General features: G+C 45.6%; 1 long non-coding RNA gene across 1 annotated transcript; it reads left to right on the top strand.

Annotated features, from left to right (window-relative positions):
- Nucleotides 1-45,903: 45,903 nt before the first annotated feature.
- Nucleotides 45,904-116,161, top strand: LOC146811208 (uncharacterized). Its single transcript, XR_014965796.1, has 4 exons — nucleotides 45,904-46,005; nucleotides 63,165-63,196; nucleotides 103,256-103,270; nucleotides 115,778-116,161. It is a non-coding gene; the product is annotated as an uncharacterized LOC146811208 (long non-coding RNA).
- The last annotated feature ends 28,018 nt before the right edge of the window (nucleotides 116,162-144,179 follow it).

Genomic DNA, 144,179 nt, shown 5'->3' with positions numbered 1-144,179 from the left:
CTTGAAATTAAACATGTTTCTTTTTATGAGGGATGTGCATTTTATGCAGGAATGAGAATTTAATGTTATTTCTAAAAGTGTCTGATGGGTACAAGCCGTTTAAAAAAAGAAAAGTAAGACCTCGATGTGCTGAAATGCTGTGTGTTCTTTTTTACCAGTGAGAAGGAAATTCCTTTTCCCTTGTCTCTGCTAACAATCGACAGGCATTGAATGCATTAAATTGTATCATACAACCGTGGATGGGAGTTTTGTCTTAACAGAACATCTCCAGTGTCCCATTCCTTGATGCAGCCCTCCCCCATACTTCTGTTGCCTTCTGTTTACTTCAAACTCTTTCTTTGTTTAAGCAGAATTTTATTCTATTCTTACTGACACTGTTTTCTTTACTCTGCACTATGATGATAAGATATACCATAAAGATACCTTCAGAGCTGCTCAAAGCTGCTATCTTACTGAAAACCATAAACCCTGTGCCTATCTCTTACATCTTTTCAGTCATCGCTCTGTTCCATTCCAAGATAACAGCACATTGGTGGTTATCAAACATAACAGGGAAACACTTCACACAAAATATCCATATACAGACAACACCCACCCAGCCACACATCCCACATGGTGTAGAATGCGGCCCATGTACATAAGCGCTTCAACGCCTGCTTAGGGCTAGTAAGTGCTATATAAATATTGCAATACAATACAATGAACTAGTGTGTGAAAAGACTCATGCCCAGATTTACCAATATTTAAAACTACTAAGATATGGAGAAAAAAAATCTCTCCCCCAGAAGTAGTGGACTTTTGACTGTCATGAGCACACAACATTTACACCATAGTGCAATGATATGTGCATTCTCTAAAGCATAGGCTGTGCAATGGAAGGGAACCCGTTCAGTACATTGGCTATCTTTTAAAACTATTTCCACTTTTTATGTGTGCTATACAAAGCAGCACACACGCAAAGTGGAAAAAATAAGGTGAAATGTAAATATTTTTCCTTGGTAAGCCTGTTTCGAGGAGGCGTACGTTTGTTGGGCAAATTCCTCTCTGCGAATGTTAGTAGATAGAGATTTGTGTCAAACCCCATGGTTGGTGATTACCACTCTTGGAACAGCCCCATGATGCAAAGTAGATCAAAGTAGCTCATAGAATAGCCTTCAGTTACTTTGGGATACTTTGCAATGTAAATTCTGGTTTGCTTTGGATTGCAAATTCCACCTCAACAATTTGAACTGGGTTTGCATCATAAAAGTGACACAAGGCCTGTGCATTGTGTTAATAAATCTGGGCCTCAGAGTAATTCATTGACTTTTTTTTAACTCACTATAGAGTTAAATGTCACTAGTAGACTGTAGCACATGTGCCATCACTAGAGTGAGAATGAGAAACATGACTGACGCTTGCCACCAGTAACCTGGCTGTGCAGGTTTAAACTACAAATTAAACCTCTCTGAATACCCCTTTTGACAGACCTAAACTCTTCTTTTAAATATTACTTAGTCACCCAATAAGGCCCAGTGCATGGTATTCAAAGGCAGGACATCTAAAAGTTTAATGTAAAACAAGTCCTTACAGTGACAAGTACCCAAAAGCTAGTTTCACTGTGACAAGGTTAACTGTTCAAAGGAAAGCATTAGGAGTTTTAAAATTAAATGTTAGAAACCAGCTAAAAAGTTAATTCTTGCACTTTTTATAATATTAGTTACAAAGCCAATTCCTTGGTAAAGTAAGCTTTATGCTAAATATTGTACGTTTTTTTTAAAGGCACCTTTTGCCTGCATAAAGCTGCTAGAAGTCTATTTTATGAGCTTCCAACTGAATAGCTCCAATAGGTGTGAACTCGCACCAAGAATTGAGCCAAAGGCCTTTGGAGTAGAGAGGTGTCCTGTTCCTCTGACAGGATGACTCTCTGGACAGTGCACAGGTACTTAGGGCCTGATTAAGATGTCGGGCCGGTGGCAGCAGTCCCACTGATGGACATGGCTTCAGTCCAACCACTGTATTTGGATGCATGTGATCGGACCACAGAGGTTGGGAGGAAAGTCTGCCGCCTCCAACAGGATCATCCGATCCTGACAGGGAGGCAGTCGGAATTGTATTCCTGAATGGCAGCAACGCCGATGCAGGCTATGCCGTCGGGATTACGATGTCCCTTTCCAACAGCCTTATCATGATGGTCCGACCACCATGAAAAGGCTGTCAGAAACAGACTTTGTAGGCTCAAAACAGGGCCCCCATCCCTGTGGGCCACTACAATGTGGCCCTGGGGGCACATGTAGTGCTCCCCGACACATCCATGCATCGTGACTCAGGGGTTCCAGTTCTCCCCTACCTCACCTAATGGCTGTTGAAGGTAGGATCGCCCCAAACAGTAGGTTCCTTACTGCAGGCTGTGACGGACCTTCTGCATTTGTTGGGGTTCACTATCAATTTGAAAAATCACACCAGACTCCCTCTCAAATGCACCCTTTCATCAGAGCTATTCTGGATACAGTACAGTTTCAAGTTTATCCTCCAGAACAGAGAGTCCAGGCTATTTGGGATATGATTTCGATGTTTCAGCCTCTGTCCTGGATTTCCTGGTGACTGATTCTAAGGCTGCTGGATTCCTCTGGCATCCTTCCGGTAAACCGTGCCCATTGACATATGCAGGCTCTGCAGTGGGATATGAAGTCCTGGGGGCATCAGGGGAATCTCTCCGACCTGGTCCAGATATTGGAGGGAACTGCAAAAGATCTGCAGTGGTGGCTCACAAACCGCAAATGGGTCAACAGCAGACCCCTCTCTCTTCTCCATCCAGAGTTCACAGTAGTGACAGATGGGTCACTTCTGGGTTGGGACGACCAGCAGGGAGAATTGGAGATCAGAGGACTTTGATCCATATCAGCATGTTAGAACGAAGAGAGATTTGACTGGCATTGAACGCCTTTCTTCCTTCCATCAAGGAAAGGCTTATACAGGTGTTCTTGGGCAATACTACCACCATGTGGTACTGCAACAAGCAGGGTGGGTGGGGTCGTGGACTCTGCGACAAGAAGCCCTGCACCTCTGGACATGACTGGAAGACCAGGACATTTTCCTGAGGGTGCAACATCTGGCAGGTTCTTTAAATGCCAGAGCAGATGAACTCAACCATCGATGTCTCACGGATCATGAATGGCGTCTTCGTCAGTAGGTGGTGTAATGTCTCTTCAGAGATTGGGTAAAACCTTGGTTAGATCTATTCGCTACTGTTGAGAATGCACAATGTCAGCACTTATGTACACTGTAGTTTCCAAAGCAGCTCTCACTCAGAGACACATTTTTTCTTGAGTGGAGCTCCGAACTCCCTTTATGCTTTTAAGCTGATATGATGTCCAAAATTCTAAAGAAGATCAAGAACGACCAGGCCCAAGTCATCTCAGTGGCCTCAGATTGGGCGAGGAGAGCATGGTATCACCAAGCTCCTGAGCACGAGTATCTGTCCTCCAATCAGGCTGCCTTTTTGAAAGGAAAATCTCCTGTCGCAGCAACAGGGCAGGATCTGCACCCAAACTTGCAAACTCTCCATCTGAATGCATGGAAATGGAGCGTGACAGTTGAAGGTATTTGACCTTACTCACAAAGTTTACTGTATTCAAATCTGCTACGCAAAGGCTGAGAAGCAGCCCCTTGAGGGTTTAAGAGTGCCTTTCACCAGAGAAACAGTAGCAACCATTGCACTGGTGAGAGGAGTCACAGATCTTGACATCTATTGGGCCTCTACGTGGGCATCATTGGCAAACACTACTGCCTAGACAGTCAGGTCTGTGTGGTGATGGCCATTTAACCTGTCAGTTATCTAGGACTTCTTAATGCAACGTAGTACACTGACCCACCTTTGGGGAGAGATTGCTTTGGTATCTGTTCTAAGGTAAGTCTAGAAGTCTCTATCACAAGTTACTTACCTTCATTAACGCCTATCTGGTATAGACTTTATCTAGCCGCAGATTCCTTACCAACTCTCCCATCCTCCTTCAGGACCTCTCCCTAGCAAACTGGTCATTCCACCTCAGTTTGTCACCATGCTTCTGGTGTGTTAGAACAGCCAAGAACTTGTGGTCAGTGCACTGATTTGGCGACTATATAGACACCGTGCTTGTCAATTCTGGCGCAGACTACACCAACGACACCATGAACCAACATACGCCTTGCTCAAATATTCTAAGGTAAGGATTCTACGTCAAAATAGTGCCTCTACCACATAAGGTGTTATCCTTATCTGAGGGAATATTCTAGGATAAGGAATCTGCAGCAAGCTAGAGCCTCTACCAGATAAAGAGTTGTCTAAGGTAAGTTGATTATTCTTTTCACAGTCATCATAATCACACATTATCACTGCAGATACTTGAGAATGCCTATCATCACACTCTAGCTATGTGGGGACCAGAGTATCACTCTAATCACACACACTCTGGAGTGCATTCAATATGATTATTATCATACACAATCTCTGTGGGGTATGGATATGACTATAATCACAAACTATCTTTGGGGGTTCCTGGGCATCACTATCATCACTTACTTTCTCTATGGGTACCTGGGTATCACTGTCATCAGACACTATCTCTGTTGGACATGGACATGAATCACACCACACACATTCTGAGAGCTTTGAAAATGACTATTATCACACACTATCTTTGTGGGGAGCGAGGCATCACTACCATCTCAGACTATCTCTAGTGACTTGAACATTATTATAACATTATTATAATCACACACTATCTCTGTGGGGACTTGGGAACTATCACACACTATCTCACTGGGCCATGGACATCACTTCCATCACATGCGATCTCTACAGAGTCCTGAGTATGACTCTAATCACAGACTATCTATATGGGCACTTGAACATGATTATATTCACACACCATCTCTGGGTATCACTATCATCACACACTACCTCTAGTGACTTCAACATAATTATCATCACATTCTACCTCTTTGGGGACCTAAACATGACTATTATCGCACACTATCTCACTGGGAGCCTGGGCATCACTATCATCACATTCCATTTCTCTGGGGACCTGAGTATAGCTGTAATCACACACTATCTCCTGAGGAACCAGGGCATCTCTCTAATCTCACATTATTTCTGTAAAACACGGAGATTTTCTTATGTTAAGCTTGGTTGCTATATGCCATAGCTTCCAGGGGTTGAGCTCAGGTTCAAAATACTGAAACCTTTATTAGACCCAACATGATTAAAGACATTATTACTTTTGGGGGACTAACATCCACCTCAAATAATAATGCTCTTCCGACAACTATAATCTCACTTTATCACTGAAGGGTCTTGAGGATGCCTATCAGTACACAATATCTCTGCGAGGATCAGTGCATCACTTTAATCACACACTATCTCTAGTGAGTTCAACATGATTGCCATCACACTCTATCTTTGTGTGACATGGATATGACTATAATCACTCAATATCTCTGTGGGGATTTGGGCATCACTATCATCACACACTATCTTTGTGGGGACCCGGCATCACTATCATCACACACTATCTCTATGGGGACCTGGCATCACTATCATCAGATGCTATCTCTGTGGGACATATACATGACTCGCATTCACACTATCTCTAAGGACAATTGATCATGACTGTAACCTCACACTATCTCTGTGGGAACTTGAACATGATTATTTTCACACACTATCTATGTGGGGACTAAGGCATCACCATCATAATATAACATCTCTAGTGACTTCTAAATGATTATCATCACACACTATCTCTGTGGGTACTTTGATATAATTATAATCACATAGTATCTTTTTGGGGACTTGGGTATTGATATCATCCCATACTATATTTGAGGTGCCTTGGCATCACAATCATCACACACTATCTCTGTGGGACAGGGACATTACTGACATAACACATGATCTCTACAGAGTATTGATCATGGCTATAATCACACACTATCTTTGTGGGGACCTAGGCATCACTGTCATCAAACACTATCACTAGTGACTGCAACATGATTATCATCACACACTATCTTTATAAATTTGAACATGAATGTACTAACACACAATTTCTGTGGGATCTTGGGTATTGCTATCATCAATCACAATCTCTTTGTAGACCCAGGCATCACTATCATCAGACACTATTTTTGTTGGACATGGATATGACTGACATCACACACGATCACTACAGAGACTTGCCACCCAAATACCCACACAAACACTAAACGCTAAGAATTCAACTGCCACCCAAAAACTTATATCCACCCTAAACCCTAAAATATCCCTAACCATTCAAAGACCCATACTCACCCTAAACCCTAAAAGTTCCATTGCCACTCTAAAACCAATACCACCCTCAAATTCCTTGCCACTCAAAAACCCATACAAACACTAAGCCCTAAAAGATTCATTACCACCCAAAAAACAATACCCACCCTAAACCCTAAAGGTTCCCTTGCCAACCAAAAACCATACCCACCCTAAAACCTAAGGCAAACCTCACAGCCCTAAAACCCATAACCACCCTAAAACCTAAAGATTGCATATCACCAAAAAAACATACCCAACCTAAATCATAAAATGTCCCTTGCCCCAAAACCCACACCCACTATAAACCTTAAAAATTCTCTTGCCACTACAAAAACCCATACCTTCCGTAAACCCTAAAAATTCCCTTGCCCCGATTCCCTTGCCCCTCAAAAACATATACCCACCCTAACTCTAAAAAAGCCCCTTATCACCTAAAAACAAACTCACCCTAAACCCTAAAAAATACCTAACCATCCTAAAATCAATACCAACCCTAAACCCTAGAATTTCCCTTGCCACCTAAAAACTCATACGCACCTTAAAACCTAAGAAAGCCCATATCACCTAAAGACCAATACCCAGCCTAAAACCTAAAAAATCCCTTACCACCCAAAGAACCATAGCCACCCTAAACTTACAAAATTCCCTTGCCACCCAAAAATCCATACCCACCCAAAACCCTACTAATTTCTGTGCTGCCCAAAAACCCATACCCACCCTAAACCCTAAATAAGCCCTTATTGCCTAAAAACCTATACTCACCCTGAACCCTAAAAAATACCTTACCACCAAATTCTCATGCCCACCCTAAACCTGAGAAATTCCCTTGTCACCCAAAAACACATACCCACCCTAAACCCCGAGACAAACCTCACAACCAAAACTCCATAGCCACCTTAAACCCTCAAAAAATTCCTTCTCACCGGAAAACCCATTCACACCCTAAACTATAAAATTTCCCTTGCCCCTCAAAAACCCACACCCACCCTAAACCTTAAAAATTCTCTAGCCACCCAAACAACAATACACACCATAAACCCTACAAAATTCCTTGCCACTAAAAATCCCACACACATCCTAAACAATGCAAATACACCTGCCACCCAAAAAAACCCAAACCTATCCTAAACCCTAAAAATTCCCATAACACTCAAAAACCTACACCCATCCTAAACCCTAAAAATTCAATTGCCACCCAAAAACACATACCCACCAGAAACTCTACAATATCCCTTACCGGGGGGCGTGGTCTGCCGAGCAGCGGAATGGCCGCTCGCTGAGTGTGCTCCGCTGGCTGGGTTGAAAATCCTACCATTATCCTGCTTCACAGCGTGTTATCGGGCCTGTGATCGACACCCCTTGCTTGGCGATACCCGGCGGAATGCAACGATGCCAAGATCTGCTGCCATGGATGCCCTGAGACAGACCGCCGCGCTGGCCTGCTGCCGCTGATTCTGCTCCCTGGGCGGGTCCGTTGCTGGGGACCTAAAACCTGAGACCGCGGCTGCGGTTTGTTTCCCAGGCCGCGTCCTGATAAAATGCGCAGGAGCCGTGTTGTGCTGCTGCAGCTGAGGGTACGGGAGCTATTTTTGGGGATGGAGAGGCTTCTGAGGCCTGGGAGGGGGACTCGACTCGCCGCTGTGCATCCGAGCGGCACTGGAATTGGAGTCGCCGTAGACGCGCGGAGGGGATGACCGGCGCCATCTTGAGAGCCCGGCCCACTGTGTACCCGGAGCGGGTCGCAGGCGGTTCTTTGCTTCTGCGTCCTGATCCTGTCCCCCCCCCGCTGATCCCTCTTGAAACATTACCGCTGGTGCAAAACACAGAGGGGTAAGTCGGTGTCCTGCTTTGTTGCAACGCTCTGCCTGATGTTGAGGAGAAGGTGTGGTGGCCCTGACATGCTCTTGTGGGGGGGGAGAGCCTACTAACATTTATGAAGGAGAGGTGAACGCCTCGTGTGCGCCTGGTGTGGGTTCTGAGCTGATGCCCTGGGGTGAGGCTGGATGCTACTGATTGCCCCTGAGGGGAGGTGAGGAGGTTCCTCTCCCTGGCGCGGAGTCCTGGACAGTGCTGGTGTGGATCTCAGTTGCATTATAGATGCGCTGCGAGGGGTTTACTGTGGACTTATGTGGAGATTGCTGTGCCGCCTCGTTGCCTCATTCCCCTTTGACTGGCTGTGAGCTGCTGGGTGGCATTTGTTGCTGATTATTTGAAACGGAGTCCTCAATGCCTCTGCTGCTGGGCTGCACTGGATGACGCGCGCCAGGATAGGCTGCCCGCTGCTGGTGCTGGTGTCTGCTGGATGCACGAGCGGACCTTAGAACTGCTGGTGGACGAGGGTGTGCGGGGGGTGCCTGCTCCATGCGCTGGCGGGCAATGATGCTTGTGCCGCTGGTTTGACCCCTGTGCCCCACGGCTCCTGATATTTTGCGCAGCTACGCTTGGATATTCACTCCTTGCCTGAGCGTTGGCTGCTTGTGGGAGCGCGCTGCCCAGTGTCGCTGCTGAGGAGGGCTGCCGGCCAGGCTGGATGAAGTTTGCACAGGACAGCGGCGTGATCTTGCCTGCTCATTGAAGAGGTCACCGCCGCGCCGACGGAGCGGAGCGCTTGGGTACCTTGCGCCACCTATCTCCAGTGGAGCATACTTTTTGAGCTGTCTGACTCTTCATCATGGGTAAGCCGGACGTGAAGCAGTCAAAGATTAATTTTGAAAAGCGATCCACACGCCACGCTGAGTCTCCCTCGGATGCCCATTCAGCGGATCATCAGGACTCACAGGTGGAGGATTGAGGGGAAGATCTCCGTACCGTCATGTTGGAAATGCGCTCAAGTTTACATACCATTGATTCCAAGCTGGATAACCTGTCTGCGCAGCTGGACTCCGTCAAAACCCAAGTGGCAGTGCATGAAACTCGCTTGGACGTCCTAGAAAACCGACAAAATGACTTCCACAAATTTGAGGTGGAGACCAAAGAGCAGTTATTGCATATGGACAAACTCTTGGGGGTCATAAGGGGCAAGAAAGATGATTTAGAAGCGAGGTTGCGCAGGAACAACCTACGCTTTACGGGAATTCCGGAAACAACTGCTATGACCAAAATGGAGGCCTTTGTCTCAGACCTCCTGCATGAGCTGTTTGATCCCCATTTATCACCTGTATTTGTGGTTGAAAGAGCGCACAGATCCTTGGGCCCCAAGCTTCCGGTGGGGGCGCCGCCTCGGACGATCTTGGCTAAGCTTTTGAATTACCAGGATCGAGACACCATTATGCGTGCGGCGAAGGAAAAAGGGCAGGTGACACACGGAGGTAATACCATCTCATTTTATCCGGACTTCACGCCGGAGGTGCAGGCTGCAAGGCGGGAGTTCCTGCCGGCCAAGCGCATCCTTCTACATGCGCAAATTCCTTATTCTTTGCTTTACCCTGCCAAACTGAAAGTTTCACATGATGGAACCGCGTACTATTTTACTGATGCGAAATCTGCTTTGAAATTTGCAAAACATGTTGGAGGAAAATCGGCTAGAGACTCTCGTGGAGCCGGGACATCTAGTTCTGGCCGTCTCAGTGATAATGATTGATTTAACTGTCTTTGTCCCACAGCATCTGAAGACTGTGCTTTCGGGATGTCCACGCGAGTGGTAACCTGTGTATACACTGTTATGGGCTTTGGTCTATATGGCACTTTGGAACTCAGGTTAATTGGGGTTGTTGAGATGGGCCTGTAATGCATGCTGCAGAACTCCCAGCCACCCTGTGCGAGCAGGGGAAATTGCTGGAGCTACTACGCCCTCATGGGGAGTTCCCCTTTTGCCTATGAACGACTGTTATGCCTTTGGCTGTTTGGGAGGCATCTTCTACAACCTGATTGGGGGGTTGGAGTGGGTGGTGGGCGGGGGCTAGGGTTTCTTACTTTGTTTAATGCTGGTATGTTCAAAGGACGCTGGATCGCACTCCCAGTTTATGTTAAGGTGTTACTGTGTCTCAGTGGTTTACACCGCAATAATTGGTCCAGTATAGTTAGACTCACGCTGTAATCCTAAATTTTTTAACGTGGAACATAAGAGGGTTGAATGATGGCAGGAAAGCCAGACTTGTGCATGCCTACCTATCTAGACATAATATTGATATCTGTTTATTGCAAGAGACGCATTTAAATGTTGTACCATCGCAGAGGTTGCGGCAAAGCAGGTGGGGGCATGTATATTCAGCCATTTATTCCAATTATACTAGAGGAGTGGCCGTGTTTGTGAGGAAGGGGTTGGATTGGCATGAGGGCGGGGTGTACAGGGATTCTGAGGGGCGATTCGTCCTGCTACACGGGGTGTTAGGAGGGATCTCATTGGTACTGGTGGCCATTTATGGTCCAAACATTGATTCTCCCGAATTTTTTCAGGACATATGGTCTAGAATTGTGATGACTGGCTGTGACACAATATTATGGGGCGGGGACTATAATGCAATCCTGGACGATGCTATGGATAGGAAGGGCGCGGCCCGCTCGTTACACCCAACTGTTACTGCCGCTCTGCAGAACATTATTGCGGAGGGTCAGTTAGTGGACATCTGGCGTGACAGGCACCCCCTGGTGCGGGATGGCACGTGTATGTCCGACCACCATAGAGCTTGGTCCCGCTTGGACTACTGGCTGGTCTCTAGGGATGTGGCTGCATGGACTACGGTCGTTTCCCACTTGCCGCGTACCCTATCAGACCACGCCCCTTGTTTATTGCGGTTGTCCCTCCCAGGGTCACGTCCTCAGGCGTTTGTGTGGCGCCTACCGCCGCATGACTTGTTGGATAACGCCTTTAAAGAAGAAATTAGGGCGGACATTATCGACTATTTTGATAACAATGTGGGCTCAGTAACAACTGAATCCTCTCTTTGGGAGGCATTTAAAGTGGTAATCAGGGGCCAATGTATCGCTCGTCAAGGGGGAGTGTTGAAGGCTCTCCGGGGCACGCTGTTAGCCCTGGAATCCCAAATCAGACAGCTTGAGGAACAATATCACTCTACAAATGAGCCTTGCATCAAGAAAACTCTGAAAGATAAACTGCTGGAATTTGCGGAAGAAGCTCAAAGAGAAGTAACATTTTTGGGGAAATATGCGGAGGCGCGTAGGTATGGTGAAGGGGATAGACCAGGGTGTACATTAGCTGGGCTGCTTAGGCCGTCTAGATCAGCCACATTTATCCATGCTGTCCGGACCCCGTGGGGAGAACTTGTTCGAGATCCAGACAAAGTCTCAACTGAGTTTTCTGCATACTATACTAGCTTATATACCACACGGCAAGATACACATACTGTGGAGCTGAAGGACTTCCTCGAGTCCATGGCTCTAGTTTGGTTCAATATTAATCATAGAGCATATATGGACCTCCCGTATACAGTGGCAGATGTAGCACAAGTGATTAAAAGCTTGCCCCTGGGTAAGGCCCCGGGACCGGACGGGCTGACCACTGCCTTCTATAAAGCCTATGTTGATGAATTAGCACCCCGACTACTGGCGGTCTACGGGGAGGCATTGGAGGGGGGGATGTTGCCTCCATCCATGAGGGAGACGGTTATCATTACTTTCCTCAAGCCCGGGAAGCCAGAGGAGGACTTGGATTCCTACCGGCCGTTGTCCATGATAAACGTGGATGTCAAGATCCTGGCTAAGCTCATTGCCAATCGATTGCAGCCTCTACTGCCGATGGTGGCCCTTCCCGACCAATCGGGATTTATTCCGGGGAGGTCCACTTCCCATAATTTAAGAACTATTTTCTCAGTGTTACATTATCTACACCCCGACGTGAGAGCTGCAGTTGTATTTTTAGATGCCACTAAGGCGTTCGACGCGCTCGAATGGCCGTATCTATTTGCGATTCTGAGTAGTATGGGATTTAGCCCGCTGTTTATACAGAGCATACAGCTGCTATACACATTACCTAAACAGGTAAAAGGGTGCCTTCAAGGGATTTGTTTGGTAAATAATTTGTATAATTTCAATTCTTAATTAGAGGTAGGGCAGTTATATACCTACAAATTTATTAATTAACACTTTTTCAATACTTAAATCAGCTTAGTTTGTCAGAATCCGGATTAAGTAAGGTGTGAGTAAATCATCACATGTTAACCTGAATACAATAAAATCAATAAACCAAAAGAAGGAGAGACAAGCGGGTGTATATTAACCCTGGGCGCGACACTACGCTTCGCCCACGTAGTGTACGTAGCGCTGCCTGCTTCGCAGTTTCCGAAGTAGGCGAAGCAGGCAGCGCCTACGCACACTACGTGGGCAAAGCGTAGCTGCCTGCCGCCCACCACCCGCCTCCCGCCCGCCGTAATTTTAAAAGGAAAAATAAATTTGTAATAAAGCAAATTAGGCACTTACCTGACGCGCGGCGTCTCCCGGGGCTCCCTCTTCCTGTTTTTCGATTTTCCTCGCAAGAAATGCGCATGCGCGGGCGTCCGCGCATGCGCATTTGTCAGGAAAATTGAAAAACAGGAAGAGGGAGCCCCGGGAGACGCCGCGCGTCAGGTAAGTGCCTAATTTGCTTTATTACAAATTAATTTAATCTTTTAAAAGTAGGGTGGGTGGCGCGTAGTGGGGCTACGCGAAGCGCGTAGTGTGCGTAGATTTGGGCACACTACGTGCTGCTTCACGTAGCCCCACTACGCCCACTACGCCCACCCTTAATGTATATATAAAAATTGAATTTATATTTCTGGTTCAAAAAAGGGTACTTCAAATTACAACAATTAAATACAGTGAAAGGAAATATTTCAATATTTGATGCATTCACTTTCAAATTGATCAAACACTTTTTCACAATAATATATAACCATTTCTCTGGAAAACAGTGTGATTGTCGACGTTTCGGTCTTTAGGTTTTCTTTACCAAGACCATCCTCAGGACAATTTTATTTACAAGGTTGACCCCTAATAAAATAAAAGAACATTGTCTTAATTGACGAAAAATCAACACCCTACATAACAATACTTTTCCTCCAAAAAGTATATGTCGTTTCCTTAGTAATGTTCTTAATCATACATCTAGGATGTTACTCTAGACATGTAGTCACAATTGTTTCGCATTCCTATTAAAAAACATGCTTCATCATAATGCTATAAATCATTGTTTAAATGATTTATAGCATTATGATGACGCCTTTCATTATTTATTATGACTTGTTCTGGATCATTGCTTTGTTTATTGATTTATTTATGTAAAACAAGCATGTTTTTTAATAGGAATGCGCAACAATTGTGACTACATGTCATGTGACCGAAACGTCGACAATCACACTGTTTTCCAGAGAAATGGTTATATATTATTGTGAAAAGTGTTTGATCAATTTGAAAGTGAAGGCATCAAATATTGAAATATTTCCTTTCACTGTATTTAATTGTTGTAATTTGAAGTACCCTTTTTTGAACCAGAAATATAAATTCAATTTTTATATATACACCCGCTTGTCTCTCCTCCTTTTGGTTTATTGATTTTATTGTATTCAGGTTAACATATGATGATTTACTCACACCTTACTTAATCCGGATTCTGACAAACTAAGCTGATTTAAGTATTGAAAAAGTGTTAATTAATAAATTTGTAGGTATATAACTGCCATACCTCTAATTAAGAAAATAAATTATACAAATCATTTACCAACAAATCCCTTGAAGGCACCCTTTTACCTGTTTATTTACATTTGCCCGAGCCCTCAAGGGTATATTGGGTTGTCCACTGTACTTACCATACACATTACCTAGAGCACGCATACAGGTAAATGGTGTGCTTTCTGATCCATTTCCAATTTCGCGGGGCACGAGACAGGGATGCCTGCTGTCCCCCTTTCTCTTCGCAATTGCGATGGAGCCACTGGCGGCCCGCATCTGACAACATCATACCGCAAGGGGCATTGGATTCAGCTCTAGAAGATTGCTCATTTTACTCTATGCAGATGATGTCACTCTATACATCACTAATCCAGAGGAGAACCGTGATCCCCTTTTGAGAGAATTCATCCACTTTGGAGGATTGTCTGGTGTTTTTATTAATTGGGCCAAGTCGGTGGTTTTTCCATTGACAACACCCCACCCGTGACATCGGAATTCCCATTAGGTGGGAGACGGATGAGGTTAAATACCTAGGGATTTGGATAAATCGGGACACGCAGGAGGTGTGGAGATTAAACTATGGTCGTGCAGTCACATGGTTAGAGGATAAGATCAAAGTGTGGTCTAAACTGCCTCTGTTGCTTGCTGGCAGGATTGCTCTGGCCAAAATGGTAATATTACCAAAATTCCTGTACCTATTTGTGAATATTCCGATCCCCCTCACTCGGCAGTCTTTCAAATCCCTGAGGTCCCTGCTGGTCTCTTTGGCATGGGTGGGCGGTCAGGCTAGAGCCTCCTGGGACCTGCTGACCCTCCTGCTGCGGCAGGGTGGCCTGGGTGCGCCTGACATGCAGTTATATGTGCTCTGTGCGCAGGCACACTTTTTGCATTTCTGGGTACACCCCACCCCCTTTCAGCCACACATGGCAGTGGAGACTGCTGCGGTGAACCCAATCCCACTTAACGTGGCATTATATCAGAAAGCCCGCCGCCCCGAGGAGATATAGATTCTGCTGGAACGCTGTGTTGGGCGTGGGAGGAGTTGCGCAAGCGTGCACGAATACCGGTGCTGTTTGCTCCTTCGATTCCTCTGATGCATAATCCAATGCTGCCTTGCATACAGGACAGCATTAGAAAATCGCAGGCACTGGAGATGAACCTTATCACCTTTGCTGACTTATACCCTGGGAACGAGTTCAGACCTCCCCCCGAGGCGACTGAGGGCAAACCGGTGGCATTTGCGGAACTCTTTCTGTACCACAGGGTGCGCACAGCATGTCGGTCCTTGTGGGACGGCTTCCCAAAGTTGCCGCCGCAGTTACCTGCTTTGGAAAACTTATTGAAAACTCCATCCCCACGTAAACTTATCACGCGATTATATACACGCATGCAAGACACTGCCCCATTGGTGGTTCCCCCGTCATTCAATAACTGGAATGCAGATCTCGAGACACCTCTGACTGATGTACAATGGAGCTTCTGCTGTGGGCAGCTGACTGAACTTTCCCCAAACTACAAACTGAGGCTGATACATTTTAAGTATTTGCATCGGCTTTATAGAACACCAGTTAGCCTCTATCACATGGGTATTCGTGACACTGATAACTGCTGGCGGACGCAACTCAGCTGCATTTTTGCATATAGCATGGGACTGCCCCAAGATTGCTAGATTTTGGGCGTTGGTTTTTGATTCCATAAATTCTATACTGAATGTATCGTTGGCCCCTTCCCTGTTCTGGGACTCTTGGGATATGTTAAAGACACACCACCCAAACTGCGTAAGTTGCATGCCCTTTTGTTGTTGTTTGTGAAAAGGCAAGTTGCGATTCATTGGGGCAGAAGACGAGTGCCTGACATTAGAGATTGGGTTTGAGATGTCACGTAAGGGTACACACAATTGGGGATGTTCTGGGAATTGATGCCAATGCCTTCCAGACCCCGTGATATATGGGAGCCATTTTTGGCATGGCTCCAAAGACAGCAGGAGTCGACAGTGGGGGAGGCCAAGATTGCGACACTGCCGGGAGATGGTCATGTCCCGTTGACGCCAGCTGGCCCCATCCCCGAGGCATAGCCATTAGGAGATCAGGTGGGAAGGGCCTGTCGGGGCTGAGTTTTTTTACCCTCTCCGGGATGTTTCATGAAGTCTGCTCTTATTATCATCGCATTTGGTCTTCTACAATATTATTTGGGCGAAGGTCACCCGTTGATTTCTATGTTGGGTGTGGGCTACTGAGACACATGTTTCTTTTTGCTATGCATATTTGTGCAATTGTGATATTGTGATTTTTTAGCTCCTATATTGATTTCTATGCCAGCTGGTTGTATTGTATGGTATTTTTGTTGTTTTTGAAAACGCCAATAAAAAAATAAATAAATACAAATATCCCTTACCATTCAAAAACCCATACTCATCCTAAACCCTCAAAATCCCTTGCGAGTCAAAAACCTATGACCACCCTAAAATAATTCTTGCCACCCAAATACCCAAGCAAACACTAAACCCTAAAAGATTAATTACCACCCAAAAGCCCATACCCATCCTAAAAGGTTCCCTTGCCACCCAAAACCTATGCACACCCTAAACCCTAAAAAAACCCTTACCACTCAAATACCCATAAACACCCTAAAACGTAAAAAAAAACAATACCACCCAAAAACCTATCATAACTCTAAACCTTAAAAATTACCTTACCATGTAAAAACACATTCCCACCCAAATCTCTTAGAGTTCCCTTGCCACCCAAAAACCCATATCCACCATAGACCCTAAAAATGCCTTTACACTCGGAAACCCATACCAACCCAAAACCCTTAAAATTCTCTTACCACCCAAAAACCCATACAAATGCTAAACCCTAATAAAAATCATCATCACCCAAAAACCCATACCCAACATAAACCATAATATTTCCCTTGCCCCACAAAAACCCACACTCACCTAAAACCATAAATGTTCCCTTGCCACCCAAAAACCCATACCCAGTGTAAATCTTACAAAATCCTTTGCCACCAAAAATCCCACACCCATCTTAAATGATAAAAATTACCTTGCCACCCATAAAAACCCATACCCACCCTAAACCCTAAAAAAAACCCTTTCCACCCAAAAACCCACACCCACACTAAACCCTAAAAATTCACTGTTGAATGGTAAACGACAGAATCATGACTAGAAGTGCTGAGATAAATGTGGCAGCTACTCCCGGTGGCCTGTAAATCAACAGGCCATTGAGCACTGGCCTGAAATCGCGAGAGAGAAAGAGGATGCTTCTGCCCCACTGATATGGCCTTCAGACAGGCTGCAGTGTAGCTGATGCTTGTGTATAACCGCCAGCCCGCCCTTCCTCCTCAGAGGTCTATCCAGTCTGGTTATTACATAGCCCCTAGAAACCGCGTCTACAATGTCTAGGGTGGACTGCGCATGAAGCCATGTTTCCACTAGGAAAAGGGCAGTCATCTGTCCCTCCACAATCAGGTCTGCAATTTCAAATCTGTGCTATGGGAGGGAGCGATAATTTAATAGGAAAAATTGGCCTTTCTTAGGGTTGTCAGGGGAGTTTACCATTATCGGGCATAGCATAAAGAAGCATCTCTTGCATGAATTTTGTTGCAGCTCCACCTGAACCAAATACAGACAGATGGTGTTGCGCTCGTGGTTTAGTGTGTAGCTCGTTTACAGAATATTGCACCAGACCTGGCCTGCAATCGGCAGGGTTTCTGGCCCCTGGTACCATCCCGGCGACGAGGGGCGCAAAAGGGGTTGCCTTTGGTGCGCCAGCGGCGTGGTCGCGCCAGGCTTCTCTTTTTATAACCTGCGTGACTTGAGCGCTGCAGGCCAAGATGGCATACCTGCTCCAGCCTACGGGAGCCCAGAGGACCGAAAATGATAGTGAGTCCGGAAAGAGAGCCATAAGCCTCAATCACCGCAGCCTTCCGGTAAGCAGAATGCTCTTAGTTTGCACACAATGTCAAATTCAATTTTAAGGAAAGCATAGGAATTGGATGGACTATATTTACCATTCCCACTCCAATTTAAGCAACATTAGGGAAAGTGTCGGACTTCAGAAAGGTTACATATACCATTCCAATACAGTCATTTAAAAAAATATTTAAATACCTAAAAACATAAAATGTTTAACCATGGTTAAACTAGAAAATATATATTGTATAAATTGAAATAAAATGCATAATTTATTATAAATATGCAAAATAAACGTATAATTGAATGAATTATTTAAATAAAAATACGTAGAATTCACTTCTCTCACTACTACTGGAAAAACCACAAACACCAAAAAGATAAATTAAAAAATAAATAAAACAATAATAAAATTAAAATAAATGAAACCTATAAAAATAATAAATGTAATATACACTTGCTGATATATATTACTAATTATTTCTTGCATAGTCTAAATAAAAATATTTTTTCATTTGAAATATTCAATGAAAAAATTCTGATTTATGAATTAAGTATTTAAATAACAAATAATCAAGAAAACTATTTTGTTGAAATATTTTCTTACCCTATTCCCCTACAAACTGATATGCTGCTAAATTAGCTATAACTAATTATACTATACAAAATATGAATCAAAAATCTGAAATTAAACCCAAATAAATGAAAGAACAATTAAAGAATTAAAACATTGCATACTAACCATTTATATACTGATTTTACCTTACATTACTTAAAATTAAAAAATAATTAGTTAAAATGTAAATAACCTCCCACCATATTCCCCCAAAAACCCAATATCCCGCTACTAAATTACAAGCTACTTAACAGAGGTATTTGTAGATCGCATATTAACCCCTAGGCACCTCGGCACGAACAGATGTTTATTGTAACCCAACAGTACTCATTTTATCGACCTCATGGTTGAAAGCCTGAGTGGACCCACCGGGATTTGAACCTATGACCATGAGATTGAACACAGGGCCATGCAGTGGACACATTAGTCCACTGAGCCACCAGATCCATCTAATTGCCTTTTAAACGTTCAATTACACATTTAAAATTGCAAACTATATTTTAAAAATTACATTTTTACTAGTTGTATATATATATATATATATATATATATATATATATATTCACTGAAAAAACCATAGGTTTCACACATGTTATAGTTAGCGGAAATTTTACTGATAAAAAACCAATGAAATTCCCCCGTTATAGTTAGTGCAGGCAACTATAACTCACGCGACCGCAATCCTCTGCTGATGCTAATACTGTATTTAGACACTTATTTGCCCATGTCTTCTTCCATACATTTTTAGCTATACATATATTACAAATATTTTTTTTTCATAAAGACACATATGTCATCAGCAGAAGATTGCGGTCGCGTGAGTTATAGTTGCCTGCACTAACTATAACGGGGGAATTTCATTGGTGTTTTATCAGTAAAATTTCCGCTAACTATAACATGTGTGAAACCTATGGTTTTTTCAGTGAATTTGCAAGGTTTTTTAAATGCTAATTCCTAACTATAACATGTGTGAAACCTATGGTTTTTTCAGTGAATTTGTACGGTTTTTTAAATGCTAAGTTACTTTACGCCATTCGTGGCGTGCGCGCCCACTTAACGCAGTTCGTTCCGTGCGCGCGTGGTGCGCTTCGCGCACCGTGCGCGCACAGTGAGCACGCGGTGCGCTTCGCGCACCGCGCGCCCACTTTACGCAGTTAGTGGCGTGCACGCACGGTGGACACGCGGTGCGCTACGCGCACCGCGTGCCCACGTTACACTAGATGAGCCATGTACTTACTTGTAGGTACCAAAAAACAAACAATAAACACAAGGGCTCTTTTTAGAGCCACCTTATATCTAAACACTTAAATGCGTTTTTTTTAAAATTTGTTTTATTAAGTTTTTTTCCGGCTGCGCGCTGGGTGCGCGCACTCGGCGATATTTTTTAACAAAATATTAATCTTTTTTTTTGCCCTACAAGGTCCTACTTTGACCCCCTTACAATGCCTACTGGGTCTATTTCTACCCACTCTGCCCCCTTTTCAAGTTCTCCCCCTTTGTTTATCACCCCCTCTTTATGCGATAGACAAAATGGCGGCCGCCGCTTCCTGATTTCCACCGATTCGAATGTTTACTAAGATCTAACAACCAATCAGAATTGTGCTCGCGCACGGCGAGGTGCGCGCACCCAGCGCGCACGGAGCGCGCTTAGATATATATATATTTAAAGGTTATTTTCTCAGAATCTACTGAACAGATTTACACCAAACCTACAAAAGGCACTTCCTTGACCTGGGGACTACCTCTCTGCCAAATTTCAAGTAACTCTGTTCAGCCGTTCGGGCTGTAGCCCTGTCTAAAGGTCCTATGGAAAAATGCATGGGGAAAACGCGTTTTGGGACCCCCCTTTTTTCTCAGCCCCCGCTTGACGAATCCCCACGAGACTTTCAGGGTAGGAGCGGAGCGTAGCGCCCCACCTATTTTGAAAAATTTGTGAGGATTCGTCGACCGGCGCCAAAGTTATTCAAAATAGAATGTTGAAGTTTTCCTATGGAAAAGGGGTCCTAACTATAACTACCTACTGGCGACCGCCAGTAGGTAATATATATATATATATATATATATATATATATTACCTACTGGCGGTCGCCAGTAGGTAGTTATAGTTAGGACCCTGTTTCCATAGGAAATCCGCAACATTCTATTTGGAATAACTTTGGCGCCGGTCGACGAATCCTCGCGAAATTTTCAAAATAGGTGGGGCGCTACGCTCTGCTCCTACCCTGAAAGTCTCGGGGGGATTCGTCAAGCGGGGGCTGAGAAAAAAGGGGGGTCCCAAAACGCATTTTTCCCATGCATTTTTCCATAGGACCTTTAGACACAGCTACAGCCCGAACGGCTGAACAGAGTTACTTGAAATTTGGCAGAGAGGTAGTCCTCAGGTCAAGGAAGTGCCTTTTGTAGGTCTGGTGTAAATCTGTTCAGTAGTTCCTGAGAAAATAGCATTTAAATCAATATATATGTCTGTGGCAGCTTACCGTGCGCTTACGGTAAGCTTACCGTACGCGTACGGTGACGTGCGCGAGCGCGATTCTGATTGGATGTTAGATCTTAGTAAACATTCGAATCGGTCGAAACCAGGAAGCGGCGGCCTCCATTTTCTCTCTCGCACTCTGAGTGGGGATTAAAAAACAAAGGACCAAAACATGTAAAGGGGCTGTTTAGACAGCTCCTAAGCACCTAGCCATGTTGCGGGAGTCCCCAAAGATCCCCCAAGGCCAAAAACTGAATTTTAATTTTTTCGATAATTTCGCCGATTATGCTTACCGTACGCGTACGGTAAAAAAAAATTTTTAAACAAAATTATCCATACTCTCCCCACCCCATGTGCAAATGGTGCCCGAAGGGTTCCATTTGTGCATGGCATATCACAGAAGTGAAAAATTAAAATATTACCTTTCACAACGAAGCGCATCATATGTCCTCCATGTGCGCACGGTGCGCGAAGCGCATCGTGCGTACATGGCCCATCTAGCGTAACGTGGGCCCACCGTGCGTGCACGGCACTAACTGCGTAAAGTGGGCGCGTGGTGCGCGCACGGAACGAACTGCGTTAAGTGGGCGCGCACGCCACGAATGGGCGCGCACGCCGCGAAGCGCATCGTGCGTACATGGCCCATCTAGCGTAACGTGGGCACGGCACTAACTGCGTAAAGTGGGCGCACGGTGCGCGAAGCGCACCATGCGCGCACGGAACGAACTGCGTTAAGTGGGCGCGCACGCCACAAATGGCGTAAAGTAACTTAGCATTTAAAAAAACGTACAAATTCACTGAAAAAACCATAGGTTTCACACACGTTATAGTTAGGAATTAGCATTTAAAAAACCTTGCAAATTCACTGAAAAAACCATAGGTTTCACACATGTTATAGTTAGCGGAAATTTTACTGATAAAAAACCAATGAAATTCCCCCGTTATAGTTAGTGCAGGCAACTATAACTCACGCGACCGCAATCTTCTGCTGATGACATATGTGTCTTTATGAAAAAAAAATATTTGTAATATATGTATAGCTAAAAATTTATGGAAGAAGACATGGGCAAATAAGTGTCTAAATACAGTATTAGCATCAGCAGAGGATTGCGGTCGCGTGAGTTATAGTTGCCTGCACTAACTATAACGGGGGAATTTCATTGGTTTTTTATCAGTAAAATTTCCGCTAACTATAACATGTGTGAAACCTATGGTTTTTTCAGTGAATTTGCAAGGTTTTTTAAATGCTAATTCCTAACTATAACGTGTGTGAAACCTATGGTTTTTTCAGTGAATATATATATATATATATTCCATATATATATATTCCATAATCCTTTCGGCGGTCTTTTCACGATTCAATCTCCAAGAACCAAGAAAGGCGCGAACTCCACTTTTTTCAGTGCAAGTAAATTCTTTATTGTTTCATCAGTGCATGGCCGCCATGACGCGTTTCGAACCTCCAAGGGTTCTTGATCACATGACCCACCACGTCATTTCTCCCCATTTGTAAAGTGACAAGTGCATGATTTTTTTCTCTTTGTGTCTCTTTGACCTTTCCATTGGAATAATGGAATTGGAAAACAGACTACTCCTCGTGATTTCTGCCGATTTGCACAAAACACTAATCAAAACAGGTATATTTGCTTTTTTCATATTTGCATGAATGCGTTATGGACAAGTGAAGACATTGGTCACATTTTGCTAAATGTTCTCAGTTACTCAATGACATTCTGAGCTATATTGTTCCAAACCCATTCCATATCCATTGTGTTATATACATTTTTTTCCCCTATATGCATAATGCAAAAAGAATTCAAGATAAACACAGTACATCAATATCTAGTGACCGACAGTTTGTTCATAAAAACCGTATAAATACAACTTTAAAAACATCATCGCATAATGACTGTTTGTCTGCTTATTGTAATCCTGTCATGTCTGTGCAAAATACGCTGATGGGTGTAAACATTATCACTTTATGCAAATTATCACTTGATCAGATAAACATTCAACTCTAATATTTGTGCAAAATGGCAAAAAAAGTGCTAGTGCTTTCTACTTTAACTGTGCCTATGTCTAACATATCTGGAAGTATGTTTGTGCACATGAGCCCATGTGCTTACACCACACCCCCAGATAGAGAGAAAAAATGAATCAAGAGGGAGGGGATTGTTGTATAAAAGATTATTATCAAATTTTCATAAAAGATTATGATAGTTGTCAGACTGGTACTTGTGAAATTCATTTTTGTACCCCTTTCTTTTATTTATTTAATTTAACCATGATGCCAACTAAGTATCAACATCCGCGATGTTATAACCATGTATGTAAATCCTCCGATGTGTTTAAACCATGTGGGCTTTTACTATCCAGTTCTAGAATGTATTTGGTTTCTAGTCGCCGCAACATGGCTTCCCTGTTTCCTCCTCTTCTCAGGGGTGGCCATTGTCAATTGCGTAATATTTGAGGTGGTCCATGTTGCTGGAATGGACCTCCTCAAAATGGCGGGCCACCGGGTAAGTGATGTCTTTATTCACAATGGCCCGCATGTGCTGGAGTATTCTCTTGTGGACCTGCAACTTTGTGCTTCCCACATATCGCAGTCTACAAGAGCACTCCAGCACATACACAACGAAGTCTGATTTACAAGTTAAAAATGTATTGATGACAGAGGGTTTATCTTTAAAAGCTGTTAGAAATACTGTTTTATTCTCACCATATTTACATGCTTTGCATGTCAAACACCGGACAAATCCCTTTCGATTAGTCAACCAATTACTACTTTTGGTGACATCTGGACTGCTGCTAACTAGATGGTCTCCTGTGCTGTGTGCCTTCCTGTATGTTATCATTGGTTGTGTTGGCATTTGACTCCCTATGACAGGGTCACTTTGCACTAAGTGCCAGTTGTCCTTAAATATTTTCCTTAGGCTGTCTTTTTGTTTGTTATATGTGAGAATTAATCGTGGACTGCTTTCTGCGGTGGACTTTTTCGTTTTTTTAATCTTGCCTGCTGATGGTTTAAAAAGTAGATCTTCCCGTGATTTGGCTCTAGTTTGTTTTATGGCATCATCGATTACCTTTTCTTTGTACCCTATCACTAGGAAACGATTCTTACATTCTTCCTGTGCTTTTATCAGGTCGGTGTCATTGCTACATATCCTGCGAATTCTTAGCATTTCCCCGTAGGGGATGCTACGAATTGTGTGTTTGGGATGGAAACTGCTAGAATGTAGTATAGAGTTTCCCGCTGTTGGTTTACGGTGTAGACGGGTCTCCAGAATGTTGTTGGAGACATACACTTCTACATCCAAAAAGCAGATGGTGCTATCGCTTATGGTATGGGTGAGCTGAATGTTTACATTGTTTGAATTTAGGCATCTTATAAATTCCTCAGCGCTTTCTATGTCACCCCGCCATACTAAAAATAAATCATCAATGAATCTGATCCATTTGATTATATTGTTAGACCAAATTTCCGCATAGTCTGATTTTACTGTTAGTTCCTCCCATCTACCCATATGAAGACAGGCGTAGCTGGTGGAAAAACTCGCACCCATTGCTTCGCCTCTCACTTGATGGTAGACCTATTGTTGGAATAAAAAATAATTGTTATACAAACAAAACTTTGTCAGGTCTACTAGCATTTTGTTATGGGTGTGGTACTCGATGGATCTTTTTCCTAAGAAATATTCCATGGCTTGTATACCGTCTACATGATGAATGGACGTATAGAGGTTGCTGACGTCCTTGGAGATCAGTAGAAAATCTGATTGCCACTGAAATCCATGTATTTGCCTCAAGAAGTCACTGGTGTCCTGTATATATGATGGCAACTTTCTCACCTGTTCTTGAAGAAAATAATCAATATAAATTGAAACATTCTCAGTCAAGCTTTGAATAGCAGAAATTATTGGTCTGCCGGGTGGGTTGGTAATGTCTTTATGTATTTTTGGAATAAAGTACATTACCGGCAATATTGGATAATCATTTTCTTAGGAATTTTAGTTCATCTTGATTTATTAAGCCACTGCTTTTCCACGCTAGGAGTTTTGAATGTAATTCGTTCTGAGCCGTTTTGATGATCATTTTATTACTGACCCTATAGCAGCTACGATCTCCTAGTTGTTTTGTCGCTTCTTCCATGTACAAAGACTTTGGCCACACCACCACGTTTCCCCCTTTGTCCGAATTAGGTATTATCACGTTCTCATTGTCACGTAATTTTTTGATTAACTGTTGGTATTTTAGTTGGTATGCATCATGTTTTCTCTTTTTTGCTTGCGTTTTGAAATTCAGAGTTCTCACTTCCCTTATTAATATTTCGTTGAATGTGTCATGTATATATATATGTATATATATTCACTGAAAAAACCATAGGTTTCAGGCACGTTATAGTTAAGAATTAGCATTTTAAAAACCTTAGAAATTAACTGAAAAAACCATAGGTTTCAGGGGCATTATAGTTAGCTGGACTTTTCACTCGTACAAAACCATTGAAATTCCCCCGTTATAGTTAGTTTAGCTACTATAACTCACGCGCCCGCAATGCACTGCTGATGACGTCACATATTACATCACTCATGACATGGTCAGTGACATCACTCATGACATCACTGATGACATCTCAAATGACATCACTGATGACATCATCCTTGTGACAGAGTGGCAGACCTCCTCTCCCCCTAATATAACCTTTGATACACACATTCAAAAATAGAAACTAAAATTTTCAAAACAATGGACATACCAACATCAGTTACAACAACCTATTCAGTAATTCTAAGATCCACATACACATCCACACATTCACCAACAGTCCTATACAGTCACTCATACATGTACTCACTCATCATATGTACTCATACACCTATACATCCTGTTACACAACGCCACTCATCCATAGAGTTACTCACACACATAGTCACTCATGCCAATAAAGAATCAAACATCCATTTACTTGCATATACAGTTATACACACACCACCACACTTACTTCTACAGAAACTTACACATACTTAGTCTTTTAAACAATCACTTATAGAAACACATACTTATTCATACAGGAACTCTTTCAATCTCTCACTCTCACATATACTCACTTATATACACCAATAGTCACATATACTAGTTTAAAACATATGTAGTTACTCATAAATACACTATTGAGACAGTCATTCACTCACTAACACACCCATGCACACACTCATCCACCCATACAGTCCTGCACACATGCTGTCTTCAACACATACAAACAGTGAGTCACTCATTCATGCACCTATGCACTACGTAATACCCCCCACTGAACCATACAGACACTCAGACACTCATACTGATACTCAAAAAACCAACTAATAACCTATATAGACACTCATGTAGCTACTCACCAACCCATGCAGCCACGTATACACAAAGTGAGAGACTGATACAGATATTTACATATTTAAACATTACTCACTAAGCCATGTATTCACTAAGATACACTTAATCAGTCAGTTATACAATCAATTTTTCAAGAACAAATCATCCATTTAGACACTTATATACCCATTTATTCTTCCATCGACCTTGAGATATTCATATATAAAACATATGTAATTTTCAGAAAAACACACATTCACTGGATGATGTCATCAGTGATGTCATCAGTGGTGTCATTTGAGATATTATCAGTGATGCCATGAGTGATGTCACTGACCATGTCATGAGTGATGTAATATGTGACGTCATCAGCAGTGCTTTGGGCTAACTATAACGCCCCTGAAACCTATGGTTTTTTCAGTGAATTTCTAAGGTTTTTTAAATGCTAATTCCTAACTATAACATGCCTGAAACCTATGGTTTTTTCAGTGAATTTCAAAGGTTTTTTAAATGCTAACTTCCAACTATGCCTACAGAGATAGGACATGTGAAGAAAGAAGAAAAAACACACAGAAAGAAAAAAAGAAATGCAGAAAGAAGCAACAGAAGTCCTCAAAGACGAAGAAAAGTGCAGGAAGAAGGATAACGTGCAGAAAGAACAAACAGAAGAGCAGAAAGAAGCCTTGTTGCAAAATCATCCTGTACCCTCAACTTTTTCAGACGGATACTGGTGTTAACTGAGTCTGACTAACCAGTCCTAGAGCCAGTGCTATGTTAAAAGACACTCAGAATACCGTGAAAACACCTACATACACGAGGGAACACTATGTGTTGGGGTCCCCCTGTGATCAGCATGACCTCCTCTGTAAGCCCCTAGTATATAATAGGGCAGGGGATTAAAACTACCACCACAGGGCGTGTTTGCACACGTCACCTCAGGCCCCGTCCCCTCACTTCCCCACTGTGTAAACACGCCCTGTGGCCATTTTAAGTTGGGAGATTAAGTCCCCTTGAATCCTGAGGGTCCCTAGGGTCCAACTAGACCACTAGGTACCTCCAGTAAGCGCCACAGAGCTGCGTTGCAGAGAGATGTAAAAAGGGGAACAGCCTAGACCACCTCTCTGCAACGCAGTGCAGTGGCGCTTACTGGAAGCACCTGGTGGGCTAGTTGGCCCCCAGGATCCCTCAGGATTGAAGGGGAATTATTTCCCCAACTTAAAACGCACCACCAGGCTTGTTTGCACACGTCACCTCAGGCCCCGTCCCCTCCCTTCACCACTGTGTAAACACGCCCTGTGGCCGTTCTAAGTTGAGAGATTAAGTCCCCTTGAATCCTAAGGGTCCCTAGGGTCAAACTAGCCCACTAGGTACCTCCAGTAAGCACCACAGAGCTGCATTGCAGAGAGATGTAAAAAGGGGCACGGCCTAGACCACCTCTCTGCAACGCAGCCCAGTGGCGCTTACTGGAAGCACCTGGTGGGCTAGTTGGCCCCCAGGATCCCTCAGGAGTGAAGGGGAATTATTTCCCCAACTTAAAATGCGCCACCGGGTTTGTTTGCACACGTCACCTCAGGCCCCGTCCCCTCCCTTCACCACTGTGTAAACGCGCCCTGTGGCCGTTCTAAATTGAGAGATTAAGTCCCCTTGAATCCTGAGGATCCCTAGGGGCAAAATAGCCCACTAGGTACGTCCAGTAAGCGCCATTGCAGAGAGGTGTTAAAAGGGACTCAGCCTGCACCACCTCTCTGAAACGCAGAGAAGTGGCGCTTACTGGAAGCACCTGGTGGGCTAGTTGGCCCCAGGGTCCCTCAGGATTGAAAGGGAATTATATCCCCAACTTAAAACGCACCACAGGGCGTGTTTGCACACGTCACCTCAGGCCCCGTCCCCTCCCTTCACCACTGTGTAAACGCGCCCTGTGGCCGTTCTAAGTTGAGAGATTAAGTCCCCTTGAATCCTAAGGGTCCCTAGGGTCAAACTAGCCCACTAGGTACCGCCAGTAAGCGCCACAGAGCTGCGTTGCATAGAGGTTTAAAAAGGGGCGTGGCCTCAGAACACCTGTCTGCAACGCAGCTCCCTGGCGCATACTGGAGATACCTGTTGGGCTAGTTAGCCCTCAGGGACCCTCAGTATTGAAGGGGAATTAATTCCCCAACTTACAACTGGCCAGGGGGCGCGTTTGCAGAGTGCTGCAAGGAGGGGGCGTGGCCTCCGGCGTGATGCCGGTCTTTTATTAATTTTGTTTTTTTCTGAAGGAGGGCTGTGTGGCCCTCCTTCTTTTTCTAATTTACTGGCCCTGGGGACCCCATCCCCCAGGGACTGCACCCTAATTTTTTTTGTTGAAAAAAATTAATTTGGCCCTCCCAAGGCCTTAATCGGCCCCGGGGACCCCAACCCCTGGGTCATGGCCTTTTTTTTTTTATTCTTTAGGAGGGGGCTGCGTTGCCCCACTCCTCAGGCCACTTATGGCCCCAGGGACCCCATCCCCCGGGGCCGGCCTTTGTTTTTTATTATTTTTAAAAAATATATATTTATAGAAACACCTAGGACATGCTGGACAAACCGAATGTACTTATCACCATGACGATTTGCGTGATATTCATTAAAAGGCGACTATGCATAGAATAAATCCACATGGAATGTATTTACACCGCTAGTGAAGCTCTGACGTGTCTGACGCCCTACCGTGCCCAATCCCGGCGCCCCCGCCGGTGGGTACTCTCCAAGTAGACACCCTTGTCGTTTATTTATACAAACATGGGTAGCTATTGACGGGCACATTTAATATACACGCACACCAAGCCATTCAAATGGGATTCAACAAAAATTTGACCAAACTATTCAAGAAACCCCCCTCACGGTTAATAAAACACACATCCACCGCCGGCTGTGCAATACTTTTTATTTTACTCTCTGGAAAGGAGTCGAACCTCACTTGAGAGTCACAGCGTGCTCCTGGCTGAGCCCAATGCTGTGTTACACCCACCAGTGCCCGCCGAGTGCCTCACACCTCTGTGTTGTATTCCACCAGCTAGTGCATATGCTATGACACTCTCTAGCCCATGTGCACTGTAACACCACCCCGTGAATATGTCATGCCACACTTGCCTTCGCACGGATTATATTGCCCCATCTAACGTGCCTTCCTCGATGCCTATGTTATAATGCACAACAATTAAACAAACAGGGGTAACCCTATAACCCAAGGAACCTGGGCTTTATCAACAAAATATGAACAATGGTTCCGAAAGGGGGAAGTAATTATTTATACTTGAAAGAAATCAAATTTCACAAAACACAGCATTAGTAGATCAAAAGAAGGGATCAATCAATATTACACAATGAATAATATTTGCAAAAAACCAAATCATTTATTTTTAGAGATTCATTTGAGTATCAACTCAGTTATCAATTCATTGGAATATGAACGGAACATGAAGAAGGCTGTATATACAAAAATATTGACAAAGAAGCGACGCAGTGACAAAGTGAATAAGGTGACTAAGTGTAGTAGTGAAGATGCAAGTATTTACTATATATATACGTGATAATTAATAAAATACACAAACAATTTTTGCAGAGATTCGCAAAAAACGTCCTCAGCTTAATTATAGAGAAAGGAAAAACCTTGTAAGCCACATGTCCTAATTGTTTTATAGTATATACAAGGAGTTCCAATTGATACGGGACTGTAGAACCGTCAACGTTTCGACCCTATAGTAACCAGTCGTTGTGCATAGTCGTATCGGGTCTTCTTCAGGACATAGGTAGTGTATAACAGCCTACACAAAATAAATATATATAGATCAGTATCTAAGCTGTGTTCAAAACTTTTTATTGTCAAGGAAAAAGTTTCCCATCAACTCACCTAAAATTCAGGAGACAAGACAGATTTTTCCAAATTGCAATTGTTGCCACTCGATTTCAATCCGAAGGCACTGCCTGAGGACATGTATACACGTTAGCACGCATATACTATATGTGTAAGGTATTTAGATTACAGCATTGAAAAACATAAAAAATTAATTAAAATTAATTACCAGAATCATAGAGGGTCCTGATTCGTCTTAGTCTGGTTTTTAAGTTTTTCTTTCTTTATACTCTGATTGCAAGGACCTGTTGTGGATATAAACCCAAATGGGGATAATCCGAAATGTATTCAAATAACTAAGAACGTGTAGTGTTATAAATTAATGAACCCCGTAATTGCTCACCTGACTTCAGGGTAGAGATATGGATTATAGTACTGTGGACATCAGGACACAAGTTCAGCTGAAAAGAACATGAAGCAACCCAAATTTAGTGACACAGGAGTTGCTTGGTCTGTTCAGACGTTAATTTTAGTCAGGTGTTCCAAACATAGAAGCACGTCGTGGTTACTGGCAAACAAACGATTTTGGATATAGTATTATCAACGTTGCACAATGGATAATCGCTCCTCATGTGGTAAAAGTTAATCAAGAGTCATTGCTAGCTACTAGCTAAAAACGATACTATCAAAGTTTCACCCGATAGTTAATCGCTCCTCAAGTGACAGGGACTATGTGAGAGTCACTGTGTGCGATAATTACGCTGACTCCCCAGATCGTGACGGGCAGCTTAACATTCAAGCACCGGAAAGGCTGTGGCCAAGCCACACGGTTAGCTAGCGCTAAAATTGTCTTTTAAAGCAATTTCACATGTTTCCTACCTGATGTCTTTCGTATTCATCTTCTAATTAAAGGGAGTCCGTCTGCTGCAACCGGTAGCGAGCCGAGCGTGCAGCAGCTATATGGGAGCTGTCAGTGGACATAAAAACAGGACTAGTGCGGGCCAATTCGATTGGTCTTTCAAGGGCACGCCAATGCCCGTGTGTTTAAGGCGATTGTGTACGCACTTAACTAGTAAACAAGCTACCATGTTTGGGTTTCTATAATTCTTCAGAGTATAATTACAAAGGCTTATTCCTGAAGGCTTCATTATGTATTTAAAGCCAATGCGCCTAATTATTTTAAAAACGTCAAACGCTTGATATCGTAGCCTGGCAAAAAACGTATAGCTTATTCGTAGGATGTAACGGCAAAGGATATAGCATCCCAACATTGCACAACTTTAGGAATCGGACTTCCTCCCTAAGTCCGAACTATACGAAACACGTTAGATAAATGGCCCACAATTCCCTCACGTAACTAAGTCATGCTTCCAGGGACATAGTTGGTGTCGATAAGCCAGTGTGACAAAGGTGGACAAGGTTGACAGCTCCAGCCTTCCACATAACAAAACAGACTGTTGATTTCGAATTACACATTAGATTCATCTAATTAGTTTCAGTTGGTGTCATTTCTGAGAAAAACATATATACAACGCTCATTGACAGACACAGTGAACATAGCACAGAGCTATAATTAAGTATGTCACATCAGACAGTGCACATGGGCCAGTTGATACATTGGTTTACACAGTAAGTATACACAAATCATAGGTTTACATTCTATATATACCATGTGATCGTTGCACATCAGAAAGGCACAGTGAACATTTCAGGTATCAGAAAATAGACTTATCTCAGATAATGGGTAAGTCTATACTTATCTAAAGCATAACATTCCCAGTTGTTTATTGGTCTCCTCATTCTCATTGAGTCCTGTTTTTACAGAGTCCAAAGAGTGGATCCATCTACACTCCTTATAATTGAGAATGGAATGGATGTTACCACCTCTCGGATGCAGCCGCACCCTCTCAATTATTGTCCATCTCATGCTTTCTGGTAAATGGTTGAGACTTACAAAGTGGTCCACCAGAGGGGCCCCTTGTGTTCTACACTTGATCCTGCTCATATGTTGTAGAATTCTACACTTGATTTTTTGTGTAGTTTGACCTACATACACTTTATTGCATGGGCAATAAATTGCATAGATAACGTTATTGCTATTACAGTTGGTAAATGTGGGTCGCGTGTAGCTTTTTGTATCATAAACAAATGTGGGGCCCTCTATCGTGGACATGCAAGCTTTACAGCTGCCACATTTTTTATGGCCCAAAATCGGTGGTAATGATAACTGTGAACGTAAGTCTGATTTAGGGGGACTCTGAAGGTATGCGTTAACCACAGCATCTTTTATACTCTTGCCGCGTTTAAAAGCAAAAAGTGGTAATTCAGCAGTTCCAATTTCCGTGGCCACCAAGTTCCAATATTTAGCTATTGTTTTCTTGATGGCTTGGCTGTCTGGGTTAAAAGTTGTAACACAAACCAATCTGTCATTCACCTTTTCGCTTTTCTTGGTCTCTAATAGAGTCTCTCGTGGGCAATACCAGGCTCTCTTTTTAGCCCGTTTCAGGAGTGTATTGGGATAGCCTCTGTCCCTTAGCCTTTGTGTTAAAACTGATGCTTCCTCAAAGTAGTCTATTCTCTGGGTGCAGTTACGCCGCAGTCTTAGGAACTGCCCATAGGGCAGATTATCTCGAAGACTGCGAGGATGATTAGAGTTATAACTGAGAAGAGCATTTCTCTCAATGGGTTTTCTATAGAGTCCAGTATAGAGTACCCCTTCTGTAGTCTTCACATTGAGGTCTAGGAAACTGATAGTTTCACTGTTCTCACTCATTGTGAATTTTATGTCGTTTGATCTATCATTTAACCATTCAAAAAATTTCTTCAGAGTTGTAGTTGAGCCGGTCCAGATCATAAAAACATCGTCGATATAGCGTTTCCACATATCGATGCTGTCTCTGTATGGATTACTCTCATCGTACAAAAAAGTCCACTCAAAATTGTCCATGTAGAGATTCGCCAGGGACGGCGCATAGCTCGCACCCATGGCAACGCCCTTGCATTGGAAAAAATATTGGTTCTGAAACACAAAAACATTTTTGGTCATTGCGATGTCTAACATTGCCGTTAGAAATTCCGTGGGAATTCTGTGAGGGGTTGGTCTTGCATTGAGCACCTCTTGTACTACCGCAAGTGCCTCGTGCTGAGGAATGCTCGTGTATAAGGATGACACGTCTAGGGTTGCTAGGAGCTGTTTCTCCTTGTCAAAAGGATGATCCTCTATGAACTGAATCATCTGAGTAGAATCCCGAACATAAGATTTGGTGACAGTCACAAATGGCTGTAAGAAGTAGTCAATATACTGATTAAGAGGTTCTAATACAGAGCCACAACCCGATATAATTGGTCGTCCGGGTGGCTTGTCTAGGTTCTTATGGACCTTTGGCAATGTGTAGATTGTGGGGATTCTAGGGTTAGTTTTGGAAAGAAATTTAGACTCTGGAATGCTCAGGAAGCCTAATTCAAGGGCATGTGCCAGTAGGGAGTCTATCAGAATTTTTATTTCAGATGTAGGATCCTTCGTGATTGGTCGATAGCTATCACGATCATTGAGTTGTCTTTGGATTTCGTCAATATAGTCATTCCGATTTTGTATAACGATTGAACCCCCTTTATCGGCAGCCTTGATAATTATTTGTTCATTGTTCCTAAGGGACTGTAAGGCCAGTTTTTCTCTTACCGGGATATTGTAGGGGACAAATCTAGGTTTGTCCAGTATAGCCAAAACCTCTTGTGTAACAATTTGCTCAAAAGCCACTATTTTGTGGCTCATAGTCTGTATGGAAGGAATAAAGACAGAATCAGGTTTTAAGGGTGTTGCTGCAATAGAGCGAATACAGGGTTCTCTTTGTGCAAAGAAATACTTCAGTCTGACTTTTCTGAAAAACTGCATAAGTTCAAGTTTTACCAAGAACGGATCCGTTCTTTGAGTGGGCACAAAAGATAGTCCCTTGGAAAGAATATTGTTTTCTTCTTTTGACAAGGTATAGTTGGAAAGATTGATAATGGGATTATTATCATTTAGGACCACAGATTCCATTTGAATATTGTTGCCCCATCCACCTCCTCCCTATCCTCTGTTGTCTGAATCCATGGACTAGCCTCCTCCCTCCTGCCATGCATGGTCTGATGTGCTGCCACTGCCATCCATTTAGCATGATGTACCAGTCCACTCCTCCTGCCCTCCATTGCCCAATTCTATAGCCCATCATTGACCTCCTGCTTAGCCTCTGTGCTTAGCTTGCTGCCCCTATTCTCCTTCCCCCTGCCCTCCGATGTCTTTGTGCATGCCCCTGCTCCATCCTTTTTGCCCACCATGTTCCATGGACCTGCCACTCCTATCTACTCTGAGTGTTCTGTTGAGCTGCCACTCCCCTCCCACCTGCCTAGCATTGTCAGATGACTGTAACCTGTCCCTGCCACCTCTACCCTGCCTGTCCACATGCCATGCCCCTATCCGCTTCCTCCTGTCCTTCATGGTCCATTTTACTGCCACACCCCTCTGCCCTCCCTGGTCTGTTGTGCTGCAACTGCTCCTCCTGCCTGCCCTGCGCGGTCTGTTGTGAGGCCCCTTCCCCTGAACTCTCTTGTCTGTGCCCAGGTCCCGACCCTCCCTTCTATTCTCCATGGTCCTTTGTGCATGCCCCTGCACCCTCCTTCTTGCCCATCATAGCCATTGTGCTGCCACTAACCCTCCCGCTTTCCATGCATGGTCTTCTGTGCTGCCATGGCCCCTCCCACCTTCCCTGTGTGGTCAGCTAGCTGCCCTTGACCCCCTCCCACCTTCTCTCCATGGTCTGTGTGTATGCCATCATAGTCTCATTGTTGCTCTCCATGGTGTGTCTTGTTTCTAGTGCCCATCCTGCCTGACCTCCATGGTCATCTTGCTGCTCCTGCCCTGCCACCTTGCCCCCAGCCCTCTGTTTCCATGTGCAGACCCCTATTCCCTCCCTCCTGGCTTGTCTGTTCCATTGTAATGCCCCTGCTCCGTCCCTCCTCCCCTTTATAGTCTGTTATGCTGCAGCCTTCTCTCCTGTCTGTCCATTATGGTCAGCTAGCTACCATTGCCTCTTTCCCCTCTGTTCTCTGTTGTCCATGTGCATGATCCTGTCCGCTCCCTATTGCTTACTATGGATTGTTGTGCTGCACTCCCGTCCCGCATATGCTGTGTGGTGTATTGTGCTGCTGCAAACCCTGATGCCTGCCCCGTAGGGTCAGTTTGGTGCACCTCTCCATGTCCCTCCTGTCCTCTGTTATCCGAGTCCATGTCCCTACCCCAATTCCTCCTGCCTACCATGATCCAATGTACCATACTTGCGAACATTTTGAACTTGTTAAGAGGGAGATTTTGAAAAAAAACTGGGGTATTGATTTTCCCCTTTGAGTTACACTGAAAAAGAGGAGATTGTAGACAGGAGACAGATCAAATAAAGCCCATTTGAGCTTAAAAACATTGGACGTTTCCTGGCTGAAACTGGTCTGTTGGCATGTATGGTTGCACTACCACTGCCTCTTCCTTCTGCCCACAATGGTCTATAATATTGCCACAGCCTCTCTTGCCAGTCCTGTATTGTTGGTATGTTGCCCCTGCCCCCCTTTCCACTGCCCTCCTTAGTCTGTTGTGCTGCCACTGCTCTTCCTGCCTGCCCAGTGTGGTCAAATTGTTGCCTCTGCACTCACCCACCTGCCTTCAATTTCAATTTTCAATTTTCAGAGTCCGTGCCCCTGGCCTCTGCCTCTCAACAGTATCCCAATGAACAACTAGATTGCTAACATTCTATATTTATTACAAAAGTGTGGAACGCCTGACGTCATCTTGATGTAATCAAAACTGTAATACCTAGAGAATTTCCTTTCGAAATAACATATATGAGAGGGTCTTATTTGCATCAAAATTATGGTTAGTGCTCTAAAAAACTAAAATGAGGACATATTTTCTGAGTTTTCAAATAGCGACGAAGAACTTTTAAATTATTTGTAATCTTTATGTTGTTTTATCCCATTGACCACTTGATTAAATGTTGCACCTAGGGGAGAGGATGTGGTGTTACTTCCAGAGCTGCAGACTTTGCAACTGGGGAACCAGGTTGGAGTTTCTGCTTCAGCTCAACATTCTGTGATTCTGGTCAAATCACTTAATCTCCCCATGTCTATAACCAAAATGAATTTGATCTTGTGTGATGTAACCAATGCTCATGTAAAGCACTCCAATACCTGACAAGTCTGCACTATATAAAACTGCAAATACACAAAAAATAAGTGTTTTGCACACTTCTGTCATTGGGCTACATGTGGGCTACATGTGGGTGATATTTGTGCCACATTTGGGCTCTTTTGTCTCTGGTGGCCATCTTGGGAGATTTATTTGTTATGAAGTTTCCTAATTTCCTCATTTACTGCAGTGTCCTCAGTAGGAAATGCTTTCAGTTTTTTACTTTGATTCCATCAAGAAGGTATTCAGATATGTCACACATTTGCCATAAATTCTGAATGTTAGCACTCTAGTTGCTCATTAGATCACTGTAGTAAAGCTACTGCTCAACACGGAATTCTGCTGCTGGTATTAAAAGTGTATGTTTCAGTCTGCATGTCAGAATTTTGTTTATGAAATAGAAGAGGATTTGAGAAGTCAAAATGTGCCCTAATCTCTAGTGGTTGCTTGAGTACCACTATTATCACATCATATCATCTCATGTGCATATATAAAGTGCACATTCACACCTGAGGGTATCTTGTTGCTGAATACCATATGTTTTTTGCTATCCAAGTAAATAATACTTATTGTATAGACCCTGGAAGGAATAAAGGCTGAGTGGTAGCACCAGGATTCAAACACGTGAGAGAGTGGTCAAACACATATCTCTCAAGTGTATTTCTCCATTTAATAAGCCACCAGACTAATACGATCTGTATGGGTTCTTCAACATACCTATCATTACACACATCACTGTGGAGACTTGAATATGACTGTAATCACACATTATCACTGTGGGGACATAAACATCAGTATAATCGCACAATATCTCTGTGAGGACTTGTACATTACCATAATCATGTATAATAACTGTGTGCTATCCCTGTGCATACTATTAATCACCCGCTATCTCTGTATGGACCTGGGCATGTCTATAAACACACACTATCTCTGTGAGGACCAGGGCATGTCTTTAATCATACTCTATCTCTGTGGGGACCTTGGCATGTGTGTAAGCACACACATTCTCTTTGGCAACCTTAGTAATACTATAGTCACACACCATCTCTGTGGGGACCTCAACATCTCTATAATCACACACTATCTCTGTGGGGACCTGGGCATTTCTATAATCACACACTATCTCTGTGGGGATCTCAACATCTCTATAATCACACAATATCTCTGTGGGGACATCGACATCTCTATAATCACACACTATCTCTGTGGGGACGTGAGCATGTCTATAATCACACACTATGTCTGTGGGGACCTGGGCATGTCTATAATCACACACATTCTCTTTGGCAACCTTGGTAATACTATAGTCACACACCATCTCTGTGGGGACTTGAGCATTCCTTTAATTACACGCAAGCTCTGTTTTGGCTTGAGCATCATCAGCTTCGCATTCCCTGTATGGGGCTTCGTGAATACTGATAAGTAGTAAAGTTGGACTTTTGGTCTAAGTTTACATTGTTGAAACTGAAAAGTAGAAAAGTTAGATTTTTTGTCTAAGTTTACCATTGTGAATTGGGCCCTATTTTAATGGGGACTTAAACACAATCATCTTGATACACTAAATCTGTGGGGACTTAAACATCGCTATAATAAAACACTATCTTTGTGGGAACTTGAACATCACTATAAAAACATATCATCTCTGAGGGGACTTGAGCGTTCCTGCAATTAAAAACAAGCTCCGTTTTGACTTGAAGCACCAGGGGATGCCATGAGGCACAGGGTTAAGACAGATTTGCATATAGCTGGGTCTGAACTGGGGTGGCAAAGTGAGCTAAAGTACGATGATGGATTCAACCCAGATCTGTGACTGGGGATGAGTGACTGAAACGTTTCAGCACTTCGTCCATCATCTCCTTGTGTTTGCTTTGCTCCCCCTAAGTTGGCAGGGTATGCCCAGACGTGGGTCCCTTGCTCACTTTGCCACTGGATTCAAGCTAGCCTGGCTAATGAGGGGTGTTACCTGAAACCGGTCCCAGGATACTTGTTTCCGGTCCAGGGAAGACCTGGCTTGGCAGTTTGGGCTGGACTGTTCCCATGAGGTACAGGGTCAAGACTGATTTGCATATAGCTGGGTCTTAACTGGGGTGGTGAAGTGAGCTAAAGAATGAAGATGGATTCAACCCAGATCTGTGACTGAAACGTTTCAGCACTCCGTCCATCATCTCCTTGTGTTTGCTTCGACTTGAACATCATCAGCTTCACATTCTCTGTATGGGGCTTTGTAAATATTGAGAAGTAGTAAAGTTAGACTCTTGGCCTAAATTTACCTTTGTTAATACTGGTAAAAGTAGGAAAGTTAGACTTTTTGTCTAAGTTTACCTTTGTGAATCGGGCCCTATTTTAATGAGGACTTAAACACAATCACCTTCATTCTCTATCTCTGTGGGGACTTAAACATCGCTATAATAACACACCATCTTTGTGGGGACTTGAATAACCCTGTAATCACACACTATCTTTGTGGGGACTTGAACATCTCTACAATAACACACCATCTCTGTGGGGACTTGAACATCTCTATGATAACACACTATCTCGGTGGGGACTTAAACATTGCTATAATAACATACCATCTCTGTGGAGACTTGAGCATTCCTATAATTACACACAACCTCTGTGTGGACTTGAACATCATTAGCTTCACACTCTTTATAATGGGATTTAAGCTTTGAATGTACACATTATTTCTATGGAGACTTAAACACAATGATCTTCACCCGCTATCTCTGTGGGGACTTGAACATCTATTTTGGCAAAAATGAAAGCAGCTAATCAAGCTCTGGGTTCCACTTGATATGTAAATTTCTTTATGTGTTAGTTACCTTACCTCCTAAGATTTTAGGCACTAGTAAATAGGTAAAATACAGCTTTAAGTCTCTTTCTTTAAGCATTATAAGATATTTTCTGGCACATCAACATAATCTGTCTTAATGTATACCCCTGGTATATATGCTACAATTCATATAAGAATAGATAATAATGTTGTTTGTGTATATTGTTGATAAAATAAACATTTAGCCATGTGCCTTCGACTGTATTCAATCAAAAATAGTGTTACGGACTAGGTCCCCACAAGGATGGTAGCACATGTTCAAGTCCCCACATGGATGGTGCTGTGCGCATGATTAAATAACAATATATTTGCAAATTTGAAGCAGGATCCTGTATCCTGATTTTTTTCCTAACATTTTTCTGTTGTTAGTGTGTTGTAAAAACATTGGGAAAGGTTAGTCCCCACAAGGCAGGTATTCACACATAGTCCCCACAAGGATGGTAACACGTGTATGTGTGTGTGTGTGTGTGTGTGTATGTGTGTGAGAGCGAGGGAGAGAGCGAGAGAGAGAGAGAGAGACCCCGAAAGATTTTACATTAGCAAGCCATTGCATATAATGTGGAAGTCACAGGAGGTCAGCAGGCCAAAGATCTTGGTGCAAATATTTTTGGGTAACCTGCAGATCACAAATTACACTAATTATAAAATACCTCAGTCACTAATGCACCAGCTGCAAACAGCAGCATGTATTTTATAAAGCATAATGATGAATTATTTCAAGTTTGAACTCAGCTGTATGCTATTCTAAGGTTGAAAAAAGAAATCCCATTCGGTTGCATTGAACAACTGTGCCCAAAAATTCAGTTGGTATTGGGTGATATTGTTAGAAATGGGATTCCTGCTTGGCTGGGGTTTGCACCCAGGCCAGGCAGGAGCCACCACTCTAGTCAGGGTAACCTAGATAAACACTAAAGGATAACCTGTGTTCACCCTCTGATAGCTTGGCACAGAGCAGTCAGGCTTATCTAAAGAGGCAATGTCTAAAGTATTTGAACACCTCACACACCACACACACACACACGCACACACACACATAGTAACCTAATGAATAGACCACAAATCAAATCAGCTTTATTCGGTTAAAAGAAATACAACCATAAAAGCATTCTAAGAAAATGTAATCCTGTTCATAATTCGTCTGTATAAGTACAAAAAATTGCGTAATTTGTTTCAAAAATCAATCCATAGTTTGATAGACACCGGTGACGTGGTATAGTAATTTGTCTATATCAATAAAGAAAAATGTGAATAATGGTTTATACATAAAGTGTATAAGTGCAAATATTTATAAGGGGTAAGAAAAAGCATAACATTCCAAAATTCCGTTAATCACTGTGTGTCCTACTCTCTTCATAGAGCAGGGCCTCAAGGGGTGAATTAAGATTTCTTCTTTTGATCGCCCTTTGAATATGAGCCTCTACCATGTTGCAAACTTTCACATTTTCTAAGTTGCAAATAAAGTCAAAAGCAATTTTATAAAAATACAGTTTCTCCTTTAAAATAGTGGGTGTAAAACGCTCTTCCTAATATCCATATAAAAAGTGCAAAATAAAATGAAGTCGTTTGGTCCGATTTTCCATCACAGGCGCATTTTGGAAGGCTTCAAATCCATTTGCCCATGGTTGAAAAAGCTACTAAAAAGTGAATTGTTCCCATTCTCAACCTTCTCAGACAAAATTGATGTTTTATATTGGTGACCTGGAGTAAATAACACTGAGTCCCTAGTCAATTAGGCAAAGCACAGTAGGACCTACATAGCTTTTTCGATTGTGCCTCAGTTTGTCTTAGCCATTCTCTTGACTCAAATTGCCCATTTGTTAAATCTTTTTTTACTATAATCAAGAATTTGCATGAGATTATTCAAATCAATGTTCTCAGTGCACTCTTTTAAAAGGTTATTAATATACATCAACCATGGAATTCTTTTGGTATACTCAAAGGAAAGACATTCCTTAATGATTTCTTGCGTGAATTTGGCTCCCCCCTTACTCCACATGCCACACCAAACAGTAAGAGCTAGTGCACCAATATTATCATTAATGTAAGGGGCAGCCAGCTCTTTGTGGGTGATATATGAGGGAATAGAAAACAAAAAGACTCTATACACATTTAGAAGATTAGAGAATATTTATCTGAGCAAAATAAGACCAAAACGACAAAAATCCAATCAGTAGAAGTCAAGATATACATTCTTAAAGATTAAATGCAAAAGTAGTGCTAAGAAGTCACTAGCGGTCAAAAGGTTAATTGAGACCAAGAGTTATTGGTAAAAATGTTGAGGCCAACCGTGATGGAGGTCAGACCAGCTATGGGAACCACACAGGGCCCGCTGAGAAAGCACCTTGGATGGAGCAAAGCTTCAACACTGAGGGCATGATGCGTCGATCTTTAACATGCAGTTGGGTCATTGAGTTCTCATCGGGTTTCTCTGAGGTGAAGGAAATGCGTCATAATCAAGCCATGCAGGGTGTCGTCGTTGGGTCAGGCATGCTGTATAATCGTTGTTGTTGAACAACCTCTGCGTAGGCGTTGAAGGGCGATGTGCTGGATCCAACCGGCGCAAAAGTGACAATGCGTCATTTTGTAGCAAATCAGCTGCAGACACAATTCTGAGGCAAGGAACTTGGATAGAGCACCCCAGGCAATAGTAAGATTCACCAAACGCAGAGTCCAGCAGCACCAGCAGAATTGCAAGAAGTCTTTTGAGTTCCTGAGAATTCAGAAAACAGGAGATAAGCCAGTATGCCCTTGGAGATCACTTGGAAAGAAGGCAAAGTCCAGCAGTCTTTTAGCAGAGTCAGGGAGCAGCAGGCAACAGGGCAACAAGCGGAAAAGCAGTCCATGCCGAAAAGCAGCTCAGTTGAGCCATTTAAGCAGCAGTGAAGTCTTTCTGACAGAGATTCAGTACGAGATCCAGAATTGCCTGTTTTTAGGGGGTCAGAGATCCAGTACTGATACTTAAAAGTGCCTTTGGTGTAGGGTGTGACTTCACAGCAGCTCTCTGAAGTGCACAAAGCTCCCTTTTAACCCCTTCCTGTCTGCCAGTCTAACTGTGGGGAGCAAATCAGTGCTGTGTGTGTGGACAGGACACTACCTTTTGATGTGTAAGTGTCAGCCACACCCATTCCTCCCTGTCCAAGAAGACCCATCAGAATGCTGATGAAGGCAGATGAGTGCTTACAACAGAAGAGCCTCACCTTCCTGTGTTTGTGGCTGGCTAGAGGGAATGCAGAAAGTGTAGCTGTCACCCAACCCAGATGTGTATTGGAGACAGGCTATAAGGCACAAATAGCAGTAAGTACAGAGAAATGTCCACTTTCTAAAACTGTTTTTTCCTAAATAGTAATGTTATATTCAACTTCACCAGTAAGTTGGATTTATCATTACCATTCCAAACATATAAAACATGAAAAACTACTCCTCCTCAAGGATCCTCACTCAGTCCCACCCTCTTCAACGTATACATGAGCCCCCTCGCGGCCATCGCACGCCGACACAACCTCAACATCATCTCCTACGCGGACGACACTCAACTAATCCTTTCTCTCACCAATGACCCTAGCACCGCCAAAACTAACCTACACGAAGGAATGAAAGAAGTTGCCGAATGGATGAAACAAAGCCGTCTGAAACTGAACTCAGACAAAACTGAAGTCCTCATCTTAGGTACATCCCCCTCTGCATGGGACGATTCCTGGTGGCCTGAAGCCCTCGGAAAAGCACCCATCCCGACAGACCACGCACGGAACCTAGGCGTCATCCTGGATTCTTCACTCTCAATGAACAGACAAGTCAGCGCCGTATCCTCTTCCTGCTTCAACATTCTTCGCATGCTCAGAAAAACATTTCGCTGGATCCCCCTCGAAACAAGGAAAACAGTTACCCACGCTCTTGTCACGAGCCGACTGGACTACGGAAACACCCTCTACGCGGGTACTACCGCAAAGCTCCAGAAGAAACTCCAACGAATCCAAAACGCATCAGCCAGGCTCATATTAGACATCCCTCGCAACGAACACATCTCTGATCACCTTAAAGACCTCCACTGGCTACCCGTCAATAAGAGGATCACCTTCCGACTGCTTACCCACGCACACAAATCACTCTACGACATCGGACCAGATTGCCTCAACTCTCGACTATCCTTCTACACCCCCTCCCGCCAACTACGATCTTCCAGCCAAGCCCTCGCCACTATACCTCGCATCAACAAGACCACCATGGGAGGCAGATCCTTTGCATACCTGGCTGCTAAAACATGGAACTCACTCCCCGCCTACCTTCGCCTCACCCAGAACCACCTAGCGTTCAGAAAGCAGCTTAAAACGTGGATATTTGACAAATAACCCTCCTCCCCTTCCTAAGCGCCTTGAAACCCTCTGGGTACGTAGTGCGCTATACAAATTCTATGACTTGACTTGACTTGACTTGAAACAGGAATTACAGCTTAAAAGTGAATTAAGGAATTCCCAATGTCAACCTACGAGCCGGGTACGCCTCACAGTAGTGAAAAAGCGAACGTGGGTGTAAAGATTAAACACACTTAGCCTACCTTTTACTTACATGGTACGCTGCCTTTAGGGTTACTTAGGGTCTACCTTAGGGGGTGACCTATTTGTAATAAAAGGGGAGTTTAAGACTTGGCAAGTATTTTTAAATGTCAAGCCAAAGTGACAGTAAACTGCACACACAGGCACCGCAGTGGCAGGCCTGAGACAGGTTTCAAAGGCTACTTAGTTGGGTGGCACATTTAGTGCTGCAGGCCTACTAGCAGCATTTGAAGTACAGGCCCTGGGTATATGGTATATTACTTTACCAGGGACTTACCAGTACAACAAATATGCCAGTCAGTATACACCAATGTCATCATGTTTGGGGGAGAAGCACATACATTTTAGCACTGGTTAGCAGTGGTAAAGGGCTCAGAATCGTAAAGCTAACAAACAGAACAAGCAAAAACAGGAGGTAAGAGGCAAACATTCTGGAGGAAAGACCACCCTAGGGAAGCCAGGTCTAACAGATATATAAATATATATGGGTGTAATTAAACACATAAAGAGACACACCTGATGTTCATACAAAGCTCACATGAGTCGTACTCATTTAGCACTGTTACAAAGGTTGAGTAAGGCTAAATTCTTTCAACATTAATTTTAGCTCTTGTCAGTACCTGAAGTGATATTCTGAGGGGCAGATGTACTAACATTTCAGTCCAGGTTTGTGTCACAGAAGTGATGCAAACTAACATAATATTTTTATTTCGAATTGCCTCTTCAGTGCAAGTTTTGCACTTGAAAGTTGCCTGAAAGTAAGGCAAAGAGAGCTTTGCGCTGCTTTTAATTAATATGTATCTTGGCAGCAACCATGCAACCACCCATTGACTTTTACACCAAGTACTATCTACTAATAAGAGGTGACAGGGTTTTGCCCACAAAAATAATTCCTTTTTGAGATTAGTGTTAATTTGGAGAAATGCTTTTATGTTTCTCCTACTTTGAGCGTGTGTTCCATTGTACAGAACACATTCAAAGTGGGAACATTTTTAAAGTTGTTCTGGGCACAGTATTTTGTACTGGAAGGGTGCAAAATCTGTGCTAAATTTGATGCAGACACCTTTTCACTATTGTGTGAGGGTGTGTGTTTGGCACTAGGCGGCCTGATTGTGTGCCAGCACTAGAGGAGAGCAGGATAGTCCAGTATCTCTGCAGATAAACTTATTTTTCTGCTCTCTCCCTCTCATGCTACCCAGGACAGCCACTTGTGTAGCTGTTCTGTTTTGCACGAGTTGCATGAGTTTATGGTAAATCTACCACTGAGTGTTTATTTGTTTGCCTTGAAAGTCTATTAAAGTTCCAGTTGTTCTTCGACTGACCGCAGGTTGCTCCGTCAGGACACCTCAGCCATAAATACATTATTCCTAGTAAGTGAAGCCTTTGCAGCAGGGCCAGAAAGTAATGGAAAATCATAGCACTCCAGACCCCTGTAGGCTGCTAATCTACAAGGCTATGCACATAGCGGTTTTACATTTGCATCGCTGCATGTGTTCCAGTGTCATTACTGGAGGCCGTGAGGCATTTATAGCAATTTGCTATTCTCAGCCAAATTCCACTTCTGCTAGAGGTACAGGTGCGGCAATGCTTAATTAGTGCTGGTGGTTTCAGGTTCTCAGCACTGGCTCTAGTGACAGTCAACCACATGGTGGCGCTGTCTTTTTAATTTTGAGATGAGCACAACACCCGTTTTTATTAAGTCAATATACATTGAAAATGAAAAATACTAGCAGAGTCTCATGCCATTATGATAGCTGTGTGTGGCCTGAAATAGTCTGAATTGTCACACTTGGACGGGTTGGATGTTATGCTGGTATTACTAGCAGGGTATGGGTGGTGCAGGCTGCTGAGGCCTTCCAAGAAGGGCCCTGGCACTTCATTTTTTTACAAATTAAGCACTGGCAGAGGGATCTGACTACTTCTGATATTCTTCCTAAATTTTCTGACTGCCTATATCCCAAAATTTAAGCAAGAAAAGCAATGAGTATTTCTTTTACAGTGGAGCACAGTTTACTCTTCGTGATTCCATTTGTATCAAGTGAATGTTCTCAGACAGCGCCTTAGATCCGTACCTGTTCGAGCTGGATTCGGATTCTAGTGCTGACGTCATTCTTCGTGTTTGTTCAGGGGAGGAGCCTGTCCTTGTGAGGAGCCATGCCTATATATGTATGCACTTGCTCAGTGACGGAAATCACACTTGCCCACTGTTTGTACACACAGTAGCACAATTAGCAGCTCCTGCCAGCATCATGAAGCTCACAGTTTCATCCATTCTGCTCGTCGGTACTTTCGCCCTCATATTAGGTAAGTGACTAATCCGTTTTTTTCAAACACTTTAATCCAATGTTTGCAATGTGTGGACAACAGCCCTTTGTAAAATAGTCAAATGTATGGGACGATGCAGTTCCAGCTTGCTCTGTGTCACTGTATACAACAGGTAATGAGCACCCCAGGTAACCAGACAATGGGATGCAAACTCTCACTGACTGACCTCATATTTACTTTTTAAACACATCGCATATTTATTCATTTATGTTATAAGACTATGTAGCGTGGCTCACGCGAATGTGAACAACTTTGCTTTTCAGTGCGGACGGCACACATATAAAGAATCAAATAAGAGTATGGGAGAATCAACATATAAAAGAAATAAGCAGATACAAATGAAGAAACTATTAACACCAGTGGAGATTTTGTCAAATAAGGTAGCTGAAAGCTAATGGGGTGGTGGTGACATATGGTAAGTGGAGGATTAGCGCCTACAGTTTTTTAGACTGTTGATTAGCAACACAGGGGATTCCAAGAAATGTCAACAAAACTAGGCCCTGACTTAGGGGTTGACAGGTGGCCTGCTGTCCATGAGTTTGGGAGTGGACATTTCGTCCACCACCTTTATGGAGGCGAATCTGTCAAATTTAGAGGTCGCAGCTGGCACAGCATTGATATTTATAATTTCAGAGGAAACCACCCTGTCAGGTGGCTGTGCAGAAAAAACGTGTTTCTTTTTCAGAAACAAACCACCACTTTGGGAGTTTGTCTTCTCAAAAACAAAAAGATATTTATTTTTCTGTTTGTGACCAACAAGTTTTATCAGGTGGTGTGGGAGTGACAAAAAAGGAGATCCGACCACCCGCTCAAAATAAAGTGGGTGGTCTAATATCCTTATTCCAATGACCCCAGTTCTATCAGGCCTTTGGAGTGAGTTTTCTAATGGCGAAGCCAACACAGGCACTGCTGTCAGGAAACTGAAAGTCCACCAGATTCATAATATGGTGGGCAGAGTGAGTGTTTGGAGCATGGTGTATTCCGTCAAGAGTCTGACAGTGCGGCCTGTCCATCAAACTGACTTGGCAAGGGTGCAATCACATACTATTATGTTTAGCTTCCCCATTTTATAAGTGACAAACAATATAAATCTGTATAGAGAAGGTGCTTTCTGACGGTCTTTAGATGTGCGCTATATCCTGGGGGGAATCTAGTTTGTTTCAACAATTTTTTTTAATGATCTTTTTTTAATTGCCTGCCTTCCTTGTTTTGTAAGATCTTCACCTATAAAGGAGAAATACTAATACACAACGTTTACACATGCTGTATAAAAGAAATCTCATGACTTCTGAAAAAGCTCTGTGCCCATTGATTTCTCTTGTCTTCAGTTAGTGGACTTTTTATTAGTTGCATGATAGGTAAGAGGGAGTTAGCATAAATTCCAAATAACAATAGCAGTGTAACAACCCCCAGGGCTACTGAATACAGTTTAAGGGTATTATTACAGACTCCGAATCAAGCTGATATCGAGAAGACTCGAAAGCGTATTGTAAAAATATAATATCACAAAAATAAATCTGAATCTCCTAATGAAATTCAGCCTAAATAATAAGATACACACTCAAATCTCGGAGGCGGTGATAAGAAAGATGAGACAGAGGATCTGAAGATTAAACTGTAAGATTCGATCTTTCTGCCTAGTCATTAGTAGATCTAAAGACATCTTTCTTACATTACTGTACACTACCATGGGGAAAAAGCCTAATAAATCTATGGTCATCCAGAAAAAGGTGTTAGCATCATGGAGTCTTTGTGCCAAAACCCTGCCCTACCCGAGGCAAGTGTAATGAGGAGAAATGATTCAGTTTCTCCTCGTTTTTTACTCTTTGCATGTGTGCACAAAGGGGGAGACACCTCAAAGTATAGTTTTTTTCAGGAAGGAAGTCCATCCTGAACAAAAACTATGGTGATTACAAAGCAGAACAGAAGTGGTTACTTTTTAAGTAGATCTGGACCAGTTCTGCTCTATTCTGTTCATGCAATAAAGAGCAGCGATGTTCCTTGCTGCGCTGCATTGTGTGATTCTGTAAATATGCCCCAAAGATTTTTTTAAGTGATTTCTTTCCATAGTGGCCACATTTAACCTTTTGCATCCTGGTCTTAGTTTAATGCCTTTTGTTAAAATATGTACAAAGGAACAAATACCATGGTAGCAAGCATATATGCAGATGAGTAGGGTATAACATTCTATATGTTGCCATTATTTAGGGCAGGGAGGGGCATCTTGACTCCTTTGAGGCTCCATCTCTGGTAAATATTTCCCGTTACCCACACGCGACCGCAATCCTCTGCTGATGCTAATACTGTATTTAGACACTTATTTGCCCATATCTTCTTCCATTAAATTTTAGCTATACATATATTACAAATATTTTTTTTTCATAAAGACACATATGTCATCAGCAGAGGATTACGGTCGCGTGAGTTATAGTTGCCTACAGTAACTATAACGGGGGAATTTCATTGGTTTTTTATCAGTAAAATGTCCAGCTAACTATAACATGTGTGAAACCTATGGTTTTTTCAGTGAATTAGCAAGGTTTTTTAAATGCTATTTCCTAACTATAACGTGTGTGAAACCTATGGTTTTTTCAGTGAATTTGTACGGTTTTTTAAATGCTAAGTTACTTTACGCCATTTGTGGCGTGCGCGCCCACTTAACGCAGATCGTTCCGTGCACGGTTTTTATCAACTTTAATAAGCCCTGTACATTTGGTGGCCTTCGGCCACCAAAAGCACAGGGGGTGAGGTCAATGTGGATAGTGTTTTTTTTATTTCGATTTTATAATTTCATGTTGCCAAAATTACGTTTTTTTTCGCTATTAATAAGCCCTGCACATTTGGTGGCCTGCGGCCACCAAAAGCACAGGGGGTGGGGTAAGTGTGGATAGTGTTTTTTTTATTTTTATTTTTTTACCGTAAGCGTACGGTAAGCTTACGGTAAGCGTACGGTAAGCGTACGGTAAGCGTACCCCGCGAAATTGCCGAAAAAAAAATAAAACCGTTTTTGCTCTTGGGGGATGTTTGGGGACTCCCTCAACATGACTATGTGGGAGGGAGTTGTCAAAACAGCCCCGTAACATGTTTTTGGCCATCATGTTTGATAAACAACACTCAGTGCGAGAGACAAAATGGCGGACGCCGCTTCCTGGTTTCGGCCGATTCGAATGTTTACTAAGATCTAAGAGCCAATCAGAATCGCGCTCGCGCACGCCACCGTAAGCTTACGGTAAGCGTACGGTAAGCGTACGGTAAGCGTACCGTAAGCGGGCTCAGATATATATATTGATTTAAAGGCTATTTTCTCAGAATCTACTGAACAGATTTACACCAAACCTACAAAAGGCACTTCCTTGACCTAGGGACTACCTCTCTGCCAAATTTCTAGTAATTCTGTTCAGCCGTTCGGGCTGTAGCTCGTTCTAAAGGTCCTATGGAAAAATGCATGGGAAAAACGCGTTTTGGGACCCCCCTTTTATCTCAGCCCCCGCTTGACGAATCCCCCCGAGACTTTCAGGGTAGGAGCGGAGCGTAGCGCCCCACCTATTTTGAGAAATTCGCGAGGATTCGTCGACCGGCGCCAAAGTTATTCAAAATAGAATGTTGAGGTTTTCCTATGGAAACGTGGTCCTAACTATAACTACCTACTGGCGACCGCCAGTAGGTAATGTACTATAGCTTGTTGATTTACTTCAAGTCTACAAACACTATAGCATGCTGTCACAATGACTGCATGTCATAAGTGATATCCTTAATGATGTCATTAAATATGTCATCAGTGATGTCATCAATGGTGTCATTTAACTCATTTTGTGAGTGATGAAATATGTGAGGATTAGTGCATGGCAGGCACCCAAGTTATAATTAGTTTTAGTCAGTTCACTAAATTAGATTTGCAAACTTCAGTGAGTTTCTGGTTTTTAAAAGTTAACTCTTATCTTATTTCAACACCATACTATAATGTAACATTAACCCTTATTTCAGTGCATACATGTTTTTTTAACATATGCCAAGCTCTTATTACAAACCGAAGTATAAAGTCACTTTAACTTTTTTTTTGTACATTTCTGTGTTTTTTATAATATTCAAAATAGAGCATAGTCCTTACCCCCTCAGGCATTCTGCAGCCAACCCCCACTGCTCGTGGCCTTCAGTTGTGTACAGTGAGGGGGGGAGTTTAACTGCAGGGTCTGACCTCTGTCTCCTAATCCTGTTGTTTGCCCAGCCACTTGCTGCACATGGCTTTCTGCTGTACAGTGCGTCAGTTTTTCCCAGTGCCCAATAAACTTCAGGTATCCAATCCCACTGTGAATTGCTTATGCCTGCACAATGGCCCGATGTGACAAACCTCTTACTGATGCAAAAACCTTCACATGTACCCCTAACCACACTGTCCACTGTCTTCAGGCCTGCACAGGGAAGGTTTGGCCCTGTACCCAATCAAATACAGGCGGACAACCCCTACTTCCCATAGGCTACAGCCTGCACAAAGGCGGTTGGGCACAAGGTCTGGTCCTAAAAAAATGCAAGCAGGCATCCCTAAACTGGTGCCCAAATCCTAGCAGGTGCTGAAGTCCCTGCTGTCCATGTTCTTTGGCTGTGTGGTGCAGGGGACTTGGCCGTCAGGGTTGGTCTCCAGCCAGGCCCTGTACTGAATCCCCAATGGTGATCAATCTCCACAATCTGGGGTACCACAGGGGTTGAGGTACTAGGTGCCACTGTACAAAGTGCTGGTACTGCGGTAACTGGTACCCAATTTTTTTTAGTCCCTTTGGAGCTGCATCACATGACACTGGGGTTCAGTGTGTGCTCACCCTTCCCCTTTATGTGACCACTGATTTATTTTTTTCAGAACACAGTGACCAAGTTCCCGAGTCCTCTAACAAATGCTGCAACATATTCTCCATGTTGTGGTCAGCCCCTCCACTTTAAATGGACCAATCACAGCATATTTGGCACTAACAGCCAATATCAGAACCATCAAGAGCCAAGGGGACTTTATCCCCCAACGAGTAGTGCACCAGGAGGCGCATTTGCAGAGTGGTGAAGAAAGGGGACGTAGCCACTGAAAACCTCTGTGAGACTTGCTTGAGGTCACTGGAGGGGTAGTTGGCCCACAAAGGCCCTCAATAGCCAGGGGGACTTCATACCCATACCAGTAGTGCACCAGGAGGCGCGTTTGCAGTGTGGTGGAGAAAAGCGGCATGGCCTCCTATGAGGTTTCAGCAATCCCACTGTGTGGGACTTTCTGGTGGTAACAGGAGGGGTAGTAGGCCCCCAAGGATGTCCTTGGAGGGCCTATTACTCCTCCTGTTAACTGCGAGGTGGGTCGCACACCGCTCGTCATACTAGGAAATAGCCCCATAGGATTCTGGAGGATGTAGTGACAGCGGCGGGTACACCTATGCCACGATTAAAAAAGTTAAAATGCCATCCCTGGACACGTGTTTCGAGGTAATTGCCTCTCGTCAGCAGGGAGCAGGTAAGTATGCAGGGTGCCAAGTAGACTGCCAAAAATTATTATCAGGTATAGTACCTCTCATGGCGCGCGGGTGCGGGATCCGGGCTCGTCAACCCATGGCTCAGGGAGCTTAAATACAAAATGCGAGGTGGGTCGCACACCGCTCGTCATACCATCAAATAGCCCCATAGGATTGTGGAGGATGTAGTGACAGCGGCGGGTACACCTATGCCACGAGTAAAAAAGTTAAAATGCCATCCCTGGACACGTGTTTCGAGGTAATTGCCTCTCGTCAGCAGGGAGCAGGTAAGTATGCGGGGTGCCAAGTAGACTGCCAAAAATTATTATCAGGTATAGTACCTCTCACGGCGCGCGGGTGCGGGATCCAGGCTCGTCAACCCATGGCTCAGGGAGCTTAAATACAAAATGCGAGGTGGGTCGCACACCGCTCGTCATACTAGCAAATAGCCCCATAGGATTCTGGAGGATGTAGTGACAGCGGCGGGTACACCTATGCCACGAGTAAAAAAGTTAAAATGCCATCCCTGGACACGTGTTTCGAGGTAATTGCCTCTCGTCAGCAGGGAGCAGGTAAGTATGCGGGGTGCCAAGTAGACTGCCAAAAATTATTATCAGGTATAGTACCTCTCACGGCGCACGGGTGCGGGATCCGGGCTCGTCAACCCATGGCTCAGGGAGCTTAAATACAAAATGCGAAGTGGGTCGCACACCGCTCGTCATACTAGCAAATAGCCCCATAGGATTCTGGAGGATGTAGTGACAGCGACGGGTACACCTATGCCACGAGTAAAAAAGTTAAAATGCCATCCCTGGACACGTGTTTCGAGGTAATTGCCTCTCGTCAGCAGGGAGCAGGTAAGTATGCGGGGTGCCAAGTAGACTGCCAAAAATTATTATCAGGTATAGTACCTCTCACGGCGCGCGGGTGCGGGATCCGGGCTCGTCAACCCATGGCTCAGGGAGCTTAAATACAAACTGCGAGGTGGGTCGCACACCGCTCGTCATACTAGCAAATAGCCCCATAGGATACTGGAGGATGTAGTGACAGCGGCGGGTACACCTATGCCACGAGTAAAAAAGTTAAAATGCCATCCCTGGACACGTGTTTCGAGGTAATTGCCTCTCGTCAGCAGGGAGCAGGTAAGTATGCGGGGTGCCAAGTAGACTGCCAAAAATTATTATCAGGTATAGTACCTCTCACGGCGCGCGGGTGCGGGATCCGGGCTCGTCAACCCATGGCTCAGGGAGCTTAAATACAAAATGCAAGGTGGGTCGCACACCGCTCGTCATACTAGCAAATAGCCCCATAGGATTCTGGAGGATGTAGTGACAGCGGCGGGTACACCTATGCCACGAGTAAAAAAGTTAAAATGCCATCCCTGGACACGTGTTTCGAGGTAATTGCCTCTCGTCAGCAGGGAGCAGGTAAGTATGCGGGGTGCCAAGTAGACTGCCAAAAATTATTATCAGGTATAGTACCTCTCACGGCGCGCGGGTGCGGGATCCGGGCTCGTCAACCCATGGCTCAGGGAGCTTAAATACAAACTGCGAGGTGGGTCGCACACCGCTCGTCATACTAGCAAATAGCCCCATAGGATACTGGAGGATGTAGTGACAGCGGCGGGTACACCTATGCCACGAGTAAAAAAGTTAAAATGCCATCCCTGGACACGTGTTTCGAGGTAATTGCCTCTCGTCAGCAGGGAGCAGGTAAGTATGCGGGGTGCCAAGTAGACTGCCAAAAATTATTATCAGGTATAGTACCTCTCACGGCGCGCGGGTGCGGGATCCGGGCTCGTCAACCCATGGCTCAGGGAGCTTAAATACAAAATGCAAGGTGGGTCGCACACCGCTCGTCATACTAGCAAATAGCCCCATAGGATTCTGGAGGATGTAGTGACAGCGGCGGGTACACCTATGCCACGAGTAAAAAAGTTAAAATGCCATCCCTGGACACGTGTTTCGAGGTAATTGCCTCTCGTCAGCAGGGAGCAGGTAAGTATGCGGGGTGCCAAGTAGACTGCCAAAAATTATTATCAGGTATAGTACCTCTCACGGCGCGCGGGTGCGGGATCCGGGCTCGTCAACCCATGGCTCAGGGAGCTTAAATACAAAATGCGAGGTGGGTTGCACACCGCTCGTCATACTAGCAAATAGCCCCATAGGATTCTGGAGGATGTAGTGACAGCGGCGGGTACACCTATGCCACGAGTAAAAAAGTTAAAATGCCATCCCTGGACACGTGTTTTGAGGTAATTGCCTCTCGTCAGCAGGGAGCAGGTAAGTATGCGGGGTGCCAAGTAGACTGCCAAAAATTATTATCAGGTATAGTACCTCTCACGGCGCGCGGGTGCGGGATCCGGGCTCGTCAACCCATGGCTCAGGGAGCTTAAATACAAAATGCGAGGTGGGTCGCACACCGCTCGTCATACTAGCAAATAGCCCCATAGGATTCTGGAGGATGTAGTGACAGAGGCGGGTACACCTATGCCACGAGTAAAAAAGTTAAAATGCCATCCCTGGACACGTGTTTCGAGGTAATTGCCTCTCGTCAGCAAGGAGCAGGTAAGTATGCGGGGTGCCAAGTAGACTGCCAAAAATTATTATCAGGTATAGTACCTCTCACGGCGCGCGGGTGCGGGATCCGGGCTCGTCAACCCATGGCTCAGGGAGCTTAAATGCAAAATGCGAGGTGGGTCGCACACCGCTCGTCATACTAGCAAATAGCCCCATAGGATTCTGGAGGATGTAGTGACAGCGGCGGGTACACCTATGCCACGAGTAAAAAAGTTAAAATGCCATCCCTGGACACGTGTTTCGAGGTAATTGCCTCTCGTCAGCAGGGAGCAGGTAAGTATGCGGGGTGCCAAGTAGACTGCCAAAAATTATTATCAGGTATAGTACCTCTCACGGCGCGCGGGTGCGGGATCCGGGCTCGTCAACCCATGGCTCAGGGAGCTTAAATACAAAATGCGAGGTGGGTCGCACACCGCTTGTCATACTAGCAAATAGCCCCATAGGATTCTGGAGGATGTAGTGACAGCGGCGGGTACACCTATGCCACGAGTAAAAAAGTTAAAATGCCATCCCTGGACACGTGTTTCGAGGTAATTGCCTCTCGTCAGCAGGGAGCAGGTAAGTATGCGGGGTGCCAAGTAGACTGCCAAAAATTATTATCAGGTATAGTACCTCTCACTGCGCGCGGGTGCGGGATCCAGGCTCGTCAACCCATGGCTCAGGGAGCTTAAATACAAAATGCGAGGTGGGTCGCACACCGCTCGTCATACTAGCAAATAGCCCCATAGGATTCTGGAGGATGTAGTGACAGCGGCGGGTACACCTATGCCACGAGTAAAAAAGTTAAAATGCCATCCCTGGACACGTGTTTCGAGCTAATTGCCTCTCGTCAGCAGGGAGCAGGTAAGTGTGCGGGGTGCCAAGTAGACTGCCAAAAATTATTATCAGGTATAGTACCTCTCACGGCGCGCGGGTGCGGGATCCGGGCTCGTCAACCCATGGCTCAGGGAGCTTAAATACAAAATGCGAGGTGGGTCGCACACCGCTCGTCATACTAGCAAATAGCCTCATAGGATTCTGGAGGATGTAGTGACAGCGGCGGGTACACCTATGCCACGAGTAAAAAAGTTAAAATGCCATCCCTGGACACGTGTTTCGAGGTAATTGCCTCTCGTCAGCAGGGAGCAGGTAAGTATGTGGGGTGCCAAGTAGACTGCCAAAAATTATTATCAGGTATAGTACCTCTCACGGCGCGCGGGTGCGGGATCCGGGCTCGTCAACCCATGGCTCAGGGAGCTTAAATACAAAATGCGAGGTGGGTCACACACCGCTCGTCATACTAGCAAATAGCCCCATAGGATTCTGGAGGATGTAGTGACAGCGGCGGGTACACCTATGCCACGAGTAAAAAAGTTAAAATGCCATCCCTGGACACGTGTTTCGAGGTAATTGCCTCTCATCAGCAGGGAGCAGGTAAGTATGCGGGGTGCCAAGTAGACTGCCAAAAATTATTATCAGGTATAGTACCTCTCACGGCGCGCGGGTGCGGGATCCGGGCTCGTCAACCCATGGCTCAGGGAGCTTAAATACAAAATGCGAGGTGGGTCGCACACCGCTCGTCATACTAGCAAATAGCCCTATAGGATTCTGGAGGATGTAGTGACAGCGGCGGGTACACCTATGCCACGAGTAAAAAAGTTAAAATGCCATCCCTGGACACGTGTTTCGAGGTAATTGCCTCTCGTCAGCAGGGAGCAGGTAAGTATGCGGGGTGCCAAGTAGACTGCCAAAAATTATTATCAGGTATAGTACCTCTCACGGCGCGCGGGTGCGGGATCCGGGCTCGTCAACCCATGGCTCAGGGAGCTTAAATACAAAATGCGAGGTGGGTCGCACACCGCTCGTCATACTAGCAAATAGCCCCATAGGATTCTGGAGGATGTAGTGACAGCGGCGGGTACACCTATGCCACGAGTAAAAAAGTTAAAATGCCATCCCAGGACACGTGTTTCGAGGTAATTGCCTCTCGTCAGCAGGGAGCAGGTAAGTATGCGGGGTGCCAAGTAGACTGCCAAAAATTATTATCAGGTATAGTACCTCTCACTGCGCGCGGGTGCGGGATCCAGGCTCGTCAACCCATGGCTCAGGGAGCTTAAATACAAAATGCGAGGTGGGTCGCACACCGCTCGTCATACTAGCAAATAGCCCCATAGGATTCTGGAGGATGTAGTGACAGCGGCGGGTACACCTATGCCACGAGTAAAAAAGTTAAAATGCCATCCCTGGACACGTGTTTCGAGCTAATTGCCTCTCGTCAGCAGGGAGCAGGTAAGTGTGCGGGGTGCCAAGTAGACTGCCAAAAATTATTATCAGGTATAGTACCTCTCACGGCGCGCGGGTGCGGGATCCGGGCTCGTCAACCCATGGCTCAGGGAGCTTAAATACAAAATGCGAGGTGGGTCGCACACCGCTCGTCATACTAGCAAATAGCCTCATAGGATTCTGGAGGATGTAGTGACAGCGGCGGGTACACCTATGCCACGAGTAAAAAAGTTAAAATGCCATCCCTGGACACGTGTTTCGAGGTAATTGCCTCTCGTCAGCAGGGAGCAGGTAAGTATGTGGGGTGCCAAGTAGACTGCCAAAAATTATTATCAGGTATAGTACCTCTCACGGCGCGCGGGTGCGGGATCCGGGCTCGTCAACCCATGGCTCAGGGAGCTTAAATACAAAATGCGAGGTGGGTCACACACCGCTCGTCATACTAGCAAATAGCCCCATAGGATTCTGGAGGATGTAGTGACAGCGGCGGGTACACCTATGCCACGAGTAAAAAAGTTAAAATGCCATCCCTGGACACGTGTTTCGAGGTAATTGCCTCTCATCAGCAGGGAGCAGGTAAGTATGCGGGGTGCCAAGTAGACTGCCAAAAATTATTATCAGGTATAGTACCTCTCACGGCGCGCGGGTGCGGGATCCGGGCTCGTCAACCCATGGCTCAGGGAGCTTAAATACAAAATGCGAGGTGGGTCGCACACCGCTCGTCATACTAGCAAATAGCCCTATAGGATTCTGGAGGATGTAGTGACAGCGGCGGGTACACCTATGCCACGAGTAAAAAAGTTAAAATGCCATCCCTGGACACGTGTTTCGAAGTAATTGCCTCTCGTCAGCAGGGAGCAGGTAAGTATGCGGGGTGCCAAGTAGACTGCCAAAAATTATTATCAGGTATAGTACCTCTCACGGCGCGCGGGTGCGGGATCCGGGCTAGTCAACCTATGGCTCAGGGAGCTTAAATACAAAATGCGAGGTGGGTCGCACACCGCTCGTCATACTAGCAAATAGCCCCATAGGATTCTGGAGGATGTTGTGACAGCAGCGGGTACACCTATGCCACGAGTAAAAAAGTTAAAATGCCATCCCTGGACACGTGTTTCGAGGTAATTGCCTCTCGTCAGCAGGGAGCAGGTAAGTATGCGGGGTGCCAAGTAGACTGCCAAAAATTATTATCAGGTATAGTACCTCTCACGGCGCGCGGGTGCGGGATCCGGGCTCGTCAACCCATGGCTCAGGGAGCTTAAATACAAAATGCGAGGTGGGTCGCACACCGCTCGTCATACTAGCAAAGAGCCCCATAGGATTCTGGAGGATGTAGTGACAGCGGCGGGTACACCTATGCCACGAGTAAAAAAGTTAAAATGCCATCCCTGGACACGTGTTTCGAGGTAATTGCCTCTCGTCAGCAGGGAGCAGGTAAGTATGCGGGGTGCCAAGTAGACTGCCAAAAATTATTATCAGGTATAGTACCTCTCACGGCGCGCGGGTGCGGGATCCGGGCTCGTCAACCCATGGCTCAGGGAGCTTAAATACAAAATGCGAGGTGGGTCGCACACCGCTCGTCATACTAGCAAATAGCCCCATAGGATTCTGGAGGATGTAGTGACAGCTGCGGGTACACCTATGCCACGAGTAAAAAAGTTAAAATGCCATCCCTGGACACGTGTTTCGAGGTAATTGCCTCTCGTCAGCAGGGAGCAGGTAAGTATGCGGGGTGCCAAGTAGACTGCCAAAAATTATTATCAGGTATAGTACCTCTCACGGCGCGCGGGTGCGGGATCCGGGCTCGTCAACCCATGGCTCAGGGAGCTTAAATACAAAATGCGAGGTGGGTCGCACACCGCTCGTCATACTAGCAAATAGCCCCCTAGGATTCTGGAGGATGTAGTGACAGCGGCGGGTACACCTATGCCACGAGTAAAAAAGTTAAAATGCCATCCCTGGACACGTGTTTCGAGCTAATTGCCTCTCGTCAGCAGGGAGCAGGTAAGTATGCGGGGTGCCAAGTAGACTGCCAAAAATTATTATCAGGTATAGTACCTCTCACGGCGCGCGGGTGCGGGATCCGGGCTCGTCAACCCATGGCTCAGGGAGCTTAAATACAAAATGCGAGGTGGGTCGCACACCGCTCGTCATACTAGCAAATAGCCCCATAGGATTCTGGAGGATGTAGTGACAGCGGCGGGTACACCTATGCCACGAGTAAAAAAGTTAAAATGCCATCCCTGGACACGTGTTTCGAGGTAATTGCCTCTCGTCAGCAGGGAGCAGGTAAGTATGCGGGGTGCCAAGTAGACTGCCAAAAATTATTATCAGGTATAGTACCTCTCACGGCGCGCGGGTGCGGGATCCGGGCTCGTCAACCCATGGCTCAGGGAGCTTAAATACAAAATGCGAGGTGGGTCGCACACCGCTCGTCATACTAGCAAATAGCCCCATAGGATTCTGGAGGATGTAGTGACAGCGGCGGGTACACCTATGCCACGAGTAAAAAAGTTAAAATGCCATCCCTGGACACGTGTTTCGAGGTAATTGCCTCTCGTCAGCAGGGAGCAGGTAAGTATGCGGGGTGCCAAGTAGACTGCCAAAAATTATTATCAGGTATAGTACCTCTCACGGCACGCGGGTGCGGGATCCGGGCTCGTCAACCCATGGCTCAGGGAGCTTAAATACAAAATGCAAGGTGGGTCGCACACCGCTCGTCATACTAGCAAATAGCCCCATAGGATTCTGGAGGATGTAGTGACAGCGGCGGGTACACCTATGCCACGAGTAAAAAAGTTAAAATGCCATCCCTGGACACGTGTTTCGAAGTAATTGCCTCTCGTCAGCAGGGAGCAGGTAAGTATGCGGGGTGCCAAGTAGACTGCCAAAAATTATTATCAGGTATAGTACCTCTCACGGCGCGCGGGTGCGGGATCCGGGCTAGTCAACCCATGGCTCAGGGAGCTTAAATACAAAATGCGAGGTGGGTCGCACACCGCTCGTCATACTAGCAAATAGCCCCATAGGATTCTGGAGGATGTAGTGACAGCGGCGGGTACACCTATGCCACGAGTAAAAAAGTTAAAATGCCATCCCTGGACATGTGTTTCGAGGTAATTGCCTCTCGTCAGCAGGGAGCAGGTAAGTATGCGGGGTGCCAAGTAGACTGCCAAAAATTATTATCAGGTATAGTACCTCTCACGGCGCGCGGGTGCGGGATCCGGGCTCGTCAACCCATGGCTCAGGGAGCTTAAATACAAAATGCGAGGTGGGTCGCACACCGCTCGTCATACTAGCAAAGAGCCCCATAGGATTCTGGAGGATGTAGTGACAGCGGCGGGTACACCTATGCCACGAGTAAAAAAGTTAAAATGCCATCCCTGGACACGTGTTTCGAGGTAATTGCCTCTCGTCAGCAGGGAGCAGGTAAGTATGCGGGGTGCCAAGTAGACTGCCAAAAATTATTATCAGGTATAGTACCTCTCACGGCGCGCGGGTGCGGGATCCGGGCTCGTCAACCCATGGCTCAGGGAGCTTAAATACAAAATGCAAGGTGGGTCGCACACCGCTCGTCATACTAGCAAATAGCCCCATAGGATTCTGGAGGATGTAGTGACAGCGGCGGGTACACCTATGCCACGAGTAAAAAAGTTAAAATGCCATCCCTGGACACGTGTTTCGAGGTAATTGCCTCTCGTCAGCAGGGAGCAGGTAAGTATGCGGGGTGCCAAGTAGACTGCCAAAAATTATTATCAGGTATAGTACCTCTCACGGCGCGCGGGTGCGGGATCCGGGCTCGTCAATCCATGGCTCAGGGAGCTTAAATACAAAATGCGAGGTGGGTCGCACACCGCTCGTCATACTAGCAAATAGCCCCATAGGATTCTGGAGGATGTAGTGACAGCGGCGGGTACACCTATGCCACGAGTAAAAAAGTTAAAATGCCATCCCTGGACATGTGTTTCGAGGTAATTGCCTCTCGTCAGCAGGGAGCGGGCCCATAGTGATTTTTCCAGAATCACATGATAATGATTAAAGCACTTAGGTGCACATGCATCAAAAATCAGTAAAGGGATTCCTTATTAGCGACAAATAAGGAATCGCCAATAAGGAATCGTTTTCCGGGATGCATGTACAGATTCGGTAACTTTTAGCGATTCGATAAAAATCGCTAAAAATCTCCGAATACACAATAGAGTCCTTAAAATAGATATTAGCTATTACCGAATTCGGTATTAGCGATTTTGGTAATAGCGAATTCGGAAAAAGTGATTTCGCAAAAAATGGGTCGCTTCAGAAGCAGGCTGACGACATCACAACCAGGAAGTCATCCAGCCCATGCTTCAGTCAGTGCCCTGAGGCGCTCAGAGGAGGAGGCAGAGGACTGAAGCTGAACCTGAGAGACTTCACCCTCACAACCCAGCTACACTACACCTACCCAGGATGGACAACAATGCTGCTAAGACAACTGACACGCCCAGGAAGAGGAAGAGAAAGTTCTCTGATAGGGAACTGGAACACCTGATAGAGGGGGTGAGCAGCAAGCATGACAAACATTTTGGAAAGTTGTCCCTGAAGGTGCCAGAAGCTGAGAAGTGCAAAATATGGCTGTGCATCAAGGAGAAGGTAAATGCTGTGTGAGTCATGCACCGCAGAATTGACGAGCTGAAAACGAGGTGGTACGACCTCAGGAAACGTGCAAAGGAGCGCATAGCAGAAAGGGTGAAGGAAGCAGCTGGCACAGGAGGGGGGCCATCCAAAGTACCCGCCAACACAGCCCTGGAGGACCTTGTTGAGGGGACTATTGAGCCTGAGGCAGTCGTAGGAATCACCCAAATGGACACCTCCGGTGCAGCAACCACACAACAAGGTAAGATGCATGCCTGCGCTAATACGCTGTCTATTGCTGCCCATAAGGCCAATTTAAAAAAGTAAATCACCATTGCATCCATCAAACCCTTCTGCTAGCAGTGATTTATGGTATTTGTTGAAAACACACAATACCCAATCCACATAGTAAAATATAGTGGATGACAATTGAGAATAAAGGAAACCTATCTGTTTTTGAAATGTGCACAAGATACTGAATTTTGGAGTAGAGTGGTTATTTGAACACATTTGTATTTAGGGTTACTCATACCATCATGTTATTCAGAGGTCAATTGTCAAGATGTTTTCTTTCTTGCAAACTTGCTTGCATTTGGAATCCAAAAATGGTGAGAAATTTAAGTGGTAATATAAAATGTTCAACTATTCTATATTTATACACTTCTGACAAAAATGGAGAACGCTTGTGTTTTCCTTTGACATTCACTCTTTCTGGCTAGGTACGTGGCTGCTTTATTATTTCTTTAGCGCATTTGGATATTAGTAATGGAGAATAATTCAAGCTTTAATAGCAGATGGTATACTTTTCTGTGTTCCCACAATTCTTCTGATAAAAACACTACACCACTTGTGTGTCTCAGCCTAGCACCTGGAGCACAAAAGGTAACCAAAAGCAATGAGGAGATATCAATACTTTCTGTAAAAAAAAACCACATGTTTTGGCAATAGGGTAACTGCGGTATTTTGGCCCGGGCGCGTTCGCCATCCAGAGAAACCTACCACACCCAGAAATCTTTGAAAACAATACACTGAGGAGTCCATAGAGTTATCCCTTGTGTGGCTCCCATGATTTTTTTACCCACAATGTCCTGCACACTGTGCTGCCTGGGTGGTTGCCAGAAAGGGCACGGGCAGTAGAGGTGAAATAAATGCTGGCAACATTTCTTTTCCCAAGGGGCCCAATTGCTCCTCAGAGGCCCCAGTGGCCACACAGAGAAGAGAAATTCATTGTTTTTATTATATATTTGGTCCCCTGATTGGTTGACCCATGGATAGAGGGCCAACTTCCCTGCAAATAGAAGATCACTGGTGTCTAGTGGGATTCCTGCTCATGAGTCGGGGTGCACCTGTGATGCAGGAGCAAGGATCTGTTTGAAGGGGCGTTGATGGAAAGGAGAGACTCTCTACTTTCCAGTGCTGCTTGCCTTAAACGAGAGGTGGCGACTGGAGTGGAGGATGATATCATGCTGGCAGCAGGTAGGACATCAATGAGTTATCCTTCACATAGATGTTTTGAAAAGGTCATTTTACAATGAAAAATAATTACAATGAAGTAGAAAAATTAGTTTAGAGAGGTATATTTTACATGACAAAGGTGTCTTAAGATTAAGGACAAAATAATTGTCATGGGGTATCAGAAATGACTAGGTATAAAATAGGCATTTGTAATGACCATTAGTAGTAAGAGTGTAACAAATAGATTAGGGAGAGCAGAAAGCAGAAGCACACCACAATTGAACATCATATTTCTAGATGGAACATGAGGTTAAGTGGTAGGTTTAGGCTGTAGTGAGGTGGCTTGGAGAAAGAAAGGCTGCAGTTATATGTACACATGCTACTTTCTAGACTGATATTCTTCAGAGATTAAGGTATGGAATAGGAAAAACATCTTATGAATTAAGTCTACACCTACCCAATGCCTCCAGCCCACTCTAAATGTATTCCTGTACCTACCTGTCTAGTACTCATCAGTTATATTAAAGGTACAATTTTAATATTAGAACTGTTAATAAAGCCTCCCGCAAACACTTCTTTAAATGGTTATGCACATGTTAACTGTTCTATTGGTATATTTTGTGCTTTGACACAAGATGTCTGCAAAGTTTGCCACTTCTCTTTAGGGCACGTCTCATACAGAATTTCACAACATTTGGCTATCTAAGCCATACGATATTTCTAACAATTTTTGTATTTTCATTCTGTATTGCAGGCATGACTTCCTGTCAGTTGGTGGGTCTTCCGGTAGGTATGACACAAAGTACAAATACCCGTAATTTATTGTCAGATACAAAATGTCTAGGTCATTTCATTCATCTCATAGTGTTGCCCTATTCAAGAAACAATTTGTAAAAGTATGAGTGGAGGTTTTTACTCTAGCCTGAGCATACTTTAAAGAATGTTTCTATTTGCAAACATTCGCAAAAGTATGTCTGGAAAGGTGTATGTACCAAGTACAGGTTTCCACTAGTACTATTTGAGAGCGGAAATTTCATGTGGCTTTTGCAAGAAGGCATTTTTTGGCATTTCACAGTTCTCCATGGCAGAGCATTCTGCACCACATGAATGGAAACTCCAGTGCAATTTTATTTTTAATTCTTTTTATTGATTTTGGTAACTTATACCACAGCACATCGAAACATCAGTTCGTTATTATGTACCGCAATGTCCGAGCAGCCCATCCATGTTGTAGACATATACAGTTACAGCACAGTATTACATAAGGCATTTTTGGCAATTCCTTGTGACTGTAGGCCAGATGTATCAACATTACAATTTGCGAGTCTATAATAGCGAATTTTACCGATTCGCTATTATAGACTTGCAAAATGCAATGTATGTAGGAATCTGCTAAAATGTAGCCATTCCTACGCATTCCTTATTTGCGACTCGCAAATTGCGAGTCGCAAATAAGGAATGGCTTCCCATTCATAACTACTGGCCAAGAGGCCCATAGGAATGAATGGGAATTGCGTACGCAATTTGCAAATACCCAATAGGTACTCGCAAATTGCGCACGCAATTTCAAGGCTGCAAGGTTTTCTAAAGGACACCCTGTTGCACCCCTGAAATAAGCTTGTGTGCACATGTGGCGCGGCATGTATGTGTGCCACATTGCACTTGAAAAATGCATAAAATTGCATTTTTCATGGAAATCGCAATTTACCATCAATCTGAAGTTGGTGGTAATTTGCGATTCCTTACAGCAAAATCGCAATTTGTGATGTCTAACTGAATAACATTTAGGAAATGGCAAATTGCAATTCTCTAAATGCTTGCGCAAAATAGGGAATCGCAAAATTTTTGCGATTCCCTTTTTGCGATAATTTGCAATCGCAATTTATCTTGGTACATCTGGCCCATAGTACCTTCCAACATTCTACAATACCGCAGTGTGCGTTAATAAGTATGCTGTCAACAAACTCCAAATATCTCTGGTCTCAAGGTTCGTGGTAGCTTTTCTGCTTACAATTCTAATTGCTCTTGCAAGTCGTTTATATCTCTCAGCCATTTATCTAATTTAGGAACTGATCTCTTCCCCCAGTGTATCGCTACTCTTCTTTTTGACAGTAGCAGCCCCCCACGGCCGCAAGCTTCCGATTTGCTTGTTTCAGTGATCTCACCAATTTGAGTAGACACATTTTAGGTTTGCACTCCACCGGCCCCATTATCATTTCAGTGAGTGCCTCACTTACTTGACCCCAAAATTGACCCACCTTCTCATACTGTCATGCCTTGTGTAGCAAATCTACTTATTTTACTCTGCAACGTATGCCCCTATCATCGTCCCTTATTCCAGATCTATACAACCTAGCAGGGATATGGTACATTTGTTGCAGATACTTAAAGTGAATTATTTGTAAATTGAAGTTCGCTGTCAGGGCCCGGAAGAAAACCCAAAGCGGACCTTGCAAAAAGAAATTCAGACCAGCCTCCAAAAAATCACTGGAGTTATCTGAACACTTTTATGCAAGGTTTCAAAACTGCTGCACTTCTACAAAACCGGCACCCCAGTAACAAAACCGGCCATTCAGCCTCCCGGGGAAACGCTTGATGCCCGGCATGGCCAGTCTGGCCATGTTCCCTGTGAGCATTCCCATCAATGTACAGCAAAATCTCCAGTCCTCAGGGCTCAGTGGTATGTCTAGTAAAGCATTCCATTTCTCCAATGTGTTGTTTTGAGATTCTCCTGCTGTGTTTTTATGTATCAGCTTGGGATCAGTTTCTTTGGGGATGAGCTTCTTAGGAGTGTCTGTAATGGATTCAGTGTTGGAGGTGCATCTGGGAATTGAACATATAGGTCTTTCATAGGGGACCTCAATCTATGATAAGTAAGTAATAGTAAGGGCCTATTTCTTCCAGTTCCACAAGTTTCTCCCCAGGTACATATCACAAAGCGTTGTCGCCTTGTGCTTCTTTAATATTTCTAATGCCTATTTCTCATGCATGAAAGATAATTTGGGATAGTATCCCAGTTGTAATGCTGGTGCATATAGTGGCAGCTTTTCTGCCAAGGATCCTAGGGCCCGCCAGGCCTCTGTGGTACAATCAATTGTATTTATTTATTTTCAGGGTCTTGGCTTTCGTCTATGTGTAGCCATTTCTGACAGAGGTGTGGGGTGAGCGTCATCATTCTTATAGTTAAATGTGGCATGTGTGGAGGGGGGTGAAGCCAGTAGTTTGCAAAAATGCGCTTGAGCACAATAGTAATAAAGCCGTGAGTCTGGGGCTCTGAAGTCACCCATTTCATAAGGCAGGGTTAGAGTCTTCCACTTGATTCTAGGTTGTTTCCCCCCCTCAGTTCAGGGTAATCATGTGTGATGAGTGTTTTAAAAAAATCACTGGTCAGTGTTACAGGTATATTGATCAACAGGTGCAAAAAAATTGGAAATACAATCATTTTTATTAGGGTGATTCTATCTGTCAGCGATAAAGGCAACACTTAATCTTCAAGCTGGGATATAATTACGTCAGACCACTAGGCCTGGATCTCTTTGGATCCATATCCCTAGATATTTAACCTGTTCTGTGCTCCATTCTAATGGAAAGTCTAGTTTACATGGCACTTTGATTTAACTTAAAAGGAATATAGTAGACTTTGTCAAGTTAATGCTTTATTCTGAGTACCTCCCACATCGAAAGTACTCTCACGTCACTGGTGCTAGATTTGCATATGGATCACAGACGTACAGTACCATGTCATCTGCATATAGTGATATGGCAAGTGGGCTAATATGGAAGCATTCAGCTGCCATGGCATGCCTCTGTCTAATGATGCATGTCAATGGTTCTAGGGCTATCACAAATAAAATTGGAGAAAGGGGGCCTGCCTGTCACATGCCTCTTGTGATATAGTGGAGCTGATGTAACTCCATTAATTCGTACCGTGGCCTGAAGGGCTGTGCATAGGAGTTGTACCCAATCAAGGTAGACCTGAGACATTCCCATGTATTTCAAGACTGTAAACATATATGTCCATTCTATGGCCGCATCCAACAACACTGGCACCGCCTATATGGATGGGTCCAGCTGGTGTAATATTGCTAAAATGGTTCGTAAATTCTGAGCTGTGGAGCGAGTGGGACTAAAACCAGATAGTTCTGGCAGTATAATTTTTTATAGTAATGGTTGGAGCGTAGGAGCTAGGATTTTTGCATCTATATTAATAAGTGATAGAGGTCTGTAAGAATCACAATCACAGTTCTTGAGTGCCTTATCCGGCTTAGGTAGGGCGATGATGAAGGCATCTTTTTAGCGTTTGCCTCTGGAAGTACATTAAATAGGTGTGGTGCTAATAGATCCACAAATTCTTTATAGAACTCAACAGTGAGGCCATCTATTTCCGGGGCTTTACCATTACCAAGTATGGTGCTAATGGCCTCCTTAACCTCCTCAACTGTAAGTGGTTTTACTAGGTATTCCCACTGTCCCAGCGAGAGCCATGTCAAAGCTATGTCCTCTAAATAATTTGCAGTCTTGTTTATTGTGGCTGAGCTATGCTGTTGTTATTGGGAAGTGTAAGGGGTAGATTTACAAGCCCCTTGCATCATTTTTGCATAGCGGCGGTGTAAAAATGCGGCCTATTTACAACGTGACGCATCTAGGGAGATGCATCACGTTGTAAAACCCTGCGTCACATTATAACTGCGTCAGGTATAATGTATGCTGGATGGGCATTGCCACGGAAAAAAGCCTTGTAGAAGTGACGCAGTGAAATCTACAAGATTTCACTGCACCACTTCTAGGAAGTCACTGCGTCAAAACCTTATGCCTGCTTGGAGCAGGTGTAAGGAGTGACATAGCACAATGAGGATAGGCCTCCCCATGCATTGCAGGAGTTGCGTCATGCTTGCGGCACGACTCCAGCAATGTGTGACTATTGCGCCAACAGAGGCGTCAGAATTTCTAATGCATCTGTCAATCCTTGCGCCATGGTGCGCCGTATTGTAAATTGTAAATACGGCTCATCCTTGGTGGCACAAGGGTTTTTCACCGTGGTGCAGAGAAAGTAATGCATCTCTACAGATAAGTCACTTTCTTGTAAATCTGCCCCTAATAGTTTTTAAATGTATCTAATATGGCCGGAGTGTCATATACATGTGGTCCATCTTGTGTTTAAATGTGCGTTATGTGCAAAGGTACCTGTGGGCTCCCTGATCTTGGTCGCTAGGGCACTACCCGGTTGTCCCCCATCCCCATATGATATTGCTACATGTCTTTTAGGCAGGTGGTGGATTTCTTGTTCCACTACCTCTTTATATTCTGTGAGCTGTTCTCATATCATGGTTAGAATATAGGGACTTGGCGTTCTCTCATAATGGGTTTCTAGCGTACAGAGGTTCTGTTCTAATTTTTTAGGCTGGTTGCATAGTGCTCACAGTTCTCCCACTTGTGTGCTTATGCATTGACCCTAAAAGTCACCTGATTCTCAAAGAACATCCGCTCCTTCTACTGACCCCACGTTATGAGAAAAGTACTCTTGTATAGCAACTCGTAGACCATCTCTAAAGACAGGGTTGTGTAAGGCTGTCGGTTAAAATCTCCTGCAAATGGAGAAGAGGTACGAGTTGGTACCTTTATTACGAATCTGAGCAGTGTGTGGTCTGACAGTGTCCGGGGCATATGATGCAATGTAGTAACCCATGTGTTGATTTCTGTGGTCACTAACCAATAACCCTATCTGGACCATGTCCAATGAACAGATGAGACATATGCACCTTCCTTTCTATCAGAATTTCGTAGTCTGGATATGTATCCACTAACCCCCTGTCTTCCATTCCTTCATGCAGTACGCTAGCAGAGTGTTTGCCATACCAGTCTCCTGTAGTTGCTCTATCCCTCAGTGGGTGCAAATATAAGTTGAGACCCCAGCCCCAAATAATAAAGGTGAGTTCTTACTTATGTTGATGATGTCATAACCGCATGTAGAAATCAGAGTCATCTATATTCAGCACACAAGTAGCTATCAGGGTAATCATAGTACCATATAATCCACCCTGCAGTAACAAGAATCGTTCCTACCTTATCTGCTTCAGAGTGGGTTTGAATAAACTAAACACACACATTTTTTAATATGAATACCCCATGAGTATTAAGAGTAGGAGGAGGCCACTTGGACACCCACCAAGGGAGTCCTCAAACTTCCTTCTGTGTGCTTAGTAAGGTGCGTCTTCTGGAGAAGTGTGATTTGCACATCTTGCCTATCTAGATATGCCAATGCCTATGTTGTTTTTCTCAGATTTTTTAACCATTGAACATTCCGTGTTAAAAATTTCAACTGGCTCTTATTTGCCATTGTTACCCCACCAATGTCTTCTGACCATGAGGCTCTATCTTTATGCTGAACTTTTATAGTGAAGTAAATGCATGATGTCTCCTTCTGTGCTGTGATGCGAATATAAAAACAAACAATACCCCCTATCCAAACCCACTAAAGACATATACATAGCCCCCCTCACCCCCAATCACAGATCTGGATTGAATCCATCATCATTCTTTAGCTCACTTCGCCACCTCAGTTCAGACCCACCTATATGCAAATCAGTCTTGACCCTGTGCCTCATGGAAACAGTCCAGTCGAGCTGTCAAGCCAGGTCTTACCTGAACCAGAAACAAGCATCCTTGAACCGGTTTCTGGGTAACACCCTTCATCAGCCAGGCTAGCTTGAATCCAGTGGCAAAGTGAGCAAGGAACCCACATCAGGGCATACCCTGCCAACTTAGGGCGAACAAAGCAAACACAAGGAGATGATGGACGGAGCGCTGAAACTTTTCAGACACTCACCCCCAGTCACAGATCTGGGTTGAATCCATCATCATTCTTAAGCTCACTTCATCCTCTCAGTTCAGACCCAGCTATATGCAAATCAGTCTTGACCCGGTGCCTCATGGGAACAGTCCAGCCTCAACTACCAAGCCAGGCCTTCCCTGAACTGGAAAAAAGCATCCTCGGACCAGTTTCTGGGTAACACCCTTCATCAGCCAGGCTCGCTTGAATCCAGTGGCAAAGTGAGCAAGGGACCCACGGCTGTGCATACCCTGTCAACTTAGGGCGAACAAAGCAAACACAAGGAGATGATGGACGGAGCACTGAAACTTTTCAGACACTCACTTCCAGTCACAGATCTGGGTTGAATCCATCATCATTCTTTAGCTCACTTCGCCACCTCAATCAAGACCCACCTATATGCAAATCAGTCTTGACCCTGCCCCTCATGGGAACAGTCCAGCCCCAACTACCAAGCCATGTCTTCTCTGAACTGCAAACAAGCATCCTGGCACCAGTTTCTGGGTAACACCCTTCATCAGCCAGGCTAGCTTGAATCCTGTGGCAAAGTGACCAAGGGACTCACGGCTGGGCATACCCTGCCAACTTAGGATGAACAAAGCAAACACAAGGAGATGATGGACGGAGCGCTGAAACTTTTCAGGCACTCACCACCAGTCACAAATCTGGGTTGGATTCATCATCATTCTTTAGCTCACTTTGCCACCTCAGTTCAGACCCAGCTATATGCAAATCTGTCTTGACTCAGTGCCTCATTGGAACAGTCCAGCCCGAACTGCCAAGCCAGCTCTTTCCTGAACAAGAAACAAGCATCCTGGGATCAGTTTCTGGGTAACACCCTTCATCAGCCTGACTAGCTTGAATCAAGTGACAAAGTGAGTAGGGGACCCACATCTGGGCATACCCTGCCAACTTAACTTCAGCAAATGTATTGCATGACACTTGCACTGCCATTGTAAAGTCTGGAAAGAAGGCCACCATATTGCTTTGGTGTTGGATTTCGCCTTTCTCTCTTGCCATACGGAGTACCATGTCTTAGTCTCACTAATTTAGTAGACTGGCATAATAGGTCCGAAGGGAGGTCTTTTCGACAGGGACCTGTGGGAGCCCTCGACACACAGCATGGCAGTGAGGTTCTCTGCTCCAAAGAATGATCAAAGCATGTCCTTCACATATCTCTCTATCAGACGTGTGTGTGTGGATTCAGGTGTTCCAATTATTCTCAAATTGTTGCGTGGGAGCATGCCTTGAGATCCTCATTCTTGGCCTGTATTACTGTCAACACGTTTTCCGTAGTTAGACATTTGGATATGACGGCCAGCAAGTCATCCTCCACATTGGATATGCGCTGTTCTGCTGCAGTGATCAGTGTGGTTTGCTTATCCAATTTGATTGTCATACAATCCATGCGTATATTAAGAGAGCCAATCTTCCTAGTTATAGATTAGAGACTCTGCTGCATAGCCATTGATGTTGCCTCCAGAGTTGTTTCACTTGAAGGCTGTGCTTCCTCAGTCGATTCCAGTATAGGATCAAATTGAGACTTAGCGAGGCCTCGAGATTCAAAAGTTAGGCATGATTGAGCTCTGTCTACCTTACCCAAGGTGCATGCAGTTGTACAGGCCACTATTAGTTGGCGTGTCTCTCACAGTGCCCCGTGCTCAGGCACTCCCTCTCAGGCAGCATTTAAGGAGCTTCTCAGCAAATCATCTCAGTTCTGCCTTATGGATACACCTCCATGCCACTCCCTTCCTCATTACAGATGTCTCTTCTCCAATGTTGGCAAGTATTAGACTCTGACTTGTCTCTGCGATTCACTGTAATGGATCCTGTCCACTTTTCATGCCACTCTCAGGTCCCTACATTTACATGCAGCTATTTACTACTTGGGTATGCTTCTATCCTTCACTCTGATGAGGTAGCATGCATAGTCTATGGTGCAGAGTGTGGACCGAGTGCAGGTGCACAATATCCCTTCTCCAGCCAAGGGGTAGGATGAATTAGCAGATTAGCTTCTCTTGCACTGGTCAAATTTAGCAGAGCGGGTAGAATCCTCATTAAGGGTATGCGAGAGCAATTGCTGTTCCTAGTCAGCCAAATATCACATACCATGCTGCATCTGGGTCTCCTGAGCTACATTATGCTGACTGTATAATTCAGGGCCCAGTTCAGCAGCAACTCCTATGGGGCTGTCTCGCAGCAAGAGGGGTTTCTAGCCCATATTCAACTGCTGCGTTCGTGTTCTCCCCCCCCAGACCACAGTGTCAGCCCTCACACCGTACTGTTGCCGCTTGCATCTCCACATTCTTCCGTTCATGTATTTTCTCGGAGTCACGTTTGCTGAATCTCACCTGCCATGTGTTGCATGAGCATAGCAGTCACAACCATCTTTTCTTTTTCCCCACAGTCTGCCCCCTCACCACATGGCACAGACCACAGCAGTTCACACAGTTGTTTCTGCGTGCCCGCCAGCACTGTTATGTGCAGTCAGTGTGCCTAAGCATTCGCTGCTGTCGTTCTTCTGACCAGTCCGCACTGATTCAGCTCTGGGCTGCTGTGCATATCCTGCAGCCACTATCTCATGGGTACAAGGCGGCATATGCTGGGTCCCCATCTATTCACCGCTGACTTCCATAGAGTGCCCTTCTCTGTGTACCACATCTTGGATATGGCCTGCACGTAGCTGGGGTTTTTCTAGGCTGCACTCAGTTTCTCACAATGGGTCACTCTTCATCAGTCCGTACCCTCACTGCCTCGCTGCCATCTGTTGCTCCTTAATTCATTGTCCCCCCCAAGGCCCCATGTGCTGTCACTTAATTGCCATACACTGCATGGGCATCTGCTGCAGCCTTCGTAATCGATCTCTCCCTGTAGGATGCTATATTGGTGGATGGCCCCAACTGGAGCAGGCCGCACAATTGCTTCCCTGCATCCGGGGTCCACTCTTTTACAGCCCCGCTTTCATCAGTGTTGCAAAGTGCGACCAGTTCGGCCCCAGTGCCCTATATCGCAGCTTCTCCATCTCCTTGGCTCCATCCTGCCAGGTGCTGATCGGCTCCGCAGATCATGCAGCCACCATCTCGGGCCCACAGGACAGATCACGTTGGGTCTTCCACTATGTTTGTCTTAGTCATCAACGGCGCAGTATTTTTCCATTCTTAGGGTCACTCAAGTGCATTGCAACTTTCTATATATCTTGCCTATGGTTTTGAGCCTGGATGGTTGCCAATAAGCAGCCAATAATGAGTCCCAGCCGGCAAAGCTGTACTAGACTGGGGTCATCTTGCCCTGGGCTCCCTAGTGCCACCAGTGTCATTTTTAACTCCTTAGGAAAAACATTTTTCCCCTGGAGAATTCCTTTAGAATACCTCAAAATCTGGAGGTGACCCATTCCTATTCTGTCCTAGAAATGAATTTTTTTTTTAGACTTTATTTGAAGTAAATCTCTGAACATCTACTGGGTACAAAGGGACAGAGTTGAGTTTGGGAATGGCCACAAAAGCAGATTTTTGGGCCATCTTCAATCTTCCAGGGCAACCACATCTTGAAATGATCACTTTGCACCCATCATGATGAATTTGTTATTTCAGATTTGTCTGCACACAAGGCAGAGAAATTCACAGTAGTAAATGCATTTCTGCCTGCAAGCAACATTCTTAGAGATTACTGGCAGGCATAAAAAGCCAAATTCAGTTGTGAACATATCTTTAAGTGTAATGTTTATGATTCATCTTGCAGAATGACAATTACGATCGTTTTTAATGGTAGTGTGTTAGTGGACCACTTTCAGTGTATTGTATTGGTTGATTTATTTCTGATATGACTTATCACCTCAGAATTCCAAAGTGCCTAGAGTTCATATAGTTATCTAATTTTATATATATCCTTCGGTGCACACACACACGCTCACATATATATATATATATACGAAACGAGGGGGAGTATTTCAGGTGTTCTGGCAGGAGAGTGCCGTGGCAGCAGGCATCTGAGGAAGACATTATGTTGAAACGCGTCATGCCATTGCTGATTTGAAATTAAACAATCTTACCTGGATTCCCTGCTGTGTCCCTCCAGTTCTTTGGTATGAAGGAACTTCTTTGGCATAATTTGCGCGCTGTGTCCTGGGCGCGCTAGGAGAAGACCCGCCTCGTCAAGTGGAAGGAGTCACAGGGGCAGCTTCGGCATTTTCTTTTCGTCCAAAGGTATTTGGAGTGCTCCAACCCACCGTACCCCTTTCCAGAATCTGTGTCGCTGCGAAGTGCAGTCCGTGACTGCACGGAGGAATTCCGGGACATTGTATCCGTTATTTCAGGCCTGGCTGCATTGGGACTATTACGGCAGAGGCGTCTTGGGGGCCCAGGTGAGGAGCTTGATTTCAGCCACAGCATTTTAGCCAGAGCACAGATACCCCGTTTTTAACTTTCATCCAGGACCCATGTGGGATAAAGGGAGCCGTTCAAGTGACATTTTCCCAGTTGCCTGTGAGAGGAGCATTCTGGGTACTGTAGTTCGCCGATGCGACTACAGTGGTGCAGTGCCTCTGACCCAGCCCACCTGGATGTGTCATTAATGACGAAACGAGGGGGAGTATTTCAGGTGTTCTGGCAGGAGAGTGCCGTGGCAGCAGGCATCTGAGGAAGACATTATGTTGAAACGCGTCATGCCATTGCTGATTTGAAATTAAACAATCTTACCTGGATTCCCCGCTGTGTCCCTCCAGTTCTTTGGTATGAAGGAACTTCTTTGGCATAATTTGCGCGCTGTGTCCTGGGCGCGCTAGGAGAAGACCCGCCTCGTCAAGTGGAAGGAGTCACAGGGGCAGCTTCGGCATTTTCTTTTCATCCAAAGGTATTTGGAGTGCTCCAACCCACCGTACCCCTTTCCAGAATCTGTGTCGCTGCGAAGTGCAGTCCGTGACTGCACGGAGGAATTCCGGGACATTGTATCCGTTATTTCAGGCCTGGCTGCATTGGGACTATTACGGCAGAGGCGTCTTGGGGGCCCAGGTGAGGAGCTTGATTTCAGCCACAGCATTTTAGCCAGAGCACAGATTCCCCGTTTTTAACTTTCATCCAGGACCCATGTGGGATAAAGGGAGCCGTTAAAGTGACATTTTCCCAGTTGCCTGTGAGAGGAGCATTCTGGGTACTGTAGTTCGCCGATGCGACTACAGTGGTGGAGTGCCTCTGACCCAGCCCACCTGGATGTGTCATTAATGACGAAACGAGGGGGAGTATTTCAGGTGTTCTGGCAGGAGAGTGCCGTGGCAGCAGGCATCTGAGGAAGACATTGTGTTGAAACGCGTCATGCCATTGCTGATTTGAAATTAAACAATCTTACCTGGATTCCCCGCTGTGTCCCTCCAGTTCTTTGGTATGAAGGAACTTCTTTGGCATATATATATATATATATATATATATATATATATATATATATATTACCTACTGGCGGTCGCCAGTAGGTAGATATAGTTAGGACCCTGTTTCCATAGGAAATCCGCAACATTCTATTTGGAATAACTTTGGTGCCGGTCGACGAATCCTCGCGAAATTTTCAAAATAGGTGGGGCGCTACGCTCCGCTCCTACCCTGAAAGTCTCGGGGGGATTCGTCAAGCAGGGGCCGAGAAAAAAGGGGGGTCCCAAAACGCGTTTTCCCCATGCATTTTCCCATAGGACCTTTAGACACAGCTACAGCCCGAACGGCTGAACAGAATTACTTGAAATTTGGCAGAGAGGTAGCCATAAGGTCAAGGAAGTGCCTTTTGCAGGTCTGGTGTAAATCTGTTCAGTATTTCCTGAGAAAATAGCATTTAAAAGCATATATATATGTGGGCGGAGCCTAACCACACATCTCATCCTGAGATCTGATTGGCTGTCAGCACTTCATCCAAGAAGTGTTGGCAGCCATCTTGGGACCAATATACATGATAGCACCTCATTAAAAAGCATTGCAGTTAATAGAAGGTTTTAAGACTTTAGTTACATTATAAATCATTTGTTGATGGTACCATACTCATTTTAGGAATTGTGGTATGTTCTAAGGTGATTTCACCATGTGAAAAAGCCTTCTGCTGGGATATCATGATTGAGAGAAAAATATTTTCTCATGCTTTTACCACAGAGGTTTGGAAGGTGATCTATAGGCTAAACTGAGAGCTTATTTTCTGTAAATTCACATTATCTTTCTCAGTCATGTGAGAATGAAGTCTGACATTCTCAGTAAAACATGTACATCCAACAAGGGCAGAGACTGTCAGTTGATTCCTTTGTGTTCTACTGCAGCTTCCCAGAGTGTTCCAAAGAACTACTAGAGCGCTAACAGTCCTACTTATGATAAACGTATGGCACACCTTAAGCCATCTTGCTTGGATTAAAGTGGTAACTCTTAAAACATTTAATTTAAAAAGGAACAAAATGAGGGGGTTCATTTTTCCATAAAAAGTATGATTAGTGCTGCAGAAAGAAAAATTAGGGCACATTTTGAGTGACTTCTCAAATCCTCTTCTATTTCATTAAAAAATTCTGACATGCAGACTGAAACATGCACTTTCAATACCAGCAGCAGTTTTCCCTGGTGAGCAGTAGCTTTACTACAGTGATCTAATGAGCAAAAAGAGTGCTAACATTCTGAATTTATGGCAAATGTGTGACACATCTGAATGCCTTCTTGATGGAATCAAAGTAAAAAACTGAAAGTATTTCCTACTGAGGAGACTGCAGTAAATGAGGAAATTAGGAAACTTCATAACAAATAAGTCTCCCAAGATGGCCACCAGAGACAAAAGAGCCCAAATGTAGCCCAAATATCACCCAGATGTAGCCCAAGTATAGCCCAATGACAGAATGTCCCAGAATGTTCTTAAAAACAACTAGAGCGCTTACTGTCTTCATTATGACAAAAGTAAGGCACACCTGAAGCCATCTTGATTGGAATAAACTGGTAACACTTAAAACATTTAATTTAAAAAGGAACACAATGAGGAGGTTCATTTTGCCATAGAAATTATGATTAATGCTGAAGAAAGAAAATGAGGGCACATTTTGAGTGACTTCTCAAATCCTCTTCTATTTCATTAAAAAATTCTGACATGCAGACTGAAACATGCACTTTTAATACCAGGAGCAGACTTCCATGGTGCAGTAGTTTTACTACAGTGATCTAATGAGCAACTAGAGTGCTAACATTCAGAATTTATGGCAAATGTGTGACATATCTGAATACCTTCATGATGGAATCAAAGTAAAAAACTGAAAGCATTTCCTACTGAGGAGACTGCAGTACATGAGGAAATTAGGAAACTTCATAACAAATAAATCTCCCAAGATGGCCACCGGAGACAAAAGAGCCCAAATGTAGCCCAAAATCACCCAGATGTAGCCCAAATATAGCCCAATGACAGAAGTGTGCAAAACACTTATTATTTTGTGTTTTTGCAGTGTTATATAGTGCAGACTTGTCAGGTATTGGAGTGCTTTACATGAGCATTGGTTACATCACACAAGAACAAATTCATTTTGGTTGTAGACATGGGGAGACTAAGTGATTTGACCAGAATCACAGAATGTCGAGCTGAAGCAGAAACTTCAACCTGGTTCCCCAGTTGCAAAGTCTGCAGTTCTGGAAGTAACACCACATACTCTCCCCTAAGTGCAACATTTAATCAAGTGGTCAACTGGATAAAAAAACATAAAGATAACAAATAATTTAAAAGTGCTTTGTCGCTATTTGAAAACTCAGAAAATATGTCCTTATTTTAGTCTTTTAGAGCACTAACCATAATTTTGATGCCAATAAGACCCTCTCATATATGTAATTTCTAAAGGAAATGCTCTAGGTATTACAGTTTTGATTACATCAAGATGATGTCAGGCGTTCCACACTTTTGTAATAAATATAGAATGTTAGCAATCTAGTTGTTCATTAGGATACTGTTGAGAGGCAGAGGCCAGGGGCACGGACTCTGAAAATTGAAGGCAGGTAGGAGGGTGCAAAGGCAACAATTTAACCACACTGAGCAGGCAGGAAGGGCCGTGGAAGCACAACAGACTATGGAGGGCAGTGGAAAGGGGGGCAGGGGCAACAAACCAACAATACAGGACTTGCAAGAGAGGCTGTTGGAGGGAAGATCTATTACGGGTCAAGGAAGCTAGGGGCGGTCCCCAGATCCCCGGGAGCCACCACAGAACTGAGCAGGAGAGTGAGTCAGGGACAAAAGGGGCACCTTAATTTGAGCCGGGGTGCCTAGGAACGCTTGCTCCAAAAATGAAGAAAACAGACATATGAGACATGGAATTGGAGGCAGAATACAATGGCAGTTTAATGAGAAGATGCAACTTCAAAGAAACCGCAGAATAGAGACATAAAGTACAAAATACAGAATCCAGATAATCATACAGCTGTCATAATATTCTCTGTATCTCAATTAATGTACTGACAGAGAGAGAGAGAAAACACATCTATAAATGCATCATGAGAAACAAGTTACACCAAGGAAAATGTTACCTAGGAACACTCACGTTTACTCTTAGAGCAAGCATTCCTGCAATTACAATACAAAATCTTTTAAATGCAAAAGTAAAGAGAACAATGGTTAAACATAACATGACATTTCATATAGGTAAAATAGAATAAGATACTTCAAGCAAAGCAGAGCAAGACATTTTAAGCAAAGGAAGACAAGAGCTCCCAGCTCTTGGGGAAAACCTGCACTGCCTGTTAACCTACATACAGACGGCGAGGTAGTCCGTCGATATCTGTGGGTGCTCCCTTTTTATATCATTTTGTGGGCTCCTTTGCACGCTACATCTACCTACGTATGCTACCCAAAAGCTTCGTCTGCAGATTTTACCAGACATTTCGTCATTTACCCACTTAATGCTGACAATGGACTGGGTGAAAAGGTCAGTCTCTCAGGCCAATCGCTTATCGTAAGTTCCATAGAGCAAGCAGAAAATAATGGGTATTGTACGGGAATTCAATATATTCATGTATAAAATCTCCTCAGTTCTCCTAACTTGACGCTCTGCGGTTGCCACTTCCTTAAAAGCGGGAAACCTGCCCAGGAAGCAAGTACCAGTCCAGGATGCAGCCTACTGTATGTCGACAGCTTCAGGGGGATGTTGAACTTTGATACCGAGCACGGAGCACTCGGGTAGGGTGGGGGCTACTAGTTTGGATCAGAAGGCCTCGCAGACCTGCCTTCAGACTGCTATACACTAAAATTGCAGAGCTATGGTCAATTTAACAAAGAGGCCTACATATTGAACAGAAGGGCCTACACAGGGGTTTTATGCTGGCTGAGTGGTAAGGATGTCTCAGGATAATTATATAGCAACACAGGACCCGCTGGTCAATTTAATACGGCCTACAAATGCAGCTGGCAGGGCAAGGACAAGGGTCTCATACTTCAGGTGTGGACAGAACGGGCCAGGGGCCCCCTGTGATACAAAATCTACCCTCCTTCAAGGCTGTGGCAATGTAATAGACCATTGTGGGCAGAAGGAAGAGGCAATGGTAGTACAACCATACATGCCAACAGACCCGATTCAGCCAGGAAACGTCCAATGTTTTTAAGCTCAAATGGGCTTTATTTGATCTGTCTCCTGTCTACAATATCCTCTTTTTCAATGTAACTCAAAGGGGAAAATCAATACCCCAGTTTTTTTTCAAAATCTCCCTCTTACCAAGTTCAAAATGTTCGCAAGTATGGTACATTGGATCATGGAAGGAAATGGGATAGGGACATGGACTTGGATAACAGAGGACAGGAGGGACATGGAGAGGTGCACCAAACTGACCCTGAAGGGCAGGCATCAGGGTTTGCAGCAGCACAATACACCACACAGGGCATGCAGGACGGGAGTGCAGCACAACAATCCATAGAAAGCAAGAGGGAGGGGACAGGACCATGCACATGGACAACAGAGAACAGAGGGGCAAGAGGCAATGGTAGCTAGCTGACCATAATGGACAGACAGGAGAGAAAGCTGCAGTATAACAGACCATAAAGGGCAGGAGGGACGGATCAGGGGCATTACAATGGAACAGACAAGCCAGGAGGGAGGGAGTAGGGCTGGGGGCAAGGGGGCAGGGCAGGAGCAGCAAGATAGCCATGGAGGTCAGGCAGGATGGGCACTAGAAGCAAGACACACCATGAAGAGCAACAGTGAGACTGTGATGGCATACACACAGACCATGGAGGGAAGGTGGGAGGGGGTCAGGGGCAGCTAACTGACCACACAGGGAAGGTGGGAGGGGCCATGGCAGCACAGAAGACCATGCATGGCAAGTGGGAGGGTTAGTGGCAGCAGAATGGCTATGATGGGCAAGAAGGAGGGTGGAGGGGCATGCACAAAGGACGATGGAGGATAGAAGGAAGGGTCAGGACCTGTGCACAGACAAGAAAGTTCAGGGGAAGGGACCTCACAACAGACCACACGGGGCAGGCAGGAGGAGCAGTTGCAGCACAACAGACCAGGGAGGGCAGAAGGGTGTGGCAGTACAATGGACCATGTAGGACAGGAGGAAGAGGATAGGGGCATGGCATGTGGACAGGCAGGGTGGAGGTGGCAGGGACAGGTTACAGTCATCTGACAATGCTAGGCAGGTGGGAGGGGAGTGGCAGCTCAACAGAACATTCAGAGTAGATAGGAGTGGCAGGTCCATGGGACATGGTGGGCAAAAAGGATGGAGCAGGGGCATGCACAAAGACATCGGAGGGCAGGGGGAAGGAGAATAGGGGCAGCAAGCTAAGCACAGAGTTTAAGCAGGAGGTCAATGATGGGGCATAGAATTGGGCAATGGAGGGCAGGAGGAGTGGACTGGTACATCATACTAAATTGAGGGCAGTGGCAGCACATCAGACCATGCATGGCAGGAGGGAGGAGGCTAGTCCATGGATTCACACAACAGAGGATAGGGAGGAAGGGGATGGGGCAGCAAGTTAACTGTTCAGAGAAGGCGGGTATTAGGAACTTTATTGTTTTTAAAACATTGTGTCTGTGCGAACTACTTAAAATATGAACAAGTATGCAGCATAATCTCACTTTTATTCAGGAAGAAGAGGACGTTTGTGACTGTGACTCCGGGCTCACTTGGCAGAAACACCCCCTGACCCTCCACCCCCTATCGCAAAATGTAATGCCCGTGAAAAGGGTAGGTGAACACAGTGTTATATAGAACATAGTCCTGAGAGCACGATTGAAAATGAAAACTAGATATAGTGTATGGTATAAACTATGCACCAAAAAGTGTGATATAAGATGAACCGGGCGTGAAATATAATTTGCAATACATTGTGCGCAATGACAGATTCATGGGAGAGCGCGAGATAGCACAGGCACTAGCGCGTGCTATGCGATATGCGCCTTGGAGTGTAATATGCACAGGGCAGTGTTGTGTAACCTAACTAGTCTCTAAAGTTGTAATATAAAATATGTGCTGGGGAGTGTAACGTTGCATATGCACTGTGACAAAGATATGGATCCCAGATTGTAATATGTATGGCATAGCACTGTGCGTTATAACATAGGCATCGAGAAAGGCACGTTAGATGGGGCAATATAACCCGTGCGAAGACAAGTGTGGCATGACATATTCACGGGGTGGTGTTACAGTGCACATGGGCTAGAGAGTGTCATAGCATATGCACTAGCTAGTGGAATACAACACAGAGGTGTGTGGCACTCGGCAGGCAATGGTGGGTGTAACACAGCATTGGGCTCTGTCAGGAGCAAGCTGTGACTCTCAAGTGATGTTCGTCCCCTTTCCAGAGAGTAAAATAAAAAGTATTACACATCCGGCAGTGGATGTGTGTTTTATTAACCGTGAGGGGGGTTTCTTGCATAGTTTTGGTCGATTTTTTGTCGAATCCCCTTTGAATGGCTTGGTGTGCATGTGTATTAAATGTGCCCGTCAATAGCTACCCATGTTTGTATAAATAAACGACAAGGGTGTCTACCAGGATTAGGCACGGTAGGGCATCAGACATGTCAGAGCTTCACTAGTGGTGTAAATACATTCCACGTGGATTCATTGCATGCATAGTCGCCTTTTAATGAATATCACGCAAATCGTCATGGTGATAGGTACGTACGGTTTGTCCAGCATGTCCTAGGTGTGTCTATAAATATATATTTTTTTAAAATAATAAAAAACAGTGGCCGGCCCTGGGGATTGGGGTCAAAAAAATATAATTAGGAGACTGGCCCTGGGGGATGGGGTCATCAGGGCCAATAAATTAGAATAAGAAGGGGAACCAAACAGCCCCCCTTCTTAAAAAACTAAAATAAATAAAAGACTGGCATCGTGCCGGAGGCCATGCCCCCTCCGTGCAGCACTCTGCAAACGCGCCCCCAACAGGCATCTCCAGTATGCGCCAGGGAGCTGCGCTGCAGCCAGGTGTTCTGAGGCCAAGCCCCTTTTTACACCTCTCTGCAACGCAGCTCTGTGGCGCTTACTGGAGGTACCTAGTGGTCTAGTTTGACCCTAGGGACCCTTAGGATTCAGGGGGACTTAATCTCTCAACTTAGAACAGCCACAGGGCGCGTTTACACAGTGGTGAAGGGAGGGGACGGGGCCTGAGGTGACGTGTGCAAACACGCACTATGGCACGTTTTAAATTGGGGATATAATTTCCCTTCAATACTGAGGGCCCCTGGGGGCTAACTAGCCCACCAAGTGCTTCCAGTAAGCGCCACTGAGCTGCATTGCAGAGAGGTGGTCCAGGCCGTGCCACTTTTTACACCTCTCTGCAACGCAGCTCTGTGGCACTTACTGGAGGTACCTAGTGGGCTAGTTGGACCCTAGGGACCCTCAGGATTCAAATGAACTTAATCTCCCAACTAAAAATGGACACAGGGCGTGTTTACACAGTGGTGAAGGGAGGGGACGAGGCCTGAGTTAACGTGTGCAAAAACGCCCTGTGGCCTGTTTTAAGAGGTAGTTTTAATCCCCATGCCCTATTATACACTAGGGGCTTACAGAGGAGGTCATGCTAATCACAGGGGGACCCCAACGCATAATGTTCCCTATTGTATGTAGGTGTTTTCACTGTATTCTAAGTGTCTTTTAACATAGCACTGGCTCTAGGACTGGTTAGTCAGACTCAGTTACCACCAGTATCCGTCTGAAAAAGTTGAGGGTACAGGATGATTTTGCAACAAGGCTTCTTTCTGCTCTTCTTTTTGTTCTTTCTGCACGTTATCCTTCTTCCTGCACTTATCTTCGTATTTGAGGACTTCTGTTGCTTCTTTCTGGACTTCTTTTGTTTCTTTCTGTGCATTTTTTCTTCTTTCTTCACATGTCCTATCTCTGTAGGCATAGTTAGAAATTAACATTTAAAAACCCTTTGAAATTCACAGAAAAAACCATAGGTTTCAGGCACGTTATAGTTAGGAATTAGCATTTAAAAAACCTCAGAAATTCACTGAAAAAACCATAGGTTTCAGGGGTGTTATAGTTAGCTGGACTTTTCACTTGTACAAAACCATTGAAATTCCCCCGTTATAGTTAGTTCAGCTAACTATAACTCGCGCGCCCGCAATGCACTGCTGATGACGTCACATATTACATCACTCATGACATGGTCAGTGACATCACTCATGACATCACTGATGACATCTCAAATGACATCACTGATGACATCACTGATGACATCATCCTTGTGATAGAGTGGCAGACCTCCTCTTCCCCTAATATAACCTTTGATACACACATTCAAAAATAGAAATTAAAATTTTAAAAACAATGGACATACCAATACCAGTTACAACAACCTATACAGTAATTCTAAGATCCACATACACATCCACTCATTCACCAACAGTCCTATACAGTCACTCATACATGTACTCACTCATCATATGTACTCATACACCTATACATCCTGTTACACAATGCCACTCATCCATAGAGGTACTCACACACATAGTCACTCATGCTAATAAAGAATCAAACATACATTTACTTGCATATACAGTTATACACATACCACCACACTTACTTCTACGGAAACTTACACATACTTAGTCTTTTAAACAATCACTTATAGAAACACATACTTATTCATATAGGAACTCTTTCAATCTCTCACTGTCACATATACTCGCTTATATACACCAATAGTCACATATACTAGTTTAAAACATATGTAGTTACTCATAAAGACACTATTGAGACAGTCATTCACTCACTAACACACCCATACACTCACTCATCCACCCATAGAGTCCTGCACACATGCTGTCTTCAACACATACAAAGAGTGAGTCATTCATTCATGCACCTATGCACTACGTAATACCCCCACCGAACCATGCAGACACTCAGACTGATACTCATAAAACCAACTAATAACCTATATAAACACCCATGTAGCTACTCACCAACCCATGCAGCCACGTATACACAAAGTGAGAGACTGATACAGATATTTACATATTTAAACATTACTCACTAAGCCATGTATTCACTATGAAACACTTAATCAGTCAGTTACACAATCAATTTTTCAAAAACAAATCATCCATTTAGACACTTATATACCCATTTATTCTTCCATCAACCTTGAGATATACATATATAAAACATATTTAATTTTCAGAAACACACACATTCACTGGATGATGTCATCAGTGATGTCATCAGTGATGTCATTTGAGATGTCATCAGTGATGTCATGAGTGATGTCACTGACCATGTCATGAGTGATGTAATATGTGACGTCATCAGCAGTGCATTGCGGGCGCGCGAGTTATAGTTAGCAGAACTAACTATAACGGGGGAATTTCAATGGTTTTGTACAAGTGAAAAGTCCAGCTAACTATAACACCCCTGAAACCTATGGTTTTTTCAGTGAATTTATATATATATATATATATATATATATATATATATATATTCACTGAAAAAACCATAGGTTTCACACACGTTATAGTTAGGAAATAGCATTTAAAAAACCTTGCTAATTCACTGAAAAAACCATAGGTTTCACACATGTTATAGTTAGCTGGACATTTTACTGATAAAAAACCAATGAAATTCCCCCGTTATAGTTACTGTAGGCAACTATAACTCACGCGACCGCAATCCTCTGCTGATGCTAATACTGTATTTAGACACTTATTTGCCCATATCTTCTTCCATTAAATTTTAGCTATACATATATTACAAATATTTTTTTTTCATAAAGACACATATGTCATCAGCAGAGGATTACGGTCGCGTGAGTTATAGTTGCCTACAGTAACTATAACGGGGGAATTTCATTGGTTTTTTATCAGTAAAATGTCCAGCTAACTATAACATGTGTGAAACCTATGGTTTTTTCAGTGAATATATATATATATATATATATATATATATATATATATATATATCACCACTTTTTTCTCCACTTTGCCGGGGCCTCCGACTCTGCAGGGCAAGCTCTAAAACAGGAATGGAGGATCCAGTAAACTTCTACACGAAAAATGAAGAGCTCACAGCTATGACATCCTCTCTTGCGGACGCTTTATTAGGTCTGTGCATGGCAGCTACACTCTTAAACCTTACGCGTTTCGGCGCGCATGCGCCTTGTTCACAGGTGAGTATCGTAATGTCCCAGTGGTCTTGTGGCTCAATAACCACCATACCCAGAATGCACCACAGTTCAGTATCGCGGAAAATCCTCTGTATTTTTGCACGATGCAGTCGGGTTAAAGTATTTAAAGCTTAGTGCTCTTGGCTGCCACACACTGAATTGTTTGCTCAAGAAGAAAGAACACAGTCTGTCGGCAAGAGGAAGCACCTCCTTCGTCTCCCTTTCTCTTAGCCATCACCAAATCACTTCGGAAATCCATTAGGCTGGTGAGGTATCGAGCGAGTCATGCCCCTCTATTAAATCACCACTTTTTTCTCCACTTTGCCGGGGCCTCCGACTCTGCAGGGCAAGCTCTAAAACAGGAATGGAGGATCCAGTAAACTTCAACACGAAAAATGAAGAGCTCACAGCTATGACATCCTCTCTTGCGGACGCTTTATTAGGTCTGTGCATGGCAGCTACACTCTTAAACCTTACGCGTTTCGGCGCGCATGCGCCTTGTTCACAGGTGAGTATCGTAATGTCCCAGTGGTCTTGTGGCTCAATAACCACCATACCCAGAATGCACCACAGTTCAGTATCGCGGAAAATCCTCTGTATTTTTGCACGATGCAGTCAGGTTAAAGTATTTAAAGCTTAGTGCTCTTGGCTGCCACACACTGAATTGTTTGCTCAAGAAGAAAGAACACAGTCTGTCGGAAAGAGGAAGCACCTCCTTTGTCTCCCTCTCTCTTAGCCATCACCAAATCACTTCGGAAATCCATTAGGCTGGTGAGGTATCGAGCGAGTCATGCCCCTCCGTTAAATCACCACTTTTTTCTCCACTTTGCCGGGGCCTCCGACTCTGCAGGGCAAGCTCTAAAACAGGAATGGAGGATCCAGTAAACTTCAACACGAAAAATGAAGAGCTCACAGCTATGACATCCTCTCTTGCGGATGCTTTATTAGGTCTGTGCATGGCAGCTACACTCTTAAACCTTACGCGTTTCGGCGCGCATGCGCCTTGTTCACAGGTGAGTATCGTAATGTCCCAGTGGTCTTGTGGCATTATAGTTAGGCTCAGGGTTCATCACCAGTGACTGTGAGTGTTTTTAAAACGTGTATGAGTGTTAAATATGTATACAAAGTTGTATTGGTGAATCAGTGGGTGTATGAGTGTCTGTATGGAGGATTCAGTGGGTACATGACTGTATAAGTAAGTGATTTGGTGTCTCAGTAAATGTATGGGTGAGTGACAAGGTTATGTGAATGCCTGTATCAGTCAGTCAGTTGGTGTCTAAGTGGCGGTATGGGTTGGTGAGTAGGTATGTGAGTGGCTGTATGAGTGATTGGTGGTATGAGTACCTGTATGGGTGCATGAGTGCCTGTGTGGGTGGGTGAGGGGGATGTGACTGCCATCATGCATGAGTGAAGGTGTGAGTCAGTAGCTGTATGGGTTAGTGAGAGCATCCATGAGGAGCTGTATGGGTGACTGAGTGTGTATATGGCTGTGTTGGTGAGTGAATGGATATGTCAGTGGTATATGGGTTAGTAACAGCATATGTGAAAAGCAGTATATGTGAGTGTTGGAGCATATCAGCGACTGTATGTGTGGGTGACTGATTTTGCGTGTGGCTGTATGGGTGAGTATGTATTACTATCTGTATGAATAAGTGAGTGGGTGTGTGTATAACAGTTAAGGTGAGTAAATGGCTGTGTGATTGACTCTATGGGTGAGTGAGTAGGTATGTGAGTAGTTCTATGGGGGACTGACTGTGTGTGACTGGCTGTAAGGGTATGTGAGTGAATATATCAGTGGCTGTATTAGTGAATGAGTTGGTGTATGAGTAGCTGTATTGGTGACTGATTAGATGTGTGTGTAGGCATATGAATCAGTGAGTGGGTGTGTAAGTACTCTTAAGGGTCTAGCAATGGTTTCTAGAATGGTAGTGTGAAATTTGGAGTGGGTGTACGTAAGGAAATATTGGGGTGTGAGTGAGCGCATCAAACATTCTGCAGATGATGTCATCAGTGATGTCATTTCAAATGTCATTATTAATGTCATTTCAAATGTCATCATTAATGTCATGAGTGATGTCACTGACTATGTCATGAGTGATGTAATATGCAAGGTCATAAGCAGTGCACTGCGGGAGCGCGAGTTATAGTTAGTTAAGTGAAACCTGAGCATAACTATAACATCTATGTAAACTTTGTTTTTTTCAGTGAATTTCTATGGGTTTTTTTTCATTCCATTTCGTAATTATAACGTCACTGTGACCTTTGTATTTTTCAGTTAATTTCTAAAGTTATTTAAATGCAAATTCCTAACTAAAACGTCCCTGTAATCTTTGTTTTTTTCCCGTGAATTTCTATGTTTTTTTTTAACTAGTAGTTGCAGTAGACCAGCTCTTAGGAATCCCAATGTGTAGGACTTACAGAAGGTACCAGGAAGGATTCTTGGCCTCCAAGGTCTCTCAAGAGTAAAGTGGACTTCATCCCCCAACCAGTGGTGCACCAAGAGCCGCGTTTGCAGAATGGTTAAGAAATGGGACATGTCCTCCGAAGACCACTTATCAATTCTGCTGTGTGGTACTTATTGGAGATAACACAAGGGGTAGTTGTCCCCCAAGGATGTCAATGTGGGCCAACTACCCCTCCTATTACCTCCAGTAAGTCCCACACAGCAGAATTGTTGTGACCTGATAAGAGGCCATGCCCCCTTTCTCCACCACTCTGCAAATGTGCTTCCTGGCATGCTACTAGTAGGGGGATGAAGTCCCCTTGGCTATTAAGGACCCTTGGGGCCAACAACCCTCCAGCAAGTCTCACACAGTGGGTTGGCTAAGACGTTTTCAGTGGTGACACCCCCCTTCTCCATCACTCTTCAAACCCCTCCTGGGGCACTACTACTTGGGGGAGGGAGTCCCCTTGGCTCTTGAGGGTCCTTGGGGGCCAACTAGACCTCATGTTACCTCCAGTACGACCCACACAAGTAGATTGTTGAGAGGTCATTATGGGCCATGCAAACTCACTTCCTGGTGCACTACTTGTTGGGGAAAGAAGTCCAATGTAGTCCTTAGGGCTTAAGGAGGCAGAGGGACCTCATCCCCCACAAGGAGTGAGTTGAGAGGCACGTTTGCAGAGTGGTGGAAACAGAGGATGTGGCCACCTCTCAGCAATCTCATTGTGTGGGGCTTACTAGAAGTAACAGGGGATCTTGTTGGGCCATCAGCAGCAGTAGCGGCTCACATAGGGTGTGCTGCCGGGTGGTGGGATGGGGCGGGGGAGGGGTAGGGTGAGGGAGTAGCAAACACGGACATAGGACGGAATTCGAGGAAAGTAATTATTACGTTGTTGCAGGGATTCTGCTTATGCACAGAACTATGCGCAGGAACCCAGGACCTCAGAGAATTGTGGTGTACCAAAAACTCCCCTCAGAACCCAGAACCCCTTATACGACTAGCTTAGTGTCCCATTCGTTAGCCGAGGTTTAGCTCGGCGGTCCCAATGTATAGACAACCCAGAACAAGCGACTTAGAATATTCTCAGGAATGGTGGGAATCAGAAATACCTGTTCGTAATTATTCTCATATCAGTAAACAACAGAATAAACAAAGACACGGTAAAGTTTAAAGAGTTTATTTTATAAACCTCGTGTCCTAAGATGCAGTACTTTGGCTAACATAAGCAGACAAATGGTTAAGATCAGAACCATCAGCATCGTTACAATACCATAGAAAATGAAAGGAGCAATCATAATAAAATGACAGTGGAAATCAGCCACCTTCCTTTCGCTAGTAAACCCCATGTGAAAGTGCCTACATCAGTCTTACGCCTGCTGTGAGGCAGACGTAAGAATTTGGCACGTTGGTGTCCTAGAAGTGGTGTAGTGAAATCTTATAGATTTTACTGCCCCACTTCTATGAGTTTTTTTGCGGGGGAACGCCCACCCTGTATACATTATACTTGATGCAGGTATAATGTACCAAAGCAGTTTACAAAGTGACGCATATGCTTAGGTGTGTCACTTTGTAAATATGTAGCAGTGTGGTGCATATTTTACGCTCTTGGTGCGCTATAAAAGGTGATGCACCCATGGCGCAAGGGGCTCATAAATAGCCCCTAGCTTGTAACAAGTAGTGCTGGTATGTTCTAGTAGCTGGTCCTCAAATCCTATTTTTACTGTGAAAGGCTGTAGCTGTCCTATGAGAGAAACTAATGTTCAGAATAAAGTTATAGCTCTGCTTTCCCTGGTTTAATGACTATTAAAGATCCAATTTAATGGAGAAGTCAGATTGTTAATAAATTTAGGAAAGTAACTTAGAGTTAGACTTTCTGTCCCTGATCCTCTAGTATGGTAATTAGTATTAGCCTGCCAGCAGATGACCCATGTCAGTGTATCCCCTTAATGAGGTATGAAAATTGTTCCCCTCATAGAGCAGAAACAACAGTAACAACCCGTCCCCTGCCAAAGTGGTGGAGAGGGCCGAAAGAGGGAGCTTGGTAGGGGGGTTCAGAGGAAAAGCAATAATAAAACATACTTGATCATCGCTGCCGCCGCTGCATCGCACTCCTCCAGGCTTCTTCTGGGCACAGGCTCCCAGAATGCACTGCAGCCAAATCTGATGATGAATGAAAGCAGCATCAGGATTGGCCCGAGCGCTAGGAATTTGCACTCCCAGGCAGACTGGGAGCCTGTGCCTGCTCTCTCTAGACCCAGCAACATAGCTGAGGCTGGAAAAAGCTTCACTGCGCATGTTGGTTTGGCCAGCCTGTGACTGCTGGTCAAACCGTCATGTGCACTGAAGGAAGTGCACTACCACTGCCCCACCACAGTGTCAGACTCCCGAACCAGCCACAAGACTCGTTAGAGTCCTTGGGCAAATCCAGGGAGATTAAAATAAAACGATAATAAAATGGGTTTAAAACTTCTATTATCTTTTTATTTGAGGGTAGTGGCGGGGGCAGCGCTCCTCCACTCTAATAGAGGGTCTGCCGCTGAGAAACAATGTTTTAGGCCTTTTGGCAGGAAGACCTAGATGTTAAATATGTGACTCCTCTCAGCTTAGGAAGTGCAGCTGAGGAGGGTTCAGGAACTTCACCAACTTGAAAGAAAAGAAGGCGAGTCCTGCCTGTATAAAGGAAAGCCTTGGGAAGTATAATTTACCTAGACACACCCCTGGCTGGATCACCTACCACCTTCAAGGTAAGAAGGGTCATGTCATAATTGTAAGATTTGCCCTTTGGGACCTTTTTCTCATTGGAAATGGAGTGTCCAGGAGTCACACCCACCCTTTGACTACTGAATCCAAAAAAAGTGGCTTCTAACCCCCAGATCAACAAAACACATTTGGACCTGTTGAATTAAAAACAGAAGAGGACATGACCTTCTCTCCTGTGTAGAGACTTAAATGGCTACATCTTCTCCCATTGGTACCTACGACTGCGATGTAGACTCCATTGGTCTATTGGCTGATTTGTCCAGCTACAGGGACACAAAAAGACACTAGAGGTACTTTTCTTGGAGATTGTAGCGGCCCTGTAGGAGCTGTACCTAGAATGGGCACTGCCAGGGGCCTCTGCTCAAGTGAGTCTTGGTACTTGAGTATTGGCCCTGAGATCCTGGAAGTCTTAGAAAGGATCAGGAGGAACTGCACCAGAAAATCTGAAAATTGTAACTTTTGGACCTCTTAGATCTCCAATGTGTCAGCAGGATCTTGCAGGTGAGTTTTGAGCTCCAAAAAAGGTGAATGTCAGAAAGTAGCTCTTTGCTTAGTCACCCCCATTTTTGAGAACTAATGCTGCTGGCACTGGTATGTGCTCTGCCCTGCAAAACATGACAGATGTGGCTTACTCCTAACTGGCCTATTTGTTTTCCTTTTAGACCATTGTATACAATGTCCCAAAATGCACCCATAGCACTGAAAAGTAGGTGTCACCTGTGGACTACAGCACCATCCCCTAGTGTAACAAGCGAAACATGACTCCAGGTCTACTACTGTGACCTAGCTGCCTCAATTTTTAACCAGCAGCCTGGAAGGCCTGTCAAATGGACCCTTTTTGAGAGGAGAAAATCTCTCTTTTTTATATTATCCAGAGGAGGCAAGCTGCAGGGACAGCAAGTCTCAAATTTCTAAGGATCTAGAGGTGGGATAGCCTTAATCGCACCTGCTGCTCATCACTATTGCTCTATAAAGTGCTTACTGAGGTCCCGCAGCATGGGAGTATTATCCAGAAGATTCAAGTTGCAAGGACTGCAAGCCCTAAGTTCCTAAGGATCTGGAGGTGGGTTGACCATCACCGCACCTGCTACTCATCACTATGGCAATATAAAGAGCTTACCGAGGTCCCGCAGCACAGGCCGTGCACAGACCCCGCTGCAGCCAAGAGCGGGCTTGTCCTGCACCCGTCAGCAACAGGAGGGAATAGGGCAGGCCTACCCCCTTGATTCTGTTATCAAAAAGTGCCCCTTTGCCAGCTCCAACTATGAGAATGTATTCTCTTCCCTTAACATAGACAGTCTTTGGAATGGGTAAGAGAAAAATGCTGCAGATTGCAGCTGGGCATTGACTAACAGGGAAGACTGCCAAAAGACATGCTGCAGACAACTGCACTTTAGTTGCTATAGATGTGCTAATGAGGAGGTGGAAGGTATTTTGGGTGAAGTAAAAATTCAGCTAGAAGGAGGTGGTGCTAGGCCTAAAATCACCCATTACATTAAAGGTAACAGCAAGAAAGCCACTTTCCAGAGGAAAAGACCATGCAGGCCTATTGTTAATGATCCTGGTCCGCACTCGAATCCAATAGACCCCTGCCCCCCGCCAGCCACTTCAACAGCAACCTTGTCTTTTCCGGTTCCCCTGAGCTAAGCACTAGCAGAAACAAGCCTCTCCCTAACACTGCTTGCTCTAACCGTTTTATCCCCCTTATTAACTTGGCGGAGGATATTACAGGCTAAAAGTTCTAAAGGTAGCCAAGACCAATAGAATGGCGCAGGAGTCTGCCTTAAGAGGGGTTGAAAACCTGAGGAAAGTACATGAAACTCTGAACGAGACTGTGCAATCCCGATGCTCTATGGTAAGAGAACTCCAGAAATCCAATCTGGAAATGTCAGAGAAGGTAAAGTTTCTCTCAGTCGTACAGTGTGGAAGACAAATAAGCCGAACAAGCTGTCAGCTTTGTGGGTATCATCGTACAGGTGAAGGATTGTGGGGAAATTTACCCTCAGGACATCCCATCCCCTTACATTCATTGAGGGACCTTTCAGTACCATTCAAACCCCCAAAGTGGATTCATCTATATGACAAAGGTCCCTAACCTGGTGACGGGCCAACAGGAATCAACGGTATCCTCAGTCAACAATTTGACACTTTGGATATGCCATAAAAGCAAAGGTTTGAATTTTGCATTATTTGGCAATGTGGGAGCAGGGTGGCATGCTACCACCCCACTCCCACACCACCAAATGGCATGCCACCACCCGCTACCACACCACCAAGCTCCACCGCTGACTGCTCGCCAGATTACAAGCTGTAATCCAGGTGGGCTGTCCTGCAGCAGGAGGCCCAAAGCCCTGCCTTTCAAAGGCTCATAGGAGAGCCTTAGAAAGGCAGTGCCATGGGACCACCACAACATGTTTCAGCACAGCATGGACTGTAAAGTCCATTCTATGCAGGAACTGGGCACGAGGTACCTGGGGGCCCTGTAGGGCTCCCTTAGTTTCCTCACTGCCACCCTTTTCTTGACGGGCTCAATGATATGAAAAGGAGGGCAGTGAGGAAACTCATAAAATGCTTAGCAGTGCAGCAACAGCACCGCTAGCATATTTTTGCCTCAGACTGCTGCAAGACTGCCAGGGATCACAGATCCCTGGCGATAGCAGGGGTCCTATGGCGATCCAAGCTCCAAAGTCATAATTCCGCGGTAGGACCACTGGAGCAGTTGGCGGTCCATCGGCTCTTGCTCTTGTGACAATATTAAGCTGGGTATAAGAAATAAGGACATAGTGGATGGACTCCTAATTCTAGAAGCCCAGTCGCCCCCCCAGGATACACTTCTGCAATTGGAATTGGATTTAGAGTTAGCGAGTGGCAATGGTAATTCGTGTGACACTAAAGGACAGCCCCCCTTCAAGGTCCTAAAGAACTAGGCTTATTTACAGATTCTGAGAGTGGTACCCTGAGGGTCATCCTGAGCAGTCCAACAATTTCGCACCAATGCCAGAGCAACAGGGCACAATGTCCTTCTGCAGGCCCCATTGGAGAAAAAAGATATGTTTCCATTACCTCAACCAACCACATGACTGCAGTGGGTCCCCTCTCATCTCTGCTCAAGGAAATAGATTGAACACTTGACAACTATCAGAGTACTGTGGCCATTGACAGAGCAAACAAGGTAGCTATGTCTGATCACTGCATGGATAAGGTCAGCGGAAATTCACCCCCAAGGACTCCTATCAAAGGACAGCTACATGGAGTGTCCAATCATGGAATTTGGCAGGACTAAAAGCCGAACTTATCAACCCCCAATGGGGACCCTTTATTGATAACTGTGAAGTGTGTGCCTTTCAGGAAACTTGGTGTGACTGGCCTTACGATAGTATTTGACCTTCTTTTGCCCAGCTTTGGTTAAATCAAGAGGGCGAGCTGTGAGGGGTTTAATTATCTGGGTAAAAAAAATGTTAAATTATAAAATTACAAGGTTGCACAGATCTTTTCCTGAACTTTTGGAGCTGTCTCTGTGCAAAGATAATAGATGTGTCTACCTCTATAATGTTTACAGTAGGCCCTAGAGTGTGTTCAGTAAATCACCTACTCTCGCAGTCCTAGATGATCAGTTGAGCCTTCTCCCCCTTAAAGCATTAACTTAACTGTAGTTGTTGGTGATTTCAATGTGACGATTGAACTATTAGTTAATAGCTATTCAACTTCAACTGATGAGGAGGATGTATGTCGTTACAACGCACACTTTTACAATGCATGCACTTACAACGCATTTTTTACAACGCAACATCCACTACAACGCATTCCATTACAACGCAGGACACTACAACGCATTTTTAAAAACTACCTTTACAACACATTCCATTATATCGCATACTACCTTTACAACGCATACCATTACAACGCATAATATTACATTGCATTTAAGGTAAGTATTGGATAGTATAGGGGTAAAAATTACTATTCTTACTCCAGGGGGTGCAACAGTAGGGTAAGTGTTGGATAGTATAGGGGTAAAAATTACTATTCTAACTCCAGGGGGTGCAACAGTAGGGCAAGTGTTGGATAGTATAGGGGTAAAAATTACTATTCTAACTCCAGGGGGTGCAACAGTAGGGTAAGTGTTGTATAGTATAGGGGTAAAAATTACTATTCTAACTCCAGGGGGTGCAACAGTAGGGCAAGTGTTGGATAGTATAGGGGTAAAAATTACTATTCTAACTCCAGGGGGTGCAACAGTAGAGTAAGTGTTGGATAGTATAGGGGTAAAAATTACTATTCTAACTCCAGGGGGTGCAACAGTAGGGCAAGTGTTGGATAGTATAGGGGTAAAAATTACTATTCTAACTCCAGGGGGTGCAACAGTAGGGCAAGTGTTGGATAGTATAGGGGTAAAAATTACTATTCTAACTCCAGGGGGTGCAACAGTAGGGCAAGTGTTGGATAGTATAGGGGTAAAAATTACTATTCTAACTCCAGGGGGTGCAACAGTAGGGTAAGTGTTGTATAGTATAGGGGTAAAAATTACTATTCTAACTCCAGGGGGTGCAACAGTAGGGCAAGTGTTGGATAGTATAGGGGTAAAAATTACTATTCTAACTCCAGGGGGTGCAACAGTAGGGTAAGTGTTGGATAGTATAGGGGTAAAAATTACTATTCTAACTCCAGGGGGTGCAATAGTAGGGTAAGTGTTGGATAGTATAGGGGTAAAAATTACTATTCTAACTCCAGGGGGTGCAACAGTAGGGTAAGTGTTGGATAGTATAGGGGTAAAAATTACTATTCTAACTCCAGGGGGTGCAACAGTAGGGTAAGTGTTGGATAGTGTAGGGGTTTTAATGTAATATTATGCGTTGTAATGGTATGCGTTGTAAAGGTAGTATGCGATGTAATGGAATGCTTTGTAAAGGTAGTTTTTAAAAATGCGTTGTAGTGTCCTGCGTTGTAATGGAATGCGTTGTAGTGGATGTTGCGTTGCAAAAAATGCGTTGTAAGTGTAGTGCGTTGTAAAAGTTGCGTTGTAAAGGTTGTATACCGATGAGGAAGATGCACAGTGGCTCATCCCAGAAATGTGAATCCCCCAAGCAACTAGTAGTTTGACCCTTGCACTCCAATTATTGGGTTTTACACTAAGGGCAGGAATAAGAGCCTGCAATGGTAGATCTATGTTGGATCAAGATGGCGCCCTTACTTTTAATTGTTTTATCTGCACAAGCAGAATATTCTATATATTTCTATCCCTGCATACGTGGTCATCTTTGAAAAACATGAGGCTCATAGAAATAGGGTATAGTGATCACAATGCTTTGAACTTAGAAATTATTTGTCTTAATACCCCTTGCCCAGAGATAATAAAGCCCAGTCTCCTTGGCAATGCAGTCCTATTAAACAACAAAAGACCCTAAAGTGGAAATATGTAGACGCACACCTGGTCCTTTTAATTAAAGTATACTCAAATGTGGGTGTTGACCTGGAAAAAATGAGCCATCGATTGGATGAAGGCTCAGCCTCTAACTTAATAATTAACATCCAGGAGGACCTATTTAAAAACTAGTAAGATTTCTTTTCCATAAACCAATGATAGAAGTGAAGAGTAGATATAATCCACTCCCCTGGTATATAATACACAATGCAGATCAACAAAATCTTACTCTTAGTGCCCGATTCCGATCTCGCTAGTAAAGCCCTCCGTACAACTCGGATCCGTAGGGCCTTACGAGCGATTCGTGCAACTGGAGTCCGAAAGAGCAAGTAAGATGCATTCTCATGTTTACAGACTCGGTTCACTCGGACTCCTATTGAACTCTATGGAAGCCTGTATACTGGACGCGTGCACAGGCTCCCATAGCAAAAAGGGGTGAGTGGGGAAAAGCATACACCCTGTGGCGGGCACCCCATGGTGCCCACCACACTGTGCATGCATGGGAAGGGTGGACCCACAGGTACCCCCACAGGTCAGAATCGGAGGGCTCCAGGTGATGGTGGGCCTGCTACATGCCACAAAAGAATGATTACAACAGCTTTTCTGATCCGGACATACAGAATCGTGAAGGTTGTCTGAATCTTGTATTGTACTTGCTCGCTCATAAACAGAGTCCATAGAGCTGTACGAAGCGTCTGCGTATGAGTCGTACGCACTGGATCGGGTTGGGAGATGAGTTGCTCAAAACATACGCGAACTTTGCATTGTACTTGGTCGTTTGGACCAGTGTACGAATTGGTCGGGAAAAAGGGCTACGAATCGGATCCGTTAAAGCCAAATTCGAGTCCTAGGCCTTCTGAGCGAGATCAGAACTGACCCTTAGATTTTCTTAAATTCAAACTCCAGAGTAGCATCTCAGCGGCCCGCAGAAACTATAAAGAAGCATTATAGCAAGCAGACGCTTGCTGAGAGAAGAGGGGTTGGGCAGATCTGATGCAAGCAACTAAGTCTGGGGACGATAAGACATTTTGGAGTATTTTAGCACACTGTAGCCATTTCTTAGCAAGCCCAGTTGCTTTTCACATACAGCTGCATAGGTTGGTAGTCTACTTTGGGAAACTGTACTCTTTCCTCAATGCTGAGAAGAAAACAGAGAGCTTATTGGCCCTAGCTGCATTAATATCCTAACTCAAGTAGAAAGCCTTGAAATATCTAGCTCAGATTCATTTACAGTGCTCAAATCATTAGTGGCCAATAAGGCCCATGGTCTGGGATGCAGTCTACAATTTAGAGACATACTTGGGGAGTTTATTTAAACATCCTAACAAGGGCAATCTTTGAATGAGGTCTTATATCTAAGTCCTGGCTCAAAGCTGAGTTCGTCCAAGTCTACAAGAAAGGGCAACGCGACGATGAGGGGAATTATAGACCAATACGCTTAATTGATTGGCTACAGAAGTTCTTCTGCAGGCAAGTCCTAGGCAAACTGATTAGGTCCAAACTAATAATATACTCTTGGATTTGCAAGCTGGATTTAGACTGAAAACCAGCACCTTGGACCGAATCCTGAGGTTTAATATCATAAAGTGCAAGACAGTGGTACTTGGGAAAGGCCACCTCTATGTTGCCTTTGTAGATTTAAAATCTTCCTTTCATATGGTTCCCCAAAGCAAGCTGTGGGACGTTTTGGGAAATATGGGAGTGCCAGTAAACATTTAAAAAATAATTATTAGGCTCCATGAAAACAACCACACATGTCAGAGATGGGAAAAATAGGGAGCCATCTGACTCCTTTAGGATAGAGAGAAAAGTGTGGCAGGGCTGTGTTTTTATCCTCAACCCTCTTCTCTCTATTCATTAATGACCTGGCAGAAGTTTAATAACTTCAGAAACAAGGATGCCCCTAAAATTGGTCCTATGAAAATTCCCATGCTGCTATTTACAGAAGATACGCTCCTCATTCTGAAAACACCTAGGGGCCTTCAAACAATTTTAGATCACTTTATGTTGTTCTGTGAACATTGTGGGCTAGAGCTAAATGTCAGAAAAACTAAATGCATAGTGCTCAATTCTTAACGGTCTGTACAAACTAGTCCACAGGTCTACAACACTTCGCTTGAATTAGTAAAACATTTTGCCTAACTGGGACTGACACTGTCCCATACTTTAGCTGGAACGCTGAAGTGAACAAAAGTTCACTAAAACTGCAGCAAGAGACAGGTTATTCTTAAGATGGCCAAAAACTAAAATCCAATTATTTAACACCAGCTATAGAACTCTATAAAGTAAAGACAAAAAGCGCCGCTCTCTATGGCACCGAAATGTGGGGCGACTCGGGTATTAACGAGTTGATTGTGGTAGAGAATAGATTTCTCAGGCATCTTACTAACCTCCCACAGAGCACCCCTACCCTTCCCTTGCTTCAGGACATGAATTTAGGTCCAATCTCTTTCACAATTCAGTTGAACTGCAAATAGAATCTTATAGGTAGCCAATGAGGGAGCTTTTAAAAGCTGCGGGCCACTTAAGAATCTCTTGGTTGTGCTACCTAAAGAAAATAGTCTACTCTTTAGCCCTGGAACCTCTCTGGGATAACCCAGGAGACACCTCCAGGGCCAGACTGGCCGTAGCGGGCACCAGGCGTTTCCCCGGTGGACCGCCAGGGTGGGGCCCGGTTTTTGGCCCCTGTGGGGCCATTTCTGTTACCGGGGGTCGGCAGTATACAGCAACAAAATCGGCCAAAACCGGCCTTAGCAAACAGCTCGGCCGCACCCCCCACCCCTCCCAGGAGGGCCGTTCGGGCAGTTTGCTAGGGCCGGTTTCTGTTCCCAGTCCGGCCCTGGACACCTCCTGATTCCCACAACAATTTATTAAGGACTATTTGGGGTGAAAAAATCAAAAATTGCAAGTCTGGTAGTTTAACAGACCAGTTTCTTGATCAGAAGATCATGCCATGTTATGAAGCCTCGCTGTAGGCCATACAAGGCTTTCTAATAGGTAGCTAGGTATGGGACTCTCCCATTAGCACAGTTTATTTCTAGGTGGGAGAACATAAATAGATCTATCAAATCCTGTCCAGTATTCAACAATGCCTCCGAATCTATTCCACATCTTCAATTTATCTGTGATGCCTGTCAAGCACCGTGCAAGAAATGGAGTATCTCACTGTGCTGACTATGAGCCCTTGAGACACCGGAGATGGCGCTTAGGATCCTGATGTCTGACACTCCAGAAGTGATAATGGTTGGCCTGTCCAAATTCTTACAGTTCACTTGGCTTATCCATAAGCGATTGTGTGAATCAACTATGTCCTTGCTTAAGTCTTAGAAAACATGACTATATACTTGTGGACTGCACTTCCTTTCATTTCTCCTGCTTCTGGATGATCATATTATGTTACAATCTTAAATATTGGATAAGAGATTGTCAAGCAATTGAATTGAAAATACTTGAATATAATAAGAAATGTATTGTATTGTTGATTTTATAGTCTGATTGTTTTCAAATAACCTAAAACATTTGATTGGTTTTAAATGCTGGTATATGTTTTTTTGCTATTACTGCTACTATGATCTAGCTGCCATATATTTTTTACTGTATGTTCTAGGGAATTGTAAGCCCAAATAAACAATTGATGAATATTAATGAGTCACCTCTATGTAGGCCCAATGGATAAATGTAAAGGCAAATTTGTCTTATGGCACCTAACACACAAAAGCTATTTTCACTGTAGGATGGTTGGCTGGCCCATTGAGAAACACTAGGCAGGAATATTGATTATTTCTACAGCTTGAAACATTGTGAAATAACTATTTTTAATATTTATTAAAAGCACAACTTAATATTGAATTCATATGTTTGATAAATATGAAGGGCAAGAAACTTTTAGAAAGTTACCCGTTCTCTGACTGAAGCTACTGGAGGCTAATATGCCCCCAACTGTCTCTAAGCTGGTGAAAAGCCCTGATGATTTATGAAAACTGCTCCTGGAGCAGAGACAATGGTCTGGGTATGGTGATGTGTTTTTGTTCCTCTGGAAGACTAGTTGCGCTGTGCCCAGGAACTTAATTTACTTCAAATAGCCCTCCCCTGTCAGAACACTCTAGACCTGTGGAAGAACAAAAGATTGACTGCATTTGCTGTTTGAGATCCTGCAAAGAGACCTGAAGGGCTGGATCTGCTCGAGTTGTGAAGTACAGTGTCACAATAAGCCAACAAGTTTCAAGAGGCCTTTTCCAGAAGTGCCCAGCTAACCAGTGCAACCTGGAACTGGCCTAGTCCCTGCTGGTGACCTCTGCTGAGGTCCTGGCATCCTTGGATCTATCTAACTAGAATGGTCCTATCACCTGTGAAAACTTGAGACTTAGAATATTTTGGGACTTCAAGATCTCTGGAGGACCAGGACAAACTGCCAAGCCAGTCTGCCCAATACCCAACCTTGCTGGGCTGAAGAAACACATTTCCCCCACTTAGAGCTTTTCTGTTGCACCAAATGCATTTCAGAGGGACCCCAGGAAGAAGTTATCCAGTCTCAAGGATCCCTTGACAACCCTGCCCACAGCCTTGCCCCGCTAGAGGATTTTGGGCTCCGAAAGTAAACATTTTGACTAGCTAAAAGTGCCAAAAGAATTCACATCGCAAGAGGGCTTCCCTAGGTGCAAAATGTGAATTCTCCCACTCAGAACATTTCCCCCTATAGACATCATCTTCACTGAGACCCCCTCCTACGCATATCTGATTTCATGGTGCCCTCTTCAGACACAGCCCTCTGCCTTGCCCTGCTGAAGGATTTGGGGTCCACAAAAAGACTAAAGGGCCTCATTTATTATTTACTGGATGGCTCGTCCTCAACCAGAGTGAGTAAGGAAATGACTTAGTCATCCTGATGGAGTTGCTGCCAGCCACATTTTAAAATGTCCGCTGGCCTGGCAGACATTTCAAGAGTTGACAGGAACTGCTGTCATGGTGGTTCCAGCCAAAGCATTGTCAGCTTTTTTATTTTAAACAATTTTACTTTGGGTAAAAGAGAACCAAAATGCATGTAAGCACCATGTACCACTCAGGATACTGGATTAGCAGTTCTGACCCTCAAACCTCCCCCTCACAGACAAGGATATACTACATCAATGGACTACAATACCAAAAATACAATTCCTCGATTTCACAAAATGACTGTAGATGAGGCCTCTATAGGTCCCTCACAATCACCAGAACTTCTACTCATGGGGGCATCCCCTACCTTCATGGACCTGCCGCTCCGCTGCCCTTATGTGTTGTAAGTTTGACAGATGGCACCATCTACATAACGGAGTCATAGGTCGAACTCACATTTATTTATTTTCAAAAAGAGAATACTAAAGCAGGATTTTCTTTTTGAGAAAAAAAATGCCTCCCTTGCCATGGGAGTTTTCTCCAATGGTGAGGGCTGGCATTGAGCACTTTTTAATGTCCCTTAGTGCCAGGTTTTTCCTAGTGGTAAACTGTATTGGAAAATGTCTGTCTGCCTACTCATCTAAGTTAGGTGGGCAAACATACAGCCAAACCTCATTGGGGCCTCAATCCGTCTGGCCTTTGGAGGAATTTGACTTTGGCAGAGATGGAGTAGTAACCCTCTGGCCTGAGTAGTAAATTTATAAAGGAAACAATGGTCCCTAAAGAGGGAAGTGTAAAACTCAACTTCTACTAAAACACTAGTAAATGACTAACTAAGGATCGGTTTTACTGGAACACATACAATCTTATTCAAATGCAAATTATTTATAATGATAGGAATGCAAGCTCCTAGGTGCCGATTCACAGAACTGACCTGAGATTAAATCCTAAACGTACTACTTTTGGTATTCACAGAAGGCATTTAGTAGTAGTAAAGTTAGGACTCCTAACTTTACTACTACTAAACTGAGACAAAATCCTAACTTTACGACTTTCGTTACTCACAAAAGGCATTTAGTAGTAGTAAAGTTAGGATTACTAACTTTACTACTACTAAATGCCTTTTGTGAATACCGAAAGTCATAAAGAAAGAATTTTGTCTCAGTTTAGTAGTAGTAAAGTTAGGAGTCCTAACTTTACTACTACTAAATTCCTTCTGTGAATACCAAAAGTAGTAAGTTTAGAATTTTATCTCAGATTGATTCTGTGAATCGTCCCCCTAGAGCTTTGATAACATGTACAGTTTGTAATTAAAGCGGTCTTTCCCAAACAACGCAATGGCACAGTGAGTGTAAAAATTAGTGATTGAGGAGTTCACTACAATATATACATCAATAGTGACTGTGGAGGATACACATTTGTTTAATCTATACTCTAATATAGAGTTGCAGGCTCCTGAAGTACTAATATACAGTACACTATTATAGTGTTAATGTTTCGACCCTCTAGTGTTGTTTCTACTGGGTCAACATTAGGACAGAGAAAGGGAAACACCTAATGGAGGGTACCGTATATCAGTTGGTTTAATTGATAATGAAAAATAAACTTGTGTAGATTTAACATTAAATTGGATGGCCTATGTATTGGATAGTGTGCATGCCCAGCATTATGGATCCACATGTCATCGGTCACGGAACAAACATCAGAACATGTAACTAGATCCACGGCACAGCTCTGTGTACCTGCTAGTGTTAGCCATAAAGGTCTCACTTGACAATAGGTAAGAGTCTCCTGTATAGGGGAAGGGCCTATTAATGGTCCACAACTGTGGAATAAGTGCAAGTATGTAGGTTGACTTCTAAGTGGTACTAAAAGGAGGAGTTATGAGTCCCTATTCCATCCTATCTCCAGGGTGGTCTAAAGATGCGGGCTTATTGCGCAGGGAATAGCAAACATCCAGGGTTTGGTATGATTGCAGATTACAGTATTTGGTTTCTGAGGGGGTACCCTTTGACAAGGAGGAGAGAATTATGTAAGCCCAAAAACTATAAATAATGCGGATGAAATATGGTCACATTGTGAAAGCAATCTAACAGATTTGAGATAGGATCACCTTGGCATACTTGGTGCACTGCAACTCAAGTCAATAGAACCTGCATGTTAGGGAGATCATCAAGTGAAATGTGTGAGGGTCTCCAATGGATAGTAAAAATTACCTGATTCACTTGAAGTAAAAAAAAATAGTTAAAGGCTCGGTGCTATTACAGTGAAAGGAAGATGTTGATAGGAAGTACTTACAATGTAAAACTGACTCAATGGAATGGACTTTAAGTTTTGTTACACGGCCAGGCAAAGATCTGTTTTCTTGACTTATAGACTACCCCTTTTAGAAGTGATATTTAGGTGCAGAATTCTATCATTAGTATTGGAATTTGTAATGGTGATGAGACCCATTACCTGTCTTGATTGCTCCTCCAATCAAGTGCGGAAAAGTCCACATCCTTTCAAATATGATTTTGAGATCTGCACAGACATGACTTAATTTGATTGTACAAATCTGTTTCATATTGAAGAATGATTGCATTATTATTTTTTTATTAATTAAATTAAAATAAACGTTACATTCCAAATCCATATTACATGTCCAACTGAAGTTGACACAAATCGCTAAACTTATAACAAATGAACTATTGCCTGTTAATACATAATTGTTAGACAGTAAAACATGAAAATATTATGAAGGGAAACAGTTATAATATCTAAGATATAAGAATGTAGCTTTTTCTTGTTCTGAGGTATCTGCATTTCTTCCATGCCTGTGGTTGCATTTGATGAAACTGTGATAATGCTTTCAGCTTTAGGATACAGTGTCTTATGCTCTCTGGAAAAAAGTAAACATTACCTAAAATGTATCAATTCTGCTTCTCTTAATTTAGAGTGTTCCACTTACGGTAAGTCCAGCTTTTGATCTATGTGAAAAATGGATTCTAATCAATGAAAAAACATGTCTAAATGAACTTTGCCGACTGCTTAAAACCGAGTATATTCTTAGAGAGTAATAAGACTTTATGAATGTGTTAAAGTAAATACATAGTGTAAGATATTTGGTGTGAATGTGATACCCCTACAAAACACTAAGGCCACAAAATGTTAAGGGTAAAATATAGTTTCAATAATTTAAAACTAGGCTCAACCCTTGGTAGCTATGGCACAGAGCAGACAGGCTTAACTTAGGAAAATGTGTTAAGTATTGAGCAGAAACTAAACAGTTAAAATATATAAATACAACACAATAAAAATTCCACAGACAATTTCTAAAAATAGAGAAAAATTAAATGAGAAAAATGACATCGAAATAATAAAGATCAAATAGGGAGACTGTAGATATGCATTTCTAAACATTCAAGCCAAAAAGGGCCAAGAAAAAGTAAAGTGCCAATCAGAAGATATTATTAACAGATGGCTAGGACATAGATGCAATTTCAGACTGACTGTGATGAAGAGCAGATCACCCAGTGAAAGATTTTTCATTCTAACTTGGTCCATGAAATGGAAGTCGAAATCCTCCAACAGGGCAGGGCTGCAGGCTGTATCCTGTGAAGTCATCTCAAAGATGGGTAGCTGCTCCTCAATGTGGTTCCACTGCAGTTATTAGGATTGGAAAGAAAAGGTCCAATCGAGAAAATTCTAAATTCACTCCTGTCATTGTGTCTAATTGGCCAAGCTGTGAACTCTCACAATTGGACATTGTTGCAGCTAAATAAGAACAAAATAAAGTCTCAACTTTTCAGAGTTCCTGGAAAAGCTCCCCCACATCACTTCGAAGGCTCTCAGGAATACAGAACATTGCATAGGGGACAGGAACCCCTTTAGACACCAGAGGGCTTTGGTCAAGGTCCAGTTGCCACTCGTTAGCTGGGCACATAACATCAGGGAAAAAGCATCTTGCAGCTTGTTGTGTCCTGACAGCCACACAGGAGGTTAGCCAACTGACCCTTAAGTTCACTTCCTAGGTCTGGGTAAATTTTAGAGCCTATCCACCCATTCAGATTTTCTACACTGGTCTCAGACAGTAGGTACAGTCCTGTTTTCTTTTTTCTGCAGCCCTGCAGTCTACAGGTAGCAATTAACTTTTTTCTATGTCTTTTCTTTCACAATATACTAAGGGCCCAATTCAAAAAGCGTCTTATGACTTGTAAAGTTACGATTGTGTAGTCTCTGCACTCGGAGCAGAGTCTGCACTAGTGCTGGAATTTCCTCACTCTGGGAGGAATTTCCATATAGCGGACTCTCTGCAATGATCCTAAATGAGATCCCACAGCAAGCGCAGAATTTCTTCCATGAGTGCAGAGACTCCACAAGAATGCGAAGACTATGCACGCGTAATTTTATGAGTTGTAATTTCCATTGTGAATCAGGCCCACAGACGTTTGGACCTGTCCCACTTTCGTGGTTCACCCTGACAGGCATTGTGGCTGTTGCTTGAACAGGGTTCACCCCCCACTCAGCAAACAACCCAATTTCCAACATTGGTGGCAGCGGTGGGATCCAGAACTAGTGTTTGTGCAGTCCCATTGAATGATTTGTCTAACACAAGAAACTTGTATAAATAATTTGACAGCAGAATTTACCTCTTTTTAAACTCTTCTTGGTGTATCATTGTCTTTCTCCCGCATTTTCAAATTTTAGGTGCCCTACTTCCCTTTTAGCTGTAGTACCATGGATGTATGGATCTGATCAACTTTGACTCCCTTAGCAGGGCTGAGCTACTGAAGCTCTGTGAGAATAAGGGCTGAAGGCAAGCATGAAGACTACAAAGTTGAATCTTATGGTAGCCCTCAGAGCATATGAGAAAGTACAGAAGTGGCAGTCCATCCCACATGGGGATGATGATGAGGAAAGAGCCCACCTAGCGGATGATGATGTAGTGAAGGACTCAAACATGGATCTTGTGCTGCAAGGAGAGCACAACTCACCCCAGAATTCCCAAGATGCCCAGGATGGAGCAGGGAGCAGTGTGTCTGCCAGGGATGTGTCCTTAAAGAAGCTGGAGACAGGAAGTCGGAGAGCAAGCCCAAACAGCAACTGGCCAAACCAAAGTTGGAATCTGAGGAGAGAATGGCAAGGGAGAAACTGCCATGGAGGCGAGGAGCTCAGTCTCAAGGACCTGGACATCAGAGCCAAGCCGGCAGAGTCCAGCAGTATTGAGAACAGCATTGCCGCAGTGCCCACTGGAGAAAAGAGGGCCCCCATCCCAAAGGATCTGGTGCCTAACTTTGTTGTAGGGGACAACATAGACAACTGGTTTCAGGCCTATGAGATTGCCCTGGAGATGCATATAGTCCCTGAATAAGATTGAGGACCAGCTTCTGGAGCCATATTTCCATTGAGCGGAGGGATGCCCAGTTAGCCCTACGGAAAGGGGACAGGAAGAATTATCCTCTCATGAAAGAGGCTCTGACCAGGAAATATGGGCTCACTCCAGAGAATTTTAGGTAAAGGTTTAGGGACAGTCAGATTCTTCCCGCTACTGCCCTGTGTGGATTGGGTGAATCATCACCAAGATCATCAGCAGTAAACTTTATTCAGTTTTAAAATTGCAAACCATAAAAGTCAGACACAATAACATCAACCAGTATGCAATAATAAATAGAAAAGCACGATGTGAACAGAGTGGCAGATAAAAGGATCGCTTAGTAGATGTAAACATTTTAAGGCAGTTCTGGCCTGTGCAAAGTTTCTTCCCACTAAAAGTGTCTTTAGGAAACAAGATCTAAAGTGCTTGTAAATAGGACAAAAGAAAATAAAGTGTGTGGTGTCTTGGGTAGATAAAGCATCACAAATACATAGGGGTAGTCTGCATCATGATACCATCCTTTGAGAATACTAAGTAAACAATGAACCATATTTAACCTACAGTGAGTTAACAAATATTGATGAGTGTTGGGCATGTCAAACAAAAGATAAGGTTCTATTGAGAAAGTGGACTACTCAAGACAGTATGACCTGACTGAAACCAAAGTAAGAGCAAGGGAGTCCCTCTTTTCAAACAATTGTCCGCAAAAGGCTTCTTTAATCTTAGTAACATCAGCCTTCTTAATGCTCTCAGGGGAGCTAATGAGGGAGGGATGTCCTAATTTAAACAGAGAATCACAAACATAAGTGACCCAGAGTGTACGAGAGACACGATCAAAGTTTAGGCAGTCCTGAAGCAGTTTCCTATTAAGTTATAATTTCGGCTTAAACCAGACATTCAACCATATTATGAGAGGACTCAGTTGAATCGTGCCAGCCAGAAATCTCTGCTCCAGCTCTTCATGTTTAATACAAGTAGATGAACTACTAGGAAGTGCAAGTAGCTTTCTGAGGAACATGTTCTCACAACACTGTAAAGAGGTGATGTAAGCATGACCCCAAATATCACAATTATAAGGCGCTATAGGTATATATTTGGGGGCCTATTTATGAAATTGTCATGCAGTGCAGCACAGCAAGTCACCTCTCTGCCCTGCACCGCATGACAGGGAAAGGACAGGAATGTGCCATGTTAAAGGCAATATGATGCATCCTGCCTTTTCCTGTGCACTGGCACCCTTTTGGCAGCCTAGCGCCAATGCAGGCTGTCAAAAGGGTGCCAGCGTTGCATGCATGATATTTTTGTGCAGGAAGGGACACCTTCCTGCACAAAAATAATGCTGAGAGGTATCTTCCTCTTTCTGTGTGTGCTGCAGAATGCTGGAAAGAGACGGTAATAAGGAGAAATAAAGATATTTCTCCTAGTTATGCCTCTCCTAGGAAGGCATATCACATTTGGCTCATTCCCAGGTTTACCAGTTTTGGTGAATGTGGGTATGCATCAAAAAACATAGAAGTTGAATGAGTTACCCCGAAACTGGTCTCAGGGTCCTTGATTCTAGTCCAGGGAAGACATAACTTTGCAGCTCGGGCTAGACTGTTCCCATGAGGAACAGCGTTAAGACTGAACTGGGGTGGCGAAGTGGGCTAAAGAATGATGATGGATTCAACCCAGATCTGTGACTGGGGGTAAGTGTCTAAAAAGTTTCAGTGCTCTATCTATGATCTCCTTGTGTTTGCTTTGTACACCCTCACAATGCCCATGGAATGCCTTCCCAGGGCAGAGTAAGACAACATAGCAATTCTTGATGTTACTGCAGATTTATGGAGCCACTTTGGGCTACACAAAGTAGCATTGCGTGACTTCATACATCTGACTTAAGGTTTGCATCACTCTGGCACGTTGTATGGTGCAAGAGTGAGGCCAACCAGCTTGTAAATAGGCCCCTTGGCCTTTTAAATCTCTAACATAGCCCCCACCTATTTATGACCTAATTTAGCAGCAAAGTAAAAAATGGCAGCAATCATTCTGGCAAAAAGATTTCTTCTTGACGTAACCAGAGAAGACCAACTGACAGAAAAGCCAAACATAATGCCCAGGTATGAAAAGGTTTTGACTCTAATACTTGTGTCACTCTTGCAAAGGTGAACTCTGCGCTTGTTGTTTCTGGGGCCTATAATCATAGTGTGCATTTTGATCGAATTAATGCTAAGATCAAGTGAGTTCATATAATTGCTAAAAAGGTCCAATACAATTTAAAAACTTTGCGCAGACCTCGAGACTAAAATGTTATCATCTGCGTATAGGAGAGCAGGAATAGGGTGGCCGTTCATTTTAGGATGGTCACGACTCCCAGACATGAGAATCTGCTGCAATTTGTTAACGTAGAGAATAAATAAAAAAGGAGCTCAAATACAAACTTTTCTGAACCCTCTGTTAAGTGTAAAGAGCTCAGCACATTTCCCATTTAAACCATACCTTATATATGCGCTCAAATTAGAGTGCAAATCACATGAAAACAAAACAATTCTATTGCCAATCCCCATATCTAGCATGAAGAGCCACAGCTTGTCTCTGTTGACCAGTGGCACCCAGCACAGGTGAGAGCGGTGACCCTATCAAAAGCAGAAGTTAAGTCCATAAAAGCCAGGTGTACGACTCCGGGTTTGGTCACAGTGTATTTATTAATTAAAAGGTACAGGTTAAGGCACTGATCTACAATGATCTTGCCCGAACTGAAAACATTTTGTACATTTTTTAGTATACTCCATGGTGTTTGGCCGAAATTGTTAGTCTAGATAGAAGCACTTTACAGATAACTTTGACCTCCTAGTCTATCAAAGAAGTCAGGCGATATCACCGAGGATCATCCCTCAAACATTTTTTGTACACAAGGATGATAACAGACCTAAATCAAGTACAAAGGAGATTGTAGATAAAAACATAAGTTTTCCTTTAGGGCATTGGGCCTGTTGATTAGGCATGGTTAAAACTACATCTCTTACTTCCGTCCAGTCAAAAAAGAGAGAGAGGTTGTACATAAAAGTCAATATTGAAGGGGTCCCTATATGCTCTGCAACATAACATGGTCTGTCATAATTAGCTTTGAAACGTTCGACCCACATTGCAGCCATATTATGCTGCAACAAGGAGATGCCTGGTTCATCGGTAAAGAAAGGACCGTTTACGATCTCACAAAAATTACCGTTGGATCTAAATGCACATGTAGAAACAAGATCATGCCAGGCCTCTAGTTTCAGCAGATACTTTCGGCTCTGTAGGGTAGCTTTATACTGGGTTCTAAGGGAGGCAACTTTACATCTATCCCTAGGCTTTCCCTTAAGAGCCATGAGTCCTCTCGCAGAAGCAACCAGACCATTTGACATTTGTAGATTGGCTTGGTCTGGATGAAGTAAGGAGGACTGCCACATGTCTGCCAATAATCTCTTACAAACAAAAAAAGGTCTCATTTGAACATTGAGGGTCAAGACACAACATAAAAGAATCAAAACAATGATGAAGCAATTTACAGTGGAAAAGCCCAGGGTCAATATCATGCCATCTAAGCCTTTGCCCCTGTTCAATGTTAGACAACCAACCATGGATTAGATTCTGGGAGAAATCCACCTGCTGCCTCCAAGACAGTGGTAAGAAGAGGATTGTAGTCACGTTTTGTGTCCCAAACCACATCATAGTGTGTCAACAGCTGCAGCAAGCTAGTAGAAACAAAAAATAAAATCTATAATGGTAGAGGCACCACTTTCCATAAAAGTAGGTTTAAGAGCACTGCCCCCAAACAGCGCTGCACCCTCACACAGCATACATAGTTTAAACGGATCTCCTAGTGCACTTTGTACAAAGTGTGTATGTGAAAAGGACTGTAAGAACTTATCATCAAATTTTCAGTCATCACAGCAATGTCGATGGAAGTCTCTCATTAGAATAACCAGGGTGAAAACATTGCAGATTGAGGGCAACTATAAAACAGCTATCTGATAATTCTACCTTGGTCAGCAGTAAGAAGACGGCAATTAGCATTCTACAAGTTAATAACAAGCAACCTGCATGAGCTAGAGAAGGACAACCTGGAAGGGTCATCCATATAACCTGCAATGTCAGCAATGATCCAGGAAAGGATGACCAATGCAAAAGGAGGTTTATTAATACAACTTTTTGGCTCTAAACGTGAACATTCCTGTAGCCCTGGGGGTACAGTCAATGATGTATGTCAGTTAGTAGTGTCCAGGGTACACAGGGGATCACAATAATTTGAGAGGGGTAAACTGAACAAACCACTATGAAGATTACCAGGGTGTCCAGAAAAACAGGAAGCACCTTGAGTAAAGCCAGCTGTACAAAGAGTACTAGGGTGTGAGCTAGGTTATAAGTGAAGATGTTTGTTTTAATCCAATGATACAGGAGTGATACTTGTTTTGGGATTGCGCTGCAAAATGAGTGACCTTAGAATGTTCTTCACGCTAAACGTGTTGTTAAAGTTAATGGCGATGCAGTTACCAGGTAGAGTTTTAGAGCTCTTGCCAGCAATGCAACACACCTAACCATATTTATATGTTTAAATGGGTGCAGGCTGGAGGTCAGCTGACCATGAAGTGAACAACCTTATTTCTAAATTGGTGGCAATCTTTGATAGAGTAGGCCTTCAATTTAGGAACATTGGTCAGGATGACAACAAACAGAATGGCTGAAGGGGAAAGATCTAAGCATTCCTGGTCTCCATCGATCAGGGGGACCTTTTTTGCCTGAATTCGGCCACCCACTGGACAAGGTGATCCCTGAGCAGAGTTATAAAGAAGCTTTGGGAGATTGCATCCAAGGACTGTCAAGCGATCTCCCACTTGAAGTGTCAGTGGCAGAAACACTGCTCGTAACATTTGATCGCGCAATTTCCGTGTCAGGATAGGTTGAGTGAAGGGTGGCTTGAGCATTGGTATGATTCCTGAGCAGGAGTACTTCACTCGACAGAGACAGTTGAGACAATAGTTGATAAATTATTGGCAAAAGAGGTGACTGCTGAAAGGACAACAAGCCGCTTTTCGACAATAGTCTATCACAGCATTCCCTATATAATTCAGTGGTATCTTTTAATGTTTTTAACAAACTGCCCTATTGAAAATTACATAAAGTGTAAGAAGTGCTAGCAACTTTCAGATTGGATGATGAGGTCTTGCCCTGAAATGAGGCCTTCGCTCTGCCCTTTCTTCTAGGTGGAACACATAGGTGGAGCATGGCAGGGTCACATTGCTTGTGAACAGTTTAATTTGTAGTAATAGGCCTGGGGCTAGGAGATGGAGAAGTAGACAATACTGTAATATGATCTGATGCCAACCTGGTGGAGTTCTTAATGTGAGGATCTATAGATGTTAAGGAAGTAACAGAAAGGCCCGACACTGCAGGGCTAGTGGCAAGGCCAAGTTCCTTCTCCACTGTAGTGAGCCCTTCGTTAACAGCCCCCACCACGAGTTCAGATATATTAATATATTCGGTCCGTTATGAGGTCTCTTTGATATAGGTGTCTGTGAAAATTGAAGCCAAGAGTGGTGGCCTGGTATGGTCTGGTTTGGGAGGGGGCACAGTGACGGCATTTCAAAGCATCTGCCCGGAGCTGGCTGCTGACAGTCTCCGCTTTCCCTTCCTTGCTGGGATTTCTGAGCCTAATTGTCCTCTGCCCCCACACACCACAAAAAGTGTCCAGTGGCGGGGAACAGTGGTGGCTTTTTGAAGCACCCACCTGGAGCTGGCTACTGACAGTCTCCACCACCCTTGCCTTGCAGGGGCTTATGAGCTTTGTGGTCCTGCAGCATGGGTAACAAAATCACCTTTACAAAGCACCTGCATAGCACTGGCTGCTGACTGTCTCCGCCTCGTCTGCCTTGCAGGGATTTCTGGGCCTCATGGTCCTAGGCCCCTGCACACCACCAGAGAGCATCCAGCAGTGATGCAACAGCAAAGCCTTTTTAAAGCATCCACCCGTCATTAGCTGCTGACAATATCCACCTCCCCTGCCTTGCAGGGGTTTCTGGGTCTTGTGGTTATGAGCCCCCACACCCCCCACCAGAGAGCATTCCCTCTGTGTGAATCATTTTTGCAAGGCACTGGATGCTTGGGTGAAGGGCAGTGATGTGAATGATTACAAAGGGCTGCATAACTTGATTGCAGGGGGTAGATGTTAAGTCTTTGGTTTATAGAGCTGTGCCAACACCTTGTGGATAGTAATCTCACTGACCCCAGGGAGGTTGCTAAGGAGGCAGACCTCTGACTCATCGCCAGGGTCGATAAGAAGTACCTGGGAATGACCCCAAAAGGGTGGTTCAGGCTATTTGCAGTGTTAGGCGGAGGTCAAAGGAGACACAGACAGGTACCAGAGTAAGGTGGGGGAAAAGGGTTCCCATGCCCCTTCGGATGAGGGAGGGTTTGGTGGGCCGTGGTCGAGGGCGTCCCATTTCCAAGAGCTGGGAGGGGCAGCTGCCCAGGGTCCCCTAAGAGTACAGAGTTCAGAGGCCCATAGAAAGAGGCAGTGAAGGAAGGGCTCAACCCTCACCCTTACTCAGCTTTAGGGTACAGATTCCACCCATGGGCTATTAGGAAAGAGAGTAGAAGGATAGTGCCTGGAGGTGTTTCCCCCCACTCTGAGAAACTTCAGAGGTCACAGAACCCTGGATGTCCTGGGACCTGGCTCTTGACATTGGGAGCTGTCAGTAGCCTCTGTTAGTTGCAGTCCTTATGAGCAGAGTTTTTCTTGGGCTGGTGACCAAAGTCTGACCCGATGGGTGGCATAGGCCACATCACTTTGTTGGCCATGATGATACTGTCTGCCTAATGGGATGCATATGTGAGCAAATTAAAGTTAGGCCCTGCACAGATGGGGTGAGCAAAAGGGTTCCCAATAGGTCAGTTCAGTGGCTCGGGAAAGTGTAGACAGAGGGATCCAACTGAGTTCAGAAGGGCATGGAAATGTCTAATGCTGCTGCTGTAGAGGGGCCTTTTCTATGTTCTATCACCTAATCAAGGAAGCCCAACAAGTATTGCGTAGTCATTCCTGTCTTTTGGCTAGGGGGGGTTGTGTTGGACCTGGCCCTCTTTGCAGAGTGATCCTCAAACTGTTTGCTTTTACCCCTTCTATTTTTTGCGGAATTCGTTTTGTTGGCTTTAGGGCTCTGTACACTTTGTCACTGCTATCAAGTGCTAAAGTGCTTGTGCTCTCCCCCTAAAACGTGGTAAAATTGGCTTACACCTGAGTGGCATATTTAATTTACTTATAAGTAACTGGTAAAGTGGTATACCATATAGCCAGGGCTTGTAAATCAAATGCTACTAGTGGGCCTGCAGCACTTATGCGTATTCCACTACTGTGAGACCTGACTGTCCCATAGAATAACAGTGGGTTACCTATTGCATTTAACAAGTGTTAACTTGTGATTGTGAACAGGTATTCATTTCATGTTTGGTGTCTGGGAAATTGTAATTAAAAAGCCTTTTAATGGCAACGTTGGATTTTATGTTAAAGTTTGAAAATGCCACTTTTAGAAAGTTGCCATTTTCTTGCCCTAAACTATTTGGTACCTGTAGAGTATCATGGACCACATGGCTAGGTGTAGTCACTTTCTGGCCCTACGGAAGGACTCTCAGAGGACTGCCTGATGCTCTGTCTTGCTGTGTACTCCACAAGATTGCTTTGCTGCCTAGAGTCTGCTTGACCCCTCAGAAGCTTGCTCTAATGCTTGAGCCCTGCTTCATCGCCTGCAGCCAGGACTACCAGAATGACTCCAAGGGCTCGTTTGCTGGCATCCTGTTCAGAGCCTCAGGGACAGAAAAGTTTCCCACCATCTTGAACCCACACCTTCAGCCAGCCTGAGTGAGTCCTAACCTTCCATGTGGTGTCCCTACACTACTAGACCCTTGGTGGTGGTGCAAAAAGATGCCCAGATTGCTGAAATCCAAATCTTGGTACTTAGAAACTTTTTAGCTAAAACTGCTCCTAGAACTGAGAGTAGACTGGGGGCAACCTGCTTGTCGATTTGCCTAAGATGTATCATCGGTTAACCTTACTTTGCAGCAGCTCCACTGTGTTCTTCTCTGCAACAGCAAATCATGCTCAGCAGTCCTTTCCTAAAGGGGTATCAGGTTTCAGGGAACTCCTCTCTGCTACAGCATCTTGATTGTTCCACTGCAGATTTTGGACTTCTAAAGAGGAGACTTAGGATCTAATTATGATCTTGGCAGATGAGATTCTCTATCACAAATGTGATGGATATCCTGTCCACCATTTTATGAGTTCCATAGGATATTATGGAATTGTAATTTGGCTGCTGGGATATCCATCAAATTTGTGATTGAGTAACTGTATGCCAAGCACGTAATCAGGTCTTAATTCTGAACGTAAAAATCATCACCTCGACTTTGTCCAGTGGCTCCCCGACGACAACGTTCCCTCCGTAGACACCGCCTTTAGCCTTGCCCTGCTGAAATGCACCTTCTCAGAAGATTTTCTTCAAAACCAATTCCTGCATGACAAGATGTCTGCGGTTTGCTCTTTGATCGTTTAGGCACTAGTGTTCACCTTGAACTTAAAAAAATCATAACTCCAGTTCAACTGACTGGAGTTTTTCATTTTAGTGTCAAACACATGATTACAATGTGCTCATTTTTTCTAAATTGGTGTGGGAATGTTCTTGTGTTGCTTTTTCACTTTATTATTGTCTGCGCGCTGCATAAATACTTTGCACATTGCCTCTAAGTTAGGCCTGACTGCTTTTGTGCCAAGCTACTAGTGGGTTAAGCACAGGTTAAGTTATTGATTTTGTGGTCCATCCTGACAGAGATTATGGTTGCTTGTTTTCACCTGCCTCAGCCAGTAACCCAAGTTCTCACAGCAGCCTTAATGTTATAATGAGTATGTCATGTTTTATCGGTTAGGGCTCATACAACAGGGGCTGGGCATCAGCACCCCAGTGTTAACAGTTCAAAATCTAACAGCATGAGTGCATAGAAAATGGGTATAACTACACAAAAAGGTACTTTCTCACAAATACATCAAATACAAACCCAGCTTCACTCTCCAAAGCAATACCTACAACAGCACAAACTATAAAGCAGATAGGTAAAATATTGCATAATGGTTAAACCTCAAAAAGGTTATAAATTGAAGGAGTCCTAAAAAGGCAGATCACCTCACTGTGCCAGGCTTAGTCCAAATGGATGAGTAAATAGCAAACACATGAATCTTCAACACCCTCAGATGTCCAAACAATTGTGACAACTGTCAATAAGAAACTAATGACATGGCAGTAGAGATTCACTTGTCTCTTTCAGACAGTTAGCTTGAAAAGGGTGTTTTTTGTAAACAGGGAAATATGTATTGAAAACAGTGAAACTGAAATACTTGAACACACTAGTTGGTTGTCATTAGAAAAAAGAGAAGAAAATATGTTGCAAGTTGCGCACCAACTTTAATGACTATTTTGTTGTTGCAAACTGACCAATGTACTATTAGGTTGGTTCGCAAAAACCCAATTCATAGTTGGTTGCTATTCAACCAGCCTCATGCACACTAATGTGCTAGGCCCCAAATTGTTACCCATTATGAATCACAGAAACTGGCTATTAGGCTCATTCATTGTTTAGACTGTTCATCCAATCAATGAGTGTAAAAGTCCACATCATTTCAAATAATATTTTGAGCTCTGCACAGACCTATGACATAATTCGATTAATAGAATCATACAATCTGCTTTATAATGAAGAATGAATGCATTTTTATTTGTTGCATTCATTGAATAAAAATAAACTTTACACTTCAAATTTATGTTATATGCCCACCTGGATTGGGCACAAGTCACTAAAGTTATAACAAATGCATATTGCCACAAAAGTAACACATACATATATAATGGAGGAAAGCAGTCATAAAACCTAAAATATAAGAACAGACCTTTTTCCTGTTTCTATAATGCCTGAATTTCGTCCATGACTGTAGTTGTGTTAGGTGGAGGTGTGATAATGCTTTCTGGCTTTGGTTTCTTAAGCTCTCTGCACAAAAGTAAACATCACTTAAAATGTATTTATTTTGCCTTTCCTAAATTAGAGCGATGTTCCGCTTACGGTAAGTACAATTTTGGATCTGTGTGAAAACGGTTCATAATCAATGTGAAATCATGTATACATGAAATTTGCTGACTGCTTAAAAACCAAGTATATTCTTAATGAGCACTAAAGTCACTTTATGAATGTATTTAAGTAAATACATAATCTAAGATATTGGGTTATTAATTGGGGTGAATGTGAGTCCACCATAAGAAATAAGGCCACAAGCTTGCCTGGGTAAAACATAGTTTGAATAATTTAAACCTGTACTTAACCCCACGCACTTATGGTACAGATCAGACAGGCTTAATTTTGAAAAATGTGCACAACATTTGGCAGACAAGAAACAGTTAAAATGTAAAATACAACATAATAAAAATCTGACAAACAATTTCTAAAAATAGAGAAAAATGTAATGAGCAAAGTGACATCAAAACAATAAATATCAAGTAGGAGAATTGGAGGTATGAATTTACAAATATTTAAGGCAAAAAGTGCCAATAAAAAGTAAAGTGCTAATCAGAGTGTATTATTCATGGTGGTCTGGGACCTAAATGAAATTTCAAACTGACAGTGATGCAGCGCAGTTCAGATACCCCAAGAAGGTTTGTCCCAGTCAAATATTTTTTGTTCTCACTAAGGGCCATATGTAGGTAGGGACACATTTACCACTTCATAAATACCGAATTTTACCGATTCGGTATTTATGAAGTGGTAAATGATATGTAGGTAATTGGTCGGTAAATTTTACCGATTCGGAATAATTCGGTAATTACCGAATCGGTATTTACCGATTCGGTAATGAGGCATACCTTCCCATTGATGGGAAGGTATGCCTCATTACCGAATCGGTAAATACCGATTCGGTAATGGGGGGAACACATGCAAGGGTGGCAGGGTGTCACATTGACACCCTGTTGCACCCCTGATTCGGCCATGTGTGCACATGTGGCACACATACATGCCCTAAGGGCATGTATGTCTGCCATATTGCACACTTCTAAGCGCTTAAAAATGCTTTTCAACATCCATTCTTCATTTACCACCAACTATTAGTTGGTGGTAAATACCGACTCCAGAAAACACCCACACACTCCCCCTACATCTCATTTTTGTATTTGGAATTTACCGAATCGGTAAAATTACCGATTCGGTAATTTTACCGATTCTGTAAATTACCGAATACAAAAATGATCCCCCTACATACCAAAAGCCAAAATACCAGTCGGTAACGGTATAATTACCGAAAATCGGCCGTTACCGACCGGTATTTGGCTACCTACATGAGGCCCTAAGTCTATCGTGAAGCAATCTGAACATCAGATAGCTGTTTAATGAGGTCCTCTGAAGTCATTAAAATTGGCAAGAAAAGCTCCAAGAGGGATAATTCAAAATTCATTTATGCCACAGTGCTCTCATCAGTCTACTTTTGATGCCTTTTTATGGAGACCAAAATCCTAAAGTAGGGCAAACCTGTAACTCCCTCAATCAGACACTGTTGCAGTGAGGTTCTACTAATGCTTGATGGTCCCAGACTCTACGAGGTAGATAGGTAAAGTAATGACTAATGGTTAAAGATAAAAAATGAACAGAATTCAGTGATCTCAAAAAAGAACATCAACTAACTGCGCTGGGCTCTATCCAAATGGCTATGTAAATAGTAAACACGTCTATAAGACACATGAGTCTTTAACAACCTCCGATGCCCAAACAATGATGCTAAAATTAAATTAAAAAACTAATCATTGTTGGGTTTGGAGGTTCTGCCTCATGCATAGCGTACTATGTCTATATACCATTACCTAGTTGACGAAGTGGATGATTACTGGGTCAATATCAAGGGACATGATCATATTCCCAAGATTCCTTCATTTTCAACCACCACTGCAGCCTGTTCTTTTCTTTCCTGTTTTTTTAAAATTTTTCTTTTGTATTTCTTTGGTTCCTGTTATTAATATACAATAATGTTATTTTCCATATATATGCCATATTGTGTCCTGTTTCATATCCTTAAAATGGCTCTTCGAGCATGTTTTTGACAGAGAACATTTTTAAAAAAAGGAAACTAATCATATGGCAATAGAAATTCTCTTGTCTATTTCTGAAAGTTAGCTTGAAAATTTTGTAAACACAGATATTCAATGAAAACAGCGAAATTGAAATACATAAACACACTACTAGTTGGTTGTGATTATCAAAAAAGAAAAGACAATGGTGTCGATTCCGATCCTGTAAAAACCGGGTACGAACCGTCGGACGGAGCATTTTCTCCGTCCGACTCGTACCCGGTGAAAATACATTACAAATAGCAAAGTACGATTCGCACGGAAACACTATTTCCGTACGAATCGTACAAAACACCGACCGACGAAAAGAAACACACAAATGTCATCCGGGAAAGCGCCAACGTGACGTCGGGACGGATGCAGCCTGCGTTTCACGAACCAGGAAGTACGATTCGTACCGACGTCATCCCGCACGGAGAATATTTTCCGGCAGCCAAAAAGTGCCGGGAAATCAGGACGACGCGCACAAGGAGCACCTGTACGCGACGGACAGACATGGACCCGAACCTACATGTCATCCCGGCACTCATAGCAGTCGACCTCCTCTACAGATACCGACGCATACGCCGCAGAAGGTCAGAACAACACCCAGGGGCAAAGTGGGGGGGGGCAGGACACAAAACCCCCACCCAAGTCACACAGCACACATGGCCTGGACATACCTGACCTCCAGTCCCTGGTCACTACGAGGGGGTGGGGGGGTGTCCAGCAAAGCCAGCGTCCGCAACCACGGAAGTGGATGACGACGCTAACCGGCAACACAACAAAACAGGTACTTACCGTACCCATGCCTTAAGAGCGTGGGTACGAGTCGCACCATGCCCACACCTACGTCACCCCAACAATGGCGGGACGGCCCGTACCCATGTGCCAAAGGCCTGGGTACGGGCCGCACAAGCATTGTACAGCGTGGGTACGGGTATGTACGGACCGTACCCCCACCCGTGTATGTATGGAGCGAACCCACACCCGTGTATGTATGGAGCGTACCCCCACCCCAACAGTGTATGTACGGACCGTACCCCCACCCGTGTATGTTCGGAGCGTACCCCCACCCCAACAGTGTATGTACGGACCGTACCCCCACCCGTGTATGTTCGGAGCGTACCCCCACCCCAACAGTGAATGGACGGACCGTACCCCCACCCGTGTATGTACGGAGCGAACCCACCCCCGTGTATGTATGGAGCGTACCCCCACCCCAACAGTGTATGTACGGACCGTACCCCCACCCCCGTATGAATGGAGCGTACCCACACCCGTGTAGGTTCGGAGCGCACCCCCACCCGTGTATGTTCAGAGCATACATGGCCAGACATAGGAGGGGTGGGTGCAGAGTCCTCCCAGCAGTGCCCACACATAGGAGGGGTGGGTGCCTATCACTCCCAGCAGTGCCCAGACATAGGAGGGGTGGATACAGAGTCCTCCCAGCAGTGCCCACACATAGGAGGGGTGGGTGCCTATCACTCCCAGCAGTGCCCAGACATAGGAGGGGTGGGTGCAGAGTCCTCCCAGCAGTGCCAACACATAGGAGGGGTGGGTGCAGAGTCCTCCCAGCAGTGCCCAGACACAGGAGGGGTGGGTGCAGAGTCCTCCCAGCAGTGCCCAGACATAGGAGGGGTGGGTGCAGAGTCCTCCCAGCAGTGCCCACACATAGGAGGGGTGGATGCAGAGTCCTCCCAGCAGTGCCCAGACACAGGAGGGGTGGGTGCAGAGTCCTCCCAGCAGTGCCCAGAAATAGGAGGGGTGGGTGCAGAGTCCTCCCAGCAGTGCCCACACATAGGAGGGGTGGGTGCCTATCACTCCCAGCAGTGCCCAGACATAGGAGGGGTGGGTGCAGAGTCCTCCCAGCAGTGCCCAGACATAGGAGGGGTGGGTGCCTATCACTCCCAGCAGTGCCCAGACATAGGAGGGGTGGGTGCAGAGTCCTCCCAGCAGTGCCCACACATAGGAGGGGTGGGTGCCTATCACTCCCAGCAGTGCCCAGACATAGGAGGGGTGGATGCAGAGTCCTCCCAGCAGTGCCCAGACATAGGAGGGGTGGGTGCAGAGTCCTCCCAGCAGTGCCCACACATAGGAGGGGTGGGTGCCTATCACTCCCAGCAGTGCCCAGACATAGGAGGGGTGGATGCAGAGTCCTCCCAGCAGTGCCCAGACATAGGAAGGGTGGGTGCCTATCACTCCCAGCAGTGCCCAGATATAGGAGGGGTGGATGCAGAGTCCTCCCAGCAGTGCCCAGACATAGGAGGGGTGGGTGCCTATCACTCCCAGCAGTGCCCAGACATAGGAGGGGTGGGTGCAGAGTCCTCCCAGCAGTGCCCACACATAGGAGGGGTGGGTGCCTATCACTCCCAGCAGTGCCCAGACATAGGAGGGGTGGATGCAGAGTCCTCCCAGCAGTGCCCAGACATAGGAGGGGTGGGTGCCTATCACTCCCAGCAGTGCCCAGACATTGGAGGGGTGGGTGCAGAGTCCTCCCAGCAGTGCCCAAAGATAGGAGGGGTGGGTGCAGAGTCCTCCCAGCAGTGCCCAGACATAGGAGGGGTGGGTGCCTATCACTCCCAGCAGTGCCCAGACATTGGAGGGGTGGGTGCAGAGTCCTCCCAGCAGTGCCCAAAGATAGGAGGGGTGGGTGCAGAGTCCTCCCAGCAGTGCCCAGACATAGGAGGGGTGGGTGCCTATCATTCCCAGCAGTGCCCAGAAGTAGGAGGGGTGGGTGCAGAGTCCTCCCAGCAGTGCCCAGACATAGGAGGGGTGGGTGCAGAGTCCTCCCAGCAGTGCCCACACATAGGAGGGGTGGGTGCAGAGTCCTCCCAGCAGTGCCCACACATAGGAGGGGTGGGTGCCTATCACTCCCAGCAGTGCCCAGACATAGGAGGGGTGGATGCAGAGTCCTCCCAGCAGTGCCCAGACATTGGAGGGGTGGGTGCCTATCACTCCCAGCAGTGCCCAGACATTGGAGGGGTGGGTGCAGAGTCCTCCCTGCAGTGCCCAGACATAGGAGGGGTGGGTGCAGAGTCCACCCAGCAGTGCCCACACATAGGAGGGGTGGGTGCAGAGTCCTCCCAGCAGTGCCCAGAAACAGGAGGGGTGGGTGCAGAGTCCTCCCAGCAGTGCCCAGCCATAGGAGGGGTGGGTGCAGAGTCCTCCCAGCAGTGCCCACACATAGGAGGGGTGGGTGCCTATCACTCCCAGCAGTGCCCAGACATAGGAGGGGTGGGTGCAGAGTCCTCCCAGCAGTGCCCAGACATAGGAGGGGTGGGTGCCTATCACTCCCAGCAGTGCCCAGACATAGGAGGGGTGGGTGCAGAGTCCTCCCAGCAGTGCCCACACATAGGAGGGGTGGGTGCCTATCACTCCCAGCAGTGCCCAGACATAGGAGGGGTGGATGCAGAGTCCTCCCAGCAGTGCCCACACATAGGAGGGGTGGGTGCCTATCACTCCCAGCAGTGCCCAGACATAGGAGGGGTGGGTGCAGAGTCCTCCCAGCAGTGCCCACACATAGGAGGGGTGGGTGCCTATCACTCCCAGCAGTGCCCAGACATAGGAGGGGTGGATGCAGAGTCCTCCCAGCAGTGCCCAGACATAGGAGGGGTGGGTGCCTTTCACTCCCAGCAGTGCCCAGACATTGGAGGGGTGGGTGCAGAGTCCTCCCAGCAGTGCCCAAAGATAGGAGGGGTGGGTGCAGAGTCCTCCCAGCAGTGCCCAGACATAGGAGGGGTGGGTGCCTATCACTCCCAGCAGTGCCCAGACATTGGAGGGGTGGGTGCAGAGTCCTCCCAGCAGTGCCCAAAGATAGGAGGGGTGGGTGCAGAGTCCTCCCAGCAGTGCCCAGACATAGGAGGGGTGGGTGCCTATCATTCCCAGCAGTGCCCAGACATAGGAGGGGTGGGTGCAGAGTCCTCCCAGCAGTGCCCAGACATAGGAGGGGTGGGTGCAGAGTCCTCCCAGCAGTGCCCACACATAGGAGGGGTGGGTGCAGAGTCCTCCCAGCAGTGCCCACACATAGGAGGGGTGGGTGCCTATCACTCCCAGCAGTGCCCAGACATAGGAGGGGTGGATGCAGAGTCCTCCCAGCAGTGCCCAGACATTGGAGGGGTGGGTGCCTATCACTCCCAGCAGTGCCCAGACATTGGAGGGGTGGGTGCAGAGTCCTCCCTGCAGTGCCCAGACATAGGAGGGGTGGGTGCAGAGTCCACCCAGCAGTGCCCACACATAGGAGGGGTGGGTGCAGAGTCCTCCCAGCAGTGCCCAGACACAGGAGGGGTGGGTGCAGAGTCCTCCCAGCAGTGCCCAGACATAGGAGGGGTGGGTGCAGAGTCCTCCCAGCAGTGCCCACACATAGGAGGGGTGGGTGCAGAGTCCTCCCAGCAGTGCCCAGACACAGGAGGGGTGGGTGCAGAGTCCTCCCAGCAGTGCCCAGAAATAGGAGGGGTGGGTGCAGAGTCCTCCCAGCAGTGCCCACACATAGGAGGGGTGGGTGCCTATCACTCCCAGCAGTGCCCAGACATAGGAGGGGTGGGTGCAGAGTCCTCCCAGCAGTGCCCAGACATAGGAGGGGTGGGTGCCTATCACTCCCAGCAGTGCCCAGACATAGGAGGGGTGGGTGCAGAGTCCTCCCAGCAGTGCCCACACATAGGAGGGGTGGGTGCCTATCACTCCCAGCAGTGCCCAGACATAGGAGGGGTGGATGCAGAGTCCTCCCAGCAGTGCCCAGACATAGGAGGGGTGGGTGCCTATCACTCCCAACAGTGCCCAGACATAGGAGGGGTGGGTGCAGAGTCCTCCCAGCAGTGCCCACACATAGGAGGGGTGGGTGCCTATCACTCCCAGCAGTGCCCAGACATAGGAGGGGTGGATGCAGAGTCCTCCCAGCAGTGCCCAGACATAGGAAGGGTGGGTGCCTATCACTCCCAGCAGTGCCCAGATATAGGAGGGGTGGATGCAGAGTCCTCCCAGCAGTGCCCAGACATAGGAGGGGTGGGTGCCTATCACTCCCAGCAGTGCCCAGACATAGGAGGGGTGGGTGCAGAGTCCTCCCAGCAGTGCCCACACATAGGAGGGGTGGGTGCCTATCACTCCCAGCAGTGCCCAGACATAGGAGGGGTGGATGCAGAGTCCTCCCAGCAGTGCCCAGACATAGGAGGGGTGGGTGCCTATCACTCCCAGCAGTGCCCAGACATTGGAGGGGTGGGTGCAGAGTCCTCCCAGCAGTGCCCAAAGATAGGAGGGGTGGGTGCAGAGTCCTCCCAGCAGTGCCCAGACATAGGAGGGGTGGGTGCCTATCATTCCCAGCAGTGCCCAGACATAGGAGGGGTGGGTGCAGAGTCCTCCCAGCAGTGCCCAGACATAGTAGGGGTGGGTGCAGAGTCCTCCCAGCAGTGCCCACACATAGGAGGGGTGGGTGCAGAGTCCTCCCAGCAGTGCCCACACATAGGAGGGGTGGGTGCCTATCACTCCCAGCAGTGCCCAGACATAGGAGGGGTGGATGCAGAGTCCTCCCAGCAGTGCCCAGACATTGGAGGGGTGGGTGCCTATCACTCCCAGCAGTGCCCAGACATTGGAGGGGTGGGTGCAGAGTCCTCCCTGCAGTGCCCAGACATAGGAGGGGTGGGTGCAGAGTCCACCCAGCAGTGCCCAGACATAGGAGGGGTGGGTGCCTATCACTCCCAGCAGTGCCCAGACATAGGAGGGGTGGGTGCAGAGTCCTCCCAGCAGTGCCCAGACATAGGAGGGGTGGGTGCAGAGTCCTCCCAGCAGTGCCCACACATAGGAGGGGTGGGTGCAGAGTCATCCCAGCAGTGCCCAGACACAGGAGGGGTGGGTGCAGAGTCCTCCCAGCAGTGCCCAGACATAGGAGGGGTGGGTGCAGAGTCCTCCCAGCAGTGCCCACACATAGGAGGGGTGGGTGCCTATCACTCCCAGCAGTGCCCAGACATAGGAGGGGTGGGTGCAGAGTCCTCCCAGCAGTGCCCACACATAGGAGGGGTGGGTGCAGAGTCCACCCAGCAGTGCCCATGGAACGAAAAGGGAGGAGTACCCACAGATCCAATGGCCACAATTGTCAGTCAGGTGCACAAAGACCCTGCAGTACATGTACCACATGTGTGCGAGGCTGGGAGTACACACATGCATAGTGCCTAAAACAGAACATGTCCACTGTTAGAAAGGGTAGATGGACTGGGAGGGTCGGCCGGGGACAGGAGGAGAGGTCTCCGGGGAGAGCCGTCTCCAACGATCGTACAGACAAGTAACTTCCCCCCCACAGACAGATACCACACACGGATAAGGTTCAGTGTTCTTTATAAGCACTTCTTAAGGTACGGTTGAATGGTACAAGGAGGTCTGGACTCAGGGGTCCCCTCGATTCAAGTCTCTCAAAGCAGGGTAAGGGGTAGCGGGACAGTCTGTCTACCAGTCAGGTAGTTCGGGTGAGATGATGACTAGCTCACAATCCTCGAGCTTGGTGGCTTAGGTGGTACGGGCCGCGGCAGCGCCAGCAGGTCCCGGTTGAGATGGTCGGTACACGGTCCGCGGCAGCGCCAGCAGGTCCCGGAAAGATGGTCGACGTACGGGCCGCGGCAGCGCCAGCAGGTCCCGACGAGGATGGTCGTTACAACGGGCCGCGGCAGCGCCAGCAGGTCCCGACGAGGATGGTCGTTACAACGGGCCGCGGCAGCGCCAGCAGGTCCCGATGAGGATGGTCGTTACAACGGGCCGCGGCAGCGCCAGCAGGTCCCGACGAGGATGGAGGTTGCAGAAGGCCGCGGCAGCGCCAGCGGGCAGGACGATGGTTCACAAGAGCGGGCTACGGCAGCGCCAGTAGTCCGTCAAGGCTAAGTTCTCTCGGTGTCTCTCGACTCCAGGATACAACTGCCTTCCTGCTCCGGAGCTGCCCCAGTTATAGGGCTGGTGCCCTTTGATGTCCGGACCCTCGTACTTGGAGGTCGGAGGGTCCGGGATGAAGGTGTCCAGACACCCAGCAGGGGGTGGAGCCAGTGCCTGGGGGAGCTGGAGGCGATCGGCACCTGGCGGGGGAGAGCCCTTGACACTTCGTTCTCCCATTGACCTGCCAAGTGGTCCGCTCACCTCCTGGGTGGATGGTGGTGCCGGGATGTCGGGGCCGGCCAGGCCCGGGGTTAGGGTCGGGGTGAGGCCACGCGGCCTCGTGGTGCAGGGCCCAAGATGGCGGCTTGACCCGGCCGGGGAAGCCGGTGGGGCTGGCCCCCGTGATGAGTAGAGGTCCGAGGGCAGAAGATCCGTCGGGAGACGGGGTACAGGTGCTTTTCGTGGGGTATGCCTGGTGGGCCGGAGCTTGGGCCCTGTCGTGCGGGGAGGGAGCAAGCCCTCTGTGTGGCCTGTCCAACATGCGTCCCCCCCAGCTGAAGGCGGGGAGAGTCACCCATCTCCTTGGGGACTCTCTTCGTCGAGGCGGAAAAAGCGGGACAGGCCATCCGCGTTGGCGTGGTCTTGGCCTGGTCGGTGCTCCACGGTGAAGTCCATTCCCTGCAGGGAAATGGACCAGCGCAAGAGTTTTGGGTTCTCCCCCCGCATCTGCATCAGCCACTGCAGGGGTCGATGGTCGGTTTGTACCCGGAAGTGGGTACCGAAGAGATAGGGTCGGAGCTTTTTGAGGGCCCACACTACTGCGAATGCCTCCCTCTCGATGGTGCTCCACCGCTGTTCTCGGGCCAGGAGACGTCGACTGATGAAGGCCACCGGCTGGTCATGACCTTCGGGGTTTAACTGAGAAAGGACGGCTCCGATGCCGTGGTCGGAGGCGTCGGTCTGCACCACAAATTCCCGACTGTAATCGGGGGCCTGGAGCACAGGGGCGGTGCACAGGGCGGCCTTCAGCTTCTCGAAGGCCGCTTGACAATCAGGAGTCCAGTTAATCCGCTTCGGTTGGTTCTTGGACGTGAGACCCGTGAGGGGCCCCACGATGCTGCCGTAGTCCTTCACGAACCGCCGGTAGTAGCCGGTGAGCCCCAAGAAGGCTCGGACCTCGGTCTGGGTGACGGGGGGCTGCCAGGACTGGATGGCAGCAATCTTAAGTTGTAGCGGGGCCACCAGCCCGCTTCCCACTTGGTGCCCAAGGTAGGTCACAGACCCTTGGCCAATTTGGCACTTGCCGGCCTTAATGGTGAGGCCGGCCCGCTGGAGGGCTTGTAGGACCTCTTGGAGGTGACGGAGGTGGTCGGACCAGTGGCGGCTGTATACAGCGATATCGTCCAGGTAGGCAGCGCTGAACTCTTCGAGCCCCGCCAAGACCTGGTTCACAAGGCGTTGAAACGTGGCGGGGGCATTCTTCATGCCAAAGGGCATGACCTTGAATTGATAGTGGCCATCGGGGGTAGAGAAGGCTGACCGTTCCTGAGCCCTGGGTGTGAGGCCGATCTGCCAGTAGCCCGCTGTTAGGTCGAAGATACTAAGGTAGCGGGCGGCCCCCAGCCGGTCGATCAGCTCGTCTGCTCGGGGGATAGGATGAGCGTCGGTCCGGGTGACAGCGTTCAAGCCCCGGTAGTCGACGCAGAATCTCAGTTCGGGTGCGGTGCCGGGGGCAGCGGCTTTGGGAACCAATACAACCGGACTGGCCCAGGGACTGTCCGAGGGCTCGATGACCCCGATCGTGAGCATCTTGGCCACTTCCTCCTGTATGCAGGCCCGTACCCGATCTGGTACGCGGTAGGCCCGGTGTCGGACAGGGGGACTGTCCCCGGTGTCTACGTCGTGCAAACACCAAGGGGTGACCCCGGGGGTGAGGGAGAACAGGGCAGCGAACTGCAGCAGGAGGTTCCGGCAGTCCTGGCGTTGCTCCGAAGTGAGGGCGTCAGAGAGCCGGACCCCGTCCACGGAGCCGTCATTCTCCTGAGTCTTCAGGAGATCCGGGAGGGGTTCGGAGTCTTCTTCTGCACCACTGTCCGTAGCCATCAGGAGGCTAAGTTCTGAGCGCACAAAGTGTGGTTTGAGTCGGTTGGTGTGGAGGACCCGAAGGGGGTTCCGGGAGGTCCCCATGTCGATGAGGTAAGTGACGGGGCTTTTGCGCTTGACCACTTTGAAGGGCCCCGTCCACTTATCTTGCAAGGCACATGGTTCGGTGGGGGACATCACCCATACTTGTTGTCCAGGCTCGAACTCAACGGAGGAGGCATTGTGATCATACCACCTCTTCATGTCCTCCTGGCTGGCCTCGAGGTTCGCCTTGGCCATCTGTCTGAAGCGCCGGGTCTGATTGCGTAGGGCCAGGATGTATTTGAAGACGTCTGGAGGGGTCTTTAGGGGGGCCATCTCCCAACCTTCTTTTACTAGGCTGAGGGGCCCTCGCACAGGGTGCCCGTACAGGAGTTCGAAAGGGCTAAAACCGAGGGACTTCTGGGGAACTTCTCGGTAAGCGAAGAGGAGGCACGGGAGTAGTACATCCCACTGGCGACGGAGGGGCTCTTCCAATCCCCCAATCATCCCCTTGAGAGTGCGGTTAAAACGCTCCACTAGTCCGTTCCCTTGGGGGTGATAGGGGGTCGTGAATCTGTAGGTGACCCCGCATTGTTGCCAGAGGGACTTCATGTATTTGGATATAAAGTTCGTGCCTCGGTCGCTGACGACTTCTCGGGGGAAGCCTACCCGGGAGAAGATCCCCATTAGGGCCCGGCCAACCACCGGAGCTGTCACGGTCCGTAGGGGCACCGCCTCGGGGTAGCGGGTGGCATGGTCCACCAGTACTAAGATGAACCTGTGTCCTTGTGCCGTGCGGGGGTCCAGAGGCCCCACAATGTCTATCCCCACCCTCTCGAACGGGGTGGTGACCACAGGGAAGGGTTGCAGAGGGGCTTTCAGCTTCCGACCACTCTTCCCGCTGGCTTGGCATGTGGGGCAAGATCGGCAGTGGTTCAGGACGTCGTTCCTCATTTTCGGCCAGAAAAAGTGGGTTACTAGGCGGCTGTACGTTTTGTCCTGGCCCAGGTGTCCAGCCAGGAGGACATCGTGTGCCAGGTTGCACAGAAAGTCTCTGAAGCGGAGAGGTACCACCAGTACTCGACCGGCCCCCAGCTCGGCGATTCTTTGCTCGCTGTATAGCAGGTCGTTATCCCAGTAGACCCAGTGAGTTCCGGTGGCGTCCCTGCATTCTGGGCGCTGGCTTGTTGGCGGAGTCCCTCGAGGGAGGGACAGGTCTTTTGTTCCTGGCGGAACTGTTCTTGGGTGGGCCCCCCTTCTTGACGCCACTGAGCCAGGTCAGGAAGGTCCTGGGATTGCGCGTCCCCTTCGGTCGTCGGGTCTGGGGGCTGGCCTTGTCGTTGTCTTCTACTGGGGCGACCGGGGGCGGAGGTGCCGGCCATTCCGGTTCTTCTGATCGAGGGACGGCACGGGCGGCCATGGACCGGGTGGTTATGCAGGCCCAGTCCGGGAGGCCCAGCATCCCCAGGTGCTCTCTTCTCTCAACGGTGGCCCACGGGGAACTCTCGAGGTCATTCCCCAGGAGGCAGTCCACGGGGGCATCGTCCCGGACCGTCACCTTCAACAGGCCGGAGACCCCTCCCCATTCGAATGGGACGCAGGCCATTTGACACATACTTTCAGAGTTGTCTGCCGAGCGGACGGGGCAGAGAATGTTCGGCAGTATCTGCTCGGGCTTCACCAGGTGACAGCGGACGGCCGTCACACTGGCGCCTGTGTCACGCAAGGCCTCGGCTCGCTGTCCATTAATGGTCACCCACTGACCGTATTTCCTGGTGTTAGCGGGTAGGGGAGCCCGCGGGACCATGTCTCTTCCCCCTAAGCACGCCAGGACCATGGCGGCCGGCTCCCACTCTTGCTGGGCCGGCTCATACTCTTCTGGTTCCTCCGATGATCGCTCTTCCCCCAGGGCGGCGGCAGCTACCTGGCGGGGCTTGGGTGCTTGGTTCTGCGGGCAGCTCGGGTCATTGGCGTAGTGGCCGACTCGCTGGCATCGGTGGCACGTGACGTTGGCTCGGGCCCCAGGACGCCACGGGGGGTTGCCCCGGCCGGCCGGAGGCGGGGTGCTGGCCACGGGTGTTGTTGGCAAGGCGTCTCTTCCTCGCCCCTGGCCCCCTCCTCCTCCCCGAGGACGGTGCTGGCCTGGGTTGCTTCTGTTCTGTTCGTGTGGCCCGATCCGGCCCACTCGGGTGCTTTCCCATCGGTCAGCTTCGGCGGCGAGCTGCCGGGGGTCAGTCAGCTTACTGTCGAGGAGGTGCTGCCTGAGCTCGACGAAACAGTTGTTCGACAGGTGCTCCCATACCATAAGGTTAAAGAGTTGTTCGTAAGTGGTGACATGGCTCCCCCTTATCCAACCCTCGAAGGCACGGCTGAAATAGTTCACGTATTCTACCCAAGTTGTACCTGGGATCCGGGTGCAATCTCTGAACCTCTGGCGGTACATCTCGGGTGTGAGGCCGTAGCGGGTGAGGAGGGCAGCCTTCATGTGGTCGTAGGACGACATTTGGTGATCTGGGAGCTGCAGTAGGGCATCGCGACCCTCGTTGATAAACCTCCCCCAAAGTCCGGCTCCCCAATCACTCCGGTCGATCCGGTGGGAGGTCATGGCGATCTCGTAGGCTTTAAACCACTGTTGTATGTCGTCTTCTCGGACATACTCGCGGACAACATCCTTGGGGATGTGGACTTTTTTCTCGATTGGCCACGGGGTATGTGGTCGCTCAGGCACCCCCAGTTCTTTATTTTGTTTCCGAAGTTCTATCTCCGCTAGTTGGCGCTCGTGCTCGAGCGTTATTTTTTTCTCCTCCAGCTCTCTCTGTCTCTGCTTCTCTTCTCGTTCATCTCGGAGCCGCATATGCTCGAGGTTGAGTTTCTGTTCCGCTAACTTGAGTTCCCCATCCATCTTGAGTCGTGCCATTTCCAACTCGTGCAATCGGGTTCTTTCTCTTTCTCGGATCTCCTCCTGCGAGAGGCCCGTTCCCCGCTCCTCGGGAGCCGTGGCGTTCCCCTCTGGTGTGATGCTGCTTTGGTCGGAGGGTCCGGCGACCCCAGTTTCTGTCCACGACTCTAGGGCGTGCTTTAGATCATCCTTGGTACTCAGGCCGGTGGTAGCAATGCCAAGTTCTATGCAGAATTGTCTCAGTTCGCGGTGGTTGTATTCTTCTAATTTATCCATTTGGAAATTCTCGGTGGAGCTGCTATCTTTGGCTGACATCGTGTTTTTGTCGTGGGGTGAGCTACTCTCTGTACGATTACGCGTTGATTCGGATAGCGCCGCTGGCCACCAATGTTAGAAAGGGTAGATGGACCGGGAGGGTCGGCCGGGGACAGGAGGAGAGGTCTCCGGGGAGAGCCGTCTCCAACGATCGTACAGACAAGTAACTTCCCCCCCACAGACAGATACCACACACGGATAAGGTTCAGTGTTCTTTATAAGCACTTCTTAAGGTACGGTTGAATGGTACAAGGAGGTCTGGACTCAGGGGTCCCCTCGATTCAAGTCTCTCAAAGCAGGGTAAGGGGTAGCGGGACAGTCTGTCTACCAGTCAGGTAGTTCGGGTGAGATGATGACTAACTCACAATCCTCGAGCTTGGTGGCTTAGGTGGTACGGGCCGCGGCAGCGCCAGCAGGTCCCGGTTGAGATGGTCGGTACACGGTCCGCGGCAGCGCCAGCAGGTCCCGGAAAGATGGTCGACGTACGGGCCGCGGCAGCGCCAGCAGGTCCCGACGAGGATGGTCGTTACAACGGGCCGCGGAAGCGCCAGCAGGTCCCGACGAGGATGGTCGTTACAACGGGCCGCGGCAGCGCCAGCAGGTCCCGACGAGGATGGTCGTTACAACGGGCCGCGGCAGCGCCAGCAGGTCCCGACGAGGATGGAGGTTGCAGAAGGCCGCGGCAGTGCCAGCGGGCAGGACGATGGTTCACAAGAGCGGGCTACGGCAGCGCCAGTAGTCCGTCAAGGCTGAGTTCTCTCGGTGTCTCTCGACTCCAGGATACAACTGCCTTCCTGCTCCGGAGCTGCCCCAGTTATAGGGCTGGTGCCCTTTGATGTCCGGACCCTCGTACTTGGAGGTCGGAGGGTCCGGGATGAAGGTGTCCAGACACCCAGCAGGGGGTGGAGCCAGTGCCTGGGGGAGCTGGAGGCGATCGGCACCTGGCGGGGGAGAGCCCTTGACACTTCGTTCTCCCATTGACCTGCCAAGTGGTCCGCTCACCTCCTGGGTGGATGGTGGTGCCGGGATGTCGGGGCCGGCCAGGCCCGGGGTTAGGGTCGGGGTGAGGCCACGCGGCCTCGTGGTGCAGGGCCCAAGATGGCGGCTTGACCCAGCCGGGGAAGCCGGTGGGGCTGGCCCCCGTGATGAGTAGAGGTCCGAGGGCAGAAGATCCGTCGGGAGACGGGGTACAGGTGCTTTTCGTGGGGTATGCCTGGTGGGCCGGAGCTTGGGCCCTGTCGTGCGGGGAGGGAGCAAGCCCTCTGTGTGGCCTGTCCAACATCCACATGAAGTCATGTCAACAGTCTACATACACAAGTACAGTGACCACCAAGGATGCCACGAATGATGCAGGTGGAGACATCGCTCAGCATGCATGTGCAAAGTTGAAGGGGTCCGTCACACACCCAGCTAATGTAGACACAGCTCAGCACAACATATTGGAAACACCCTGCAGGGAAGATGACAGGTAACACAGAGGAAGGAACACACCTTGGGATGATGTCACCATGCAGTAACTGCTTACTTGAACTAAGTAATGTAGCTAACAGCTTGTGATGGCACACAGATACCAGGGTCCTATGACCAGCACAAGACTACATTTCCCACACACCCAACACATTATCACCACCCCAAATCATGGAGCAGGTCCACCAACAGCAATACCAGAAAACTAGTACTGTTCTAAGGAAAAAGAAATTGCTTTATTCAGCATCCAAAATTATGTTTGTCTTCTGAAAGTTCAATATGTACAATACCCATAGGGCAGTCCAAAGTTCCAATCCAGGTGGGGGACACATTGGGACACGTGTCCCCTAGCTTGCCTGCACAGTCAGACTCCCTTGTCTTCCACAGGGGGGGGGCATCATGTGTGGGGGAAGGACCAGGCACCGCAGGGACAGGAGGGGCAAGGGTAGGCGTGTGGGTGCAGGGACGGAGGACTCTACCACAGGAGGTGGGGCAGCGCCAAAGGTGGAGGTGAGGATGGCGCTGCACACGTCAGCAAGGTCCCCCAGCGTCTCCCCTGCACCCGAAGGAACCACAGGCCCCAAAGAGGGGGGGGGGGCAGAGGGATGGGTCGCAGCGCCACTGGGGGAGGGTGTGGACAGGGGGTGGGACTCAACTCCCCTGCCGGTGTCCTGCCTCCACCGCTTGCGGGGTGGTGCCACACTGGGGCTGATGGACAGACTGGGCAGGACTGACCCTGTATCCAACTCTTGGCCAGGAGAGCTGAGGGGAGTGGATTTGGAGGGAGTGGATTTTGCGGAATGCGGACTCCCACTCTGGCTGCGTGTATTACGTTTGCCCCCCGACCCAGTGGGTGTGCCTACTTCACCCTGTGTGTGCGTGCCAGGAGGTGTGCGCTTGCCCTTCCCTGCTGGTGTGGTGCCTGTGTCTGGTGTGGTGCGTGCATGCTGACGTCTGGGTGTACGTGGGACAGGCATGGGAGTGGGAAGTGTGGATGGTGCAGGGGTAGGGGGTGGGACGAAGCGCTGCAGGAGACCCACTGCTGCAGTCAGTGTCGAGTCTATGGACCTTAGCAAGTTGCGTTGGTCAGCCTGCAATGCTGAAATGCCCTCCATGTATGCCTCCATGTTGTTGAGCATTCGGCTGTGGCCATGGAGGACATTAAGCATCGCAGTCTGACCAACCTACAACTGCCGCAGGATGTCCACAGACTCGGCATTGGCGGCAGCAGTGGAGACAGGGGCAGGGGGTGCGGTGCCTGGCAGGAAGGAGACACGTGGTGACCTAGCACGCCGGGAAGGGACACGAGCAAGTGGGAGGCCGGTGATGGAAATGGAGGGGGCGGGGAGAGATGGAGTGATGCTGTCAGCTGTCGGATCAGCCTCTGCCCCCTCGGAGAGCTCAGCCTCGGACCCGTCAGCTTCATATTCTGTAGTGGCACTGGACAGGTCCTCCGCCTCACTCTCCTCGGCCTCCGTTACACTCGATGTGCCAGCCAAGATGTCACTGCTGCTCGCTCCCTCCTCACGGTCCATGCCGGTGTCTCCCTCGGTTCCCCCCGACGATGCTGTGGGCAAGGTGAAGAGACAGGAAATAATCAGACACCTGTATACATATAAACAAAACAAATAGGGTCTGAGGGCAAATCTTTAGAGACCTTCGAGGATTCCTAATCCCCCATCCTAAATATTTCAATACAAAAAAGGGATCCGAGGTCTTTTATGCAACCCTTGATATAAATTCAAGACAGTTGACTCATAGCAAATTTACGCCAACGGTGAATTAGTATGGGTAAGCATGTGAGAAAACGATACAAAAAAATGAAGACAAACAAGAGGTAAGAAAAAGAGCTTGATCTAAGGATAATCAGCATCCCATCATTACACTCTGAAAGTGCCCAGTGTCATCATCTGGGGTACCAAACAACTCTTCTCAGAAACCTCATATAATATCGAGGTCATACGAATGAGTTGTATCCTCTTATCAAGAATCCATCCAGGAAAAGAGGGAAAAATAGGAAGCTATTTAGAGTGCAATGAAACAAAAAAAGTATTTTTTGTATTTTTCAGTGTTCATAAAACAGAATACACAATTGACTAGCACTAGGTATATATATTTCTAAATTGTGCCCCATCAATCGTATTTCTATCTAAAAACAGTGTGAGAACAAAAAGGAAGAAAAGGCAGTTATACAACGTTTGCTGCCCACTATTCGGTCGACATGTTTCAGCCTTCGGGAAGACTCTCCCTGGCTTTCTTCAGGACCTCATGCTCAAAGCCACTGATTGTGGACTTTGGAAAAGAAGAAATGGGTTACTACTATACCCTCGTATTTGTTGTCCAATTCCTCAATGTGATTGCTGATGTTAACTGACATCTAAAAACAACGGAAAAATAAATTACATTGGGAAGTGAATTCATACAGATAATCACATGAGATGTATTGCTTCATACGTCTGTTTCCTCACTTTTCTGAAAATCGCCATAAAAAGTTTCAAAAATCATGCTTACCAAACATCATATGAGGAAAAAGCCCCACCTCACTCGGCACCAGCTTAAGTCAAGGAAGAGGCCCCGCTCTGCAAGTAAACGTGAGCCAAATGAATAAACCGGTCTCAAAAGCTAAGGAACGGTGAACTTCTCAAAAAGGACTGTAAACGCTTGGCAACGTCCCACACTCATTAAGTGATCGGGGCCGGAACGTGTCAGCGAAGTTGCCATTGGCATCTATTAAAAACAATTTAGCTAGGTCTGGCATAAAGATAACACAACAAAACTCCATGTGTGAAAGACCACCCAAAATGACAACATCGGTCCTGTTTGAAAAGATGTTCGTGGCAAGGGCTATTCATATCGGGATATTTAAATAACTCCTAAACTGAATAAGTCAAGACATGGTTCTAGAAACCATAAATTTTAGCGAGTGTCTACAGTTTCAACTATGCGATCCAAATCGCGAGATGATGAAAAATACAAAAGACATTCAAAGACCGGGCTAGTGAACCATACCTGTCCTTCGGTATTTCTTGCAGTGACTCGTACTGTGTTGGATGTACCATACGTAACCGGATGGTTTGGTTTTATGTTGTATGGAGATGCACAGTTGTCAAGGATCAGCGAGGAACGCCGATAGAACTTCCGGCGCACAAAACGTGACGTATGGCGGAACTTCAATAGAACTACAAACAGACGTCACGATTGCTGGTAATTGTAGTTTTAACAGAAGCTGCATCTTTTTCATTCAAAAAACGTCATAGAAAACTTTATTGTGGTGAACGCCAAACTTCGTTATGCAATGAATTATGAGTTACGCTTGTTTCTACACAACAAAAAATCCCTACTGGGAATTCGATTATTTATGTTTGTTCACAGTTTGGATTTGTAATTTATAGAAGTACAGCACCTCCTATGAATCGGCACACGTCTTATATGGAGTTATGTGTGCCAGAAAAAAAGGGGGTTGTGTGTAGAAATGGACGAACATCTTATATCGAGAGAGAGAAAAACCGGATGATGGTAAAGAAACTTTCTCTAATCATAATTAATGCAGAGTGTCTAGTGGTGTGTTAAGTGATAATGTAATAGGCGCTTGTTTTTATACAGGACCAGATACTGCCATCAGAGTTCAGATCAACTGTTTGTCAAAATGTTATTTCTTACTTAACGACATCCATGGTATTGCGTCATTAAGACCCTGTGCATCGCTGGACAATTTGAAAATCCATCTTTGCTCACGTAGGAACAGGAAATTGGACACATCGCTCACGTGTGGTGGAATATAAGGTTTTTCAAGCACAGTCCAATTAAAATCACCCGCATCATGGCCTTTTCTACAAAGTGTTTAGTCAGTTTCGTGATGATTTTTCTACATCTAAATGTACTTTTGTGTTCCTGCATCCGTAGTTTTACTTTCCTCATTGTCATGCCGATATACTGTAACGAACATGGACATGTAATGAGGTACACCAGGTTTTCACTATTACAGTTTGTAAAACTTTTTTGTACCCATGGTTTGGTGGTACCAATGTCCACAGTTTTTGATGCTTGGGTTTGTGGGCAAACGGCACAGGTGCCACACGGGTAATGGCCCTGAACTGGAGGTAAACCCCATAAGGTGGTGTCTGCCACATGCTTCTGATCACAAGGGCGAGTGTGGACCAATATGTCTTTCAGATTGGTGCTTCTTTTCAAGGAAAACAGAGGTAGTGGTATCTTGTCAGAGTGGCTGTTCAAAATTCGCCAGTGTTTACGAACACTTTTTTGAATCATGTTGGTTAGAGTACAGAAGGTAGTAACACAAGTTAACCGCTCTAGTGGAGGTTTACTCACTGGGGGTTCTAAAAGAGCATCTCGGTTGTTGTTGGATGCTCTTTTATAAGCTTTTTTGATCAGTTTATTTGGATACTCCTTCTCAAGAAGTTGTTGTTTCAAGTTTGCAGAATGTGTTTCAAATTTCTCACGGGTAGAACAATTCCTCCGAATACGGAGGAATTGTCCGTAAGGCAAGTTCTCTCGGAGAGATTTGGGGTGTTGGCTGTCAAAGCGGAGTAGTGAATTACGTGCCATTGGTTTGCGGTACAGTTCACTTTGTAGACCCGTGGGAGTGACGAAAATAGACAGGTCTAAAAAAGTTATCCTGTCTTTACCCACTTCTACTGTGAATCTTAGAAATTCATTTCTAGTATTGAGCCACTCTTTGAATGCAGTAATGGACTCCAAACTACCGCGCCACACAGTTAAAACATCATCGATATACCGCTTCCAGAAGCGGATCGATGTGAAAAACGGATTCGATGTAGTCAAGATGTGCTCTTGCTCAAAAGTATGGACGTAGAGATTCGCCAAACTCGGCGCGAAAATACTGCCCATACTGGTCCCGGAGGTCTGTAGATAGATAGTGTCCTCATATTTGAAAAATGTTTCTTTCATAGCCAATTGGGCCAGGGACATTATGAATGGGACTGGTGTTATAGAGTCTAAGGTGGCATTAACCAAGATGTCATTAATGGTGTCTAGAGTTTCATCTTGCGGTATTGACGTGTAGAGAGATTCAACGTCAAAAGACAATAAGTAGTCAAGGTCTTGATCAAAATCAATCTCAGGTAGTAAACGCAAGACATCTTTGGTGTCCTGTAGAAATGTCGGCATAGCCTTCACTATGGGCCGTAAAAAGTGATCTACAAAAGTGGAGAGGGGCTCCAAAAGTGACCCAATGCCTGATATTATGGGTCTACCTGGTGGGTGTCTGTGTGGCTTGTGTATTTTCGGCAAACAATAGAAATACGGCATCACTGGATGATTTGTGTGCAAAAAAACCCCTTCTTGTGTAGTAATCCAGCCTTCCGAAATGCCTTCTTCAACAAGATTGTCAATGATCTTTTTGATCCGTTCTGTAGGATCCTCTTTTAATGGGCGATAAGAACGCCTGTCTGACAACTGGCGCAGACACTCATCTCTGTATGTTGTCGTGTCTTGGATAACAATGGCTCCGCCTTTATCGGCGGGCTTAATTGTTATCTTGTGGTCTTTCGTTAATGTCTGAAGTGCATTCTGTTCTTTTCTAGATAGATTATGATATTGAGATTTCTGAGTTTTGCAGAGACTTGTTACCTCTTCTTGTACTGCTTTTTCAAAAGTGAGTACTTTGTGAGGAACACTGGTGATAGGGGGATTGAAAGAGGAGCGTTTCTTCAGACCTGTATTCTTGTCCTCGACCTCAATTTGTCCTGAAGAAGAGTCTTTCTCACGAAAAAAATAGAAAAGGCGAATTTTCCGGAAGAACTGTGCTAATTCACAGTTCACTTGGAAAGGATCGCCGGAATTTGTTTCAACAAAGCCCAGACCTCTATTGAGGACTAGGGTTTCGTCTTCTGTGATTTCTCTTTGACTGAGATTTACTACCAAGTTTACTCTGCACTGGTCCCTGGTTGTGCATTCTTTTTCGTTTGGCTCCTGGTACCCATGTGTGATGTTGTGGGCTGTTCCCAATGTACCTGGTTTGGTGCATTTCTTCGTTTTCCTCTTGGTCTCCTTTGGCCAAATCCTAAAAAAGGTTGATTGGGGTATAATTCCTGACTTGGCGGGAACTGAGGTGGACAATGCATAGGGAAATGAGGTGTAGGGGGTTGAAAGTGTGCAGGTGGAAAACCCCAAGGGGTCGGTGGCCACCATTGTTGAAAATGTGATGTCTGTGGTCCTCCTTGCCAGTTAGATCTACTAAACCTCCCACGCCCCCTCCCACGAAAATGTTGACGGTTGTCCGTAGGTGCTTCTCCCTCATCTGAATTTCCCTCAGAGCTTGATCCTGAATAAGAGGAACCATAGCGTCGCCCTTTCTTATTGAATTCAGGGGGAGAGTAGTCATCACTAGTGTAAGGATAAACTACCTCGTGTTTGAAACGTGACAAATCTTTCTTAAACTTGTCGATCTTGGTGAGTAAGATGTTATCTTTAAACTCTTTATTTGTTTTATTCGACTCTTCCTGATTTCTTTTAAACAGGGTGGCTGTAATCGTTGTTTTTATTTGAGCCTCAAGTAATTGGATTTCGACAAGGATGGTGTCTGCTATCCGCTTAGCTGTGCATATTATAAGGATTAACCAATCACGAGTGCATCGCCATGCAATTAAGGACCAATCTTTCAAAAAAGTTTTATCTTGAAGAAAGAGGTGGGGAACATTCGTGACAATCAATCCCGGAGGAGCACAATTTCCTCGCAGGTACTCTGCCATTATGGCTCCATGAATGAGCGTGCGAGAATGAGATTTTTTCAAAAAGAGAACTTTATTCCAATCGTTCTCAGTGGGTGTTTCTACATTAGATGTACTATCAATAATGCTGGGTGTAGAATCCAAAATGGATTGGAGAGTTGCATCATCATATGCCAAACCGCTAAATTCTGCCATAGTTTTTTATGAAAAGGGAACAGTTCAAAAGAATCTGTTCTTTTTGAATTGGAAAGACCCGCAGCCAAAAGGCCGTACAAGAACAAACAAAACAAATAGGGTCTGAGGGCAAATCTTTAGAGACCTTCGAGGATTCCTAATCCCCCATCCTAAATATTTCAATACAAAAAAGGGATCCGAGGTCTTTTATGCAACCCTTGATATAAATTCAAGACAGTTGACTCATAGCAAATTTACGCCAACGGTGAATTAGTATGGGTAAGCATGTGAGAAAACGATACAAAAAAATGAAGACAAACAAGAGGTAAGAAAAAGAGCTTGATCTAAGGATAATCAGCATCCCATCATTACACTCTGAAAGTGGCCAGTGTCATCATCTGGGGTACCAAACAACTCTTCTCAGAAACCTCATATAATATCGAGGTCATACGAATGAGTTGTATCCTCTTATCAAGAATCCATCCAGGAAAAGAGGGAAAAATAGGAAGCTATTTAGAGTGCAATGAAACAAAAAAAGTATTTTTTGTATTTTTCAGTGTTCATAAAACAGAATACACAATTGACTAGCACTAGGTATATATATTTCTAAATTGTGCCCCATCAATCGTATTTCTATCTAAAAACAGTGTGAGAACAAAAAGAAAGAAAAGGCAGTTATACAACGTTTGCTGCCCACTATTCGGTCGACATGTTTCAGCCTTCGGGAAGACTCTCCCTGGCTTTCTTCAGGACCTCATGCTCAAAGCCACTGATTGTGGACTTTGGAAAAGAAGAAATGGGTTACTACTATACCCTCGTATTTGTTGTCCAATTCCTCAATGTGATTGCTGATGTTAACTGACATCTAAAAACAACGGAAAAATAAATTACATTGGGAAGTGAATTCATACAGATAATCACATGAGATGTATTGCTTCATACGTCTGTTTCCTCACTTTTCTGAAAATCGCCATAAAAAGTTTCAAAAATCATGCTTACCAAACATCATATGAGGAAAAAGCCCCACCTCACTCGGCACCAGCTTAAGTCAAGGAAGAGGCCCCGCTCTGCAAGTAAACGTGAGCCAAATGAATAAACCGGTCTCAAAAGCGAAGGAACGGTGAACTTCTCAAAAAGGACTGTAAACGCTTGGCAACGTCCCACACTCATTAAGTGATCGGGGCCGGAACGTGTCAGCGAAGTTGCCATTGGCATCTATTAAAAACAATTTAGCTAGGTCTGGCATATAGATAACACAACAAAACTCCATGTGTGAAAGACCACCCAAAATGACAACATCGGTCCTGTTTGAAAAGATGTTCGTGGCAAGGGCTATTCATATCGGGATATTTAAATAACTCCTAAACTGAATAAGTCAAGACATGGTTCTAGAAACCATAAATTTTAGCGAGTGTCTACAGTTTCAACTATGCGATCCAAATCGCGAGATGATGAAAAATACAAAAGACATTCAAAGACCGGGCTAGTGAACCATACCTGTCCGTCGGTACCTCCGGCAGGGACTCGTACTGGGATGGAGGTACCAGACGTAACCGGATGGTTTGGTTTTATGTCGTATGGAGATGCACAGCTGTCAAGGATCAGCGAGGAACGCCGATAGAACTTTCGGCGCACAAAACGTGACGTATGGCGGAACTTCAATAGAACTACAAACAGACGTCACGATTGCTGGTAATTGTAGTTTTAACAGAAGCTGCATCTTTTTCATTCAAAAAACGTCATAGAAAACTTTATTGTGGTGAACGCCAAACTTCGTTATGCAATGAATTATGAGTTACGCTTGTTTCTACACAACAAAAAATCCCTACTGGGAATTCGATTATTTATGTTTGTTCACAGTTTGGATTTGTAATTTATAGAAGTACAGCACCTCCTATGAATCGGCACACGTCTTATATGGAGTTATGTGTGCCAGAAAAAAAGGGGGTTGTGTGTAGAAATGGACGAACATCTTATATCGAGAGAGAGAAAAACCGGATGATGGTAAAGAAACTTTCGCTAATCATAATTAATGCAGAGTGTCTAGTGGTGTGTTAAGTGATAATGTAATAGGCGCTTGTTTTTATACAGGACCAGATACTGCCATCAGAGTTCAGATCAACTGTTTGTCAAAATGTTATTTCTTACTTAACGACATCCATGGTATTGCGTCATTAAGACCCTGTGCATCGCTGGACAATTTGAAAATCCATCTTTGCTCACGTAGGAACAGGAAATTGGACACATCGCTCACGTGTGGTGGAATATAAGGTTTTTCAAGCACAGTCCAATTAAAATCACCCGCATCATGGCCTTTTTCTACAAAGTGTTTAGTCAGTTTCGTGATGGTTTTTCTACATCTAAATGTACTTTTGTGTTCCTGCGTCCGTAGTTTTACTTTCCTCGTTGTCATGCCGATATACTGTAACGAACATGGACATGTAATGAGGTACACCAGGTTTTCACTATTACAGTTTGTAAAACTTTTTTGTACCCATGGTTTGGTGGTACCAATGTCCACAGTTTTTGATGCTTGGGTTTGTGGGCAAACGGCACAGGTGCCACACGGGTAATGTCCCTGAACTGGAGGTAAACCCCATAAGGTGGTGTCTGCCACATGCTTCTGATCACAAGGGCGAGTGTGGACCAATATGTCTTTCAGATTGGTGCTTCTTTTCAAGGAAAACAGAGATAGTGGTATCTTGTCAGAGTGGCTGTTCAAAATTCGCCAGTGTTTACGAACACTTTTTTGAATCATGTTGGTTAGAGTACAGAAGGTAGTAACACAAGTTAACCGCTCTAGTGGAGGTTTACTCACTGGGGGTTCTAAAAGAGCATCTCGGTTGTTGTTGGATGCTCTTTTATAGGCTTTTTTGATCAGTTTATTTGGATACTCCTTCTCAAGAAGTTGTTGTTTCAAGTTTGCAGAATGTGTTTCAAATTTCTCACGGGTAGAACAATTCCTCCGAATACGGAGGAATTGTCCGTAAGGCAAGTTCTCTCGGAGAGATTTGGGGCGTTGGCTGTCAAAGCGGAGTAGTGAATTACGTGCCATTGGTTTGCGGTACAGTTCACTTTGTAGACCCGTGGGAGTGACGAAAATAGACAGGTCTAAAAAAGTTATCCTGTCTTTACCCACTTCTACTGTGAATCTTAGAAATTCATTTCTAGTATTGAGCCACTCTTTGAATGCAGTAATGGACTCCAAACTACCGCGCCACACAGTTAAAGCATCATCGATATACCGCTTCCAGAAGCGGATCGATGTGAAAAACGGATTCGATGTAGTCAAGATGTGCTCTTGCTCAAAAGTATGGACGTAGAGATTCGCCAAACTCGGCGCGAAAATACTGCCCATACTGGTCCCGGAGGTCTGTAGATAGATAGTGTCCTCATATTTGAAAAATTTTTCTTTCATAGCCAATTGGGCCAGGGACATTATGAATGGGACTGGTGTTATAGAGTCTAAGGTGGCATTAACCAAGATGTCATTAATGGTGTCTAGAGTTTCATCTTGCGGTATTGACGTGTAGAGAGATTCTACGTCAAAAGACAATAAGTAGTCAAGGTCTTGATCAAAATCAATCTCAGGTAGTAAACGCAAGACATCTTTGGTGTCCTGTAGAAATGTCGGCATAGTCTTCACTATGGGCCGTAAAAAGTGATCTACAAAAGTGGAGAGGGGCTCCAAAAGTGACCCAATGCCTGATATTATGGGTCTACCTGGTGGTGGTCTGTGTGGCTTGTGTATTTTCGGCAAACAATAGAAATACGGCATCACTGGATGATTTGTGTGCAAAAAAACCCCTTCTTGTGTAGTAATCCAGCCTTCCGAAATGCCTTCTTCAACAAGATTGTCAATGATCTTTTTGATCCGTTCTGTAGGATCCTCTTTTAATGGGCGATAAGAACGCCTGCCTGACAACTGGCGCAGACACTCATCTCTGTATGTTGTCGTGTCTTGGATAACAATGGCTCCGCCTTTATCGGCGGGCTTAATTGTTATCTTGTGGTCTTTACATTAACGAAAGACCACAAGATAACAATTAAGCCCGCCGATAAAGGCGGAGCCATTGTTATCCAAGACACGACAACATACAGAGATGAGTGTCTGCACCAGTTGTCAGACAGGCGTTCTTATCGCCCATTAAAAGAGGATCCTACAGAACGGATCAAAAAGATCATTGACAATCTTGTTGAAGAAGGCATTTCGGAAGGCTGGATTACTACACAAGAAGGGGTTTTTTTGCACACAAATCATCCAGTGATGCCGTATTTCTATTGTTTGCCGAAAATACACAAGCCACACAGACCACCACCAGGTAGACCCATAATATCAGGCATTGGGTCACTTTTGGAGCCCCTCTCCACTTTTGTAGATAACTTTTTACGGCCCATAGTGAAGACTATGCCGACATTTCTACAGGACACCAAAGATGTCTTGCGTTTACTACCTGAGATTGATTTTGATCAAGACCTTGACTACTTATTGTCTTTTGACGTAGAATCTCTCTACACGTCAATACCGCAAGATGAAACTCTAGACACCATTAATGACATCTTGGTTAATGCCACCTTAGACTCTATAACACCAGTCCCATTCATAATGTCCCTGGCCGAATTGGCTATGAAAGAAAAAATTTTCAAATATGAGGACACTATCTATCTACAGACCTCCGGGACCAGTATGGGCAGTATTTTCGCGCCGAGTTTGGCGAATTTCTACGTCCATACTTTTGAGCAAGAGCACATCTTGATTACATCGAATCCGTTTTTCACATCGATCCGCTTCTGGAAGCGGTATATCGATGATGTTTTAACTCTGTGGCGCGGTAGTTTGGAGTCCATTACTGCATTCAAAGAGTGGCTCAATACTAGAAATGAATTTCTAAGATTCACAGTAGAAGTGGGTAAAGACAGGATAACTTTTTTAGACCTGTCTATTTTCGTCACTCCCACGGGTCTACAAAGTGAACTGTACCGCAAACCAATGGCACGTAATTCACTACTCCGCTTTGACAGCCAACACCCCAAATCTCTCCGAGAGAACTTGCCTTACGGACAATTCCTCCGTATTCGGAGGAATTGTTCTACCCGTGAGAAATTTGAAACACATTCTGCAAACTTGAAACAACAACTTCTTGAGAAGGAGTATCCAAATAAACTGATGAAAAAAGCTTATAAAAGAGCATCCAACAACAACCGAGATGCTCTTTTAGAACCCCCAGTGAGTAAACCTCCACTAGAGCGGTTAACTTGTGTTACTGCCTTCTGTACTCTAACCAACATGATTCAAAAAAGTGTTCGTAAACACTGGCGAATTTTGAACAGCCACTCTGACAAGATACCACTACCTCTGTTTTCCTTGAAAAGAAGCACCAATCTGAAAGACATATTGGTCCACACTCGCCCTTGTGATCAGAAGCATGTGGCAGACACCACCTTATGGGGTTTACCTCCAGTTCAGGGCCATTATTCGTGTGGCACCTGTGCCGTTTGCCCACAAACCCAAGCATCAAAAACTGTGGACATTGGTACCACCAAACCATGGGTACAAAAAAGTTTTACAAACTGTAATAGTGAAAACCTGGTGTACCTCATTACATGTCCATGTTCGTTACAGTATATCGGCATGACAACGAGGAAAGTAAAACTACGGATGCAGGAACACAAAAGTACATTTAGATGTAGAAAAACCATCACGAAACTGACTAAACACTTTGTAGAAAAAGGCCATGATGCGGGTGATTTTAATTGGACTGTGCTTGAAAAACCTTATATTCCACCACACGTGAGCGATGTGTCCAATTTCTTGTTCCT

The sequence above is a fragment of the Triturus cristatus genome, chromosome 7 (genome assembly GCF_964204655.1).
Source record: "Triturus cristatus chromosome 7, aTriCri1.1, whole genome shotgun sequence".
NCBI lineage: Eukaryota > Metazoa > Chordata > Amphibia > Caudata > Salamandridae > Triturus > Triturus cristatus.
Note: the sequence above shows the minus strand (reverse complement) of the source record. Positions and strands in the feature narration are given on the sequence as shown.